At 40.1% G+C, this 121,896-nt stretch overlaps 4 protein-coding genes across 24 annotated transcripts; 1 reads left to right on the forward strand and 3 right to left on the reverse strand.

Annotated features, from left to right (window-relative positions):
• Positions 1-117: 117 nt before the first annotated feature.
• On the reverse strand, positions 118-8,487 carry TCF24 (transcription factor 24). Of its 2 annotated transcripts, none has more exons than XM_048508445.1 (3): positions 8,446-8,487; positions 1,161-1,553; positions 118-598 (listed from the first exon to the last, which is right to left on the reverse strand). In XM_048508445.1, the coding sequence occupies exons 2-3, from the start codon at positions 1,536-1,538 to the stop codon at positions 485-487; spliced, it is 492 nt and encodes a 163-aa protein (XP_048364402.1). In that variant the 5' UTR covers positions 1,539-1,553; positions 8,446-8,487; the 3' UTR covers positions 118-484. The 2 variants fall into 2 exon arrangements, with proteins under 2 accessions (XP_048364402.1, XP_048364401.1); XM_048508444.1 differs by lacking the exon at positions 8,446-8,487 and adding an exon at positions 7,374-7,396.
• A 7,373-nt stretch (positions 8,488-15,860) lies between these two features.
• On the reverse strand, positions 15,861-35,356 carry PPP1R42 (protein phosphatase 1 regulatory subunit 42). Of its 4 annotated transcripts, XM_048507265.1 has the most exons (10): positions 35,279-35,302; positions 33,483-33,516; positions 32,069-32,256; positions 31,054-31,220; positions 29,721-29,859; positions 27,242-27,358; positions 21,162-21,279; positions 20,261-20,392; positions 18,291-18,450; positions 15,861-16,102 (listed from the first exon to the last, which is right to left on the reverse strand). In XM_048507265.1, the coding sequence occupies exons 3-10, from the start codon at positions 32,195-32,197 to the stop codon at positions 16,036-16,038; spliced, it is 1,029 nt and encodes a 342-aa protein (XP_048363222.1). In that variant the 5' UTR covers positions 32,198-32,256; positions 33,483-33,516; positions 35,279-35,302; the 3' UTR covers positions 15,861-16,035. The 4 variants fall into 4 exon arrangements, with proteins under 4 accessions (XP_048363222.1, XP_048363221.1, XP_048363224.1 ...); XM_048507264.1 differs by lacking the exon at positions 33,483-33,516 and having other exon boundaries at positions 35,279-35,356; XM_048507267.1 differs by lacking the exons at positions 33,483-33,516; positions 35,279-35,302 and having other exon boundaries at positions 29,796-29,859; positions 32,069-32,588.
• Positions 35,357-49,268: 13,912 nt separating this feature from the next.
• On the reverse strand, positions 49,269-61,315 carry COPS5 (COP9 signalosome subunit 5). Its single transcript, XM_048508254.1, has 8 exons — positions 61,056-61,315; positions 60,003-60,237; positions 58,424-58,552; positions 56,526-56,591; positions 54,908-54,993; positions 53,345-53,456; positions 52,735-52,883; positions 49,269-49,647 (listed from the first exon to the last, which is right to left on the reverse strand). Exons 1-8 carry the CDS (start codon positions 61,205-61,207, stop codon positions 49,563-49,565), a joined length of 1,014 nt encoding a protein of 337 aa, XP_048364211.1. The 5' UTR covers positions 61,208-61,315; the 3' UTR covers positions 49,269-49,562.
• A 136-nt stretch (positions 61,316-61,451) lies between these two features.
• On the forward strand, positions 61,452-121,576 carry CSPP1 (centrosome and spindle pole associated protein 1). 17 transcript variants are annotated; one of them, XM_048507473.1, is made up of 33 exons: positions 63,712-63,730; positions 65,455-65,548; positions 66,575-66,685; positions 69,384-69,480; positions 76,879-76,976; positions 78,005-78,028; positions 79,256-79,336; positions 80,889-80,990; positions 81,974-82,380; positions 84,671-84,747; positions 86,303-86,396; positions 87,353-87,410; positions 91,540-91,554; positions 92,354-92,544; positions 94,008-94,132; positions 94,702-94,786; positions 95,047-95,167; positions 98,352-98,499; positions 99,770-99,922; positions 102,429-102,541; positions 103,156-103,305; positions 104,739-104,888; positions 106,788-106,886; positions 107,160-107,226; positions 107,361-107,484; positions 109,347-109,486; positions 110,547-110,681; positions 112,020-112,072; positions 113,712-113,775; positions 115,039-115,145; positions 115,889-115,927; positions 118,442-118,592; positions 120,711-121,576. In XM_048507473.1, exons 2-33 carry the CDS (start codon positions 65,531-65,533, stop codon positions 120,932-120,934), a joined length of 3,621 nt encoding a protein of 1,206 aa, XP_048363430.1. In that variant the 5' UTR covers positions 63,712-63,730; positions 65,455-65,530; the 3' UTR covers positions 120,935-121,576. The 17 variants fall into 17 exon arrangements, with proteins under 17 accessions (XP_048363434.1, XP_048363425.1, XP_048363426.1 ...); XM_048507477.1 differs by lacking the exons at positions 63,712-63,730; positions 65,455-65,548 and adding an exon at positions 61,452-61,469; XM_048507468.1 differs by lacking the exon at positions 65,455-65,548 and having other exon boundaries at positions 63,436-63,730; positions 109,350-109,486.
• Positions 121,577-121,896: the final 320 nt, after the last annotated feature.

Genomic DNA, 121,896 nt, shown 5'->3' on the forward strand with positions numbered 1-121,896 from the left:
CATGGCCAATTGGCCATGCTGGTAGGGACTGATGGCAGTTGTAGTCCATGAACATCTGGAGAGCCACAGGTTGCAGACCCCTGATTTAAATGATTGTAGAATATCCATTTTGTTGATTTTTAACTGTTCCAGTTCACATGTTATATTCAATGACTTCCTTCACAAACATAATTGAAGTCTTTGCACAAACAGCATAACATGACCCAGAGAGCCAATATTTTAAAGATTAGAATTACATCTAGCCATTTCACTAATTGTGGAAATTGTCCAATTGCTTGCATGATATGCTGTTCACACAAGGAGACTACCTGTGTTCATAAAGAAAGTACATATGTGAATCGTCCTTACATTTCAATATTACACCTAGTTCTGATGTTGTCAGTCTTATCTATCTTTGAAAAAATATTGCAGTTGGAGGGAAGATGCACTTTATTTTAAATATACCTGGCATAATAAATACAACAATATTAATAAAAACTGGATGTTATATTTGTGAATTCGCTGAAGTCTCTCCTTGGTTTGCATTATCTATTTGCATGGGGTGATTCAAAAACTGTCCTGTGGCTCCAATGTATAACCTTGATCGCATTGGCCATTTCTGTAAGAAAATATAAGCAAGGAAGGACAATAGGTTAGTATTGTTTAGGCATCAAGATTTAAAATGAATTAAAATAATTCAGAGGTCACACACACAAAATGTTGTAGGTATCTACTGTTTCCAGAAACAGAAATTTATCATTACCAGGGCTAGATAGTGAGTAAGAGGGAGTCAGTTTTAACATTTTTCACTGTTGTCTCATTTTTTTTAAAGTCCTATTGATAACTTCTATCATTTACAATATGTAAATTATAACTATTGTTATGATTTACAAGCTCCAGTTCAACGGATCTCCGGAAAAAAGCTTGCAATTGGTTAAAAGAATAACCAGTCAAAAGTGGGGGGGAAAGAAACTGATAAGATCAAAATATTTTAAACAAGGTATAATCACCGCAGAATTATTTATGCCTAATAAAGGTTTACTGTACTGTACTGTATGATCACCCCAAAATTGCTGATCTACACAAAGAGTATCACTGAAGCTAGAATGTTTAGAGAACAGTAAATTAAGAAAATTATGACTCATAAGAGCTACCACCTTGCTTCTTTCTCCATGGCTTACCTTAACTGGATGCAGGTAACCATCTCCTCTCAGCGTGCCGAGGCTCTCTCCAGGCAGCTCTTCCTCATCTTGCAGGCTGCGGGTGAGGTGAGCGATGTAGGTGGTGGCCAGGAGCAGCACATCCAGTTTTGAGAGCTTGGTGTCAGGCGGCACGGAGGGCAGGGTTCGCTGCAGCTCCAGGAAGGCATGGCGGAGGGTCTGCACTCGGCTGCGTTCTCGGGCTGCATTGGCAGCTGCGGGTCTCCCTAGAATCACCCCTGTCCTCTGTGCAGTCAAAGATGAGGAACAGGAATTTGTGCCTGACACTGAGGGTGGCAGGGAGTCTGAGCTGGGCATGGGAAGCTCCTTGCTGTTCTCTGATACATTTCTATAGTCCATGAGTGGGAGCTGAACCTGCAGACAACAAGGAGACCTACAGTGCTTATCTCTGAGGATTTGCATTTAGGATCACAGTCAGGTTTTTTGGAGAGGGGTATTATTGATGTAATTGTGATGTGATTCTACTGCATTTCTGCATCACTTTTCAGCATAATTTTTTTTACTATGATTAATTTTTAACTATTATTTCTTTTTATTATTTCATTAAGTAGAGAAAAATGGATAAATTATTAGAACCGGCATATAATATATTCTGCCAGTCTTCCATTTATTTTGCATAGCTGGGCACTTAAGGAGGGGTCTTCCAGATTTAAATTAACAATTTATTTAAACTATGTAACACAAAGAGAAAGTGCACTCCAGTTTAGAAACATTTGTAGTAGCCAGAACTGCGATCTTGGCACATTGCTAAAACATCTGGTGGAAGCCGCAACTGCCTCAGCCATATATCTGGTGGAACAGCTCTGTCTTGAAGGTCCTGCGGAACTGCATCAAGTCACTGGGCAGAGTGTTCCACCAGGCTGGGGTCAGGGCCAAAAATGCCCTGACCCTGGTCAAGGTCAGACAGATATCTTTTGGGCTAGGCATCACCAACAGATTGTTATTAGGTGAATGCAGCGCCTTTCAAAGAATGGTCCCACAAATACAATTGGCACAGACCATTTAAGGCTTTAAAGGTGAGCGCTAGAGCCTTGAACCTGATTTGATACTCCACTAGGAGCCAATGTAGCTGGTGGAGAACATGTTGTATGGACATCCACCACGGAGTCCCAGTAAGACCCATGCTGCTACATTCTGCATCAGCTAGAGTTTCCGGAGCTGAGGTAACTGCTGGATGGGTCATTGTGGCTAGGTTGGTCTGGAATAGATAAGGTGCCAACTGTCTCCCCTGGTAGAGGTGGTAAAAAGCCAGCCAGGCAATGTGTGTGACCTGAGCCTCCATAGATAGGGAGATATCTAGGATCCCACCAAGACACCTAACAGTCAGCATTGAGGTTAACTGCATGCCTTCAAGAGTCAGAAATTGGTAACTCCTATCCACACACACCCATCCGAGCCACAGGACCTCTGCCTGAGATGGATTTTAATATGAAAATCTCCCTGAAACCAACAGACTTACTTTCCAGTAAATATATTAAGAATTAGGGTACTAGAACAGCAATATCTGCTAGACTAGAATATCAATTTTTCCCTGTTTACCAACAGAAGCTGACCAATACAAAAATATGTCAAATGAAAGTTATTGTCCAATTTTTCTGGCATTATTTTAATCAAAAGATGGATTTTCCCCCTAAAGAATTCCTGTACATGCATTTGTACCGTGATTCTGCATTCCTGGGTGAAAATCTTTTCATCCCATCTTCTTTAAAAGTATGCAGAATCTTCTTTAAAGTATGGAGAATCTGATTCTGTCAAGTAGTTTATTTGACAGTTTATTTTGCAATTCATAAATCAAATGCTCCTGTGGAAATAAAATTGTAAACAATTTGTATTACAACAGATATAAAATTATAAACAAATATCCTCTTTTTTGATGTAAGCATTAATGTGGCTTTTTGCAAAAAAATCTACTAGCAGAGTAAATGAAAGGAATAAATTAGATCAAGAAAGATTCAGATTTGAATAGCTCATATAAATAGGACCTCAGAATTCTGCTTTAATTCTACATGACTGAGACCACCATGTTAGGAACTATTGCTTATGATAAAATAAAATAAGCATATCTTTTTATTAGTTAGAAAGCACTGACTTAGTTTGAGCAGCAGCTATGGAAAAAATGAATGAATGATAAGCGTTTGAATAGGAGATTGTAGTTGAAAATTCCTAAGATTGCTATTCAACATCATTAAAATCAAAGGTTTAGGAAGTCTGGATTAGATCTGCAGTCAACCTGAAAACAGGCTAATTATGAATTGCTATAAATGATTAAAAATTAGAAAAGATGAAAACCTGTTTTTGAAAAACTGAAGAGACTTTTAACATGCTTGTGTAAATGTAGAAAGTACATTTATATATTTATACTAGCGGGCCCAGCCACGCGTTGCTGTGGCAATTGTCCTTCTCATCACAGTCCGCAACCCACACAGATGTCCATGCAGGTCCAATGATCCCCAGCATAGCCTTTTGGGGTGATCAAATGGAATCCCTCTTTCCCTTTTCAATGCACATCATTATATGGTGCTGTCTTGTTTTTTTAGTATAAGGTAACCCTTCCCATTCCACAACGGAACTGTCCAGAGTGTGAATCCCGCTGTCCATGAGGCTGGTTGACACGCACAGTCCTGGCTTGGGTAAGGCAGAACTGGGGCAAGCAGGCTATCCCAGTCAGGCAGCAGAGGCAGGGGTGGTGAGGCGCTCAGATCGGGAAAAGGCCAGCTCCCTGGGCTTGTAAAGGGCCATGTGCAAAAGAAGCCCGCTGAGCAGGTAGGGTTGAGGTTCGCCTCCAACCGCGTGGATTTTCTTAGAAGAAAAGGCAAACTCCAACTCGCTTTTTTAGTAAAAAAGAGAGCTGTGGCTGAATATGGGTGAGGAAGTGGGCAAGTGGGGCGGTGGTTGCCGGATGTGAGAGGAGGGCAGAGTGACGTGTGTGAGAGAGGGGTTTGTGAGCTGGATGTGTGTGTTGTGTGGTAGCAGTGGGTGAGGCACAGAGAGTGCAGGTTACCACCTGCGTGTGAGGGGGGGGGGAACTCCCACTCTGACGATCTCCTTTACACAGCAAAGTGTGTATGTGTTTCACTTCCACTCGTATTACCTAACAGTATTACCTATTTACTGTTTCCACTGCTCATCTCTGCCCATCTGCACGAACATTCTAAGCCCTTAGGCCACAGACAGGCTGCACGAACATTCTAAGGGTGACAGTTAAACAGAGGCAGCTTCATGGTCTGGTGCGCCAGGAAAAAGATGTTTTACCTGGCTCAGGTATGGACTTTTGGAAGTTTGAAGGTACGAGTACCTGCCAGCAACAGGGAGGGATGTCCTGTGAAAATTTGGGGGCAATCCGTCCAGCAGCTTCTGAGGGAGACCATCAGGGACAAACACACTGTTAGATTTTTATATATATAGATTTTAGACTGTAATGGATTTGTGTTTGTGAGTGAATCTCATTACAAATTGGTTAAAATCAAAGAAGGTATCTTGGAAACACTCCAATGTACCCAGTGGGACCTTTTAAAACCTTTTGCTTTGAACAGCAGCTTGCTCTGCGGAATAGGAGTCATTCCACGGCTATTCAAAATTAGCGGTGTGCTTCTCTGCGATTAGACAGACAAGCAGAAGTAGAACATCTATATGCATGCCTATGGATATATTTTGGCCAAGATTAAACTAAACCTATAAACATAGTTAAACTTCGAACATGTGAATAAGTTTTTCTAAATTTCATGTCCTATCGTACCTATAGATTTATATTGCACCAGGTGCTGCACCAAAGGTCTCTGGACCATCAGGGCAGCTTTTTTAAATGATACCATGCCTTGACCTTTACAGACCAATCTTATCAGATCTCTTCCGCTAAGCAAGGTCAGCCCTGGTTAGTACCTGGATGGGTAGACCACTAAAGAAGTCCAGGGTTGGCATGCAGAGGCAGGCAATGGCAAACCATCTCTGAATTGCTCTTGCCTTGAAAACCCTGAGGAACTGCCATAAACCAAATGTAACTTGACAGCAATCCAAGTGTGCTTACTTAGAAGTAAATTTCACCAATTTATTCGGGCTTACATCTAAGTAAGTGTGCTTAAAATCAAAAGCCATCAGTGTTTGCCATACACTTCAGTTTCTTGAGACTTTTATGACTGAACTTTTTTGCTTGATTTCACCCACTGTATATAATTAAGCTACCATGTTCAGTACTTTATATATAATAAATAGAAAAATAAAAATGTTTGGTTACCCATCTTGTTGACAGATGCTATGGAACCAGTTTGTAAAAGAAAAGAAAACTTAAATTTGCCTTCCCTCTTCCCCTTCTTTGGATCTTGTTGTCTGTGGATGTAATATGTGAGTGAGTGAGTGAGTGAAATATATATTCCTCAAGGTTTTCTTCAGGGGAAACCAAAAGATGGGTACTGAGGGACATATATAACTACATTCACCTCAGACTTTTGCAACAATAAAGTCTGAGCAGAGATGAATTTAGCCCTGTTCTCTAGGGCTTCCCCCAATTTCGAGTACCCTTCTATGCTGCATACAAATAAGTGAAGACTTCCTTCACTCACGTGTGTGGAAGATGGGAAAATTGGCTACAGCCAACCTGACAGAGAAAAAGTCAAGGGTGGAACAGGGAGGGGAGTATTCCCTTCCCTAAGATTTTCCAGACTAGCCTGAGAATTCGTAGAGTTTAGTTGTCTCAAGCAGCTTCCTGTATGGTCTTCTGAGTTGTAAAGGTCCCAGTTAAACTATATTAAAATTATAATATAAGGTGACTATGTTTTTATAGCTTGATGAATAGGTCTAATTGTTGTACCATTTTAAAATACATTTTTATTTAATACCATTTTGTTTATTTAATAAAATTTTTACTTTTTAAAAATATGTATCTTGAATTTGCAGCAGCTTATATTTAAAGCAACCTATGAAACTGCTGATGTATATTTTGGTGAGTGGCCAAAATATCGGTTGTGGCTGATTTTTTAAATATTAAAATATAGATGTTTCTGCCCACATTTTGAACACACCAGTGAATGCTGTCAATCACATTTCACTGGCTCATAAGCAATCACTACTCTAGTTATATGTTTTTTGAAATTAATAGAATTCATCTGAGATAGTTGACATTCCTGTGTGAATGGTAACTTTTCCCAAACCTCAGTAATTCGCTCTAGCATATACATATTGACCACAAACCAAGGAAGGTATACATAACTGAGCATACATTTTGCTGTTGCAGTTGTGCTTAAAGGATGGAAAGAGAAGCCAATTCTGGAAAAAGGCATAGAAACTCCTACTACTCATACATGGAGAAATCATTAGACAAAACCTGTGGTGGGATATTTAATGTGCTGTATGTCACCCATAGTTTATAAACCTTAATGAGTTTAATTATTTTCTGAATGCATTAGCATCAATGACATTTAACACTATTACTTTCTGAATTATTTTCTGAATGCATTAGCATTAGCATTGAACAATATTAATCATTCCACACAGCATATTTATAACGAGTTGGAATCATTATAAATGAATTCGCTTTCCATTTATAAAAAGGGAAAACAAGTTCATTTATGACAATTGTTACTTGTTATAAATATACTGTGTGGAATGAGCCTTACTAATAGTTACAGTTCAACTTATCTGAATGTTCATTTTTTTCCCTTTCAGTTTTTGCCCTTCTACTTAAATCTGTTTTGCTTCAATTTGCTGAACAGCTTAATTTAAGTAATAGCTCAGGTAAGGTTACTTACATTCACTGGGCTCTCGAAGGATTTGTACATTTTGTGTTGTAATTAATTATTTTATGTTCCATCCTCAGATGACTATACAATTAGCAGAACTATTTATGAGCAATCAACAAAACAAACGGTAAATAGCTGTGGGTATTTTATTCCTTTACTGGCAAGAGGAATTTTATATTTGAAGGATTTTAAATGTTAGAGAGTCAAAAACGTTGCAGAATATAGATGATGGATCTTTTACCATTAAATCCACTACTGCAGTATAGTAGTTGGGCTTTTAGGATCTCTTTTGCACCACAAATAATACCGGTCAGCCAAGAGAAAGAAACAGAAACTTAATTGAGTTTAACACCACAAATATTCCATCATGTAACTATTTATCTAAACTTCATTTCCTTGGAGAAGAAATTGGACATTTGCAAATAAATGAATGAAAGCACACCTGGATCCCAAATATGCTTATGATTATTCGGAAATCCCAGGGATCTGCAATAGCCAAGAAAGAACTGAATGCAAGATTGCAATTCTAACGTTTTTATTTTAAAAAAAAACCTCTTGAAGGATAGCAGAGCCTTCAGGCACCATCAAGACGAACTGGCTGAGTTTTGCTAAAGCTTTCACGGGCTAGACGAAGTCTGTTTTTGTTGCAATAGAATAACGGGGCTTCTCAGCTGGAGTGCACCCTGAAAGATCCTAGTAAAATAAGACTACCAAGGATTGAGTAACAGCAGATGTTCACTTAAAGGAGCATTTCTACACAATGTGTCTAAAGGGCGGCACTTTCCCCTTCTTTACTGGGCAGCAACAGGTGCTTTCCAGGGTCGCACCTTCTCACTCTCCTTGAGCCGCAGTCTGTAGGGACCTGATTCGAAGGACACCTGTGCACGTTTCCCACTGGGGAGCCGGCCCAGCAAAAGCCCCCCCCCCCTTTCTCCTTGCTCTTGGAAAGTCGGCAATGATCCGCCACCCCCCACGCTACTCAGGAAATGAGGAATGGAGAAAAAGCCCCTGTCTCCCTTCCTCCCTTTCTCTCTCTCGTTGATTTCTCATGCTAAAAACAGGAAACCTCGGAGAGAGCGGAGAGGATCTCTGTGCCAAAATCTCCCAGATTTATATTTCCCCCTTACTCCAAGGGAGGAAAGCTCCCGCTCTAACCCCAACCACTAAGCGCAGATTGGACAGCGATGCAAGGTCAGGGTGTCCCAAGTGGCTCGCTCTTCCTTCCACCGCACCCTGAGCAGCAGGACCGGGGAACTTCGGGAGAGGTCCCGCGTGACTTCTCAGCCCGCTTCCCTTTCTGCTCTCGCTGACCCGTTTCTTCGGGCTACGCGGGGCGATCTGCAAACCCGACCGGCGTTTTTAAGTTCTTGGGCGAGAACCGAGTTCTTGTGCGGGCTGCACACATATCTGTCCTACAACCAGGGTGCCCAAGTCCCCGACCATCTCTCTCAGCAAAGCGACTGGCCGCTGGTGAAGGACAGAAACTTGCAGAAGGAAAAAAAAACTTACTTTACCTCTTCTGGGTGTCTTGGCCGGCAGGGAGGTCGACAGCGGCGCAACCCTGGTCTCAGCTTGGGGTGGCGGTAGAGCCTGTCTCTTTTATGGGACCGACTAGGAGGACAGCCCCCAGCTCCTTCTGCGACCCCTCTCCTGCTGCCCCTCCTCTTCTCCCCGGGTCCTCCCTGGCCAGCTCAAATTCTTTCTCCTGCGGGACGTCAAACGTCAGTTTCCCCTGTCCGTCTCGTTTTCTTTTGCTCTTGCAGCCAGGGCTTGAGTTGAAGCTCAACACATTGCCAGGATCTCTCCCCGGAAGCTATCTGCATGACTTTATTCCTGGAACCTGTGAGGCGGCCCAAAGAAGGATCTGGAGCATATACAGAGGGCATTTCCTTCTAAATCAACTGAAGTAACCATCAAGAACAGACACATGGCTTCCAGTCCGTCAGTCTCTTATTGTGGAAATTCAGGGCCCCCTAAACAAGCAGAGGGCCTGTTATATGAGCCAGAAGAGAAGCTAAGTCCCCTCCAAAGATTTATCTCTTTCCTCAGCTGTGTGTTTCTGATTTCTCATAAAAGGGGAAGGGTTAAGTGTTACAGGAACTAGCAGTCCTGTTAGTGAAATTGCCTCCTCTGTTTTACAGGATTCCTGACACTTTTCACAGTCCACCCCCTTAACTAATATGTTAACTGCCAGTAGCAATTCCACAGCCTTGCTGCTTTGTTATCACACCAGCCAGGAGGAGGCAGGAAGACTGTAAACCCTGAAACAAACCCCATCTGGCATCTTTGCTGGTGCTCCAGTGGCATGGCTCTGGGAAGCATGGAGGTGGAGGGTTTTTGCATGACTTCCGAAAACTCTCAAGTGCTTTAGGGAAGGAGCTTTACCAAAAAGCATATAGTATGGGGTTTGATTTACACTTACACTCCATATCCTATTGATAATATGTGTAGCAGTATTAACTGCCTCACGTAATTGGAGTCATTGTTTGAATGAATGTTTGGTTTCTATGGGATTCCAAAGGAGTGTAGCAGATGCATGTGTATACACAAAAGGGTCTAAGGATGATCAAATCATGCTGTTAGTTTATGTTGATGACCCATGTGTCTCTGCTAAAACTGAGAAGCAGATAAAGGCTTTTTATCATGCTTTAAGCAAGCATTTTAAAGTCAAAGACCTTGGTTTTCTCAAATCCTACCTTGGTATTGAAATTGCTAATAACCCTTCAGGTGGCTTAGTGCTACTACAGTCAAAGAAGATTAGTGAGTTAGTTGAAACCTGTGACCTAACTGATGCCAAAATAACCAATAGCTCTCCTGTATGGCAGTTGACTATCCACAAGACTCCATGTGAGACAAATGTTTGATGATCCAGGGCTGTACAGATCAGTACTTGGGAGTCTGCTTTTCTTAAGTAACTGGACAAATCCTGATATAGCCTTACGCCCAGTCACGCTCTCTAAGCAGAAAGGTGTCAAAACCATCTCTGCGTGATTGGTGCAGGCTGTCAAACGATGGTTGTAAGGTAACACTCTAAAAGGGATCGTGCAACAAAAGGTTTGTTACTTTGTCCAGATACAAGAGCAATGAGTTGACTGCAATAACTGATAAGTCTCCTTCCGCCATAGAGGAAACCAATGGGCAATCCAGTTCAGGTATTGTGATTAAGTATGCCAACACTGTAGTTCATTGGGTTTCTCGTAAGCAAAAGACAATCTCATTGTCAACGTCTGAGGCAGAATTCTGTGCTCTCTCTGAGACATGTACAGAGCTATTGTGGACTGAACAATTGCTGAAGGATCTAGGTGAACAATGCCAAAAACCAGTAAAAATACTGGAAGATTCACAAACATGTATACACCTGGCCACTATGGAGAATCTCAAGGCCAGAACCAAATATATTGCGGTTAAGTACCAGAATGTTAGACACTTGGTTCGTAAAGGTGATATAGTGCTTGCATATGTTGAGTCAGAAAACAACTGTGCTGACATTTTAACAAAAGCAGGCACTCTGCAAAAATATCAAAAGATGTTACCAGAGCTTGGCATTGTAAGTGTAACTACATAACCTTATTGTTATGTTGTACTGTCATGTAAATATGTACTTATGTTCTTATTGTACTTGTTGAACTATCATGTAAATATGTGATGTAGTCTGCACTCAAGATGAGAAGGGGTGTTACAGTATCCAAAATACCTGTCACATCTTGAGAGCGGACAAGTAGATCAAACTGATCTAATCTGACAGCTGCTCCTCCCAGCACCTTGTCAGAACCAGCTGAAACCAGTCAGCTGTTCTTTGTTATGATTGGTTACTTTGTATATAAAAGCAGTGCTTGCTTACCAGCACTAGCTCTTAGGGTTTACCTGTTGCTGCAGGGCATGCTGCCCGTTTGCTGTTGGAGTTCCTGTATGCACTGTAAATATCTGCACTGGTGATAAAGTCTTTCCTCACAGTTAAACTTCTGTGTGCAGTGGTAATTGCTTTCAGCTGTGCTCAGCCAGTGCTTAGCCGCACCTTGCTGGCCTCTGTAGCAGGCTTTCTCTTGCGTAAATTCAACTCTGTGACACAACTTGCCTTCAACATGCCACAAAGATCCTTGTGCTGTTGTGGCAGTTACTGCTAAAAACATTTTTTTTAATCTGCACAGCCAATCAGATTTGCAATGACCAATCAGAAGCAAAAGCCCCATTTGGCCCTGCACACTTTCTAAAAACACTTGGCAGGTGCCAGGAAAGGTTTGAGCAGGTATCACATTGGCAACCCCTGCTGTAGGGTGTTATAATTTGTCTTCAAAAAGCTTGCTTATCAAGGCATGTGGGGAGACAATATTTGAGGCAGAACAGAGGCAAACAATTCAAGAAGGGCTTGGGATCAGTGGGAATAACAAATGGCCAACCACAGATGTAGTTGTGGAACTTACACTAGTCACAATGGTGTCTGTACTGATTTGGGGGTGGTTCTGTTCTCTTGGAATCATTGATCTTGGGTACAATGCAATGGAGACCTCACAGAGATCTCAACTGGAGGGCAGCCTCTGTTCCATATAGGAAAGCATCCCACGTAAGCATTAGAAGCTTTTATTCACCAAAATAGAACAGGTGCTTCATGGCACCAAAACCTTTAGCATATTTTTATTTATTTATTTATTGGATTTGTATCCTGCCCTATCCCTGCAGGTCTCAGGGTGGGTCACAATATAAAATCAGTCACACAATCACTAAAATCATCACCATAAAAACAAATCCAATATTAAACAATAAAACAGTACAAATAAAAACATTAAAACAACATTCAGTGTAAATGGTCAATGGATGTCAAAAGACCGATGGCAAGGCTAAGAGATAGCATTGGGCTGGCTACTATTTGGCCTGCTTTTACAGAACATTATGCAAAAATTCTTCTTCTGTAGTCTTACAATGGAATGTATGCTACCAAAACAAGAGTCCAAGGAAAGTTTGTTGTTCCGACTTGGTCCTAACCTTCAGTAGTATGGCCAACACCCATCCTCTGTACAGCTCATACCTACCCGGCTGTTTCTCATGTATGGAAGCCAATGTTGAGGGAGAGATTATTATTAAACTCACGTACAGATTTACCCATGTTGTGGAATGTTGGCTGCCTGGGAGACACCTGGAGTCATGGATATTTGAGTGTTCTGCTCACCCATCTCTTCCCTTGAAGTACTGGGTGGGAGGAATGGTGTAATAATGTAGGAGTAACATTTTGATGCATATCTCCTTTGGTTACTTGTGTAATTTACAAAAGAGTGGTGTTCATGATCTTCTTGGTTCATTTGTGGAATCCTGTGAGACAAGGTACATTTAAGGCTTCTGAGAAGGCAGCAACAGATACCTTCAACTGAGGGACCCATATGGTTGTCTAAAGACCATTGCATTAGTCTGTTGCAAAATGTTAGAGAAGGAAAATAGAAATAGTCTCATGATAACTGAAGTGCTAAATGTGAATAAAAAATACCATCAATGCATTTGTTAGGAGACAAACAACTAAACTGTGATATACCTCTGAAGATGCCAGTCACAGATGCAGGCAAAACATTAGGAACAAGATCTACCAGACCACGGCCACACAGCTCGGAAAACCCACAACAACCAACTAAACAACTGTTGCCTGAGCACTGGTTTCCCACCAAATCTCCGGTATGACTTGGTGAGAATTAAGCTGTTTTTACTAACTGATATCAATAGGTGTAGTCAGCATGTATCTCTCTCTCGTTGACAGCAGTTTCTTATTTGGAAACAAGCTTAGTTGATTTCAAATAAAAATTTCCATTACATTTCGGCAGAATTGACTGTGCACTATTTTCTGCACTAAATTAGTTGGGCTTTCGAGATAACGTTAATTCTTTTGCCCTCAACTTCCATTTGATTTCTAGCTCTGTGATTATGTTTGTTTGATGAGAACTCCGTATTTGTTTCAAAATAAAACTCAGTGCTGGCACTGATCCACACTTTGCAACCTGGGGACCACAATATGGGAAAGGACGCTCTCAACAGACCATTAGCTGGCACCAGATCTTATTCTCCACAAGGAAATAGTTGCAAGCTCTGTGAATTAATCATCTTTCCATTAAAAGCCTGGAAGGCATTTGCACAATTGAAAGCAATGCCTATATTCTCTAGATACAAATGCTGAAATTGTTCTTTATGAAAATTGTTTGGGTTAGGATAAAGTAACCGTTTTGCTGGAGGGGAGTAATTTAAATGTTAGGCTCGGAGGTTAAACAATCTTTTCATAAGTTTTTTTCCCTTTTCCCCTCCATTATTGTTTCTTTTTAGAATCTGCTGGTATTGACCTTTGCTTTGCCAAAGAGTAGAAAGCCACAGTTCTTATTTTTCACTAACTTTTCCATACTTCGTATAGTTAATAAATAATAATATTTCATGTCCAGGTTAAAAGGCTCACAGTCCTACTAATCATATTAAGTAAGATCATAAAGCCTCTGAACAAATTAGTCCTTTTGTAGTTAACTATAATTCTAATGCATATATACATTCTAATATACATGCATAACTACTTTTGATTTTTGCAGAGACCTGATAATGTATTTCAATTTAACTATTCCAGTGAAACAGAGAAGACTGACCATAACATAGTTATGGTTTAACTGTGAGCAGCAATGGGGTAACTTGCACCTTCCCACACATTTCTCAACATCATTCTTTATTAGGTTATCACCACACCCTGTATTGAATATTTCCAATTTGTACAAATGTTTGATTTTCCTAAAAAATTTATTTGTCTCAGAATCTGGCAACTAGGATTTTCCACCAAACTTTATATAGGAAAGGGGCTGAATACAAATCTGGAAGAACATTTAGGAGTTTCTCACAAATTGTGGTACATCCCCATTAAGGGGATAGGTTCCCCCAAATGTCAATACCACGAAATATTAGGATTATAGTGTATGTGCTGTCATCACAGCTGATTTACGACAACCCCTTAGGGTTTTCAAGGCAAGATATGATCAGAGGTAGTTTGCCATTGTGGGCTTCTTTGTGGGCTGAGTTCTGAGAGAACTGTGAATGGTCCAGGGCCATGCAGCAGGCTTCATGGGGTTGAGTGGGAAATCGAACCTGGTTCTCCAGATTAGAGACTGCCACTTTTAACCACTCTCATTAGGGTTATAAACTCCATTTTTTGATAAAGAAACACCCCCCATAAACACAGAATTAATTTAGGCTTTTGTGTTGAGAACAGCAGACTCCCATCCTCACCAAGTTGTATGAGAAATCATTATCACAACCATGGGACATTTAAGAACAATTTGTGATAGAGTAAGTGGATCTACTGTTCAAAGTAAAAATTAAGTCCCATTTTAAACAAATGTTTGGATTAAAACATCCCAATTTTAAAAAAATTCTAAGATGGAAAACAGATTGCAAATATATTTAATTTATAAATGTGTTGCTTCTAGAATATCTAAATACATAGACCTGCACACAACCATTTAAGTGTGGGAGCCGTAAGAATGGATGGTTAGTAATTACAGTTCTGTAACATTAATGAGAAGAGACATTCAAAATAAATAGGCAGGGTGTAGAATTATCCCAACCAAACACTGGGAATGAAATTTTGATTGTGTGATAACACAGACACAATAAATCAAATCTTTGACCCAGCAAGCCAGAAAAATAAAGTCTGAATTATTTGTTGTCCCTTATTTTGCCAAGAAAATTAAAAACTGAAACTTCAAGTGTAATTTAGGAAGTGGGGTCTGGGGAAAAGGTGATTTAAAGGACAAAAAGCAAGGTGCAGGATATTGAAGACACAGCCTTCAGGTACTGCATAGGTGCAGTATCTAAAGACATTTACATTTCAGTTTCTTACAGTTTTCTTCTGCAGCTGTCCTACTGATTTTTATGGGATTTCTCCAGACTAAACATGTTAAGGCTACAGTTATAATTTCTTTAGGATGCACAATATTTTCTTTGGGGATTTGGCTCTTATGCAGTTATGATCGCATTTGTGCTGAAGTACATGAACTTAAGCCAACTTGGCACACCCTTTAAACACATTTATTTGGCATTAAGTCTCCATGAAATCAATGAGACTATCTTCCAAACAACTGAATTGAGGATACGAGGTAAAACAATTTCAGTTCCAAGTACTATATATTTATTGAAGGCTAAACTAGATGTTATGAGGAGATGAGTGCCTGTTGAAATGCAGCCAGTGGCCAGAACGAACATGCTAGTGCTTACCCTTTTCTCTGTGGGCCATTTTTATAATTGAACTTACCTCCCAGCTGGCTTCCTACATGTGGAAGAAAAGGTTTCTTACACTGTTTTCCTCTGGAGCTGTCAGACAGAAAAGAAGGTGGGAAGGAGACAATACTGATGGGGAAGTTGTCTGCAAGGAAAAGGTTTAAGAATCCCCTCTCTCACTTTGACCGAACATGCATCACATCAGGTGTATTTCAGTAAATGTAGGGAAAATATTTATCTACAGCCAGCATCTCAATTTGGTTTCGTCTTGAGTAGCAAATTAGACTAGATAGCATTTTGGGACCCGGAGCCGTGATGACAGTGATCATCTTTAAAAAACGAAGCAAATCAAATTAAATCCAAAATTATGAGTACAGAATATTGAGAAAATGAAGATTTAAGAGGCATAACTAGTGGAAGAGCACATATGTTGTTTCTCACTTGAGCTTTAGCATCACTGGAATAGATATGTTGCTGTCTCAGTTCCAGAACCCTATTGTTCATGGACAATTTACTTGGATATAGTTGTACTGACTTGGATGAATCTACAAACTGAAAGGACTGACAACAGTGCAATTTTTAGCTTTTGTATTATCATGTGGGAATATTACCAGTTACTTTGGTAAGACAGGGAATGTATTCAGCGTTACATAAAGAACTCTGCACATCTAATTTTAAACCTTTTTATTTAAGAAGTTGATGCACTATACAAAAAATAAAATCTTAACGTTTGTATTGTGAAAATTGTTTGAAATTGCATTTCATATTCCCTGAGTTAAAACATGAACCTTTCCCAACTGAATTCAGTTTTTTTCTACTGTGTAGCTTTCTTGGATGATCCAATAAGATGTCCTTCCAGTGTCTGTTTACCAAGGCATTTAGCTAAGAAGATGAGGTTCATGCAATTCTTTACGTGACTTCTGAGGACTGTTCAAGGCTAAATGGCTGTGAACAAAATATTATAAAACACTGTTATAAAAATAATGATAATTTTGGATAACATGACAATATTGGCATCATTTGCCTTTTGGGTTATGTTTCTGATACATTCTAGATTCAGATATCTAAATAGAGCAAACCATGAGTGGGGGGGCAGTTTTGTGGCTGCTGGGAATGGTACTACACTGCCTCCAAAGAGGTTTTGGGCAGTGCAGCAAGCAAAGAAAACAAGAGAAATCCTCAGACACCTGCCAAAATCCCATGCAGCCAAATGCGATATGATGAACTTTTTCATTTCATCAGTTGTTCTTGAGTTGAAAGCAGAGGCGTAGCAAAAGAAAACTGCACCCGGGGCAATGGCATTCAATTTTGCGGGGAGCCCCCATGGGCACCATCCCCTCCCCCCCTTGCAGACCCAACTTGGATGAGCCAAGTCAGCGCGGGGAGGTGCAAAATCGCCCCCACATCGCATACCCCTCCTCCCCCGCACAGAAGCGGCTCGAACGAGCCAAGTCAGCGGGGGGGAGAAGGGGTGTGGGGGGCAATTTTGCACCCCCCACAGGCGCCATCTCCCCCTCCCCTGCGCGGGGGAGGCATGGGGGCACAAAATCGCCCCCCACAGAGCACACCCCTGGCACATGTTCAGCCACTGCAGAGCTTTATGGAACTTTGCCACCAATGCAAATGCCCCCCCTGTGTATTTGCCCCTTGCACCACCAGCATATGCGATATTCATATTAGTGAAGCCTTGACTCCAGTTTCACTCCCACACTCAGAATTGCACAGTAAGACAAAACTGAATCACATTCTGTAGGTCTTGTGCTTTACCTCAAGGATATTTCATGAGCAGAGGGATTTCTGTCTGAAGAGTCTGACTTTCTCACTACCCCCCTCACACTACAACCCCGTCTGCGGGTCCCAGGAGCAGCATTTGAGGGCATTTTGGACTATAGCAAGAAGAGGGGGAAAAGTCATACTCTATATGTGGAAATTTTTTAGCTCACAGAAATACCCTTTATATTAAAAATCAGTAAACTGTTGCACAGAGCTCTGACTTGGACGATGATCCAAATATTATAAAGGACCATATTGGTAGCATCAACCATGTTGGAGATCTGGGCAAGTTTATATTGATTTTTTAAAATGTGTAGCCTGCATTCCAGTCCCTGTATTTTCTAAAAAAAAAACCCCTATCTGTGTACACCATATAACAAATGTAATTATTTTGTTACAAAATTTTCTTTTGACTCAATCTTCGAGGCTTCCTGTAATTTTCTGGTTGAGTTTTCTCTTTTCCCTTTTTTGTTATCTGACAAATAGTGTCCATCCTGGCACTAGGATATAGCCTAATGATCAGAGGTGGGATCCAGCAGGTTCTCACAGGTTCCCGAGAGTAGGTTACTAATTATTTGGGTGTGCCGAGAGGGGGTTACTAATTGGTGATTTTGCCATGTGATTTTTGCCTTAGTTACGCCCCTCCTCCGCTCCTCAGCAGTAGCGCACAGAACTTGAAGCAGTCTAGCAGGAGGTGCACCGGCGTGCATGGCAGCCTGCGCGCATTCGTTTCCCGCCCAAGGACTGGCGCAGCGGCTGCGTCCTTGCCACACCCCGCTCAGGAATGCCCCACCCCCGGAATGCCTGGCCACGCCCCTGCCGTGTCCCGCCCAGCCCCATTGGCGCTACGCCACTGTTTGAATCCCACCACCATGGGAACATGTTACTAAAATTTTTGGATCCCACCACTGCTAATGATGCTAAAGATGGTCATGCCTTTCCTAGCAGCACAATCTCTTTTGAAAAGCAGCATTGGAGGCTTCAGTTGGGAGTAGGGGAGACAGACTGTTCTTGCTATTTTTCTACACAAAACCACTCCCCACCTATTGCTTTACCATCCATAGGAGAAAAAACACAAGGTCCATGTCCTTCCTTCTCCCCCCATTAGGGAAACTAATTTTGAATGGACAGCCAGTGAGGAAAGGGTTGTATGCTGAAAATTAGACGAAACATGTTTTTAATGCACCTTTTATTTTTAATATTAATTTAGATGTGGACACTATTGATTCGAAAAGGATTTCATTTTTATAAATTATGCAAGTCCAGCTTATTAAAATACAAACCTACACTGGTTGTTTAAAATATATCAGAGTGTACAGCTAGAAGTTCAACTCCAAAGATTAATGGACAGGGAACATACCTGACTTTTTTAGTTACTTTATTTTCTTCATGGGCTGCTGACTGGGACTCTCTACTGTGAGGAGATCTATGAGCCTCCGACAAAATAGCAAAATTTGGTTTTTCTTTGGCCAATGGGAAGTAATAAATAGGGAAATGGGGATGATCTGTGTCATTATTGTCTGCAGGGTACAAAGATACAAAAGCATTTATTATTCAGAAATATCTCTTGATGTAACCGAAACCATTAAGATGGTTACATCTGTAAACCAAATAAAAACAAAGTTGAAACATGACAACAAAACAATAGATTAGAACGTGTATATGAAAGCAATATTATAAACCGCTATAAACATTACAGATATGAACGTTTTGTGTCAATATCCCTGAGGCTATTATTTAAGCAAACTCTACAGTAAAATGGGAAGAAACAGAATTTTATGGAGAAAGGTTTTTTTTAACCAATACTGTTTTTCTTATAGAAACTCCAGAAATTGATGTGAATAAGTAAATCATTAAAAACTTTTAAAAACTGCTCACACAATAGCTTAATTTGTCATTGAATTTTTTACCTGCAACTGGTGTTTTTTGGGGGGTCATTATCCACATAGCTACACTTGCTGCAACTTGAGCCTGTGCAAAGTATTTATTTACTTTATCTATGTCACTTATATCCAGCCTTAGTGAGAACACACATGTACATGACACTGTTTCCCTCTTCTCCATTTTATCCTCATAATGTCCCTGGGAGGTGGGTTGGGCTGGAAGTGTGTAACAAGTTTAAGGTCACCTAGCAAGCTTTCTTGACAAAGTGGGGATTTGAACTTGGGTCTTCTAGACTCTAGTTTGGCACTCTAATCAGTGCACCACACTGGCTCTTGATCGGAACTTTCTAAAGTTAAGGTTAAGAATTATTTTTGGACCTGAAACCACCCATCCTGAAGAGAGACAACAGCAACATGCCTCAAGACGGCAGTGCCACATTTTCCCACTCAATTGTTTTCAAAACTGACACAGCAAAAGGAAACAGAAGCTTGGCAGGCTGTGTGACTGCTGAGGTGAAAACCAAGAATACCAGTTACAGGTAAGCAACCTGTTCTTAGTTGTGGTCTCTCTGTATCATGGATAAAGAAAAATAGCATGCCCCCATATCCAATTGAGAAATTCCCATGTAGTTCCTCACAATCCACTCATTTGAGGTTTATTTCATGCACTGATATGGAGTTCCTGGCTGGCAAGGAAGTGAAGAATAGTTTGAAGATTTCACAAGAGGGAGCCAATTGTCTGAGTAAGGGTGGATTCTGATTCTATATGTTGTTGAGATGCCACCACCACGACCATGATCTTTGTAAAAGGGGAATCAGCTAAATTTGCTGCCCCCTCTTAAGGGCACTTGCATTTTCTTAACTGCATGGCTGGATCCAGGCCACAGTTAATCCAAAGTCAAGTAAAAATGGGAAAAAACATAGAAAACAATCTGAACAAAATGTGGATCAAAAGTTCTGAAGAAGTTCATTCATAATGTTGCTGCTATTGCAGTCAGAGCAGAACATAGCTCAACCATCTGAAGCATGCTTGTAACTGCCTGTCCTCAAAATGAATGGGGTCAGTATCATAAATAATTCCTAGTGATATTCTGTGCAGGCTTGAGTTCCTATGCGTGTGATGTACAGAGACCATAAAGAAGAATACTGTGGGTATGCAACAGTGCTATACAGGATTGTATAAACATTTAAAATACAAAATAAGTTTATTCTAAATCCTAATTGTAAAATTGTTTTGAAGGTTTGCTAGGTGAAGTTCTGTTCTTCCCAGTATAGAACTGTCTGCAATAGAAATAATTCTATTTTACACAAAACAATAAAAATTATATTTTTGACAATAATCTTCAAACTGCTATAATCTGGTCAGTTATCTACTGACTGTTTCTCCCCTCCATACTTGCTCATCTCTTAAGACTGACTATTAAATGGTCAAGAGAATATTATTTACCCAAATGTGTATGTGGTACATGCTCACTGGTTGTGCTTTCTGCTCTGTTCTTCTTTCTGGCATCTCTGGAGGCTTTCCAATTCATTAGGAATTGTCTTTCCATTTCCTTTATTTCTTTGCCATCAAGGGATTCTGAAGGGAATTTGTTTTTGTAACATAATAAATCAACAAAATATTAGCTTACTTTGGTCTATCCAGTTCTTTCCTAGGTGACATTTTGGTAGAAATTATTTGAGCCCTTTGGGGATGATGATGATGATGATAATAATAATAATAATAATAATAATAATAATAATAATAATAATAATAATAATAATAATAATAATAATAATAATAATAATAATAATAATAATAATAATAATAATAATAATAATAATAATAATAATAATATTCTTAGGAATTCTCCATGGGGAAACTTTTGCTTCAGTAAATAAACTGGGTTTTTTTTCATCATCAGTGTTGCTACTGCTGAGACCTCGGCTACATCTTAGATTCCCTCCCCATGCTTATTTTAAATTACTGTTGTATGGGAGGAAGGGGGGGGGGGGGAAAGGGAAACTTTAACTCTTTCTATCCCTGCTACTTTCTTGCTGGAAAAAAAATATCCCAAGTGGCTTTTACTTCTGCACAAGTATTTGGACTTTTTCTCTCGCTGAAAAATTACAATGAAAAAGCTAAATCCAACAGCACATTATTATTGCTGTGCACTCAACATAATTACACCACTGGAAAAAACTTACAGATATGATATGTGCCAAGAACACCCCCAGGGCTCAAAAATCCAGCAAACACTTTCCAAAACAGCTACCAGATTTTAGTCTGTTGATCCAGTTTCGTAACAATTTGATACCAGTACATTAGCCAAAATGAAATTGTTCTGAAGGTACTACTGTTATTTTACCAAGACTTTTCGACTGTAGTATCAGCCTGTCCCGGTATTTTGGTTTGTGGCAAACAGGATTCCCATTCAACTCTATTTTGCATAGCTGGGTCCACACGCTTAGAACAAACTCCATGTCCTGCAAATAGCAGAGAAAACAATACCACAACTGATTTAGCATGATAATATAACTTAGCTTATTCATAATTCTAGTTTTTCATTTTAGTCTACCTTCCAAATAATTATTTATTAACACAAGTAAGATGTGCCTTGAAAACCCTATGGGGTTACCATCAGTTAGCTGTGACTTGACAGCACTTTCCAGTGCATAATAAGTGGTAATTTTCCTCTGCATTTGTGAGTCATATTTTATATCTATATTTATAAATCTAGGGGAGGAGAGGATTGTTGATTTTCATGAACTTTTCTGTATGCAAGTATGAACTGCTTTTTTAGTTGTTCAAGGGCAAAGCGACCTAGATCAAACCTATTATTTTAAATAACTATAATATATATGTGTGCATGTATGTATGTGTGCATACACACACAAGGTAATATGAAGTTTGTTTGACAGGCATAGGCCTTCTTGTAGATATGCACTGTCCAAACATTTTTCCTGTGCCATTCTACATTCTATTGACAGACACTAGCTTTCAAATGGCTACTTTTATGCTTTTAGCTTTTAAAATTAGGAAGAAGTTTATATCTTCTGCTTAATAAGGATTTTTATCTAAACTGTAGTTTTAAATTCTAGCTATGTTGTATACTGGGCATATTTTAAATAGTGGTTGACACACACACACACACACACACACACACACACACACACACACACACACACACACACACACACACACACACACACACAAAAATTGTTATTGGTGAAAGTATTAACATACCCATTGGTTGGAGCCTACAAAATGAAAGCAGAAGGTGCTTGCAGTGATGAATCTTTCCTTGCCACTTCCTTCCCACAGAATCTGCTTTAAACTTCCCAAGATGGGATAGGGGACCCTTGAGAGGGGACCCTTCAGGGATAGGGGACCCTTGAGGGGGGAAAAATACCATGCCAATGAGACTTCCCTGAGGAGGGGAAATCAGGCAAAACTGTTCATTATTCTTGAAGTGACATAAAGTTTCCTCCACCATGCTTCTTTAGCCAGCAGAAGGAAGGAGATAGTGGTGATCTCACTGGGGCATATTAAAAAGAGTGATAGAAAATTACTATTGAATTTGGGAATTCCCCCTCTCCTTGCTGCAGCTGCCTACCTGTCACAGAATTTTGTCCATGAGGCACCATGAACAGCTTTGATTTTTGGGGTCCTCGAGGGCTAATGGATGAAGGTAAAGGCAGGGAAAGATTTACATCTGCTCTTGGTAGTTTGTTAGAACATACTCAATATCTTTGGTCTCCCCACAGTAACACAATAAAATGTATCTGGAACAGAAACTGACTGTGATACTGAATGTCCTGTTTCTCTCTGATAAAATTAAAAATTTAAAAACCCACAGGGTTACTTCACAGGGAAAGGAGTGGAATGTTTTCAGCCGGCTGCTCCCACACAGAATACTGGGCCACTCCCCACTTACCTCGTCTGAGTGCAACCCCGCAGCGACCCCTCGTAGAAAAGCCTCCGTGGCTTTTGACCACGGAGACATTTGTTCCCCACTCATTTTCCATTCAGGAAATAGCGTGGGGTTCCACATCAAGAGTCAAAAAGGCAATTGAGCGTTCTGATTGGCTGGCACGTGTGTGCGTCATTTACACATGGGAGTTGCAGCCAGCCGAAGGCGGGGCTCCATTTTGATTGGCTGACCCGAAAAGTTGGTTTGGATAAGCTGAACGTATTGTTTTGAGACGTCTGCACATGCTGACGTCACTACATGCTAACGTCACTACCCGTTGCAAATTGCTTTGGCAGAAAAACGAAAGTAAAAATCGGTTTCGGTTTACACCGCCGACAACCCTGTGCTCAGCGGCACTTTGCTAAGCTGCAAAACCGTGGAGCTTGAGCAAAAAAGAGCAATGTTGGCACGTCTTGTTGTGCACACGTCTCAATTTCCGAGCACTTTCTGACGGGGACAACTCTCTCCTAAACAAAAAATGGCGGGTTCCTGTTTCCTGATTGGCTGGAAGCTGCTGCCAGAAGCGAATCAGCCCATGGCGCTGCTGAAACAGCCAGAGGGTCCCCCCCCCCCCGTGGCACCCGTGGGGATTTTGAAAATGTTGCTCTTTGCAGAGGACCTAATTTGCCGCGCGACAAGGAGGTGGGAGAGCGGCAAATTAAGGGCAGCTGCGCAGTGGGCGCTGGTGACGTGGGGAACGTCCATCCTCCTCGTGTCTTTTAAAGAGGTGACCCCGCGGCTTATGGTGAGTGGGGAGTGGCCCACTGAGTGGTGAAATTGTAGCCTTTTGAAAGGCCTTTGCATAAGCAGCCTGATGAAGGGAACTGTGGGTGCAGCATCCATCGGTAGCACAGTTCCCCATTAAGCTTGAAATGCATGCATGGAAGCTAGGTTACATGTGTGTAATGTTGTAAGGTAGATCAGGGTGTTTGGATTTAATCCTGATTACTTTACATCAGGGGTCCCCAAACTACGGCCCGGGGGCCAAATGTGGCCCCCTGAAGGCATTTATCCGGCCCGCCAGGCATGGCGGCGATGGCTCCATTCATGTGCAGTGGGGGCTCGAGGGAGAGGAGGAACCGGCCCCAACGGCTGTTGATTGCAATTACATGATGGCACCCCCAAATCTCCATGAATTTTCAGACCCAGAGTTGGAAACCTTACACGTGGCAACTTCCCTTGCTCCGCCAAATTCTCCCTCTTGGCGCCACTACTCCATGTGTTTGCTCTCTCAGGCTTTCTGTTCCGCCTTTCACTCCCAGCTTGGCATCTGTAGCCAGGCTGGGTGAATCAGCTTTCAGCTGGCTGCTAGGGAGGAAGAACCCAGGAAGATACCTAATCCTGGGTTAGATGGAATGCTTCATTGGGAAAGTTCTGCTTTTTTTTTTTACAGGGGAAGGTATTCGACAGCCTCCCCAACAATATTTGGAGCCCACCCTGTACTTGACATACTTTGGTCACTGTTCTAAAAATAGACCATGACAGAAAGGCTGAAAGGTGAAATCAAACATTTTACAATCATTTGTGCATAGGAATTTGTTCATAGGTTTTTTTTAGTCCGGCCCTCCAACAGTCTGAGGGACAGTGAACTGGCCCCCTGTTTAAAAAGTTTGGGGACCCCTGCTTTACATTGTTGTGTCTTCAGTTATTCAGAAAAGGTGATCTAAATAACCCGCCACTGTTTTGTACTTCAGAAAGATGAAATGTGCAGTGTTAACCATAAATGCTTGGATCCCACATAAAATGTTCACAGATGAAAAGATTCCCCCCCCCCCACTGATTCCCCCCTCTGCACCAGATCCTTGATTTCCCCCAAACTATTCACAGGGGTCCTCTATTCTTCAGCAGCTGTATTCTAGGGGGCATTTTGGCTAAGTAAGAGGGAGGAGGCAGAATAGTTGTGCTTTGTACAAAATTTAGGCAAGATCCAAACGATGGTTTCTAGAAAAGTGTAAAAATAGTCAAAAAGAACTTGGGCAGCAGTGCAGAGGAGATAAAAAGTTTTCTCACTGGGAAGTCTTATAAAAAGAGATTTTATAGATTATATATATTTATAGATTTTGCTTCTGCAGCATTAACCAAAAGAGAAATTTGACTTTTTATGTGTAAGAATTTGCTTCGCAGATATAATTCCCAATATTATTTTCCATGAGATCAACTTATGTACTTTTGCCTAGGCTTCAAGATTTCCATATCACAATTTTGTCTCCTTACTATGTTGTCCTTATTTGCATAATCTGGTATTTTAATTCCAATACTGAGAAAAGCTCAAGCACGTGTAATTGTACATGCTTTGCCTGCTCTCCCTTCGTCAAAACTCTGATTGTAAGTTCCTTAGCTCCACATACACTGATGAAAAATAATAATCATAGTAATAATAAACATTGACCCCCCCCCCCCCCCCGAAAAAACAGAATGCACCTCAAACTTTACTTCAACTAAAGCAGCACTGGAAAACAACCAATATTAAATGTCTCTACAAAAAGGTACCAATTATACAGCTAAACTTTGATAAATGTACCCGGAGCATTTTGCAGATTTTTGTTGACTGCTATTCAGATGATAAATGATCCAGAACATGCTCACGCCAGTGTATGTTTATCTAAGAATGTACTAATCCCATGCTGAAATATGATTACCCTTTGGATACGCTCTAGCTGTTCATTGCCTTCCTGTCTCTAATAAAGTGTTTCACTTTCCAGCCTTTCAATAAGCTGTATGAAAGGACTAGACACTTTTTGGGGCAGTCTTTGTTTGATAAATGATCATGTCATACTATCACTTAGAGGTCGGCTAGAAAATACTAAAAAGCAAATTCTATTCTAGGCACACTGTGTCTATGGGTTTGTGAGTGAAAGCCTCAAATGACATCCGTTGTGCTGGACATAGCCTTCTTCCCAATTAATGATGGCCATTTAAGAACCTGTGTTTGACCAATGTGCTTCAATTTTTATCGGCTGTGTCTAGCTCAAGTGCCCTAACTACATCTGCAGACAGCAATTTGTCATCATTCTGACATTCTGCCATTATCTATTTCAGAAAATCTATATTTCCCCCTCTTGTTCTTGACTGAATTGTGAAGTAAAGGAATTCATCTTTCTGATGTCTTGTTGTCATAATCAATAACGGCCAAAGGTTGAATAAATTAAAGATTTACAACCATCTCCTCATAACACTGAACCATTAAAAATAAACAAGTCTTGTGCTGCAATATATACATTAGAGTGGCAGCTTTACAGCCTACACTTAAAGGCATAATCAAGAGCTTTGCACATACTGGGGCTTTATTATTTCACCCGTTCATGGGCATTATGTTCATTGGGTGAACATAATGTTTCCCCATAGAAGTAAATGAGACACTTTGGAATATCACATCCCACAGGAGGCTCTCTGAATCTAAAAAGAACATTAGGCCAAACAACTAGCAGATTTCAGGTTCAACAAACCCCCAGTCTAGTTGGACATCTGCAACATATTGTAAATCTCAAATTGAAAGAGTTTTTTTTTTAATTCTGGCAATGGCTTGCACACAATTATGAACAGAGTGAGATGGTCTAAGACATCTTTGGTAACTTCCCCTTCCCACTGCAGCACTTTGAGCCCCCTCCCCCAAAGTTGCTCCCCAGTGTTGAAATACCCTAGGAAGAAGAAAAGTTTGGATTTATATCCCGCTTTCCCTCCTGTAGGAGACTCAGAGGGGCTTACAATCTCCTTTCCCTTCCCCCCTCACAACAAACAGCCTGTGAGTTGGGCGGGGCTGAGAGAGCTCTGATGAACTGTGATCAGCCCAAGGTCACCCAGCTGGCATGCGTTGGAGTGCACAAGCTAATCTGGTTCACCAGATAAGCCTCAACAGTTCAAGGGGAAGAGCAGGGAATCAAACCTGGTTCTCCAGATTAGAGTGCAACTGCTCTTAACCACTACACCACGCTGGCTCTGTGCATGGGATAACTGTGTAGGGAGCTGCAGTAGAAAGGGGAAATCCATGGAAATAATCCTCCCATTCCTACATTAGGAACTCCACAAACAGAGTAAAAGTTCATGTGTGATTTCTGTTGATCCTTCCCATTGCAGCTTCCCCCATCCTGCCCTGAAAAAAAATGTTAAATTCTGTTCTCCAGGATCTCCTGACTTTACATATTTTTTTTCCTGCTTGGTGGCTTGCATTCCATAAAAGAGCAACACTGGAACATCCTAGGATCGTAGGCATTTTCTCTCCCACAACAACCTTTAACAAGCACAGAAATTTATTTCTGTGCACAGATTGCTTTAGACAAAATATAAAAACTAAAATGTAAAATTATTTTCTGTGTGCTTGTTTCTGTATTATCTTTAAAACCTTACAAAACTGTAACAATTTGGATTACCACAAGGTGAAAAGGGGAAGAAAACATTTGACATTAAAACATCTTTACCGTATCAATTAGCTCATTTTCTTTTACACTAATAATCAGTCCCCATTTCCTTTCTGTTACCTTCACACTGTGAAGTTGGTTGTCCACAGCTATGAGATGGGAGATGTTTTTCAAAACAGCCAATTCTCTGAGTTCATCAATATTATTATTGCTGATATTCAAAACTGATAAAGACTTCTGAAAAGAAACAAACAACATATTTTTTTAAAACGGCTTTCTGACAAAGTTTAGACAACTCAGATTTGTCAGCTCATTTTGAAGGACTTTGAAATAGACAATTAACTTATAAAACTGCCTCATAATAGATAAAATATTTTATTGTATTAGCTCATAAGCCATAACAAATAATACAATTCCAGTACAGTAAACAGTGTATGTATGTATATATAATACACACACACGTAATGTAGAATTTCCAAAGACACTCTATAACATTTTAACATTTAATGTCATTTTAAAAATCAACCAATAACATACTGCAAATTTAACAAAAAAAATTGTTTCAACTAATTACAAATTACAGGCAAAATATTTAATGAATTAAGTACCCAAAGATCAAGAACAAATTCATATTCAGGCAAAAAAATCAATTATAAAAAATACATAAATACTACAGAAAAAAAAACAAATATATAAATTGCCAGTTAAAAACTAGATACACAAATGGGGCCCTTAATAGTCTACATTACAACCATATCTTCACACACATATCACACTAGAAAAAAAATCAATTTTCAACCCTGACCAATGCACTTCAGTCAAATGGCCTTCCTCAGGGGCCATGTTGTGGCCAAAAACTAAACAAATCCCAGACATTAAATATTACTTTTTAAGATCTTTATGACTGTAGTGAAATGTATCTGAAAAATAAAAAGCACAGCACAGAATATTCATTGAGTGACTGGAGGTAGGCTAGGTATACATGCAAGAAAATATTTCAAACAGCATATTCATTTAAAAATTGTCCAGTTACACAGACGGCCTTTCCCCACTTACCTTAAGCCCCGCGCTAGTTGAGGAGAGTAGCGTGGGGTCCCCCGGCACTCCACATGACAGGGGCGGCGACAGCGCAGCCACCCCGACGCTGCTGCTGTCGCGCCCCCTCAGTGCCCGGCATCCCTGGTGCTCTTGCAAAGGGCGCCTTTTGATGACCCCGCACAGAGCGCGGGATTGTGAGGACGCCTGGGCACGCGCCTGGGATGCCGCGTGCTGAGAGCAGCACGCGGCATAGGGGGGATCAGGGTGAGTGGGAAAACGCCCAAAGATACTGCCTGGAATGCTGAAAAGTTACTAATAAGGGCTATTCATCACTTCACTCTGTGACATTCCGTGGTTGGTTCAGCATCCTGCAGAGGCCATTTTGTGGCTGCTGCACTGACCAACCTGTATCAGAATTCCAAAGATGCCCACAGACTCAAAAGGTTTTGGGACCTCAGCTTTACAATGTCTGCCCTTGCCTGGTCATCTAAAGAAAATGATAAGCAACCACTTATAAGCTTGCTCTTGTTCATTAGTATTTTTTCTAATATCGTTGGGGGAGTGGGGGGAGACCACAGAAAAACTGGTAAATATGTAATCAGAAGAGAGAAAAGGAGAAGCATGTGATAGTAGAAATGTGATGAAGGCAATTTTGGACAGACTTCACTGAAGCTCTGGGACATAAAGGGGGGGGGGTTTGTGGCTCTATGACTCGGCATCTACTTGGCATACAGTTAGTCCTCAGTTCAATTGTTGGCATCTCCACTGGGTAATGTAAAATACCTCTATCTAAGACTCTGGAGAGCCATTACCAATCCAGGTAGACAGTACATACTAACCTTAACCTTAATGAGCCAATGGTCTGATTCAGTATAAAGCAGCTTCATGTGACTTTCATTTAAGTATAGATTGTTTAAAATTATGTATTTCTTTTCAAAGGGCATTTAAGGTACCTCACAATGAATCAAAACAAAAATCGTAAAAAATCTACTTGCTCAAATCAGTGCAACCTAGAAAAAAACATTTAGCAAGCTATATATTTCTTTCTACAGCATCTATTTCTTCTGAATACACTAAGTAGAACTGGGCTTTGATTCCAAATTAAGCATACTTACTTAGAAGTATAACCTACTGAGATTAATGCAATTTATTTTGTAGCAAGCACACTATTATCACATTTGTCAACTTTATCATCACTATTATGACAGAAATATGAAGAACACTTTATGGGGAATAAGCCTCATTACTGATAAAATGGGATGTGTAAGTTGAAGGAGACTTGCTTGCTCACTATATTACCTGGTGGGAAATAAGTGCAAAATAAAGTCACCAGAAGTTACTGCAAAACAAACTGAACGTTTTCCAGAAAATTATGATCAGTCACTCCACATTAAAAATGTTTTTAATGTTGGGGAAGAAATATCAGCCCCGGATAGTCTTAAGTCCTGAGGGAGTACAGCTCTGACAAATGGAAATAGAGAACCTGAACAATAACTCCCACTGCAATTTTTTAAACAATCAACGTCCATCACCAAATGTCATCTAAATTCTATGTTCTTACTGCTAGTGAATGAAGACTTCTTGGGTCAAACAAGAGCTTTTCTCCTAGGGGAAGCTGCTGGCTTTCAACATGTACCTCTCTCAGTTCTTCTAAATTTTCTAAGCCTTCCACTACAGTGATGTAATTTCCACCCAGATACCTTAAAAGAACAGAAAAGTGATGTCATTTTTATGATTTGTTAAAAAATGAAGACACACATTTCTGAAAGTACAAAAGCTTGTTTTATGATCTTATGGAATAATATAAAATAACTAACTAAATGATCACCCCAGCATACAGTGGAACCAACTTCTACTGAAGCTAACTGAGCTTATACTATGAAGGGCCAGTCTGTGTGTGATGATGGGGATCAGGACATTACATATATAATTTAGCTGCATACATGCACACACACACACAGCCAGACAAGAGGGCCTTGTTGTAGAAGGCTGAATTTTTCCTTTTGTGCTGTTCTGTCCCCATGAGAAAATCCCCACACAAACCCATGCTGCTTTTAACGCTAGTAGAGAACTGTCCTGTGCCTGTCTTTTTACAGGTAACAGTTAACGTCTCACTTCCTCACACTACACCTGCCATCTATGTCTGGATCCTCTGCAGACAGCTTTTTGACGCTAAATAGCACATCACAGGAATCGACTGTGTGTAGAATTGAGCAAATGCATAGAATTGAGAAAGGGAGTCAAACTGAGCATTTTTTGAGGGACATCATAGACTGGATAGTGTAGATAATTAACCTACCGGTATGCATAACACCTAATACTAAAATGGGGAGAAAAATACTCATTCCAAATACTATTAGCTGCCAAATTGGGACACAGTGTAGCTAGCATTAAGTAGACTCACTGATGTCAATGGAAAAGAATCAAACACATATCTAACTGGTCAACTGGCCTATCCAAATTAATAGGACTTACATGTGCTAAACTTTAACATACTTTCTCCCTTGGATTTACAGAATGCAGGGGCATACCGCCCAGGGGACATATGGGGTCAAACGTCCCTGGGCTGCGGCCCTTTAGTCATGTGGAGGGCAGAAAATCGCCCCCAAACCCCTCCTCCTTCCACCCGGGTCCATACACTGACCTGAATACCTGGTGCAAAAAAAGGTGTTTGGTTGTGGTGGGGGAGGGCGGCTGCCCATACTGGGGGGTGGGGACGGGCAGAAAACTCAGATTTTGCACCGGGCTACATTTGCCCTAGATACACCTCTGACAGAATGTGAAAACAAAACTACTGTAGAACTAGTGCAAAATACTCAGCACAATTAATTTATTATTGTATTTCTTAGGTCAATGTCAAGATAAAACAGAAAAATAATGATTTTTTCACTTACAATTTTTCAAGTTTTATTAATGATGTTAGATTTTCAATTCGTGTAATGCAATTGTTTTGCAGGTACAGGTGTCTTAGGTTTGTAGCAAAGTCCAAGTTATGGATCTGCCTTATTTGGTTATCATATAAATAAAGAACATTAAGGTTTTTACACAAAGATAGGTCATCCTATGAGAAAGAAGAAAAGTGTTACTCTATAAAGTTCACTTTTGAGTATCTGCTTTTGCATTCTAATTTTTCAGCTGGTGGGGTTTTTTTCCACTGTTGCATGGGCTATTATACTTACACAAACAAGTTATCCTAAACCTAACTACTTGCAGCTTGTCATACTTGGCAAACATATTCAAACAGAGTCCAGCGCAGGAATATTATCTTGATTTATTGTGGCTGGGATCCAAAGAAACATGCAACTAGTTCTACATGCCCAAGGGGTCTTCTGAGTTTGTATTCCTCGAGTAGCAGCCACCATGTCAAGCAGCAAACTCTTTGAAACTGAGAAAACTTTCTCAAAACCTTTGGACTATAGCATGGTGGTCTGCTGTTCAGAGAAAATCAGTAAAAAAATCTCTTAGGCATACTGTTATTTTTCAGATCACAGTTATATTAGAATTGCAGATTATCCCAAATTTTAGAGTAGTAACCAAGTGCACAAAAATATTTGCAAATTTTGAGAGCATTTTTTTAAAAAAATCTCTTCATTACTATTATACACAAATATATTGAAAACCATGTATTTTTTTCCAAAATTATGACATCATTGAAAACAACTTATTCCAATCTAACTCAAAGCAAATTCTTTGAAAATAAGACATACATTTATTGACCTAACTGCCTGATATCTCAAGGAAAAGTGCTCAATAAACTATTATCAAGCTAATCATTGTAATGGTGTGAAATATATCACAGTTTCCATACTTCTTTTGCTAATAATTAACATAGAAATAATATTAAGCACTGGTTAAATGATGAATTAAATATACAGAAGCTGTCATTACAATTAACAAGAGTATTCTTACAATGACATCTATATTTTTATTAGATAGTTTGAGATGAGTTATTTTCCTTAGGTGCTGGGCCAAGGAGTCATCTCTGCGATTCTTTTGACTGAAGCTTTTAGCAATGAGATCCAATGTTAAGCGAACCATTGCTTTGCAATAAGTCCAGTTTTCAACTGAGTTTGATACCAAGTAACCTTGTCACACAGCTGAAAATTAAAAAAAGGAAGTATTACTATCACATACTATCCCCGCAACATTCCAGTTCCTACAAAATATTCCAACTGGAATAAGACTTCTCTCATAGATACGCTAACCATTTTCCTAATTAATTAAAATAGAGGGGACAATGCAAATAGTTCTGCTTATACATTATCACACAAATAACATAAAACTTACAAGTTTTACCTGGAGATATGACTGCCACCCATGTAAAAAAAACTTAACAGATCACATATTTTAAAGAGTAAATCAGCATACCTATTAATATTAATAAAACTGACAGTACTTAAGGAAAAGATATTACCCTACAGATGCCTACACTCTGTAACACCCCCCCCCCATTTAACAAGAAATGTTTCATTGTTTGTAGGATTCCTGACGTTTTTATACTGTACATTTAAAAAAAACACTATGCTTATATATGGGGCCTTAGTTTCTCTCTCTAACAGCCCAATCTAGATTGAAGGGCTGTGGGAGCAACTTGGGTCAGTCAAATTGCATGTCCCCACGCACTGGTGTAAGTGGCACCTACACTGGAAGGAAGGGCAAACAGGGCAGTGGGCAGCCCGATATGGAAGAGCCTTCCACCCCCAGAACTGCATCATCTTAAGGCTGGGGGAGGGCTAGAGATGTTCCCGGGGATGGAGCCGACCGTAGTTGGCTGGGGGAGGGCTAGAGATGTTCCCGGGGATGGAGCCGACCGTAGTTGGCTTCCACTAGGTTTTTGGTTTGGGAACACCCTCAGTTTAGTCCTCTGATTTATGCTACAAAAACACGCATACAGCAGGGTGGCAGCAAAGTTTTTCTTCTAGCTGTTTGCTGCACTGGCCAGAGATCCTTTGGGGGCGGTGTGGTGCAACCTCCCCTGTGCTGTCCCCAGCTGCCATGGAACTCACTTCTCATCTGGACTGGGCTGCCCATTCCTGATTGACTGCGAGCAATCCTAAGTAGTTCTACTCAAGTCTTTCAATGGGACATTCCCCTAAATGCAAAATTTTGCAGGAAAATAAATCCCATAAATCCCGGGAAATAAATCCCATTCAGTGGGACTTACTTTTTGGCTAAATATAGTTGGAACAGAACTGTCAATGACACATCAGTGACAATGCTGCAAAACTTCTGTTAACATGTTACTATGATCACACATAACAGACCATTTGTCAAAAAAGAGCCAACACATGTTCACTTTACAAATGACACCAGGGACCAGTACCTTGATCAATGTGGGGTTTCAGTTGTGCGTTCAGCTGTATGAACATTGAATGTAACATGAGAATTACACAAAAATCATGTATAAAGAAAAATCAAGTTTGCAGTGTACATTAATTATACATGCATCCAAGTGGAACTTGTCAACATGGCTTCTGTTACAAAAAAATTGCAATACTTCGACTTAAAAATAAAAAACACAAATCCTAATTGTATACATAGATTTGAACTGCTTTGTGGTTGAACCAACAGACTTTTATGATAGTCCCAATAGCAATCGATTACCTTGTATATGTGAATATGTATTAAACAGCTTTCTATATGCATTGCTTAAATTATCAACATGGATTAAAAAACAAACAAGTTTGTTTGCAATGGACATGCATTATCTTTCTCTTCACCATCTTCCACCACAAGCATGCCTAAAAAGCGACCTGATGTTAACCTTGGAACGTCCACATTGTCAATATTCTTACATATGGAGAGAATCTACAGAACTGATCTAGGTAACTCATTTATGCATTAGATTATCTGATAAATGCACATTTAAAAAACTGAAACATCACTTAAATATACCTTTTTGAAACTTGCCATAAAATCAAAGAATCTTTTAGACCCAGAAATGTCTTTGAGATTTTGGAAAGAATTCTAGGGCATTTTCAGGAAATTACTCCTGAAGAACAGTAAAAACCTGCTCCCCACCCTCACTGTAGTACTTTATTGACTCTAGGCCAGAGACAAATGCTATTCTTGCATTCTTGTTCATCACTTTTAAAAATACAGTAGAAAAATATCCATTCTGAGGGCGCAGAGGAGACATAAACACAATAGAGTCTCATGAAGTTGCAGAGTATAGCTGGTGAAATGGGTGGGTGGTATTCACTACTTTTTAGGAAAGGCCTGGATACGTACTTTTGAAAACAGTGTTTAAAAGTTTTACAGAAAGCAAGAAAGAGAGTTGTCATTGGCATCATTCACACACTATTCACCAAAAGACCTTGACATTTATACCACATTCCAGATAACATTGTAAATAGCAACGGTCTTGGTACTAGATAGGGAAGAAGAACCAGATTTTCCCAAATGCAAAAGATCAGGATCTAAACGTTAGGAAAATGCAAGAAAATATGAACCCATTTGCCTTGAGAAACGACTTTGAGTCCTCCACAGCAACAGATAACTATTCATTTTATTATGCAAGCAAAAGGTTTCATATATGGCCTGTGTCAGGACTACACAAAACTTGAGGGTCCAAAGTTAGAAGATACCGCCGCCCCCCCCCCCCCCCCCCCTTCGGCAACCACACACTCTAGCAGTCCTCTCCCCAAGCATTTCCCTTTCAGCCAGGGGGTCATTTCAGATTTTGGACTCTGGGCTGGAAGAAAAGTACCAGGAGAAAGGGACTGCAACTATCCAGGCCAACAGTTTCTACAGGAGAGAACCCGCACATGTGCGTACGCGGTACGGTGGGAGACTTTCACTGTGGAGATTCCAGAGTAAAATGAAATTATAGTCCTGGTCGTTTGACGGTCGAATGAAGTTTTACAGGCTTCGCAGGTCTAGGAACACTCCTCTCTCCCGCCCTCCCCAATAACGGCACCACTCGAAAACTACTGTTATCCCTCCTCAGAGGAGACCTCGCATTTGCTCCCGGGGAGGCCTGAGCCGCCACGCCTCCAGAAAAGAAAACCATCTGACGCACCTAGGTCTCGAGGGCCGGTTGCTAAGGAGACGGCCGGGCCGCAAACCCCAGGATTCATCCCGGCCTCCCCTCCCTCCCTCCTCCCTCCCTCCTCGCACCGTGTTAGTCTGTCCTCCTTCCTTGTTCCTCTGCCCCTTTGGGGACTGAGTGGTCGCTCGGCGTGCGAAGACAACGGCACAAAACAGGCTCCTCCAGAGGCAGCCGAAGGGTTGCTATGGGGATGGAAGGTTGTCAGACTGATCCTCCAATCAAGTGCTCCCGTGTACGCTGTGCGATGGGGAGGCCTCCGTGGATCACACCTGTGTCCCACGCGCAATTCCTCAGGATGGGGCGCAAGAACTTGTTTCGGATGGCCCCTTCCACGCATGTAGAATAATGCACTTTCAATCCACTGTAAAACTGGATTTTACTGTGCGGAATAGCAAAACCCACTTTCAAATAATTGTGAAAGTGGATTGAATGTGCATTATGCTGCGTGTGAGGAAGGGGCCTGAGCCCAGAACATGCAAACAACTCTTGCAACATCTGCATGTTACATTTTTAGTTATTTTATGCTGCTAGGGCGTTTTTTTTAGTGGTTTTCAGATTTGGTTTGAGCTTCGTTTTATTTATGTATGATCTTACTGGTTATAATTTGGCAGGCTCAGCAGTGCAAGACTATGCAAACCTTATTGGTCTCCCCAAGATAGTCTCTGCTGGCCCAGTGAAGGATCACATGTTCCATGTAAAGCACTTTCCCAGGTATGTACATTGGAAGCAGGAGGGCTGTCCTTAGCAGACCAGGTGTTTGGGAGCAGCAGCAGCAGCAGCAGAAGGCCATTGCTTTCACATCCTGCACGTGAGCTCCCAAAGGCACCTGGTGGGCCACTGCGAGTAGCAGAGTGCTGGACTAGATAGACTGTGGTCTGATCCAGCAGGCTAGTTCTTACGTTCTTATGTCCTGCTGCTGAGCATCTTGGGGTAGTCTATGCTAGATACCTGGGTACTAGTGCAATCCAGATTAAGAGCTGGGTTTGTGCTTAACCCTTCCATTGAAATCCTAGGGCCTTAAAGGGTTTCACTGTAGCTGGGGAGAAGAGGAGCAGAGTGAGCATTTTGCAAAAAACCTCCCCCCACCCCAAATCGCTTCTGAACCTGCTGGGTCCAGTGACGTAGGTATAGATTTTTAGGGGGGGTTGGGGGTGAAGCCACGCCCCCACCCACCTCTGGGGCATGGCCACACCTCCCCAAGCCACGCCCCTGGCCTCAGTGCTTATAAAAGCAGCTCTCCGAGGCCAGATATGGTAGACTCCTCTGCCTTGCCTGCCCCGCCCCGCCCCTCCCCGCCCCACCCCCCACCGGCTGGGCTCCCAGCTGGTAGCTGGTAGTTCCTTCTCCCTCCCCTCCAGGCAAAGGGGTAGCTAGGGAAAATGGAGCCCGGTGCAAAACCTGAGGTTTGCCCCCCCCCCCCCCATGGACGGCTGCTGTGATGCTGAAATCCACCCCCAAACAGCATCACTTTCAGTGGTAATTAGGGAGCCCAGATCCTCCTTTTAAATCCATCTTAAAGGGAGAATCTGGGGTTCCCAGTTAAAACAACATTGAAAGGGTGCTGTTTTGGGGTGGATTATCCCCCACACTGAAACAGCATCACTTTCAATGTTTAATCTGGGGACCTCAGATTCTCCCTTTAAATCTATGCCAAAGACGTTGGATTCAAAAGGAGAATCTGGGGAAATTTGGGGGTGCTTGCTGTCAGGGGTGCAATTCTTAAGCTAGCAGCACCAATTTTTCAGGGTATCTTTAGGAGACTCTCCTGATGATACCACCTAGGTTTGGTGAAGTTTGGTTCAGGGGGTCCAAAGTTATGGACATTCAAAGGTGAAGCCCCCATCTTCTATGATCTCCTATTGGAAACAATGGGGGATGGGGCACCCCTTTTGGGAGTCCGTAACTTTGGACCCACTGAGCCAATCTTCACCAAACCTGGGTGGTGTCAGCAGGAGACTATCCTGATGATACCACCTAGGTTTAATGAACTTTGGTTCAGGGGGTCCAAAGATATGGACCCTCAAAAGGGTAGCCCCATCTACTATTAGCTCCCATTGGAAACAATGGGGGATGCGGGCACCCCCTTTGGTGGTCCATAACTTCGGACCCCCAGAACCAAACTTCACCAAACTTGGCTGGTATCATCAGGACTGTCACCTGGTAGATCAGATTCAGCAGGGATCCTTTTAAGCATTTTTGTTTTGATTGTAGGCTTGCCATTTGCCTGCTGTGGGTCGTAAAACTTCAATATCCAGCTCCTGTTGTACACTGGTACTCCAGGAGCTGGTGAGAGAGGGAAAAAAATCATTGTTGCTTCTGGGAAAGACCTAGAAGTGTCACCACACCTCCCTAGGAATAGCCCCAAACTTTATTGTTAAACCATAGAGATTCCTGTTATTTCTAGAGAGCACAATGTCATTTCTGGGCTTCCCCAGGAAGTAACACTACCCATTACCAAACAGCATACCCCCATGTCCATGCTCCCCTGAAATTCTGCTGCTTGATTAAACAAGGTTTAATGGGGGAGTAGGGAAGGAAATTGGGTCCATTTCCACTGTTGGTTTTAATATGGTTTGGACTGGAGTAACTCTGCATAGGATTACACTGGATTGTATGCCACTGATGGGACACTTACAGTCATAGTTAATGTGCTGGCTGGAAGAAAATTGCACTTTCACAGTTCCACAACATTGCAGTTTGAGGGCTAGGAAAACATAATACGTTAAGGAAATATTTCTGAATTCCCTGCAACAAATTAATAACAGTACCAAGTGAAACCATGAGATATTTGCCAGCTAACACCTGATGCAGTGGCAATGATAGGAGCACTTCACTATTAGAAGCCTATACTAATATTCGTATTCACAATGGACACAGTCCAGAAAGCAGTTATGTGTGAGTTGCAGTGCAATCCAGAGCAGAGTTACACCTTACACTTCTAAATCCCTGGAAGTTAATGGATTTAGAAGACCATAACTTTGTATAGGATTGCTCTGTAAATCTCACTGAAGATAATGGGACTTAAATATGTTTAAATGTGTGCTAGATTGTGCAACTATATGAAAATATGTAATGATGATGTCAGTAGAACTTTTTATTTGAGCAACATTGTGCACAATTCCAGCTTAAAAGCATCCTCTCCTTAACATTTAGGTATGGGGTCTATAAAACTTTTCAGTCATCCAAGTTGGAATTTCCTTTGTCAACCTATCAAATGACAGAAAATACCACAAGATGACCTTATTCTTGTATTTCAGTTTGCAGTCCAAAGTCACTATGCCCTAAAGGTTCCTGTTCTGGGAAGTGTACCTTTTTTAAAAAAGGTTTTATATTATTAAAACTTGGACTTCGCTTGTCCCCAGACTGTGGGCCTTCACGTGGCTGTAGGTCTTGCAGGTGTTGAAAGCTGATTCTGTTACTAATTTGGTTAAAAAGAAATTATGAAAAGTCTCAAAGAAAATATTTGTTCAAATGATTTGAAATTAGATTCTTGTCTAGTGGCATAGAACATTAGACAATTGTCTGTGTACTTTCAGTGTAGCAGAAATTTGGCAGACTACAAGAAAACTTCGTATTTAAAAAAAAAATTTGGAAACTGTATTAAGTACGATCAAGGACTATACAGATCGTACTGTTTGTGGATCACAGCCCAGATGGAAATGTACCAGATGCCGTTCATAATGCTGCTCTTAGATCCAAAAAGGTGCATTTTGGAAATACAAATGCTATTTCAGTGCTTCTGTTAAGGACAGAGAAATGAAACGAAAGACTGGGGGGTAGACCAGACGTACCTCGGTCTCTTCTGCAGCATTACATCACAGCTCTTATTGCCTGTTCTCACTTTATTTAAGAGAAAAATGGAAGGAGGCACACATCAAAAGAGATGGTTTCCAGTCCTCGTTAAGTCCTTACAGTCTACGCTTACGAATTTGCATGACATTCGCCTGCGCCCGTGATAATTTGTAATTGACACGGTAATTTTTCAAGATGGTTTTACACTAAGAACATTTTAAATTTTAAAATATGAATTTAAAATACTTCTTGTTGGTACTGTTGAAGTGGTATACAGCAAAACATGTTCCTTTTGCAACAAGCAGTGAAAGTGCTTCTTTTTAAAATCCACACACAAATACATCAAATAAATGAATGTTGCTTTCAACAACTGGGGAAAATGCAGATGGTTGCAATTACAAAAGATTGCATGCAGGCACATAGATTAATTTCCTTTTTTATAGTAATGCAGTTACTGTTATTTATAAGCCCTAAGGTAACTGGGTCTAAAATAAACATAGAAATTTACACAGGAAATGATAGATGAATTACATAGGAGCTGAATGCACATTTCAGTAAAAATCAAACGTTCCTAAAACAAAATATATATATATATATATATATATATATATATATATATATATAACCTCTCCATTCTGCATTCACACATTATTTGTCATGGTTGTTATCCCTGATAATTTTTGTTCATGTGAAATTGTTAGCATGGGTCAGTTTAATGAATTGCTCTGCTTGTGCCCACGAAATAATATTTGCTACTGGTGATGTTGACAGGCAACTTGCTTACTTCCTAGCAAGAGGGAGTTTTGGATCAGAATGCTGTAACCATAATCTTAGTGGTCCATGCCAAAGAAAATGAACTCTGCACATGCTTAAAAGTTCAATCTTGGCAGTGAAAACTCTTCCAGGTCTTGACCCTGGTGGGCCATAGTTTAAATTAAGCCCTGATAAATTTCATGCGAACCACACTACTTCTAGTTCTAGCTCTTGTAATACTGAAATGTGAAAAAGAGGGGAAAGATCTTCAGCCTCCTTCATATGATATTATTTCTATTGAACTACAGTGGAAATTTTTGCTATGTTTATTTTAGAAGTGTTATTGAAACTTGTAATTATTTGATTCAGAAATAGTAAATTATTTGGTTCAATATTCGCAAGCCAGCTTCCCTGTAGAAATGTGCAGAAATTCTTGAGTATATAAAAATTTTACTGACCTGTGCAAACAGACTGCACAAGTAGACTTTTGTTTGGTGGTGTATCTTCTGTCTTGGTAAATTCTTCCAACTGTTCCTTGTAGACTTTTCTATGGTCCTCTCTTTTGCTTGAGAGTGTGGTTATTTTGACAGATGGGAAAAGTAGCTGTCTATCATGGATGTTGAAAACATCCGTTTCCAGAGAACCACACCCAGCTCTAATATGATAATTGAAGTGATAATTTGTAGAAGACAATTCCCGGCCATCGATATCTCATAAAGAAAGCTTCTAACTAGCAGTCTTATTCTTGGATGAACTGAATTCACCATCACTAGTTCTTAGGATCAGAACACGAAAACTTTTATTAAGACATTCCGTCAGATCTACACAGGAACCTTCTAAGGTCCAAAACCCAAACTAGACAAGAAGCTATATCCTAACTACTCCATTCACTGAAAGGTAGCACATTTGATCTGGACAAGGTATGTCTTGCAAGTATCTTGTATTGATAGAACATTTTGCTCTAAACTGAGCTGAACTCAGATCTAAAATACTATCCAATCTTTATGGTAATAATTTTCTTGTGATGCCTCTATTCATATTTATTTATTTACTATATGTATAGCCCACCTTTCATACTGAGACTCAAGGGAGACTACACAGTGTAATGTGCACTCAATATGTATTGCAATCATTATGATGAGACATCTATAATAAACAATGTAATAGGACTGAAATTATAGGCGTCTGGAATAAAGCTTTGGGCACAATATGTTAAACAATGCAGAAAATGGTAGAAAACAATGCAGCGATAGCAGGATAATAATTACAACAAACAAATAATATATCCTAGATGCAATGGTACAGTTTAGGCATCCTCAAATGTAGTGCCTCAGGGCACCATTTCACCTGCCAAGAACTTTCTGGTGCCCACAACTATTTTTAGAAAGTGGGTGGGGCCCGGTGAGATCCTTGCCTAGTAGGGCTTCTAATTAACAATTTAAGATCAGATTGGCTGTAAAGACAAAAATAATATTTCAGCAACAGTTGCCACTACAGTGTTGACTTTGTACTCTCCAACTTTTTTCCAGTGTATTTTTTAAATTTGCCCCACTTATTCCTTGTACTGGGGCTTCTCAGGTAGCCATTTTGTAGTTGCACCCATCACCCTGTGTCACAATTTAAAATGTGCCGGCAGCTGGGAAAGGTTGCAGACCCCTAGGCTATGTTGCTAATTTTATCTGCTATAAAATACAAAATGATTAAAATTCAGGTCCTATCTCCTCTGTGATCCTGACCATTGGCTGTGTTTTGATCTCACTGAAATTTTGCACAAATTTAGGTTTATTGAATAAAATTTAGGTTTATTGAATAAAAAGAAAACATGGAGTGTATAATTCTGAAAGGCACATGTGTACAGATGTGCAAAGATTATTTCAAATCAGTGGCAGATTAATATGACAGTAAATGTGGCAAGAATGTTGCTATGTATGGTATTCTCAACAATTTTTCTTTACCTTGTTTTTCTTATAAAGAAGTATATAAAGTATGTAGACTTAAGTACACAGCAACTAGGGCCATCTAACTGTATTCTGCTATTTCGTATTTTCATCAGCATGTTTCTATGTGAGAAGTTCTTGTTTTGTTAGCAAATTTGCACTTGTGTTTATTTTTTCTGAAGACTGGTATAAATACAAAGATCCCTTCACATAGTACATCTTTATGTTAGGCCGTTTCTGCACAGCCAATGACAGCGTTGTGCCGTCGGTGTTATTTGCAACGCTGCAGCAAGAGAGCGTTCACATGGGCGGGCACTCCGTAGACAGACAGCACATCGGCTAAACCCCAGCGCTTCACATGGCTGCATTTTGCAAATGGCGTTCTTTTTCCCCCAGGGTAGACGGCATTTGGCGCCAGGATTGGCCAGTGTGGACCGCTATTGTGGGGGGTGGGCTCTGCAGCACCATTCCTGGCGGGCACATCATACAATGCTGACTGTGGAGCTCCGTTGTTGAAAATACATGCTCGGTGAGCGATTTTTGAATAAACCGTTGTGGGCTTGCTGGAGCGTTGCCACATTGCTGCAGCATTGTTTCTGCAGCAATGGCCGTGCAAACTCCCTGCCTACAATGCTGTTTTTACCATCCTTTTACCGGCTTTTTTGGCTCCTGTTAGGATCTCAGCATTGTTTTGAAGTGCTTTCTGTAGATTCTTCCTCATTATGAAATACAGATTTATTTCTTCTTCATAATGTAATGGCAGTTCCTGAGTGACCTAACAGTGTTAAGAACATAAGGACAAGCCAGCTGGATCAGACCGGAGTCCATCTAGTCCAGCTCTGTGCTACTCGCAGTGGCCCACCAGATTCCAGCCAATCCTTTTGCAGGAATGGAGATGAAGTGGAATGGGATGCCTGATGTGTGTCTCCAGCTCTGTGTACTATAGTGTTTTTTTTGTACTGTCAAGTCACAGCTGACTTATGGCAACCCTGTAGGGTTTTCAAGGCAAGAGATGTTGCAAGGTGGTTTGCCATTGTCTGCCTTCACAACTCGCCCCTGGTATTCCTTGGAGGTTTTCCATCCAAATACTTTCCTCTGTCAAGGCAGAGAGAGTGTATGACTGGCCCAAAGTCACCTAGCAAGTTTCCATGGCAGAGTGGAGATTCAAACCTGGGTTTACCAGAATGTAGTCTGACACTTTAACTGCTACAGCACCCTGACTCTGTATACCTGGAGTTTTGCTAAAAAAATGAATTAATTTTAGTAATAAAGTTGAATACTACAGCAATTCATTTGTCTCCACAAGGAACTGGGACCAAAACTGGACCTTCTTCTCCTTCTTCATGAATTTGACACTCTGAAAAATAGAACTGTGGTTAATCAAAACGTGCCCTGAAGAAATTTTTCCCGTTTTGTCAGGTCATCACGAAGTTCAGTATAATACTGCTTAACTCCAAGATAAATATGAGCAGTACTTAACTTACAAGAGGCTCCCCCTGGAAGTTGTCCCCTATGTCTTAAAGGCAGAAAAAAGTTCTGCACACAATCCATTAATCACTGATACTATCAAATATTGTTTTGCCATTTTTCTTCTAAGCACTTATCCTTAAAACAGTTATTTATTAAGCTAATTCAGAAACATTAACATGTATATTACACAGTGATGTTTTAATAGATTGAAACACAAATCATTGCAACTTCCATAGCTACAGCAAAATACACGCACAAAAAGAACTGAACAAGCATAAATTTTATTGGCTCTGATCCAGAGGGCCATGGGCAGCAGGAAATTTTCATACATACCGCTCTTTGATTCTTCTTCAATAATACATACATCTGTAATATAGCATGCTGATTTTACAACACAATGTTAATGTTTAAGACATGTACCGGTATATTAGCTGGGGAAAATAAACGTTTAAAAACACATTTTATTAATGTATAGAGCATTTTTATATGCAAAGTGTTTTAGAAAGCAAACCTATGGTGGTCTATTTATAATCCTACTCAGGTTTATTCAGTGGGATTTAATCCCAGGAAGGCGTTATCAGGATAGCACTATTACAATCGTATATCTTGTGTACTTTCCTGATAAATTCAAGCAGTCAGTGCAAAGGAAAATATCTCACCAAACCACCTTGTTACATAGAAAACAGTTTAATTTACTGCATTCTAGAAGTTGAAAATACCTTGCAATCTTGTACAAAAGTAAGTTTTTGGCACTTTTTAAAAACAGGGCATCTCTATATTTCTTTGAGGCTTTTGTCTCCTTTTTGATTATACTTCTTTTCAAGAAAAACATCAAGGATGCCAGTGAAACATGAATGACAGATTTCATCAAAGACCAGCTAGATCAGTTTCTCAGGCTGTCAGATCCATAGTTTCTTCATTATAAAGTGCTTTAAAATGTTAATTCTTGCAAATTTATATTTACTGTAGCAAGCTCCCAAAAGGATTGACTGTAGCTTGGTGGGAGACATCCTGAGAACCTGAGGAACATTGCCTTGCGTTCCATGATACAGGAAAGGTAAGATAGAAAAATATACAATAAATGAAATAAATTACATTCAGTAGAGTAGTCCAAATTCAAGCAATTTCTTCTGAGCATGTTCTGACAGCAAACTTCCCAGTATGACTGAAAACAGGCCTGGAAAAGATAGCCCGTACTATAATTTTCAACCTGATGCTTCCCAAAATATTTGTGCCAGCACTCCAAAGAATGTCTCATTTGCACAGACTGCCTGAAATATACTGGTACCTTCCCATGAATACCCATATCTACATGGGTATTGTAAAAGAATATCTCAGCAGCATCATAAGACTGCATGTCTGTATTAGATAGATTACTATGACAGATAAGAAAAGGCAGGGTTTGATATCCTTGTTCTAAAGGACCCCTGATTCTCTTCTATGAAACAGTTACCTGGCAACAAAGAAAAAATTCCCCCTGGGAATCCATCATGCAAAGTAAATGCATAGGTATACAAACCAGAACAGATGACAGAAATTATTATCTTTATGCCACTTTACTAAATAATGAATTTATATACCCATGGAAAATAATCAATATTAGATGAATAGTTAAAAAGTACTTATGTGTAATTTTTTTTTATTTATTAGATTTGGGAACTGCCCATCCCCAAAGGGCTCTGGCCGGTGTTCAACAAAACACAAAATACAATGATATATAATAAATTTAAAATACATAACTCAACTCTATAAAAACATAGCAGCATTCCATATTCAGTACAAAATGGTGGCACCCGATCCTAAGGCCGGGAGGGGACAGGCAGAAGTTTTAACCTGCTCTGCTTCAACCAACCAGCGACCGCCTCCAAACAATGCTGTAGAGCCGCAGGGGCCGAGGTCGCCTCCATCATCAGAAAGAGCTGGGTGTCATCAGCATATTGATGGCAGACCAGCCCAAAACTCCGCACCAACTGAGCGAGGGGTCACATGTAGAGCGGGGATAATTACACGAAACAAGCCTAGGTCTTGAACATTTTGAGGGAATCTACAAACATACATATGCCAATATTTAAAATTAGTATGAAATATGAGAATTAACAACTGTGCAGTAGTAGTACTGTTTTATGTAACTAGTTAACATTGCTCTTGCTCGCAAAAGTTGCCCTTGCAGTATAACTAACTTTTAAAAAATCCAGAAATACAGAAGAATGCTGAAAGGTAAACAGAGTGTTTTCACTATAGTTTATACAACGAATTCAGACACAGTGCAGACATCAGCAGCGTAAATGAATTCCTGTGCACACACAGTAACTATGTCTGCATCTTATCATTCACACAGCAGTTTCCTGAAACCCTTTACCTCTTGCAGTGTACCACATTCAAACAGCAAAACCTGCTGACCAAGAATAAGTCTGTGTTCCACGGTCTTCTGACATGCTTATTTAGAAAAGTTTTCACAGTACTCTTCTGTATTACTGCATTGTACAGTTTGGGTTGTTCAGTTTTTTAAACACCTAGCTAGACATTGTGTTGATTTATAAAAGCAGTCTCCAAACTGGAATATTTCCTACCTCCATCTATCTTAAGAGAGAGTTTAAATATGTGAAAATGCTCTGTAAAACTAGTGGGTAAAAAATCTGTTTCCTCTTTCTACAAGACACCAGTCCCATCACAATGCATCATACATTGTTGCAGCTTTAGTTGATCAGTCAACTGAAATCAACCTGTAAATAATTTTAAAAGCAACACCAGACAGTTAACTAGTCTCAAAGGATGGAGTTGTGCTGCAGGAAAAGGGAACTTTGTCAAGAAACATTCTGGGTTGTTCACCCTCCTTTGTGTCTTGTGAAAGACTTTTTAATGTAGATACTATGAATATGTCACTCATTATCCATGACTGTGTTATAAGCAGCTTCTTGGGTATTTAGAGTCACAGTTAAAGGGCACTGGCTGAGAAAAGTATCATGGCTCAACCTATCCCAGAAATGGAGATGCCACAAATATTTGCAATTTTCTGTTCCTGGTGTGAAGACCACATTTTTACTTGTGTAGATAAGGATTCTTTAGAAATAGCACACTTGGGATTGTTATGAAACACCACTATACCTGGATAGAAATGTACAAACAGACTAGAGGTCATTGTATGCTAGCATGTTTCACATGGTAGCCAGCCAGCTGCCTTGGAGGGGCAACAGTCAGGCTATAGACTTTTCCCTGATGTTGCCTATTAGCACTGGTATTGTTCCCTTTACTTACCACACAGCCAGTGGTCATGGATGAACTTGTCCTCCATGAGTCCATCAAATCCACTTTTAAAGCCATCTTTTACATTGTCCAATTTAATTACTGCCAGAGGAAATAACTTATTTTGTCCAATAGAATCTATTACCAATCAAATTCATTGGGTTCCTTTGAGATATGGCAGAAGAAAAAAATATTCTGTTCACACTGGAGAGCCATTGTGGTGTAGTGGTTAAGAGCACCGGACTCTAATCTGGAGAACCAGGTTTGATTTCCCACTCCTCCACAAGCAGTGGACTCTTACTTGATGAACTGGATTTGTTTCCCTGCTCTTACTCATGAAGCTAGCTGGGTGACCTTGGGCTAGTCACAGTTCTCTCAGAACTCTCTCAGTCCCATCTACTTCACAAGGTGTCTGTTGTGGGGAGGGGAAGGGAAGGTGATTTTAAGCCGCTTTGAAAATGCTTTCAAGAGAGAAAGATGGGCATTAATCCAAACTCTTCTTCTACTTCTGGACCCCCTTACATTATCATCAATGTTCAACATTACCCTATCTGAGGATATTTAAACCTGAAAACCAGGGCCATGGCAACTGAAAACAGATTTTCCTCCAAACTTGGGCACCTCCCCAATCCGGTTTCCATAAAAATATGAAAACTTTTTAATAGCTAGGGGGGTTGAAATCTCCCAAAAGACAATCCACCAACACTCTTCCATTAGTCTGTGGCACTACAGGTGGGTGAGAGAAGAAAGTGAGCAACCCCCCCCCCCCAATGTTCCCTGCACAGCAGCAGGGAGGAGTCTGCCATCTGCAGTGCCCCTGAGGTGGGTAGGGAAGGTGGAGTTGTACCTTGACTCTGCTGTGCCTCTACTAAGGCGGATTCTGCCCCGGGAACAGCGGGGCGCCAGTGTACATGACATTGGTGCCGGCCCGGGGCCGTTCGCATGCTAATGTGCTGGTGGCCCCAGTTCTGCATTGAGGCATGCCGTTTTTGTTTTGTAACGTACTCCTCCTCCCTGCATAGCTCCGTCAGGACAAGGGGACATGCCCCCGTGACCCTGGCATCGGCCTGGGGGTCTGGGGACAGGGGGCGTGTCCCCTCGTCCCAATAGAGCTATGCAGGGAGGAGGAGGTAAGTTTTTTTTAAGCTGCGCGCTGGAAAATGGAGCTTTACGTCCAGTGCTGTTCACTTGGCACCAGGTGGACGCTGCTGCTTTTCAAAATACTCGCTCATTGAGTGAGTCAACAAAACACTGTTTTGGGGGGAAAAGAGTGGTGCTGTCTCGATTTGGAGGCGGCAGCCGTGGGAAGTTCCCCCTTCAAACTGTGTTTTTACCGGGCCGACACCAGTAATTTGGCCCCTGGGCCTAAGTTGGTAAAGTTGTAGGCAAGCAGGGGAGGAAGAGGAGTTGCAGATTGCCCCCCACTGCCAGGTGGAGGAGTTGTGGCTTGCTCCCCCAGGGAGGAGAAGAGTGAGGGGTGCAGAAGAAGTCACTGCAGCTGCCCCCGTCATTATGAGATGATCAAACAAATGGCAACAGCAGTATGCCTCTGTAACTAAGACACCTACCATGAATTTCCCACAGGTCCATACTTGTAATTTTATAAACCTCTATCATATCCCGCCTTACTTGTCTTGTTTATAAATGGAAAAGTCTCAGACTCTGCAGTCTTCCTTCACAGGAAAGGAGCTCAAACTCTTGGTTGCCCTCCTCTATACTGTTTCCAGTTCTACAATATAATTTTAGAGATACAGCACTTAGACCTGTTTCAGAGGGTAGCTATGTTGGCCCAAAATAGAACATCTAAGTATCTGACACAGGGAGCTTTAATTCTCACTAAGCTTACACCTTTAAAATCTTCTTGCTTTCTAAGGGCTGCTGGACTCCAGTCTAGCAGCACCTAGATATGTACACAGTATACTAAATAGGACTGTGCCACAGATGTATATATACAAGGACATTACAACAATGACCATTTTATTTTCAAATCATTTCCTAGTAATCCCCAGCCTGGAATTTGTTTCCACTGCAGCTGCACACCAAGTTAACATTTTCATTGAGCTATGCACTACATTCCCATGATCTCTTTCACTTTCTGCCAGCTCAAGCCTCATGAGCATTGAATATTAACTGTGGTCAGGCTTTGACAGTGCATAACTGCTGCATCCAGTAAAGTGAACTCTCCTTACAAGGAATAGAGGAGAATAATGTAAGTTGCTTTGGGTCCCCATTGGGAGAAAAAAGCAAGGTACAAACGAAGTAAGTAAAATAAATACTCGTGCCACTATAAATGTGTTCAGTTATTAGATGCCATATGCGTTCCATTCCGTTTCCTGAATATCCATGCTATCCAGTCTTACCGATGACAACCCAGCATCTGGATCATCTGGGTTGGACCTCTGGGAAATAAGGCTTGTAGACCTGGGGTGCTAAAGGACAGTATGTAAAAGAATCAACTGTTTAGGGACATGTTGTGTAGTAATTTTTTGCGTGAGGACAATGAGTTGGTATTTTGTTAATAAGTAAGAGTATTGGGGAAGAATAGGTTGCAGAGTTGTTTGATGGAGAGGAATAGAATAAAGTGGATTTCATCTTGTATTAGGGAAGTATGTTCTTCAGTCGCTTGAGGAAGAGATCCCTTTCCTAATTACTTTTTTTTAAAGTCATGGCATGATAGAGAAAAAACAGATTATGGATGGAAGAGAGATTATGAAGTATTTTCCATACTAACTAAATCGGCCAATAGGCCTCATTCTAAAACGATTTACGGTTTCTGGCTTGAGAACCGACTAAGAAAAAGGGGAGGAAGAATGATGAAATTCAGAGATAAATTTAGGCAAAGTAAAATTAAAAAAGCATCTGGTCATGTTTAAGATGTCTTTATTGCAGATTGACAAAGAGATAAATTCTAAAGCTTCATCATTCGGTGAGTCACATTTACTGTTCTCTTGAAGCAACAACCAAAACTATGGTAAAGAACAGTTACAATAAATTGCAGAATACTGTTCTTGAAACTGGGCAAGGATGCGGTAGAGATGATTTAAAGTACTACAAATTAACTGAAGATTTCCATTCTGCCTTCAGTTCCAAACAGAACAGAGTCCAAGTAGGTATGTTTTCCTCTACCTTAAAGATGCATATCAGTCGGTGATGTTCTTCACGCAATGTTAATTTGATTAAAAAGTTTATCCTTAATAACCTGAGACATCAATCCATGTATCGCTTCTATGGTGGTCTTGCAGCTGAGGAAAAAAGAAAAGCATAAATAACTGATGGCTAAATGCAGTTCTGTCACTGCACTGCACGTTATTCAACTGCCTTAGAAGCACACGGTGCCCATAACCCCATGAATTTTCCATCTGTCCATCTGTGAAGAGGCAAGGAAAATAATTTAGTCAGTCAACTGTCAGGGAGTTATTTCCTTTGTAAATCCAAGAACTCTTCGGATTCAAGTGTCCAGTTTTAGACAATATGCATTTGACAGTGCCAGCATTATTATAGCTCTTTCTCACTGAAACTGACCATATTGCATGATACTTCAATGCTACAGTTCAGAATAGCTAGAATCATCCTTGCAATAAACTACAATCCCATTCCATTTATAAAGGGACCCTCTTGAAGTATACCATCCTGCTAAAGTTCTGATCTCTTCATAAAAATGACCTCAGAACATTACTGTTTTGCATATTCTGGTGAGTGATAGAAGTATGGGAGCATTTATGACCACAGGCAAGTGTGAAGTGAGTGCTTAATTTTAGTTTTGGTTCAACAATACTAATTATTTGGATCCACTGAAGTCCATCTTTGACTATGGTCCTAAAATTGACAGTACAAACCTAAACAGAGTTACCCTCCTAAATCCATGTGGGCTTAGAAAGGTGAAAATGTACTGCTAGTTACTTTTACCAGGAGTTAAACAAAGGCAGTGAAAACTGGTTATTCCTCTGGAACTTGCTGGCTGCAGCTTTTGATAATATGAACCATCAGTTCTTCTGGACTGTTTAATAACTGGCTGTATACTCCTACTCCTATGGTTACTTGAAGATATGGTTGGAGAATTTTTACAGTGTCTCTTCGAGCTTGTGCTACTGAGTGCTTTGGTGCTCTGCTTTCCCCTTTGCCATTTAACTCTCCCACAAAACAACTGGGAGAACTTTTCTAGAGGTTTAGAGAGAAATTCCATCAGTATACTGAAGACAATTATTTTACCTTTTCATCAACTCCAGAGATAGCAGAGAGCACTTTAACTAGTTCTGTTGAGTCAGTAATGAGTAGATGAGGACCAGCATTCAATTTTTTAAAATGTATTTAGAAAATCTGTATGCTGCTTCCACAGCTCTGCTCAAGAAGGCTCACAATAATAAAACAAAATGAACAGTAAAAATCAATATAAAGAAACCGTAACAGTAAAAAAACATAAAACAACCAAGCCATAAACAAGAAAAAACATCACTAAAAGCAAGCCAAGGTAGAAAATAAAATTACCTTGACTAGAATCACACTACAAACCAGCTAAAAAGTTGGCTCCCCTCAGTTAAAGCCTGAATGAAGAAAAGTGTTTTGGCCTGGCCCCTGAAAATAAAGTAGGCACCAAGAGGGGTGGGTGGGGAAGGATCCTGTTTCTGGTTGACATCCACTCTATCTCTGAATGCAGAAGCACAAGGAACAGAGCTTAACTGAAGGATATCAACTGGGCAGTTATTATTATTTATTTGATTTATTATACCGCCCACCCCCAGAGAGCTCTGGGCAGTGTTCAAGAACAAAACAATTAAAATCATAGTTAACATTAAAAAACGATAGCAAGATAAAATACAAACAACAAACCAGCAAAGCAAAAACCTAACATTGGATGGCAACCCAGAAAATCTCAAACTCACTGGAAGGGGGCCAGGCACAGTAAATAGTGGCCATTAAGATGGTATATTCATGTGGGGGGGAATAGCAGGGGAGGAAACGTGGCCACCCCCCCCCCAAAACCTGGTGGAACAACTCTGTTTCGCAGGCTAGAGGGAGGGAGCTGGAGTTATATAGCAGCTAGGCTGTTGGTAGGGATCCACCACATTTCCAGCATGATTAAAAATTTGTACTGATTCCCACTTTGTTCCTGGATGCTGATTTTAATCCTATAAATCTCAACATGGACTTTAATTGTGTGCTCCTATATGACCCTATCCTGAATATGGATGTTTTCCTGGACTTGAATGCCATTACTATTTTCCCCCCTCCTTTTTTGAGTTTTGAAATTTTGCCTTGATTGTGTACTTTATTTTATACTTTTAAAGTACAGTTTTTAGTGCAAGTCTGTTGTTTTTTCCGATATACCATCAAAAACCAAAGGAAGGCATCTTACATTCGCCTACAAGTCATACTTTTGTTTGGTTAAAAAAATCTGGGTGTATAAAAATTTTTTTAGGGGAATCACCTTAAGTTCAGGGTCACCTTCCTTTTGAGTAAATATAGTAAAGTAATCTGCATAGGAAATGGTGAGTGGGAAAGGAGGAGGTTTCAAAGGCTTTAAAAAAACATTTATACTTTTAAGCCCAGAGAAGGGGCCCACTCTGAGATCTCTGCATGAAGGGCATTTAAAATTGCAACAAACAAGACAAGCTGATGCAACAATCTGCACTAAAAATCCTCTTGGAAATACCGCTACAATCAATTGCTGGAAACAATTCCTACCACCTATATAAAACAATTATCACAGTTTGTGATAATCGTAACTCATGATTCATAAAAGCCAAGATTCAGACTAGTGGGGACGGTGTTCTGAATGTGTACAGGTAGTGGCCTTTCAGTTCTTTTATTCCAGCTACAATCTCATGTGCTTCCACATAAAAACTGAAGAGATCCACCAGAGCAGCAGTGCATGAAGTCCAAGGGATGGCTACTGGAATGGAAAAATCAGCTCTGACCTGGTGCACATAGGAAGTTCTTGGGTCTCTTTAGATCCTGGTCACTGTGTTAGTCTGTATTAATATTTAGCTATCTTATATCATAACAGTGATCTGGAAAGATTGTGAAAATGTGAGGTAATATTACACAGGAGTTCTGAAAGCAAAAAAAAAAACGACTGTGGTAACTCACACAAGTAGAAATTGAGATTTGGGAAGAAACCACAAGACTCAAATCCAAGGGCTATATATTTAGTCATTAAGTAATTTTTTTCGGTAATCACAGTGCCAATAAAACAGTTACTTTTATCTTCCTATTCAAAGATGGTAGCCTTACCAGTTCTAAGACATTTGTTACAAACATCTGTACTGCAAAACTTACTCTGACAAAATTCTTTTTTCTTCCAACAAACACTAGAACAGAGTTAATCTTACCTGTCTCTTGTTGCTTTAGCTAGTTTGTCCTCTGACTTTCTGTCATGAGACTCTAAACCCAACATGAAGCTTCCTCGGCCTAGCTGTGCTTCTGACTGCTCTAGTTTTTCAGATAGATCAAAAACTTGCCCGGTGGTGTAGTCAGCATTCTGCATTTGGAAGATATTTAACATTGTATATATTACTTGCCATTATTTGGAACAATATATGCTGAGCAGTAACCCAATGAAAATATCTTTACAAAATGATAGGCTGTGATTTGTTCCTGAACCCAACTACTGTTTACTACAGGAAATGGAAACTTGATTCTAAGGATAGCGAGACCTCTTAACAACTATGTGAACCACATAAATGTTAAAAGCCACACTTGACAGAGCTAAGATCTTTTAAGGGAAACGTATCAAGCAGGTAACTAATCACCAACACTGGGAGACAACAGGATTGTCTTGCTACATGAATACTGTACATTTTTTTTTAATGACAGCCCAGACCTTTTTATACTTTGCTCCCTGATTGTACCAAGCTTCCTCACTTAACCTTTGATCTTCCTGCCTATACAAAAGTTGTGCATTAGTTTTGGGTCAACCTCCAAATTCACAAAGATACTCACAGTGAGCAAACTGGATGAACTAAGAGTGTTCACCCAATATTTGTTCCACAGAAGCTCCAGCAACTTCCGATCCAAAGAGGATTTAAAATAGGAGACTTCTAAAGCATAATACCTGTTTCATAACAGAATACATAAAATACCTTGTCAAAGTTAGTCACTTAAATGAAGATGCTACATTTCAAAAAACCTCCTATGAAGACTCAAGGCACCAGCATGACCAAAAAAAAAAAAGCAATACTACCATTTTGTTTAAGTAAATGACCTAAGGAATAGTCAACTGTGGTACTGTTCAGAGCAGTGGTTCTCAATCTGTGGGTCGCGACCCCTTTGGGGGTCAAACGACCCTTTCACAGGGGTCGCCTAAGACTCTCTGCATCGGTGTTCTCCATCTGTAAAATGGATAAATGTTAGGGTTGGGGGTCACCACAACATGAGGAACTGTATTAAAGGGTCACTGCACTAGGAAGGTTGAGAACCACTGGTTTAGAGGGCCATTTCATGCCAATTAATGTAAGTTAGGATTGCTCGGTGTGTGTGGTTTTTGTTGTTGTTGTTGCAGAGTATCCTGTTTGTCATTTGCCATCTTTTAGATCAGATGTCCTTAACCTTTTTGAGCCTGCAGGGACCTTTGAATTCTGATGAAGTGTGGTGGACATGGGCACAAAATGGCTGCCACAGGAGGTGGAGTCAGTCACAAATTGGTTGTTACAGCATACCTTCGGCCACATAGTGAAGAACCTTGTGATACAGAGGCAGTTGCTGCCACAGGAACAATTTAAAAAACCTACACAGGTAGTCAATTCTCCAATGGCCAATCAAATGCTTTGCTGAGGAAAAACCCCTCCAGGCCTTATCCACTTTCTAGAAACATTTGGTGGGCACCAGAAAATATTTCGGTGGATGACACAGTATTGGGGATTCCTGTTTTAGATGCTACTAGGACAGTTGTATTAGGTTAAATCAAATATATATTAACATTTAGATAGGTATTAAATTTCCCTGGAAAAGGACTCATCCTTTTTTTTAAAGTTTCTTTTCTGATGATTCATTAATCAGGTCTTCAAAGCAACTCATATCATATGAAGAAATAAATACAATAAAATGATTGACTCCTGTTTTACCAAACAGAGACAGTATCTGGGAGAAGGAATAATACGATTTTAGGGATACAAAAAGTTCATGCAGAGCAAAGACAAACAAAAGAGCCAGGCCAAAGGGTGTGGGGGTGAGAGAAAGAATGGGATAAAAAGAAAATTGATAACATTGCTCTTTTTGCATCAAGTTTATAAAAGTGGTCACAGTCAGATTCATTAAGTGCTCTTCAATAGTCTCATACCCCAAAGAAAATATTGCTATTGATTTATTATGGAAAGTGACACTGAAATATCATTATAACCTTTCCAGGGGACCACAGAGTAGGGCATATTAAAAAGCCCTTCTCAAAATAAAACCCAAACACACAAAATCAAATGTTAGCCTTAGATAATTTCAAGACCTTTTTCCCCCTCCCTTTTCTGAAGTGGAGATCATTCTGAAATCTCTGAATCACAAAAATGTCCTTACTGTTTACAGTGTACTCCAAAGTCTTCTATTTTATTAAGTGGGATAGTTTGATATTCAGAAGGGCCCTCATCAGGAGGCTTGTAGCCCTGAATAATAGAGAAAGAAATATGAAACTTGAGTTAAATGACACATGATTCATAATTTCTAAAGTTGTGCACCAATGTTTCAATTGTCTAATCTGAACCATTTTTTTCTGCACCAATATTTTATATGTCTAGTCTGAACAAAAACAATTTCAGGCAGAAGTTTAGAAATGTATGGAAAAACTAGTTGTATTGTTTAGGTTCAGAAATTAATGACTGATATCTATGTTTGCACTTGTTTGACGAAAGTACATACTATTTTCTTGTTGGAAAGCACAGCCATAAACTGACTTCCTTCAGTACAAGAACTGTTTCACATGATGTGTCTGTTTTCAAACTCTTCAGTACAAGTAATATTAAGACACAGTCTGGAATCCAGAGAACTACAAGCAGAACTCTCCTTGCAGATTCGATCTATACCATCTCCAGTTCTTGGGGTAATTTCCTATACACCCCCACACAAAAAAACATCTGTTCCAGTAGGGCCAAGGACTGTTGGGAACAGTAGTGAATGGGATGATGCAATGGAAAGAAAGCATTTGTAGAAACTCCCCCACCCCCTTTCTTGGGAGACAAATGCCTTCTGCTTATGGAAGGGTGAGGGAGGGTTGGCTGCAACATATAGATAAGGGTGGCAGGTTGATAGAAACATACCTCTCTTCTCAGTTAAGCATCTTAACCCTTCCCATGTGCTGATTTAGAAAGATTTTAGAAATGCACACAAATATTCTTGAGCTTGATTCCCATTTTGCTGGCAAAACTTAATAACTTCTAAGGGCCGCAATTCTAGATTTTCTTTTGCTGTGATTTTACAACATCTCAACATTTGTTTTCTGCTATTTCTCCTCTAGGAAAGGTTGTGATCAACATAATATAACTGGGAAACCCCATGAAGGAATTATGACTTAAATTTTTAACCTTTGAAACTCTGTGTCTGAATAGAAGGGTAAATGACAAACAATTATGAAAGAATTTTAAAAGACCCAGTTTTTATAGTTAATAGCAAAGTTAACAACCAGTGCAAGATGAAAGAACACAAGTCAGTGTGCATGATCACAAGATAAAAAGGCAAAACTGCAGGATCAAGAAAGAGAAATTGAGCACTACACATGTTAAGAGATGGAGTCAGAAAGGATGGACGGGCATGAATCTCTTACAAATCAGCAATAAGTTAGGGAGTTCTAAGCTTGCCAACTGAGTTCAACCAGCTGCTGCAAATATGCCTGCCCCTGCAAAGGGGAGGGGGGCAACACAAGACCATATAATAGAGAAAAAAATATTCCCTGACTGTCCCTGGCCCTATTCCCGGGGTGGGGTGGGGGGATTGACCTGCACAGGTGCCAGATTCAAATTACATGTATGATATCATCAAATCATTAGTGCCATCCTAAGCAGAGTTCTATCACACTCATTCCACAAACTGCTACTGTAGTAAATAAGTCTTTCAGATGGGGTATATCACTGTGCCACTAGAAGTGTTGTGAATGGAATAATGTGATGATATCTTTATAATATTGATACTATAAACCCGTTACCTTAGGATATGTCCTAAAAGCTCCCAGATTTACTTTTCCTGCAGATATTGTCCTTGTTGGATCAATCTGTAAAAATGAATTTGACAGTTACTGTACACAAGAAACTTGCCATGCAAAGTCGCTGTGCACAAGAAACAATGCCATTTTCAGAATTCTAGATTTATTTTTAAGCCATGAAGTCACTTCCCTATCACATCATTTTCTTCTGTGGACTGATGCCCCAAACACTGCAGCATAACAAGCAATTCATGTATCAAGTAAAACATCTGATACTGGCAATCTTAAGTAGAAATGTTACAAAACAGCTAAGAGGAGAAATAGCCTCCACAGCGCAGTCTTAAGCAGAGTCACACTTTCTATGCCCACTGACTTCAGAGGACTTAGAAGGGGGCAACTTTGCTTAAGACTGCATTGGTGGAGTATCAAATTCATGGAGCGCTAGAAGGAACATTTATGACACTGTTCAACCCAACACTGTATCGACTTATCATATAATAGAAATGTGAAACCTGGAAATATTTTCTAATATTTTTCTTTGGATGTTATCTTTCTGAATAAATTATTTACTCATAGAATCATTCTGAAAGAAGATTTTCTCATGAAGGTGATCTCAATAGTAGTATCACATGGACATGTGAATTACTGGGTGAATAAATTTTGCCTCTAGGCTGTAACCTAAAATCCAATTGCGTGAGCTTCAAATATAATTACAAACAGAATAATTAAAATATTTCATGATACTAAATATTCACTGTTTTCTATACGCTATACAATAAATTAAAAACATTATTTTCCCTAAGTCGAAGTTAGGAAAGTTTGACTTGATACAGATTTTACATCAGCATGAACAAATAGCATTGAGTACTTCTCTGCACTTATACAATTATTTCAGTTTCTCCCAATTTCAGGAACAGAATATAACATGCTGGTTTCTCCCAGGGGGAATCAATTGCATGAAGCATGTACAAATGTCTCAGAAACGTTCTTGGCTTTGCCTTCTACACCGAAAACAGTCATACTCTCTATGGTAGACAAAGGCAACCTTGAAAGGGCAATGCAAGCAGCACAGCAAATGCAGACATGTGGGTGCAAAATTTTCTGGTACTTGCCCCCTGAAAAATTATCACTTCTAAAGGTACGTTGTTTCCTAAAATATGAGGCAGATTGGGGAGTTTCAAAGGTATAAATTAACATTTTTCAGAAACTGTCTTTAGGAATGGTGTGAGAAAGTACTGGTAAATGGTGTGAGGAAATAAAGGAGAAAGAAAAATAGAGTAACACTAAGCAACCTGCCAGCAAATCAAAAAATGAAAAGATATGCTAGGTGACAGCTTTATTATTGTACATACAGCACAATCCAGATTGGGGGGGAGGGGCACTCCACAGCGGCCAGAAACGGTGCAGCAAAGGGCCTCCAAAGAAGCTTTGGGCAGCATAGCAAGCAGAGGGGCAAAATCCCCTGATGCCACCTGAATTCTCCATAGGAAATAATTACTTACACCACGTGTTATCATGACATAGGTCATTGATCTGCTCTGAAGGTGTTCAAGGGCCACAAGGCCTGTGGAAGCTAAGGTCAGCTCCAACCCTGGGAATGCCCCTAACCTATGCCCAACCATGCTATTGTCCACCTTTAGGCTGGTGCAGCTCTGTGGGCAACAAGTTCTTCCAGATTGAGTGCTGTGGAGCTCCAAGCTGCTTGCTTGTGTGTTATTAAGAGAAATTATATCTATCAACTAGAAATATCATTACTCTGTACAAACAGTGCCTTTTAGCACTCATCTACAAAAGCCACAATGAGGAAAAAAGCATCCAATATGTACACATCAATACAAGGCCAGATATTATAAAAGTTGATATTTTGTTAGTGCAATTGCTTCTTCCAATACTATACTTACAACTACAGCCACAAACGGTTCTTGAAATTGCTGATTAAGCATCTGTGTACTGACATCAATGCCTGAAAGCCAACACCCATAGCCAGGGTGACTATGGTACCAGCCAATTGCATTTTCTAAACGGCCAACCTAAACAAAGTTGGGAAGAGAAAGCTCATGGTTAAAATAATTTAATCAATGCTATCACTGCCCCCTTTTGGACACTCTGCAAACTGCAGACACTATTTCAAAATAAAAATCATGAAAGACAAATTCTGCTAGATCAGATAAAAGGTCCCCATAACAGAGACAATCAGCCAGGTGCTTTTGGAAACCCACCAGAAGAGAAAGAAGGCTGATAACACTGGCTCTGTCCTGTTTTCAAATGCAGAAATTATGCTGCAAGTGTTCACCATTACTGTTTTCTAGACTCTTGATAGTTATTCACACACATGAGAATAACAGTCTGCCTTGATTTACAATGATAAAGGCAGGTTATAAATAAAGGAAGCATATAAATAACAATGCACTTAAAATGGAAAAAACACAGCAGTAGGAATAGTACATGTAAAGAGACAGCAAAAGCACTTACAACAGACATTAAAGGTCTTGCATGAAAACCAAAGCACTTCTGCAAAATTCACTTTGATTCCAACTGAGCTTGATGGTATAATGGGACCAAGAATAGGTTCCATGGCTGTTGAGTCACTGAGCCCCAGCACCATCCAGAGTGTCCTCCACAGGGTCTGAGGAGCCTTTCCTCCAGCCTCAGACATGGCACCTGGGCACAGCTGCACTTCAGTGGCCCTTTTCCAAGGCTAAAAGGTGCTCAATCGGGCCATAGCTCCATAGCATCATCCTCCTTGGCCATCCAGGCCCTCACACTTTTCATTTCCTCCCCCCAATCTGAGCTCCACCCCTGGCCCTTCCCCCTGGCTCTTCCAATAGAGCCATGGTGGCGAACCTTTGGCACTCCAGATGTTATGGACTACAATTCCCATCAGCCCCTTCCAGCATGGCCAATTGGCCATGCTGGAAGGGGCTGATGGGAATTGTAGTCCATAACATCTGGAGTGCCAAAGGTTCGCCACCACTGCAATAGAGCCTTCAAGGGCTATCATGCAGTCCAATTGCTCCTGCCCTTCCTTTCTGACCAGACTAGCACTGCCTCTTCTCTGTTACTGCCCCAGAAGGCAGAGACCTCAGTCAGGCTTGTGGGCTTGACCAAGGTCTCTTGCTGAGGACCTGGGTTTCTGGTGTGTCATTGGGCCATGCCTGGGCGCAATTTGGCCCATCTTCCAGGCCTCTTCTGCTGCTGTGCGACCCTTGGAACCCGGGCACCCACTGGCCCAGGGCAGGGCTTCTCCCTGCAAGCTGCTTCATGCTGCTGAGACTGTTTGCTGTCATCCTGCGCACCCCTGGGGACTTGGTAGGTCATTCCCTGCTATTTCTCTGCATCTGAGCAGGAAGTCCAGGGGTGGGGTCCCCAAACACAGGCAACCTGCATAGTTCACAAGTTGTCATTGATTCACAGTGTAATTTCAAGTAGCCATAATCACTATTCAACCACTAAACAAGAATCCGGTTTTCTCTTTTTTACCTGCTTTGCATTCTCTATATATGCAGCCATATATTCATAGGCAGCAGCCTGAGCATTCACTCGCGTTTCAGTGCCTTCCACAGGTAAAGCGAAGCTGTCCATGATTATCATAGTTTCACCATCCACTTTCCCAAGCATTAGGCCCATCACTTCCAAATTACCTCCTGACCTAGCATGCATAACCATCTTCAGAAGGGCCAGGGCAGAGATTTTGCAGTACTTGAAATAGTGGTGGCTGTAATTAAAAGATCATAAATATTAGTATTTTTGCTTCTAGCTTTATGGTAGGTAAACGAAATCAGGGAAATGCAAAGCACCATTATGATCTGTGTGCCTTCCAGAATAAAATAGCGTGTCTTCAGCCTGATCTTCAAGAGAACAAAATCACTCATTTAACCGTTGGCCTGAATGGTACAGAGGAAATGGATACAGGAAACCCATGGTCAAAATGCTGTTCCCTTGCACCTTACTTCCCTGGCCCCTTAACAATGAAATTATTGATTTCAGATATGTGAAGAAGAACACAAGATGCAGCAAGGCTTACAAAAGTATAGAAAATAACTGAAAAGGCATTTATAGTGTGAACTATTTCTTTCAACATAATCTTTGTAACAAGGGGCAACAAGACTTTTTACTGGCTGTCAGCATGTGTTCTTTTGAGACAGACACATCTCACTTACAAACATGCCACTTTCCTTATCAGTGACCAAAGTAAAGAGCTCATAGTTGATACATGATGACATGAGAGCCTGGGTTCAGCCTTCACTTCTATTTTTTTCTGCGTTCATCTTTATTCCCGCTCCCTTTCTTTGACATTCAAACAATTGCTAAGCTCGTTACTTCTTCCTCTGTAGAATCCTTCTCTTTGAAACTACTGCTAAGACCCCAGTCCAAATTGTGTAAATGACAGAACTACTGATCCCCTGACACTGTTTCAACCGACCTGTTCAAAGCTCCAGAGGGGAATAGGTTTTTCCTATTCCCGGTTCCAAGTATATCTGGGGGCTCAGGAAACCCAGCGCAGGCGAGCCTCCCTTCCCTCCACATACTCACTCTTTCGTCCAGGGTTTGGCCGCCAAGATCTCCTGCTGCTGCTTGCGATCGTATTTGTAGATCTCATCAATGCTCTGCACCTCCTGCATGTTGTTGGCCAGCTCCCATGTCTTCTGAGCCATCCCGCTCCCAGAAGGGCCGGCAGCCGCCATCTCATCGGCTTCTCAGCCTGAGCCAAGGAAGGCTCCGCTCGCCCACGAAAAGCGCCGCGGTCTGAGCTTCCCGGCCTAGACAACAGCGCGGAACCAAAGACGCCGGAAGTCGCGTGGGGGACAGGAGTTGAGTGCACGAATGGTTCCGCCCGCTCAGTGACGCCTTCCGTTAATCCCACCCCCTCCCCGAATGGAAAGTGAAGGGACGATCGACCCAAAGGGCTGCTTCTGCCACAGGAAAAAAATTCCGTCTGAACTTCCGGTAAAAAGCGAAACTCGCCATTGGAGAGCAGCATCGCTGGAGGTCTTTGCATCTCTCTGCTTTGGAGCGGGAGCTTGTTCAGTTGTAAACCGCAGGTGTTCGTATGTTTTCTGCTGGTGTGCAATTCTGGGTTTTCTCTCTCTTTTTAACAGACGAATAAGTTTGTAAAACTTATGCATTTGACGAAGTGAATTGTAGTTGGTGCAAGAGTTAAGATTTGTCAGGCTTTAACGTGCCACGAGATTCCAACATGGATGCTTCTCTGGGCTTTATCTCTACATTCCCAACCTTCTTCAAAATCCCCTATGTACAAGATTATCCATTTAGGCTTCATTAGGAGTCTGCTTTGAAAGTCTCTCTTGCGTGGAGTTTCAGTGATTGAGCAGTTGTGGGAAAGAGGTTTTGCATGTGTGTAAAAAAAACACCCAAAAAAGGTCTGAGTTGTATTGCAGTTTAAGAGTAACAGGTTTGTAGACTGCAGCCTACTTCAACTAAATATATGCTACATGCATCTTTAAAGTGCCACCAGGTTCCTGGTTTACAGTGCAATTCTAAGAACATTTTCCTGGTAGTAAGTACTATTGAATAGATTTGAATAGAATTCTAGACCAGATTAGGACGGCACTATCATTTTGCTCTTTTAGGGGAACCCATGTGGAACAGTGGGCGTCCAAGTGAATGCTAAGTGAATAAACCTGGTATTCTCTAAAATGCCATAAGGCCATTTAGTGTTTTCTGCAGCTGACAAGGCTACTCCTTTGTAATTCAAATAAACACAGGTCTTGTGGCTCCCTAATGACTAACAACATTTTATTCTAGTATAAATAGACATGGAATAATATGTGTGGAGTCTGTGTCCTAAATTTTGTTGGTCTTCAATGTGCTACAGGACTTTACTTTACCTTTTATCACAGTAGGCCAACCCTGCTACTTCTCTGGAATTATTCCCCTGGAAATTTTACAATGGAAGACAATTTTTGAACTTCCTTTTCATTACATACCACATTTTCCAGGGCTGAGCCCTGTTCTTTGAAAAGCCTGAACAGATGATCCTCATTTAGAGGGGATTTCTCATATTTAACATAACAGCACCATAATGCATTTATCCATAAAGTATTTGTGTTAAATGCCACCGGGTTGCTTTTGACTTATGGTGATCCTATGAATTAATGACCTCCAAAATATCTTGTCATTAATAACTTTGCAAAGGGAGGGCTGTAGCTATTTTTATTGAGCTGATCCATCTCTTGTTGGGCCTTTCTCTTTTCCTGCCGCCTCCCACATTTCCAGGACTCTTTGTCTTCTCCCAATGAGGCCAAAGTATGACAGCCTCTGTTTAGTCATTGAAGCTTAGCTTATAAGGGATCACAGAGCATGTTAACCCTGGTGGCTTACTTGACACTGGAGAATACAACTGAGTGTTTCACCACTCAATTATTTTATTATTTTATTTCAGTAAGCCTTTATTGGCCTAATAATAACAGAAAAAGGAAAAAATATGAATATAACAATAGATGTAATCATAACAGTATAAAATGCATAAAATAATACATAGAATATATTTTAAAAAATACTAATGACTCTGTATTAGTTGCAAAAGAAAATCTGCAACCATTACACAGAAAGAGGGGTCTGGGTTATCTAACAAATTGTCTAAATAATCGCAATTAGATCTCACACACATTGGTGGCGCTTCACAATATAGTCATGTGAATTCGCATAGCATACTATGACGAGTTGCAATCGGTACAAATGAATTCGTTATCCATTTATAAAAACGGGAAACGAGTTCAGTTATAACGATTGCAACTCATCAAAAATAGGGTGTGCGGGAACGCCGCTGGACTTGCAAAAACGTTCCTCTTCCCTTCCAAAACGCCCATCTTCGCGCCCAGCGGCAGAGGGAGGCGTTGCATGTGCCGCCTCTCCGTTACCGTTAAATTGGCTCCTCCTCGAGGCGCTGGAGGGGCTTTAGTCAGCGGCTGAGAGAACGGCGGGAGTTGTTGCTTGACAACCCGCCGGCTGCTTGGGCCTGTAGGCAGAGCCGTGGTAGGTTTGCTAGTGTAGGGATAGCAGCCGTCCCAGAAAGCCCCCACCTCGCCCCCGCCCCTAGCGGTGGACGGCAGCGCCTCGTCCCCAGCCCCACCGGTTGCCTTTCTGGAGTGGGCTGGAAAATGCGCGCTTGTGCATAAGGATAAAGCCGATCTGTTTTCAAAGGAATGGGCTCGCATCGCGAGGAGTTGCTGCCCCCCTGGGCCACGGTAAGATGCCAACTCGAGACCCCGCGCCGCGCGGGAGACTTGATGGGCAGGCCGGTCTTCGTGGAGAGGCTGCGGGGGGAGGAGGGAGTTGTTGGTTGCGGGGGGAACGACTCTGCGCTCATGGAGGTTTCCTGGGCACAAGACCAAGTTGTTTTGCGCACAGGCGGTTTCGAGGTCCCAGTTTTTGTTGTAACTCGGTTGCCTAACAACGCCGTGTCGCTTCTTGAAGAGTCCAGCGCCTTGACAAGCCGCTGTTGTTGTTGTTTTTCTTGTGGATTTCCCACAACGAACGGCCGTAACTTAGCTTTGTTTACTCGGAAGTAAGTCCCCCTATCTTCGCAGCGCCAAGTGTGCGTGGGCTCGACTCCCAGACCTCTATGCTCCACCTCCCCCCGCACGCCAAATGTTATGTATTTTGTAACTGCCTCTATTGGTGTCTGGATTTGGAAGAGGGTTCTGTTTCTATATCTAATTCTAGTCTTGTGCCTAATAAAGATCGTTGATTGATTGATCTAATTCTAGTGTGGCTGGATAAAATTTTAACAAAATCAAATATTTGTAAACAAAGTAGGTAAAAGAAACAAATGTTAAAGTTCCATGGCCACAAATGGAAATATCTGATCTGTTAATGATTTTTAATCGTTTACATGAAACTAGTCTAGCTATGAAAACTTGTCAACTACTTAGTAGTGTATTTATTTATTTATCATCATCATCATTATTACCATTTTAACAATATCAATGTTTTCAGTTTCTTGCAAAATTATGGAGTAATTTGTATAATGGTGACACTCTGAAGGTACTGAAATTAACAAGTAAATAACACAACTGAAGCAAGTTTAGTTCATTTCTTATTTTGGCTTTTCTGAGTGTTCTGTTCAGTCCAATATAGAGCAGACATTTATTTCTATTATTTGCTTGCTAGGGAATCTTATGTTTGCATTTTCCTCACTTCTGCAAAGTGGAGTTTGTGGATAGGTGGTCTTGAAGGCTTTTTGACTCATGGAATTGCAAAATGCTATTGCCAAACTTCTTGGGCCTGGTGACATCTGTGGGCCTATTTCAAATTACATATGTGGCAGGAAATATGCATTTTTGATTTGACATTTTACATGAGCCTGGAAATAAGTGCTGTCGCTGTTGGGTATATCAGAATAGCATTGTCATCGTTGGATGTCACACAGTTTTGGTTACTGAATATTTGCTAAAGTGATAAATGAGTAAGCTAGGCCTTTCCTTCCTGTAGGAGCTCTTGGATCCAACTATATACATTTTTTAAAGAATATTTCTGGTATCATTGACCTTGATAGTTGCTCTTACTGTCGAAGAACAAGCTTATGCCCTTGCATGTTTTCTCATTCTGTCATTAAGTCTGATTTGTAGGATTTGTAGTCACAGACGAAGTAACAGGCAGAGGTGAAGCAAGGGGAAACTTTGCCCAGGGCATGCCTGCGCCCTGCCACGCCTCCTGCAGCCTGGCCACGCCTCCACTGCGACTCCGCCCAAGGCGTCTAGCCCCGCCATGCCCCATTGGTGCTATGCCTCTGATAACAGGAACAATTATGTTTTGGTTACTGTTCAAAACAATGAATCTGAACAGTTTTTGGTTCTTTTAAAACCTTGACAAATAGGAATATGTTAGTATAGCTTGCTCTTACTGGGACAAAAAAGAAACGTAGCCAAAGTACCTTCTTTTAGCTAATGTTTAAATATTTTTGCTATAGGTATAACATCACCATTTCATTTTGCTCTTCATTGGAAATGTTGGCCTTTTAAGTTTTTTTGCTGGACTACCGGAAGATGCAAACATCAGCAAAGGTAGCTGCTGGAGTATAGTGGGGAGCCCGATTTTTGTGTGTGGGGGGGAAGTGTAATACGGAAGCAGTGCAGGCTCCCGCTGATATGTTTGCCCACCTTGCCAGTGAGAAGGGCAAATAGGGTGGTGGGGGGAACTGTGAAGCTGTGTGGTACCTGAACTTGAAGAGATTGCCTGCCCCAGAGCTGGGCTGGCATAACTTCAGGCAGACTAGGGGTGTTCCCAGGGTTGGAGTTTCCACCTGGTGCACGACTCGGACTTTTCCCCAATGGAGGCTACTCAGGTGGCCAGAGATTCTCAAAGTTTTGCCTTCCCATGTTGCGTGGAAGCCATCTAGAGATGGTGTGGCAATGCAGCAGCGGTGCTGTTCCTGGTCGCCATGGCCTCTGGATTGGGCTGTAACTCTGGAAAATGTACAGTTCAATCCCAATGAGAGTTACTCCAGTCTAAACCCATTGATTTCATTGGACTTAGATTGGAATAACTCTACATAGAATTGCACTGTTAATGATCTTGCTTATATATGTCTGTGTAGCACTACATATTGTCTGTGGAGTTGATTCTCCATGTATCATTCTTTGTAACATGAAGAGCCCAAGCTATAGGGTGATCCACATGCAAGTACCTGTAGGCACCTTTGCTTGATTGTGCAAGGGCTGTTCAAGAGCATTATCTCTTTTCATTTGGAAGGTGTCATCCAGTCATAATTGGGTTTGCTGTGTGCATGGGTTAGCTGATTTATCTATTTATTTGCATTGAGGTGCCCACATTTATTCCAATGACATAAAAACTGCCATCTTTTGAGGTGGAGCAACCTGTAACACTGCATTGTGATGGGATAAATACCTAGTTTACATGTTGCTTCTGTAAGTTTGACAGTGCTAAATGGATTCTTCTGATTTTTTTCCTGTAGACAGTAGATTCATGTTTAACACTTCATAGTGAATGGTTCTTAATAGCATAGGAGAAGGGTTATATCTTCAGTTCTGTTGAATTGGGAACTATTATGTAATCTTTATCATTCACAGAATTTAAAAAAGATGACTGACAACCTAGACCAATTCATTGAAGATCAAAAGGCGAAACTGGCACAAGACAAAGCAAAACTTGAAAATGACCCTCCTTACATGGAAATGCGAGTAAGATTTTGATGTCTCTGGAAAAACTGCAGCAAAAAGAATATTACTAGCATGATTCCCTTTAAAACTTGTTCAGAATCATACCTTTGAAGATCTTATTCCATATATCTGTTCCTCATCCTAACGACAATAACAGGCAAACTGTGATTTACAGTTGCGTCTTCTGTCCCATTGTCACCAAGTTTCATTGGTTCATTCCCACCCCCCTTGTGCAATGTCTGGAGGTGAAGTAGTGGCTGTGAGTATGGTTGATTGTACTAGGCAGCTAAGGTAAGCATAGTTATCAAAAACCATGGTTTGCAACCCCCCCCCTTACCATGTTTTTTAATTCTTGCTTGACATCTGATTTCAAGCTGCAATTAACAAACCATCACACTAAGCCATAGCACTGCTCCCTTAACCATGCTTTGATGTGAGTCATTTTGGCAGAAAGGTGCATGATGCCACTATTGCAGTACAACAAACAAGCAGGTGTAGATGACCATAGAATCAAACACAGGGATGAAACCCAAATCACTACATCCCGACTACAAGATAAGTAACTGCAAATGCAGAACGCGTGCAAATTTTAATGAACAGTGTAGCTTACACCCCATCATAAAGTAACAAAAATGCAACATGACAATGCCAATATTGATCTTAATAAGGCTGGTCTATGATACAAGTGCATTTTCAAAGTCCCCAATAAAGGTAGCTATCCTATAGGATAGCTCTATCCTATAGGAAAGTTTTATAGTTCTGAAATCTTCTATCGAGGTATCCCCCAAAATTGGGTACATCCCATGTATCAATTCTGCTCTATGCAGATGATGCTGTCCTTTTCTCTCAATTCAGAGTTGGCCTCAGACGTTTAATGAAGCGCTGTGTGGATTACTGTGAATCCAACAGACTGACAATTATGAAAAAACCAAGGTATTGGTCTTCTCTAGACACTTTAAGAAGCTCACATGGGCAATGAACAGGTTAAGCGCTATAAGTACCTTGGCCTTTCATTGTCCTATAACCTTTCATGGGCAACCCATAGGAAGGCCGCTCTCCTAGATACATCTAACAGTATGTCAGCATTACTACTTTTCTTTTACAGCTGTGGCCATTCCTTTATCACTCCTGCCCTCAACTTTTTCAATGCCAAAGTCGCCTCGAGATTGCTTTACGGAGTCCCAATTTGGATTCAAGCTATTAACCACTCCTTGAATTCCCTTCAATCCAATTTTTTTTCATAAGATCACTGGACTCCCAAATTGCGTGACCTATGCAGCCCTTTGTCTGGAGTTAGGTCAAAACTCCTTGGAATCAGCTGCTTGGCTGAGGGTTTTTAGATTCTGACTGCGAATTCATTTTCTCTCGGACTGTAATTCCCTGGTCCACCGTCTGCTCTCTGACATCCATTCCAACCCCTGGTTTTCCATAATCGAAGAAAAAATGGCTTCTATTGGACTGTCAGTGGATTCACTTTGCCCTTTGTCCTACTCAGAAGCTTATAGAAAATTAAAAGGTCAACTATTGGATAGAGAGTTCTCTACCCTAATCACCGCAGCCAAGAAAACGTGCTCCCCTCTGTATTTTTCTCTCCCATTTGAACAGGGCCACTTGGCACACTACCTGTATTGCTTAATAAACCCTGCTCAAAGGAGAGCCATAATACTCGCCAGGTTTAATGTTATGCCTTCTGCCTTGTTACATGGCAGATTTAACAAGCAAGAAAAGGCTAATAGATTGTGCCCGTGTAATGATGGCTCAGTTGAATCTCTGGCCCACCAATTACTACACTGTTTCAGATTCAAGGAAATCAGATCCAAGTATGTGAATCTTACTCCTTTACATTTACCCGACCTCCCCAATTTATTTAGATTACACTATTTGCTGTACAATCCTGATCCTTCTCTCTGTATGATAGTGGCAGACTTTCTTCTGGAAATGACTAAATGCCAGTAGATTTCCTTCCACTTAACATTTATTTCCTGTACTGTATATGTTTTTAATCAGTTTTTTACTATTGTGGTACTGTTGTCTATGCCAATAAAGGCTTGCTGTTGCTATCAAGGTATGAGTCTTGCCGGGTAGGTTCCCTGGTGTTCTCATGTTTTGTGGGAATACTCCCACTTCTTCAGCAACATAGTATTATCCTTGACTATGAGGGATCATTATCTCAGATAAATGGCATTTCGTGGGATTTTAGGATGTGTTCCTTTTTACTGTTGGGCTGAAGGTGCTCAGTCCAATGCTATGATTGCTGTAAGGCCTTGATATTGCACTTCAGAAAGCTCTAGGATTTTTCTGAGATTCCATTACCAATAAAATATTCAATTTTAGGTTTTCAGTTAATAGAAGGATAATGTGAAGTATTAAATTATCAATTTTTTGTTGATAAAACAGTAAAATAAAACTTAGGTTTGATAACAAAGTAATAATAGTGTATATTCCTCCAAATTTTCTTTGTTCCCCACTCAAAGGTTTCCGTGTCTTCAAAATCATGGAAATTTTATATCTCTAAATGTGGCTGCTAAAGGTTGTCCAGGTTGTGATTGCCGTCATGTGATCATGACATTTTCATATACCTCCAAGCCACATAGTTCGTATCATATATACGAAAGCCCTGTTTTTAGTCAAGGATGCTTATAAAAACTCTCAGAAACTGGAGCATGCTAGCTTGCTGATGATTAACAATGCTTCCACATTTTGCCTTTCTCATTTTCAGAGCAGAAGTGCAGAAAAGCTTACAGAAACCAACAGAATGTTAATATCCATGGCTAAAGAAAACATTCCACCAAACAATCAAGAGACTGATGTACTCGGTACTGTCTTTTTAAAAAATTACTTAAGCTTTTTAATTGTCTTTAAATATATTGACAATAAATACAGTAAAGATTTTTCTTTATTTACTATATTTATCCTATGCAGACTCATGAGCATTTACCCTATGATCATTGTTTCTCCTTTAAAAATAAGAGGAAGAGAAAAGTGTACGTGGGTTCTGTACTCGGTACTTCTGTCCAGCAACTGTGGTGGATTTTGGTGCATGTGATGGAATCTAAAGTACGAGAAGCTCCATGGTTGTATTTTAAATCTCTTTCAGTGTCTTGGGCAATATGGCCCTGCTGCTGGGCCACAAAAGAGGACTGCAAGTGCCTGTAACTGCTGTCCCACTGAGAAGTCATGATTCAGTTTCTTATCTGCTCTGATTGCCTTTCCTGTGACAACCTACAGTAGTGAGGGTTTTGTACATTCTCAGGAAATGCAAAGCGTGACTCTAACCTTAATGTTCAGTGCTATGGTGGTAATATATGGAAGACACATTCTGTTTCATATTTGTATGGAGCTTCAAAATTTGCTGTTCTTTAAAATATAAAATGCACTTTTCACTTGCATTTTACACACACATACCATTACTCTATTTCTAGGTGTTTCTAACTCCTGAGTTTATCCTAAAATTTCCATCCACCTCCTACAGAGAATTCTTGCATCATTAGTTGCTGCTTAGCAACATTTTAATTTATTTCTGAGTAAAGTTGCTTCTCTGTTGATTACAGTAGATTTATTCTTATGTATTCTGTCCTGATGCTATTTTTATGGCTTCCATCTGTGATCAAGGTTCTTTTCAGTCCAAGAATGACATGTGAGCTTGTTGGTGGAAAGTTTACCAAAACTTGCGCTATACTAACCACAAGCGAATATTGCAGACTATAACTTTACATAAGGAAATGTTCTTAAAATTTGGCTTCATTCTTAGGCTGATTCCGCATGGGCCAAAAACAGCACTGTGAAAACGGTGTGAAAATGGTGTAAAAGGGTTTAAAACTGTGGCTGATTCCGCATGGGCTAAAAACAGCGGTGTGAAAACAGTATAAACCCTTTTACACCATTTTAAACCCTTTTACACCATTTTCACACCATTTTCACACTGCTGTTTTTGGCCCATGCGGAATCAGCCTGTGTTAGATCTTTGGAGAGAGTATCAGGAAGAAAACTAAGAGCAGTATTACTTCTTCTTTAAAGCAATGGTAATTTCAAATACAGAATTATCAGCCTGCTAGTTTGGAATCAAAATGTTTCTTGCTGCAAGTCATAGACAAAAGAAGTTCTACTTTAATGGATTGATGCTCCTTAGCTTGATGGTCTTTAGCTTGACAACTATTGCTCATCAAATGGGAGACAAACAGGGCAGAGTTAACTTAAACAGAGTTATACCCTTTAACTCTTAGCATGGACTTCTAAACTCCTTTATTTTGGCTTAATTATGAAGTTAATTACAGTTCAATTGTGGGAGGAGCAGAAACTGCTGTGGAAGCAGCGTCACCCTGGCGCTTGTGTAAACGTTGAGGAACTGTACAGCAGTGTGACTCTTGAGCGTCAACTCAGCCACAGTGGAGTGTCACTTTCTGCAGCCTTTTTGGAGGCAGTGCGACAGCGCCATCTCCAGGCACACTGCAACTACCCCTCCCCCGTGGGGTATGTGAAATGTGAACACTTAGAACTCACATTTCACTTCTGGCGTGGACTAGTTGTGCGTTCTCTGTTTCTGTTGCCATCTGCAGAAATGAACACAACATTGCTGGCCAAACACAACACAGACCAGAAAGCACTTTGGAAGTTAGAAGTTCTATCTAAATGATAGTAGTAGTATTATGTTGTTCAGCTGCATGAGTCCAGAATTGTCTCCACATGTAATTACTAAAAATATCTCCTGGAATATTTATTAAAAATGTAATGTAACACTCATTAGGATTACAGTGTAGGGCTCTATTCAGATGTCATAACCCAACTCTAGTTTATTGTCTAGCTTCATCTTCCCTTCTTTCTCCCCCATGTGCAACACCAAGGCTGAAGATTGGTTTAGGAGAACCAGTTCTTTAGTTTAATATAGCTTCTCTTATGATAAATGTGATTTTAAGTATTTGGGGAGAAAATTGTGTCAGGAAGCCAACTCATTTTTGTTGGGTTGTCAGTGGGCAAACGTCATGTTCCATTCAATATTTATTGCTGTTTTGGATGTCTAGGATTTTGTGTAGAATACTGAGCTCCTTAACATTTTTCTTCATGTTGTTTTCCCTGTCAAAATTGCCCCTTTTCTGAAGTTATACTATCCTCCTTACAGGGAAAAATAAAAAGTATTTTCTTCACACAGGGAGGAAAGTAGCTGGGGCAGGGCAGAATTTTGAATAGGAAAATAGCTCAGGTGGAAGGAGTTATACAGGCACAGATACTAACATAATGTGTCTTGTTTTTTTGTCTGCTTTTCATTTTTTGATGATGGATTAAAGTTATACCCAGCTATGTGCCTTGCACAAGGAGTTCATAGTGTTGTAGACAGGTTCAAGAGGCTCCAATGGTTAAACTTACTGCCTGATAAGTGCAGAAATGCCCAATAATAATTGGCTATTTTATTAAGAACATAGCATTTCTCTTGCTATTCACTGGCTATGAAAAGATGAACATTTAAAAGATAACATTAAATCAAATAAATCCTCAGATTAATGTAATCTCTTCTCCTCTCCCCTTTTTGATAAAAGAATAAGATACTTTATATATTTCCCTGTAAAAGATGCTTGTGTTGAAAATGAATAGCCCATGTTCTTGTGATGCACCTTTGATGAAACGATTCAGATTTAGTTATGTACTGGTGTCAGTGCTCTGACAGTAGGTAAAATGACATCACTAGAAATGACCTAAAATAACAATTGAGGGTTGCTTACCCTCAGAGGCCACTGAGAAAACTTCTTGACAACACCAGAAAAGTATGTGTTCTGTGTTTGATGTTTGATTCATAAGTTCTGTTATATTTTAGAACGTAACAGTTGTTTTGCTGGTTAAGGCCAGAGTCCTTCTACTCCAGTATATCTGGCGGTGGTCAGTTGAATACCTCAGAAAAGCTTGCAAGCAAGTTGTGAAGCTGATGTCTATCCCTTATTGTAGTTCCTAGCATTATTATCTAACTATTGTCTCGAACACCAAATGGAGGTCTTTTGTTGTAGTAGTCAGATAGTGAGCTGCTTTTCAGTCCACTGGAGTGGCTGGCTACCTTTGTAATATGTCACAGATGAATGACTTTGTGCTTTAGATGTACTGTTTATAATGGCACGTTGAAATGTGCATTTTGAGGGGCAGATGAAATGAGTTGTTGCCTCAAAAGGAGGAGCTGTTCTCTGAATGGCATAATTGCGATAGAATAGATCTACTCATGAATCTATATTAGATGTCAAATGCTGTTGTTTATGTCTTCATTAGTAATTTAGTAAAGATCTGAACTTGTTCTGAAGGAGCCCATGAATTTATTTATTTGAAATTACTTTTGCAATTTAGCTTACAAATCGGACATTCAGTATCATTTTCTTTAGTTACTTGGAATGTTCACCATTAAGGTGTTAACTTTATTGGACAAACTCAGTTTTATGTCTGCATATACTGGTTCAATAAACCACCTCCTGTTTCATTTTCTACCCTTTGTCTCTAGAGACAGCATCTCAGTAACTTTCTATACCATATAAATATAGATTATCTATACCATATAAATATGATTTCACTTTGGTGAGGGGGGGGAGATTGTTCAAACTTGTACAGACAAAACATAGGCATATGTGCACAATCCAATGAGTAGATCTTACTTCCAGTTTAGTGTGCATAGATTATAGACCTAGCCATTCATTTCATGCTTGTTTTGATTAACTTTTCTCTTTTTTTGTATATGAGTTTATGCCTTGGCCATAACTGTTTTTCTACATGCTTGGCACTTTTTTTTAAAGAGAAGTAGCTGGAGTAAGGTTCAGTTCTGCATGTTTTTCTGTTTTGATATCACCCCACTTGCCAAATGAAATGTAAAAGGTGGTACCTGGATTTTGTAGTCTGTCTTTCTAATTGTCAATCATTGTAATTGCTTAGGTTCAAAGAAACTGAATTGCTTGATACTGAATTTATCCTTGTTGCTAAGTAGCAAAAATACATGTCAGTTACGTTTTGTCTATATACTGTGTTTCTCCGAAAATAAGACAGTGTCTTATATTAATTTTTGCTCCCAAAGATGCGCTATGTCTTATTTTCAGGGGATGTCTTATTTTTCCACTCTACAGCTGCATGCTCTGGTGTTCTGTTCGACGGGCATGCTTCCAAACAAAAACTTTGCTACATCTTACTTTCAGGGGATGCCTTATATTTAGCACTTCAGCAAAATCTCTACTACGTCTTATTCTCAGGGGATGTCTTATTTTTGGAAAAACAGGGTACAACTGATGGCTGCTGATATAGAAAAATGAAAGACAGCTGTTGTGCTTAATGCTGACTAAGAGATGGTTCAGGCATACATGTACAAGTTCTTACTTTATTACTTTATTGCTCAAAATGTAATGACTTCTGCTGAATGTGAGATCTGGTTCCACAAACGCTCTAGTAGTAGTAATATGAATCAGTGGAGCTTTTGAATGTGCCATTTGGTTTCTGGCTCATTGATTTGCGAAATTGTTTTTGTAGTCTTAAAGCGATGGAAAACTATATGTTTAACAGTTCCCAGAGCAGCTTGCATTTTGAAGATACAAGGTATATAGCTAACCTGTAAGATTTTCATTGCACACATTTTATCACTCAAACTATTCTGATGTGTTTTGGGGGTTCTCTCAGGTTAATCTTTACTGTGTAGTAGACCCATGTATGTACGTGCCAAATGATGATTGGCTTCTGCTTAACAGTAATATTGAAGTGCATGCAAGAATTCAAATTCCATTGCCTTTCTACTGGCTGCAAAATCTTTAGATGTTCCTTTAAGGGACACTCCAGTTAAGTTTTTTAGCTTAGGAAAGATTTACTGTCTTCCCTTCTCTTTCTTGTGTTGCTTACAACTATGTTGGATACTGAAAAAGGATGAGGGAGGAGGACAGTTCTTACTGGTTATTTAGAATATATGAATCAAAATCTTTTTCATATATTAGAATTCATAAAGATGGAAATCTGTTGATGGTCCCTGGCCCTTAAGACATCAGGTTGGCCTCAACCAGAACCAGGGCTTTTTTTGCCCTGGCTCCAAGCTGGTGGAACTCTTTGTCTGCTGACATCAGGGTCCAGCAAGATTTTACTTAATTCTGCCTGGCTGTAAAACGGGCTTTTGGTTGAGGATATCCATCGTTGTGTGTCATCTTGGCGTTGTGTATCATCATCCCGACCACTTACTACCAACCAAAATTGGACCACTGCGAGTGCCTTTTGTTATGTAGTCAAACTGTGTGCCTCCACTCTTCCTGCTTATATCTTACTCTCCCCGCTCTGAATTGATATGATGTTTATTGCCATCAGGGAAGTAATTTAGATCTTAATATTTTAATTTTTAATAGTTTTATATGGCCAATATTTTAATTATATTTTATATTTATGAAGGGTTTTTATTATTTGTAAATCGTCCCAAGCCTGGCCATGGCCGGGGATGGGTGGGATATAAATTGAAATAAATAAATACGGAGGCCAGAAGGGAAGAGCACCATTATAAATGCATTCTATAGTTTAAACCCATGAGTAATGTATTTCCCTGTGAGCCTTGAATCAAAGTGATATATGGTTCTATGATAAATTTATGTGTGCCTTATTTACCTTAATGGATCAGTCTAAAATAGAATTAGTTTGATGGTTCAATGCTCTGAACTCTCTATAAGTAAAGCGTTCAGCTCCTCTGGAAGTAATTAAGAGTATATGAAAATCAAATTTGTTCTTGTGAATAAGATTATCCATTCACACAGATGTTCATCATCCTCTTCAACAGCAACAAATATTTATTACGGTCAGGAGACCAGAATATGTCAATTCCATTGAATAGAGTTCAAACTAAAAATGTTGCATTATAAATGTTGTATTAAAATACATATCAAATGTCAAATAAAAGGTCAGAACTGTACCTTAACTATAAACATAGTGTATAGTTCTCAATTTATCTATGGTTCTCATTAGTCCTCCTCCTTGTTTATGAGAGCATTCCATTTCTTACAGCCAAACAGAATTTTGCTACAAAATATATCGTATCCTTTTTATCTTCAAACAAATATTCCATCAGACCTATCTCAGCATTTTCAAGTTCTTAAATCGAGATAACAGAGAGACAGTAATGTGGATTCTGTCATCAGTGTAAAATTTGCAGATTAAAGCGCAGAGATTAACCACCACACCGATACCTGATTCAATTGTTTGAGTTGTCTATGGGCAACGATGTAGTTCCATCGGTCAGTGATGAAATCTTCTGTAAAGGACAGCAGAAAGGAGAACATCAAAACAAGCTCTGGAAAAAGTCCATCTGTATTTAATATGTGTAATGGTCAAATAAATAATGAGCAGCTGAAATTCCTGTCCATGATTTTACAGCACTATATGCCTTTGGCAAAAGAGCACATTCATTTTGGATTTCAATGTCAAATAGATATTGATGGACTAGGAGTTATGTTTTTTCAAGTCCATTTCCAACAGTTGTTCTGGAACTAGGACCTGCCCATAGGATTTAGGTGGATTCTCAACCAGTAGTAGACCGAAATCAACCAGATTTAATCTCCGCCTTACACAAACTGGCCTCTTGCCTTAGCATCACATTGGCTGTGTATTTGGGCGCATTGAATAGTTCTCTGAGAAAACTCAATTGGACCACTTCCAATCCAGGGTCCCATAGGTGTGTTGGGCAGTTCTTTAACAGAAAATAGCTTTAATGCTGCAGGAACTAGGCCTGCACCTTTAATTCTGAAGAACTTGAGAATTCTTTGGCTTTTCTTCATGCACCATTCATTGTAGCTTGAATATGCTGAATATTTACCATTAGATTGAAGTGGTACTCCCAAATATTTAATACTTTTGACTTGTTAAATATTATTCCCATTGATATTCCAATTAATTTTTATATTTGCTATTAAAGTGTATTATTTTTGTTTTTGAATAGTTGATAGCAGTTCTACTTGACATTGTTTACTCAATAGTTCCAGGGATCACCTGAGACCTGCTCTAGTCTGTGATAAAAGAACTGTATCATCTGCATACATGAGGACTGGCACTTTTTTCCCTTGGACAGTTTTGGGGCATGGACATTAATATTTTGTAAACTCTTTATAAGAGAATTTACATAGATACCAAATAAAAAGGGGGCCTTTTGGCTAAGATCACACGTAGTGTAAAGATGTTAATTAATATTGTGTTTGTGTATAATATAGTCTCCAACATGACAGCCAAATTACATTTTACAGAATATGGCCTAAGCTTGCCTCTGGGGGAAGAATATGAGCGTAAAAAACACAAGCTGAAGGAGGAGCTTCGACAAGACTACAGACGTTACCTTTCTCAGGTAAAAGAAATCCCGATTAGAAGCTTTGTTTCTGATTGAATTTTTGATGCCTACAAAGTACAAGTACATTCAGACTCTTCTGTTTCATCAAATGTTTCCTCAGCGATTCTTCCTTCCTGTTTCATGTTTTAATTATCATGTTTATGTATGTGTCTTTTATTGTATTGCATATGTATTTTAATTTGGTTTTAATTGTTTTTTTAATTAAAACCAAAGTTAAAATACACATACAGAAGTATAAAAACAACAATTAAAACTTAAGGCAGGAATGAGGATCACTGGGAGAACGCCAAACCAAACAAAAAAGTGGTAACAGAAAAGGGTGAACAGGACTCCCCCCATGGAGAGAACTCCAGAGTTGTGGTGCCACGACTGAGAGTTTCCTCTCCCAGGTTGTCATCCACCTAATGTCACCTGAAGCAGGGCCTCGGGAGATGACCTCATTGGTTGGGTAGGTTTGTAGGAGGTTCGATAGTCCTTCAGGTATGTTGGTTCTAAGCCCTGTAGGGCCAAATGTCAACAGCACTTTGAATTGTGCCTGGGAACAGATTGGGAGACTGTGTAGATGGCCCAAAAGTGCAGTGATACAGTTCCTATGAACCATGCTAATCAATACCCTGACTGTGCCATACTGTGCCAATTAAGTTTCCAAACACTTTTCAAGGGCAGCCCCATATAGAGTGCATTACAATAATCTAATTAAGACATAACCTGGGCATGCACCACAACATCCAGATCTTTTCCACCCAGGAAAGGGTGCCACTGGCTATCCAGTGAAGGCTATCCAAAGGAATTCTTGGCTACAGCAGCCACCTGCTTATCTAGCAGTAGCCCGGGATTCCCAGGCTATGGACATGTTCTTTCAAGGGGAGTTTAACATCATCAAGATTGGGTGGTACCTTAAACCCCAGATCACACCTTTTGCTCACTGTAGCACTTCTGTCTTGTAGGGTTTAAATTTCAGTTTCTGAATAAACATGTAATTTCATGGAAATATTCTTCTGAACAGTCTGTTTTCCTAATTTTAGGATATTTCACAGGCAAAAAAGAAGGTAGGGTTCTTGCATCATGATATTCTTCAAATTAACATAATATTTTGCTTGGTTCCAAATAAATTTGCCAATGAAAAGATTTGAAAATCAACATTTTCCATACCTGGGTGTGCTGTAGCTCTCTGGGAACTTGCTTGTCACAAGATAATGGGTGTTAATCATTTTTCATTGTGTTCTCTTATTGCATTGGTTGTCTTTCATTTGATTTTGCTGCTGAAAATATAGGTTCTTCTGTATTAGTTTTCATAGGATCGTTTGCTGCAGAGATTGCAAATACTGATCTTATTTTACTGGTGTGCCATCAGTATGAGTTGACGTTTGTGTGTGTTAAAGTGCCCTCAAGTTACAGTTGACTTGGATAGCTCAATTGGTTCATTGAGGGTGCTTCTGTATCAGTTACTACCCTGCTCTTCTCTGAGGACCTCAGGGTTGTATTCAGATATCTTTTCCTTCATTTTATTTCTTTACATGGTCATCCAATGAGCTCCATTGCAGAGGGCAGATTAAAACATAGATTTCCTAAGTCCTAGTCTGATATGCCAGCCCTTATACCGTACTATAATTGTCTTTAAGTTTTCTCAGTGGCCGTCTAATTTCAAACAATGATAATCAATGTTAGCAGGTTTCATATAGTAAACGTTTGAAGAAAATTCTTAATAATATATGGTGGACTTTTTTGCTGATTGAAAATTGCTTGCTTCTTGGTAGAGCAAGATGAGTCCTTTAAGTATGTGGTACCTATTCCTCCGGCAGTCTGTCTTTTTTTATTTGCTTTTTAAAGGTTATCTCTTTTGTGCTGTTTATATTCATAAAACTGACTTAAAATGGCTGCATTCACACAACCCTTCTGTTGTAGGAGTTGCACTGTTATTATTCTGGTAAGCGTTAAATGTGTGATGAAGAGGATGCTTGCTTGCCTCAATGTTATGTAGAAATTATAGAACAGTATTCCATTACTTACGTTTTCTCAGTTCTATAACAGTGTGCTGACTTACAGGTGATGCTTCAGATGACTTATTGATCTGTGCTTCAGCAAAGACACTGTTGTTTCCATGAGCATTATAAGCCAAAGTCTCCTGTTACATAAGGACTGCGTAAATCCAATCTGTGATAAAACTGATTTAAAAAGTGATACCAATAATTCATACAGAGTTTTCTTGAAAAACATGGCTAAATCCAGTAGCATTCCTAGTTCAGGACATGAGTTATTGATTTTCTTCTGCACAGAAAAAGTATCTTACATCTGGTGAAGTTGACCCATATACTCAGGGATTGTCTCTTCCTATTGGTGACAGGTTGTCTGCTAAGGTAGGTTCACTGAATTACTGTCAATATTGCAGGTATTTGCAATTCCATCCATAGAACTACTGTGAAAATTAAAACTTCAGCATGAGATAGTGTACCATGCCATTTCTAAAAACATTTAATTAGATGCCAGTGTACAAAATATTTCCCATGGCAGCTCAATCCATAGTCCTGGGCAGCTGGGGACAGCACTGCTGTGATGCCACCCCACTGCCTCCAGATGGTGCAAGGAGGATGATCCTCCCCAAAACTCCACCACCAGAAATCCCTCTATGGGGTGGTAACCAACTAACCTCAGCTTCACCTGTGGGAACACCTCTACAAGCCCCCACTTTGCTGACAGGGCTGGCGCTGGCACGGGAGTGCTGACAGCACAATGTCCAGGTGTCCCAGGAGGCTGTGGCAAGTGCCCTGGGGAGGGCAAGTCCACCAGCATAGGCTTGCCCCACCTCCAGGAGTCACTTTGGTACCCTCCTCTGGATTGGGCTATTAGTTATTCCCTGGATGCGAAGGTGATTTAGATAATTGCAGTAATCTCCTCACCTCCCATATCACCTTTCTGTCTTTTAAGGCTCTGGTCATTGTGGAACTATATAAAATAGTGTACTATGAGGTCTCTGTCCAGGATTGAATGTTGTTTTTAGGTCTCCAAGAGGTATGTGTGTGTGTAAAGTGCCAGAAATGTGCAATCGACTTATGGCAACACAGTAGGGGGCTTTATATAACAGATGAGGGGAGGGGAGGAGCGAATGGACAGTTTACTCTGAATAATATTTATACTAGTTTAACTTTCTGATGCAAGATCTTCTTATCTGATCTGCTGCCTCATACTTCTTGCTGTCTTTAGTATTTGTACGGTTAGAGAACTGGTGTGACATTTCCAGTCTATCACACCGATGAACAGTGTGAGGAACTGAGAGAACACGATGCCTCTTCTAAAGCAAGACAGTGAACTAGATGCTTCATTTTTTTCAATCTGCATCAAGCACATTTCTCTAATTAAGAGGAGGAGGAAACAGGGTATCCTGTGGTAGAAACGTCTGCACTGGGTACCACTAAGTATGCTTCATCACAATCTGGAATCATGTCTCTTATCGGCCATTTCTGTGTTGTGCAGATTTATAGCCTTATAGTTTCCTTAGTATTTTTCTGTAGTAGGAATAGCTACTAGTCAGGGTGACTAAAGGAAACCCTCACATTTAGAGACAGTAAACTCAGAATACCAAAGCAATGAGGCAACACGAGGAAGGCCTCGGCCTGTGGACCCTGTTGGTAGCCCTCCAGAGTAACTGGTTGACCACTGTGTGACACAGGATGCTGGCTGTTATGTTCTTATACCTAAATTTACCATTTTTAGAGAATATGCCATACACTTGTGAAAACCCAAAGGTCTTTTAAAATTTTGTTTGCAAGCCAGCATTGCATTTATATTATCATTGGTACACTGTGCATCCCTAGCTTTTCAGGTACTCTATAAAAATATTATTTGCTTACCTTTATCCAATCTGGTGTTGCATGATAGACTAACAGTGTTTATTTGCAACGTCTGTTCTAGGACAGGTTAAGACTTGAAAGAAATAAGGAATACAATCAGTATCTCAGGGAACAGGAAGAATGGAATGAAAAGTTAAGAAGAGTGGGGAAGAAGTACACAGACGTAAGAACAGACTTTATTTAACTATTTTAGAAAGCAGGAGGGTATTAATGATTAAGCTAACTAAATTAGTATCTAGTTATATATGCTAGTATACAGAGAAGGTAATCTTCAGCTTGCTGTTTACATGTTACAGTTCATTATTTAGATTGTATATTCAAAGTTATTCGATGTGTAGCAAAGATTCACAATGAGTTGATCCAAACTTTTGTGAGCAGTTCTTGGAAGCAGGTCTTTGTCTTTTTCCAGCAACTCGCTTGTGTCCTTTGTAAAACTACTGCCAACAGGATTTTTGGGGCAGGAGGAGCCCTCCGAAATAGCATGCCATGCAGTAAGAACAAAGAAATTGAATGAAATGGCCTAAACACAGTTGCATAGACAGAGCTTGCTCAAAGTTCAGTCTTTACTCACAGAGGGACGGGATGCCGTCTAATTATTCTTTGCTTGCTGCAATCTGCTCTCAAATGTTCCATGTCCTGTTGTTCTGGAGGGTACCCAAACCTTAGCAAAGTTGTACAGGAGGAGGGGGAGAAGTGACTTAGGAAAAGGGAAGGCAGGAAGTACCAATCTCATTTCATGGGAGCTTGGATACAACTTTTGAAGGATTTAAGAGTTTGAAGAAGTATAAGGTGTCTATTTTCCTCAACAAGGAAGACTGGTAAAGGGTTTTTCTGTTTTCCCTTCTTGTCAGCTGCCAAACTGTTCTTATTCTGGCTACCTAAGAAAGGTGGGTTCTTCCCATCATGGCCATCCCTCTCCCTTTTTTTCATTGCAATCCTGTGTATGTCGCTCATACCTGTTCTGCTATTCCAGATATTACCCAGTTCAACACTGCTACTTGATGAAATCCAGAAATATACAGCGGTGTTTAAATCTCTCATTATAAACATCTACTATTTTGCATTGATGGTGAAAAAGAATAGTAAGTGAAAGAACCAAGATAAAATATTGTTATACTGAAGTTTTAAAAATATTTGTTTCAACAGTGTCAGACTGAACCTCACAAAAAGGGCATTGCTTTTTCAAGAAGCCAACCAGAATTACATACGCAAATATTGTCTCCAAGAAGAGATGAAGATACCTTCAGGAAGGATGCTTGTACTTCTACAGAGGCCTGTGACAGATTGTCAAATAGACAGTCATTAGACGAACATCACAAACCAGATAATGAATGTGATCGTGGGGACAGCATATTGCGCAAAAAAACTGATGAAGAACCAAATATTTCCAATAGAAAGCACCAAAGGGTGGACAGTAAACCTGGTATTTCTGTTAGAGGGTATCAGAAGTTTGATGGGGACCATGATTCTGAAGTAGATGAGGAAATGGATCCTAGGTTTCGATATGAAAGCGACTATGACAGAAAACCATTGCGGGTCTTCCATGCTCAAAGGTAACTTTAACTGACTGGTAAGGATGCTTTCCTAACTATCGTCTGTCCTAACTATCATGTTTGGGATGGTCTAGGGCCTGTGAATGTTCCACTGTGAAGAATATTGAGTGGGTTACAAATTACAAAAGGGTACCGTTTATTTTTTTAAATATCTTTTTTTTACTGAATTACATGTAATTTTCTGTCTTAAATAGGGGCTTTGAAACTTTAACTTACCACTTCAGGATGGCTGGAACTGTTTCTGCACAGAATCTGTGCTTTCCCTTGGCTTCCTTACAGCGGTACTATTTTTAGGAGCATCCATACCGCCTTTATTCATCCTGCTACTTTGATTCTGTTCACTTAGTTACAATATTTGCCATACCTGCTGTGTACAATCTTTTTGGAAAGGTTAAAGTCCAGGCACCTTTGGACACCATATGGATGAGACAGTGTGTATTTTTTGTGGGTCCAGCCCATAGACGTGCTATGTTTTTCTGCATGGAAGAAATCCAGCAGCAACAGCTTGAACAAGGATTCCCCAATGTGTGTTCATGGGCACACATAGTGTGTTCATGGGCACACTATGGAGCCCGCTGATATCCTTTTTGGATGTTATGGACATCTTTCTGCCAAGTGTTTTGAGAAAGTAGGTGGGGAGAGGTGTCTTTTTTGCCTAGCAAGGTTTTTGATTGACTGTGCAGATTTATGGCTTCTGATTGGCTATGCAGATTTTTTAAAATGTTAGTTTGGTGGTAGTTACCATCATAGCAGAAGGATCTTCAGTGTATGAGGAAAGTCTCACAATACTAGAACCAGGGGGCATTCATTGAAAATGCTGGGGGGAAGAATTAGGACTAATAAAAGGAAACACTTCTTCACACAACGTGTGATTGGTGTTTGGAATATGCTGCCACAGGAGGTGGTTATGGCCACTAACCTGGATAGCTTTAAAAAGGGCTTGGACAGATTTATGGAGGAGAAGTCGATTTATGGCTACCAATCTTGGTCCTCCTTGATCTCAGATTGCAAATGCCTTAGCAGACCAGGTGCTCAGGAGCAGCAGCAGCAGAAGGCCATTGCTTTCACATCCTGCATGTGAGCTCCCAAAGGCACCTGGTGGGCCACTACAAGTAGCAGAGAGCTGGACTAGATGGACTCTGGTCTGATCCAGCAGGCTAGTTCTTATGTTCTTAAAGTCAGCTATGGTAGCCATTTTGTGACTGGCTTCACCTCCCACAACAGCCATTTTGTGGCTGCACCTAGGAAAATGTATCAGAATTCCAAAAATGCCCACAGACTAGAAAAAGTTGGGGACTTCTGGCTTGAGCCTCAGGTAGCCATGATGACTTATTTGACACCTTCCAGACAAATATATTTCTGTTCATTGTGAATTTTAAACAAGGGCTGGAGGTGTCCAGAACATTGTGTAGCCTAAACTTACTTTGTTGCTTTAATAACATAAAGTATATCTTATATAACAGCATTAGAGATGTGGAAGCATGAAAAAAACTAAGATATTTTTCCCCTCCATGTTTTTATAAGAATTCCTCTTCCCCAGTTTTCCAGTGGGGAAAGAAAGACATTTTGGGAAACACTGAGGAAAACCACTTCTATGAAATATATTCTTTTTTGGAATAAATTATGCCTTATTATACATTATTTTGGAATATATTATACATTATTATGTAGAGCAGGAAAATTCCAGTGGTCAGCAATCTACAGAATCATGCTGTAGGAAGGGAGCATACAGGTCATCTAGTCCAACACCCTGCTCAATGCAGGATCAGCCTAGGTCATCCCAGACATACATTGCTAAATAATGACCATTTCTGTGTACTATAGATGTACACAACATTTTCATCATTGTATTTATCACTTTTAAGCTGGGTTTGATCCTTGTGAACTGTGTGTCTGGGCTCAACTGTGCGCCTGGGCCCAACCTGGTTGTCAGAACTACACAGAGTTTTGCCAGGGGGAAGCTCCTGGGGGACAGGAGGAGGAAAAGATGAAGGATGGGGCTGTTGGGAAGGTCAGAAGGAAGCAGAAAAGGGGGGGGGGGCTGTTAGGAACGTCCAGAAAAGGGAAGAAGAGAAGAAATGAGATGCCTCTGAAGTTCTTATAGGTCTGTTGCTTGTTTAATATATTCGTTAAAACTAAAGCTGGGATTCTTGAAGCAACTTTTTACCAGGGGAGGAAATTGCCTAACACTGTCATGAAGTTTCTTGAAAACTTCCTTTCAGGAAGTAGTCATAAAACAATTTGAATGAGTTTTGTTTTCATTATTTCACTGCTCATTTCATTCAAATAGAAATCAAGCCAGTTCTGCTAATGAGAGGGCACAGCCTACTAGTCGGGAGGTTCCATTTGCAACAGGCCTGATCATCGGTGTGTATGAAATCTACCTCTGACAAATTATGTTCTGATATTTATAAAATGTAATGCATTTTATGTGCCCTTGTATATAATTGACAAAGAGTGTAAAAAGCCATTGTTTCCGCTTGTTTCTGCACCCCTGTCAACACAGTGAAATTTGATTCACCTTTATATAATGTTTGAAATGGCTGAATTAGCAAAGCTGTAGAGTATTCGTCTGGCCGTTCTGTAGTGGTGCTGTCCATTAAATTACAGTGCTGATTCTATTATGCGGAAGTTGCTTTCCTCTGACAACTGTCCAGCAGCAGATATGACCCTGTAATTAATGTGAAGAAAGTGTTGGGTTGTAAAATTAGTATGTAAAGTACACATCCTAAGTTACCTTGTATTATGTCAGACCATTAGTTTATTATGGGCAGGGTTGTCTGCTCAGACTGGCAGAAGTTCTCAGGGTCTTAGGTAAAGATCTTTCACAATGTATATTGTTTAATGGGTATTATTGATTTCAGTGGGACTTCTACATACACATGATAGGGATTCCACCCAGATTGCCTTAAAAGAATGAGTGCCATTCCTTGGTTTAATTAGTTTCTTTCAGGACTTTGTGTACTGGGAAGCTGGTAATGGCATGTATCAGTGTACTCCTCCTAATACGTGTGTTTGCATTGCTTTCTGAACAAGGGCACAAAATGTATGTTGTATGCAGATACAGCTTCTGTATGCTTATTCAGACAACATGGCAACTGCATAGTGTGAGAAGCTTGTTCACTACATATAAACATAGTTGAATATGTTATTATCAGTTTGGGAAAAGAGAGGGAAATAATACATTCACCCAGCATTATCTTGAAAGTAGTAATGTTCCTTGGCATGGAGGATGTCCTGTGGTGTGCAAATGTAGTGGGTAAAGAAGAAGAGTTTAGATTTATACCCCACTTTTCTCAACTGTAAGGAGTCTTAAAGCGGCTTACAAACTCCTTTCTTCGTCTCCCCCCAACAGATACCTTCTGAGGTAAGTGGGTCTTAGAGAGTTCTGAGAGTGACTAGCCCAAGATCACACTGCAGGCTTCATGTAGAGGAGTGAGGAATCAAAGCCAGTTCTCCAGGTTAAAGTCCACATGCTTTTAACCTCTGCACTGCAGTGAGAGTACTGTGCAGTTGTTCCTCCCACATTGCGACTTTACATATCGAGGTTTTGACTGAGCATGGGTGGAAGGTCAGCGCCCAATACAACCCAGGAGCTATGCTTACCTTGAGACCTGGGGCTGGGGAGAGGCTGAGGGGGTGGCAGGGCTGCTAGTAGGAGCTGATGGAGGCAGACATGACATAGAGCAGCAGCCTTAAAGGGCCAGAGCCTGGGGGTGGGGCTTGGACTGGAAGTGTGGGAAAGGATTTGGGAAGACAAAAACAATTTTATGTGGTTTTCCAAATTGTGGGGGGTGCCACACCCCTAACCCCCATGATGCGGGAGGGATGACTATACTGTGTTTTAATAACATGTTTGGCTGAAATTAATTGTGAGATGACAGAAGAGAAAGTTGCAATGTTGAGTATCCCCTTTCTTCAGGAGGTCAAGACAGAGAACATCTTCAGAGAAGAAAAGAACAGTATAGACAAGAACTCATGGAACAAATGGCTGCACAACAGAGAAATAAGCAACGGTAACAGAAAAGTGTTGAATAATAGTTTGAGTTGATGAATGACTAGTAATGCAATCTTTGGAGAAAGGGGAAGCATGCAATCATGGATTACATTCACATTAAAAAATTCTTCCATAAATGGAGTTGAATCCACAAACTGTTCACTTGTGAATAGTTTCTTGCCACTGTAGTAATCACTGTGTGAGCAGTGTAGCATGATTCTTGGGCTGATATCCTATGGCTAATTCTGCTAATACAAACCTCAGTATACACCCTGAGTACAGGCCCCCTTGTGTAATGGACGCCTCCTTCTAGATACTGGAATCTAGAAACTTAATTTCCACTTGTGTCTCTTAAGAATTCTGTTAGCTTTGCATGGGGAAGAAGAGAAAGAGTCCCCAAAGCAGTTGCCTAATCTCCTAAGTATGGTTAGGAGATTGATAATATTACATCTACAGAAGGCTAAATGTTGTACAAATAAATTCCTATTCAGTTCTTTAAAAACTGTTGTTTTAGTGACATTAGGAATATGTTCTTACGTGTAAGAATAGTGAAGTGATTTTAGTTGCTGTTTTGTGAAATAGTTGTGAATAGATGTGATAATAGTGGATAGTGTAATGGACATGGGTTCAAATCACTACTCTGCAGGGCCATTAAGTAGCTCTGGATAAGTCTCCATCACTTAGGCCCCTTCCGCACATGCAGAATAAAGCACTTTCCATCCACTTTCAATGCACTTTGCAGCTGGGTTTTACTGTGCAGAATAGCAAAATCCACTTGCAAACAGTTGTGAAAGTGGATTGAAAGTGCATTATTCTGCATGCGCGGAAGAGGCCTTAGATGAACCTACTCTGAGAATAAAAGAGAATTTCCTGTGTGTAACCCTGAGGTCAATAAAAAAGGGGTGAATATAAATGCAGATATTCATATAATTTTATATAATATAATTTTAATGTGTGGATGTGTTTTTTTAATAGTGAAAAGCAGCTTCAGCTCCCAGTAGCTGCAACTGGTGCTCTAGACCCTGAGAAGAAGGTGAGAGACTTGTCATGTTCTTGGCTCTGAACAGCTGATGTAAAATAACTTAAAATCACAATTAATTAGGAGTAATTAGTACAGCTTTGTGGCACCTTCTGCTGTTAGGCTCTCATTGTCAGCACTTGCTGCTCATTCCTCTTCTCTGATCACATTTTTGGTCATTACGTGTTATGGACAGTAAGGTGGTACTTTGCTGTTGGGCTGTCCAAATTGTGCTTTGCTGGAAATGGAGATGAGGCACAAGGTAGGAATGGGTTTCTGAAGTTCAGCCGTAAGCAAACTTGAAGGTAAAAGCAGTCTTTTTAGCAATTTATTGACTGGTTTCATTTATATAGTAGTGTTTTCAGAACAGTGAGGGCAGTATTTTAGTATCCTTGCCTTTGAAACTCATGTGTTTCTGGGGTTTCCAACCCTAGGTTAGAAATTTTGAGGATTTTTGGGGGTGGAGCTTATGGAAGGTGGGGAACTCAGCAGGGATTTGATTCTGTGGAGTTCACCTTCCAACACAGCCATTTTCTCGAGGGGGACTGATCTTTGTAGTCTGGAGATCAGTGGTAGTTCTCCTGGACCCCCATGGAGGTTGGCAACCTAATGACTGTCTGTGGTCTTTGATCAAATAAGTTTTGGTAAAGCTGTAGCTCCCATAATTCATCCATAGATAGAACTATCAGTCAGTGAGAAGTTGCTCCTTTTGCTCTGCAAAGGTAAAGCTACTCCCCTGTGCAAGCACGAGGTCATTGCAGTCACATCATGACATTTGCTTGGCAGGCCATTGTCACATCATGTCTTGTCACATCATGACTTTTACTAGGCCGGGTATTTTTACAGGGTGGTTTGCCATGCCTTCCCCACTTGCCAAGACTTTATCCCTAGCAAGCTGGGTACTCATTTTACTTATCTCAGAAGGATTGAAAGCTGAGTCAACCTTGTGCTGGCTACCTGAAACTGACTTCCATTGAGATCGAACTCTGGTTGTGACCAGAGCTTTGGCTGCAGTACCACAGCTTACCACTCGGTGCCATGGGGCTTCGGTTTGCTCTATACTAGCAACTGGCAACTGTATTTATGTAGAGCCTTGGAAAGCTGCTTAGTATATAGACAAGCTGGCACACAACAATTTGTTATGTTGGCCTGAACATTGCTATGCACATGTTTTCAAATAAACAAAATTGTCTTTGCTAAAGAATTCAGCTCCCAGCTTTAGTCTGGAGTACCCGTAGGGCCCAGGCAGGAGAGGGGAGGAAACAGGAGGACTCTGGGCAGTTGTGCCCTGGATTGACTCTTGTTCATGTGATTTTCACACTGTTTTCCATAGTTCTACCCCTTTTGTTGGGGGGTGGGGTGGTTCTGGAGAACTTGAATGTTGGTGGCCTCAATTTGCTATGCACTGGATGGGCAAACTGGGCAATGGGAGCCTCAGTCAGCTGTTGGGCTGTCAGCGGGATCTTTTGTCCCCAGCCTATGCTTTGCCAAACTCTGAGGAACTTGTAGTCAATAAAGTTGTGGTTTGATTTTTCCCATCTGTGTTATCCTTCTTTCTCTCTCCTTCTGGCTGGTCTCAGTTTGGCTTCAAGTAGTAATCACAGTGTAAAGTTGTCTCACAGAGAAATACCAATTGTAATGAATTTTCTGCACTATATTAAACATTTATCAAAAATGAATGTGATCACTAGTGTTTTGTAAGCCTCTCCCCCAATTTCTTTTCATTATGATCTTTTAATGATTAACTTAGGCTGAATAATATGTTCCCAAATTGCTTGGAGCTGCTGAAATTTATCAGTTTGGCTTAAAATTCTCTTGTTTCTATAATATTGCTGTTGCCCAGCAATCAGTTGCTGGGAAACTTCTGTTTTTATGACCCACAAGCATGATCATCATATGCTGGTTTCTTGGAGAAAGTGATACGGTAGTGTCATGGGCATTTATTGGATGCTGTCAATATTAAGTGCATCACTAATCCTGCCTCTGACCGCCTTTTCTTCTACTTCACAGTGGCTGTGTGCTTGTTGTCACCATCACTGGAACAGTAATTTTCTGCTTAAAAAAAACTTGCCTCATCAAAGCTAGCTGCAGATATGTTAGGACAGTGGATATTGGATCATGTGTTTAGTGTTAGAAAACACCTACAGGAAGGACAGGATATATTTCTGGGGCAAAGATGAGCTTCTGGAAAGACTCTGTATTGTCCTCCTGCTTCTTGGGGTGAGCAAGAGAAGCCCAGCTATCCTAGCACATGAAGATAAATGGTTGTTCTGCGTATTTTCTCATGATGGGACACTGAATGGACTACTCACAATAGACACCAGTCAAAATAAGTTATGAAAAGGGCTAATGTAAATAGATACATTTAAAAGCTTGGTAAGTGAAGGCATTTGGGTTAGGCTTAAGCATGAACACTAAATTAGTTGACTAATGTCTATTTCTGAAATTTGTAGTAGCTTAAATGAAATATTTCTTTAGTTTTTCATCTGGTGCAATAATATAGTCCTGATTTAAGCTGTGGAACAATGATCATTGAGTGATAATTAAAGCATTTAAATGTGCCATTGGTTAAGATGCTGAAAGTTAATGCAACTTAGAATATAGTGGTCATGAACACCTGGGTTTAAGTGTGTTGCAGAATCCTGGTTGCTGTGTGGTAAAAAGGATTCCTCCATGGGTCTGATCCCTGGTTTGTACCTCACTGCACTAGACATCATGGTGTGTGGCTTTCGTTTCCTGCAGAGGCGTAGGGAGGGGAAATGGCGCCTGGGGCAACACCTGCCCAAGAGTGTGCCCCAGCCTCGCCCCCACACACCCTGCTTACCTCAGCTAGCCCGGAAGCCATCATTGTCACCGTCGTCGTCTGGTCCAGCAGCAGGAAGAGCAGCACCGCCCGCCTCTTGGCCTCCACCGGCGGGGCCTAGCAGCAGGAGGCAGTTACCGCGGTGATGGCTGTGGCACCTCAGGAGCGGTGAGGCCTTGTAGTGGTGGGTCAGGCACAACAGGAATGCAACAGAGGTTGGCCAGCAGATCTGTGCTTGAGGTTGGAAGGCAGCGCGCTGGACCTCCGACTGTCTCCATCATGGACAGCCCAGAGGAGTCTGACTCCTGTCACCTGGCTCAGCTCCCTCTACCGCCTCCGCGCCCTTGCCCCATGAGCTTGTGGAAGCGGGCAAGCAGTTGCCCGGGGGGCTCAGCTGGGCAGCAGGAGTCGGTCTCCTCCGGGATGTCCATGAGGGAGACGTGGGAGACAGGCGGAGGCCCAGTGCGCTGCCTTCCCTCCTCATGCATGGGTCCGCCCGCCAGCCTCCGCCATGCTTCTCCTGCGCCTGGCCTACCTTGCGCCCCCTCACATGCCACCCCTCAGGGAAGAAGGCAGGGAGGGAGAGACTGCCACCGGGCCTCGATTTTTGGCCCACTGTGGCCATGTGACATGTCCCCATGGGCCCTACGCCTCTGATTTCCTGCCTATTGCTTGTGATCTTCACCTTAATACTAGTGAGGTTATAAATCTGGCTCTTCCTTCTTCGTTCTTGTAACTAAGATTTCCTGTCAAATGCTATCAGCTCAGTGAGCCCCATACTGCTACTGGGGACCTATAGGTTGCCCCCCAGACTGGAAAGATTGAGGACCACTGGAATGTCATAGGTGGAATTGTATCTCAGTTAAACAAATCAGGCTTTGCATACAGGAGGTCCAGTTTTGATAAAGAATATTGTATAGTTTTAAAATATCCCAGCAGAGATTTAAAAGTGTTTGTGGGCATGCACTGCACATGGACTGTTCTTCTCACCAACCTGCTTTTAGAGATTATGTCACCTCTTCCCTTCCCTCCTAGGTTCTGAGTTGTTCTTTTAATTCCCTGTAGTTCAAAACAGTTTGAAATGCTCTCACCCTTAATGGTTTGTGCAACCAATTGCTAAAGAGGAAAAAAATGCTGGGCTCAGGAATTCTTTAGGGTTCCAGTTGAAACTTGTTACAAAGCATTACCATTAGTCAGAGCTCAATATTTTCAGTACAGCTGTGGTAAATCTTAAAGACCCTACTAGAAATTAAGTATGATGCACACATGCACCGTTTTTTACCTGAATTATTCAGTTCTGTAGCTGTAAATACTAACTTTATTATATATACTGTCTTGCAGCTAAGTGAAGAAAAGGTAAAAATTTTAACATTGCCATTTTTGTCAACAATTGTTCCAAGTTGGTAGCCAGTCAGGCATGTAGGGTTCCAGAGCTATCAGCATTTTCTGGTAAATAGCACAGTAACTATTGTGATAAAAGAAATTCAAAAGGAAACCAATCTTTGCAATCATCTGAGATTTTTGCATTGTGTCGATGTTCATTATGCGTTTTTAAAACACAGTAACTATTTAGGAGCACTGCAGCTGCAAGGGAATCTGTTCAGAATGTGGTGGAATAGTTTGGAACCTGCATGCTTTTTGGACCAAGTTGCATGGCATCTCCTCCTTTCCTTCTGTAGCCTCTAAAACCTGTCAATAAACATTTTTAATTAGTGGATTCATAGTGCATATTTGGTATGCTTTTAAACTGAAAAGCAAAAATGCTTAACCAAAAAAAATTATAATTTTTCTGAGACGTATATTGGGTTTTCCCCTCTTAATTGCTAATGTTTTAGAAATGTTTATTGGGTATTGGATTCAACTTTCTAGAATTTTGCTCTTCCTTAGAAAACCCTTTCGAAAATTAACAGATGTGCTAATGATAGCTTTAACTCTCTCTCTCTCTATTACTAGCAAATTTGTCTAAGTGCATGGCAGTTATTTAATAGAAAATTATTGATGGCACTAGATTCAATGTGTTTTTATAGTACCATGAAAGTTGATGCCACTGTGTGAAATCACTGTTCTGTCTTTCAGTGGCGATCCATGCAACTGCAACTGTTTGAGTACCACAGCAACATCCTAAATAATAAATAAACCCATTTTTTCTCTATAGCCTGATAGACTAAGAGAGATGGGATTTGCACCACAAATTTCTGAGGAGAGGTCACCACCAGAAAGACCCAGAGCAGCCTTTCAAACCCCTACACCTGGACCTGTCTCCATATCTGCCCCTCCTGCTTTACCAGTAAATGAAGATTTTCACAGAGGATTATCCAGTGCTCTCGGAGAAATGCTGGCTCCCCGGTAACCTCCTGATAGTAATCTGTATGCCGTGGGTTGGGAGCTTAGCTAGGGATACAAGATCTTAGTTTTCCTTTATAGCACAATGTCCATGAAATCAAACCACCCTGGATATTTTTGTTTCTCTTGCTCACTGCACAATTAGCTGATGGATTTTATTGTGCTGTAGTTTATAGAACCCTAAATAATTTTGAAGCCCAAGATAATATTTTAGTGTTCTAGATAGGAATATTATTTTATTTATTTATTTGAAATATTTGTTTCCTGCCTTTCCAGCCTTTAAGGTGACATACAGTTTAAAAAGACACAAAACACTACATATACATGTAAATATGTAAGAAGGAAGTTCAATAAGGGAATTCTCAGTGAAACAAAGAAGTCTTTACACGCTGGAAAACAGGAAGAGGGGAACAGACTAATCTCCATGGGAAGGGAATTCCAGAATTTTGGTGCCATGACCAAGATGGCTCTTTTTCAGGTTGCCACCCATTTTGCCTTGTGTGGTGGGACACCTATGGCAAGGCCCTCAAAGATGACAGCAATGGGATTAGGAGGTCCTTAAGCTATGCTGGTCTTAAAATGTATGGAGCTTTAAGGGTCAATATCACCACCATGAATTGTGCCCAGATTCAAACTGGAATCCAGTATAGAAGGAACAAAACTTAAGTGATATAATCCATACGACTCACTCTGCCCATCATTCTTGCCATATTATTCTGTTCCAATAATACTGCTGAAAAACTTTTATCCATGACAACACCTATTCTTCTCCCTGTCCCATCTAACAAACTCTAAACCCTAGGTATGACAATAGAACCAGCAACAAATAGTGACAACATACCAAACTAATCAAACAACCCTCTACAAGACAAAACATTGCTAAACAACTAGCTCTATACAAAAACAGTCTCCTTTCATACCTCCATACTAAACCCCATCTAAAACTGCAAAAGGCAAGGTTGTAAAAATTGTTCAGTTTGTTATGCCCTATTTCCTGTAGCATTCAGTTTTGTAGTAGATTGACATGGCAGAAAAATGTAGCCAGTCTGCTACAATAGCATAGCAGCTAAATACGGCAGTCTGTTCTTTGTAACGATCACTTTCCATACAACAGATATGTCATCTAGGTAAAATATATTTAAATTCTCTGTAGTAGCCAACAAATAGCTCTGCATTTATTGTGTTATGAAATGATTTTCTGGAAAGGCCTAAGTGGTTTTGCTACAAAGATTTCTTGAAGCTTTTGACCAGAAGTCAGTATGCTTTGCCTTCTGATACATCTGTGTCTTTCTGAAGCAGTTCTTTGCCAGACATTAAAGGGAAATAATATAATTACATCAGGTCTTCCAGAAGAGAAACATTACCTGTGAAATAGTAGCATTGTTATATGGAAACGATACCCAGTTTTGTCTGTGTCAACTACCCAGCGAGTCCTTCTTTTAAAGCCTTGTCCTCTTTTTGTTTAGAATTGCACCTCTGCCACCGCCACCGCCACCGCCACCAACGCTGACAGCTAATTATAGAACACCATATGATGATGCATACTATTTTTATGGTGCCAGGAATCCTTTGGATCCCAGTCTTGCATACTGTAAGCTTGTTGATCGATGTAAATGTTTTACCACATAGAAGAAATAATAATAAACTTGTACCCAAATAATCCATTCCCCCGCTTTTTTAATAGGAAAAACAGAGATTTAAACACCATATTTTAGAACCATATTTTCTCTGAGTTCTGAAGCGGCTTTTAGGAATTATTTTTTCCTAACTTTGTATTAGCAAACTGTTTCTTCTTAAATAAATGTAGTTTGGAGAAATGAGCGTTTAAAGTGGAAACGCATGAGTGCGTGTGATTTTCTGTTCATGTTGACATTTTGATATGAAGCGGCATGTAAATGAGTAAAAATTAAATAAACCTGTGACTGATATGCTAACTTCATTTTTGGTGTTAACTTCTAAATACTTAGGGTTTTTTTTCTTTTTTAGAAAGAGAAGTCACATATAAAATCCTCAGGTTATGGAAGAAACCCCCAATCATTTTATTTTTTATATTAATTAATGCTTGATACACATACCTTTGATGTTAAGATTGCTTGCTGCCTGTAATACATTCCCCCATAAATAATGAATTTAAAATTAATGTATCTTGTATTGTTTTAGATGGCATGGGTATGATGGGGATCCAGCCTTCATCTGCACCTGCACCTGTTGTTGATGCTAGTCAAAAGCCTTTTGCTGGGTCTGTGTAAGTATTGCTAAGATTAGTTTGATGTTGTTGAGTTTTTCTCTTGAGGACTTGGAAAACTTTTTGTTGTTGCTATTGGATCTGTTTTTCAAATAGGATAGAAAAAAAAGTTAGGTTTCTGAAGATGATTTAAAATAAAGTTTTAGTTTTGAAATTGCCAGGCATAGGAATAAACTATTTGTTAAATACATCTTACAAAGAAGTTCAGTTTTGCATTGTATGATGTTGTTTTAATTTTTTTTAAACAAATACGAATACAGAAGTAGAAGTGGACCAAAACTCACAAATGAAAAACAAACAGGACTGGGGATATTTCCAGAAGAAAAACCAAAAACCTCAAGAGAAGCTACTTTAGCTTATCAACAAGAATTGCAGAAGCAGGTATAATGGATTGTGTAATTTTTAGAAATGGCTTTTATAATTTAACTGAAATTACTGTTTTTCTTTAGTGATGTTATCAGGAAAGAAAGAACTTGGATCTGATTTTTCTCTTTACATTTTCAAATCATTAATTAAGGTTCATGGCCCACTTGTCTTTCTAGTTGGGCGCCTGTTTTAAACAACTTTTGTTTTATAAATCGGGTTGTTTAATTTATAGCTTTTATCGTTGCAAACTGCTGCTTAGGTTTTAATGGTTTTAGTGTTTTATGCTGTTGATTTGCTGTTCGATTGAACAGCCATATTGTGAGCCGCCTTGAGCCCCTCGGGGATAAGGCGGCCTATAAGTCTGTCTAAATAAACAAACAAACAAACAAACAAATAAATAAACAAATAAACAAATAAATAAATAAATAGAAATAAAAGCATGCATTGTATTGTCAAAGTCTTTTACGGCTGGAATCACTAGGGTGTTGTGTGGTTTCCAGGCTGTAAGGCTGTATTCTAGTAGAATTTTCCCATGATGTTTTGCCTGCAACTGTGGCTGTGGCTGGCATCTTGAGATGCTAGCATTGTCCACCCATTCTCAGTTGGCTAAAACTGGGTTTTATAATATCCAATATTAATTTAACTTATATGTTTAACCTGTGCAGAGGCATCTCTAGGCAAACTGGAGCCTGGGGACAAAACCTGAGTTCGGTGTGCAAGCCCCCACCCGTTATGGGTGGCCACCCTCCCCCACCACGACCAAACAATGATTTTTTGCACCAGTTCACAAAACACCTCCCACCCTCAGCAAAACATACATGGCTCTCCCCCTACCAACTCTCTTTCCTAATTTTGTCCTCACACCAATCCGATGAGGTAGATTGTTAGCCTGAGAAACAGCTCCAAGACAATTCAAGTGGGTATTAAGCATGTAAATCTCTCACAAATCACCCCCAGCAAAACATTTACCAAACAAATGTCAGCATCATCTCTCACAAACTACCTCCAGTGGAATCCACCCCTAAGCAGCATCACTTTCAATGATGTTTAAACCAGGGAGCCCAGATTCTTCTTTTATATCCACCTTAAAGGGAGAATCTGGGGTACCCAGTTGAAACAACATTGAAAGTGATGATGTTTTGGGGTGGATTATCCCCCACCCTGAAAACAGCACCACTTTCAATGTTTAAACTGGGGACTTCAGATTCTTATTTTAAATCCATACCGGATTTAAAAGGAAAATCTGGGGAAATTTGGAGGGTACCTGCGGTCAGGGGTGCAATTCTTAAGCTATTAGCACCAAATTTTCCAGGGTATCTTTAGGAGACTCTCCTGATGATACCACACATGTTTGGTGAAGTTTGGTTCAGGGGGTCCAAAGTTATGGACCCTCAAAGGTCTAGCCCCCATCTCCTATTAGCTCCCATTGGAAACAATGGGGAGGGGGCACCCCCTTTGGGAGCCCATAACTTTGGACCCCCTGAATCAAATCTCACCAAGCCTGAGTGGTATTATCAGGAGAGTCTCCTGAAAAATCACTGAAAGTTTGGTGCGGCTAGCCTAAAAACTGCGCCCCCTGCAGGCCAAAAACTATTTTAAAAACACACAAACCTGAATGTTTTGCACCCCCCCCCACATGACCAAATGGGGGCGCTCGGGGACATTTGACTCCCCATGTCCCCATGGCAGATACACCCCTGAACCTGTTATCTTGAATTCCTGTCTGTAAAAAAGGGCCATGTCATATCCATCCTTCTGTGTCCAAGCAGTGTATTTTTAGTAGGGCTGCATCTAGGTTAGTGTATGTTATGGCTTATCATATGGGTTGTTCTTTAATTAACAATATTGATTGTGTTTACTGGAGTGGGGGCACGAGGAGGCTAGAGTCCTTGGTGTCACTTCCGGAAGGGGGCATTGTTGTGCTCTGGCCCCATTTGGGACCAAAGTGAGTTAAACGCTAGCTACTTCAAGACTGTGTGGAGCTGTGTGGAACTCCACGTGGAGTTTGAGTGCGGGGCTAGGTGCCCTGCCTTGATCTTCACATGGAGTTTGAAGTGGCTGTTTGCCATTGACCTCAGTTGCAGTTTAAAGCTGGCCCCAAGCCTTCCTGAGGCCAGCAGCAAACTGAGCACACAGCCAGTGCTCTTCTATTTTTATTCTGTTGGTTCCACCCTCGAGCTCCAACTCTGGTCAGGTGGAGCTTGGGCGGAGGGTGGAGCCAACAATATAAATGTAGAGGAGGACCTGCAGTGTGCTCAGTCTGAGCCTGGCCTCAGTCAGACTTGGATCTACCTCTAAGCTGCAGGCTTCACACCCGACCTCCATGTGGCAATCCCAGCTGGAGATTGGGGGTGGGGCCAGCTGGTTAGTGTCTCATCTGACCTCCTTTTCAAAATGACGCAGGGCGAGCCTGGCTGGTTCCGCTCCCAATCTCCAGATGGAGCTTAAGGGCAGAATGAGCCCTGTTTGCAGCACGCCGCTGCACTTCCCAACAGGGCACCGCTGTTGGGGGGCATGGTGCCCAGTTTTAACAAGCTATATCCCTATTTGCCTTGTTACTTTGCAGCTGTCCCCCCACAAATGTTTAAAAGATTTATACAGTTCTTTTATCAACTCTTCACCACCCCCACCCCCACAATATCAGCCTCTTCTGATGAGCAGATATTTTGGATCATGTGTTAGCAATGTAAATTTAGTTCTCTGTTTTCTCTGTATTAAATTATTCTTTTAAAATACATAACAATTTTGAGTTGCTTATTTTGACTGAGCATTAAACTTTGTTGTGATGTTTAGATATTTGCTGTATGTTTTTTTTCTGCGTGTCAGTGAAACAGTTGGGATCTTCTGATACTTACTTCTACTTTAACACTGCCACTGAGGATTTTTTGAACTTGATCACATACTAGTTAATTACTTAGCCGATAGTTTAAAAATGTCTCTACTTATTTAACAATATGTAGTATATTGAGTCCCTGTTTCATGCAAAACCAAATGTCTGTGATAGGAATTTTTAATATTTTTAAGAATCTGGATTATAATAAGCAGGTGTGTTTGTAGACATTATTGGAAAAATTGTTGTATTAAACTGGTGGTATATTCCTATTACATGAAGGAGTGATGCATCGGTATTTGAGCTCAGTATTAGTTTAAAATGTATTTTTATTCATAAGAGGTGCAACTGAATAGTTCTCCTTTACAGATAAAGGAAAGAGAAGAACGTCGCAGGAAAGAGAAGGAGGAAAAGGAACAGTATGAAGCCAAATTAGAAGCGGAAATGAGAAATTATAATCCATGGGGGAAAGAAGGTGGTGGTGCTCCTCTCAGAGACAAAAAAGGAAACCTCATAAGTATGTTTGAAAGTCAGGGGAACTTGGCTGTTGTGGGTTTTCCAGACTCTGTTACCAGGCTCTGGTAGTTTTTGCTCCTAATGTTTTGTTGCCCGCATGTATAACTGGCATCCTCAGGGAAATGTCACAGTGCGTGGCACAGTGTAGGACTGCTTTTTTATATCTTTAATCTATGGAGTTGCTTATGTTTAGAATTAGTTTACATAAGAAAACAAAATGGATGTGAAAGAGTGACTTGAAGGCATAGAAGAAATTTGTTCTTGTTATTTAGGCTGATACCTCCTTGGGCACTAGTATAAGAATACCATGTCTCTGACTTTTCTTTTTAAGATTCCTCTGACAAAGTGCAGCAAGAGGATGGATATAAAAGCATGGCATGGGAAGATGTAAATTGAGGAAGAATGATGCTAAGGGTGGGTTGTGGGAGGGACGTGATGTATGTTCTCAGCAGTATAGTATCTTGAAGTAGCTCTTGTTATAATTTGAATGATATGTTGGAGGTTCATTTTAAAAATACAAGATATCTAAAGAAAATATCCAAAATTACTGTTTTCAAGTCATGTAAATGCAGTTGGTAGAGCTACATGGGTAGAATTTAAATTTCATCAAAACAGCCTTTTCCATCAAAGAATCAAGCTGCTATTAAGTTTAAAAAGCACTTTGCCTCTCTTGCAGCAATAAAGGAGAAATCCAAGAAACCACTAGCTCTAATAATAGTACTTCCCTCCTCACACATGTAACTTGTTTGTGTCATAGTGCTGTTTTCATGAAATGAAGATATTAACTGGGGAGGTTGCATATAATATTTTAAAAAATAAATAAACTGAGAATAAAATTAAAACGTAAAGCTATTCTACATCTGGAGAAAACCATGTAGCACTGATAACTGGACATGCAGAAGTCTGGCTGATAAACGTTCTGTGCATGTAGTACTGAATCTTCAGAAGTCCTGACATGCACAGAAATCATAACTGATCTGTTTAATGTTTTCATAACTGAGAAATCATAACTGATCTGTTTAATGTTTTCATAACTGAGAAATCATAACTGATCTGTTTAATGTTTTCATAACTGAGAAATCATAACTGATCTGTTTAACGTAAGTGGGCTTTTACTCTATGAAGCTCACTTAATTCTGCTTGGTTTGTGGCCTTTCTGCACTTTTCTGAATGTACATGTGCAGAAACATTTCTTATCTTGAAACTGACCTAAAATGCCTCTTGTCCAAATAAAATAATGTAAGTGGCTATTCCCCCCACCTTTCCTTCAGCTGACTTGAACGTGATGCACAAGCAAAATGAAGATGCGTATCATAACCCAGAGGCACGAGTATATGAAGATAAAAGGGCCGTAGTATCTGTTGATCTAAGTTTGGCCTCCCCAAGACTTGAGAATACAGATGAATCTACAAATAAAATAGCAGGTTTAAAATAATACTGTATTTTCATTTTAAGTGTGTGTTGTGCTGCTGCTCACATTTATTGAATGTTATTTCTGTGCAGTAATTTTCACTAAAGATTGTCCTCATAAATTTGTCGGTAATGCCGGAAGCTAAAATATAACTGTTTTTGGATCCTTTATAGCTGCTTGTTCTCCACTGAAAAATTGTCCGTTCTTGGGCATGTTTGTACAGTGTCTCTTCCATCAAAAGGAGAGAACAGAAACCTATCCCATGAATTAGATCTACTGGATCATGTCTAAAGCATTCTGTTGATTTCAATCTGGAGCTGTGTATACTCTCTAGGCACAGATTCTGCCAGGGAAAAGATGCCTGTCATGGCAAAGTGCCAATCAGTCTTTTAAAACTTATTACATTCATGCTTTCACTTTTATTAAATGAACTGAAAAAGTGGATCTTTATTATTTTATTTATTCCATTTATACCCCACCTTTTTCGTGGGAAAGTTGAGATTCAAATCTGGGTTTCTCAGATACCGCTATCCCACACTGGCTGTCATTGTGAGTTCAAATAGTATGATTTGGAAATTGGGTGTTAAGAAGTTGATAATTTTTTGGCTCCATCCATCCACCCACCCATCTATCCATGCTTGATTGCAACTCATACAATATTCCTTGTAGGCCAGTGATGGCGAACCTTTTCGAGACCGAGTGCCCAAATTGCAACCCAAAACCCACTTATTTATCGCAAAGTCCCAACATGGCAATTTAACCTGAATACTGAGGTTTTAGTTTAGAAAAAACGGTTGGCTCTGAGGCACACGTTACTCAGGAGTAAGCTTGGTGAAGCAACTGCAACGCTTCAAATGGGTGAATCACGATCCTAGGAGGGTTTACTCAGAAGCAAGCCCCATTGCCAGCAACCGAGCTTACTCCCAGGTAAAGGATCATGCCCAGGCCAGCCTAGATGTGTGTGTGTGTGTGGGGGGGTGATTTTCCACCCCCCTCCCACATGATGAACTCTGTGCACGAGTGCCCACAGAGAGGGCTCTGAGTGCCACCTCTGGCACCCGTGCTATAGGTTCACCACCACTGTTGTAGGCATAGTCCAGATAACTAGTGCAAAACTGTGGTTGCTGTGTTTATATTAACTAATCAGCTATGGCAAAAACTGTTTCCAGTATTTTTCAAGCACAGTATAATAAATTGGAGTTAATGAACACAGACTTGAAAAGGCATATAAGGTGCTAAAATGCATTTTTGGAATTTTAATAAACTACCATATTTTCCAGCCAATCATTATCGTTCTTTAATGTATAAACAAATATCAGTCATTAAGAGCTTTCATGGCCTGAAAATTAGTCACTTGGAAATGCAAGACAAAGACTTACTTCTATGTTTTGTTAGCAGCTTCAGTTTTGTTGTGAAGTTACATTCTTAATGTTTATTTTTAAAGTAATTATTATTATTATTTTTAAAGTAACAATAATAAAGTACAAATAATCCGGAAATTAGACAAAGAAATCAGTCACTGAAAATATCCTTATAGATTTTTGCCTTATGCATTTTTTCATCATAATAATATTTTCAACAGTAATTTGAAGTTTTAACAGCAGGTTATTGTTTACAAATGATGAACACATAATGAAAGCTCATAATGCACTGGGCATGCACTAGTTCAGTGCATTGCAGGTATAGCATAGGTGACCAGAGTTCCTATATGACTAACAAAGTACCCTATGCCTAATGAATGAATGAATGAATGAATGAATGAATGAATGAATGAATGAATGAATGAATGATAAAGTTCCATGTTCCCTGCCTGTGCAGGTATTCAGACAGTGTGTTTGAAGGAACGGGAAATTTTCATTGCATTTCACCTATTTTTATCCTGGTCTGTCCTCTTATTTGGTGCAAGTTACTTATGCTGTGAGGGGAGAGATGTGCACTGACGCGCTGTATCCCCTAGTGGCCTGTTGCTCCACGTGTATATGCCTTTGTGCACATGTAACAGTGAGATACCAAAAAAAGGGCTCTTTAGAGCCTATGGGAATTCTCTAGGTACAGGTGCTGAGCCCTGTGGCACAGAGTGGTAAGCTGCAGTACTGCAGTCAAAGCTTTGCCCACAACCTAAGTTTGTTCTTCCAAGGTCAGTAAAAAAAAGTACCCAGCTTACTGGGAGTAAAGTGTAGATGACTGGGGAAGACAATGGCAAACCACCTCATAAACATGGTCTGCCTAGTAAACGTCGTGATTGACGTCAGCTCATGAGTCAGTAACGATCCGGTGCTTGCATAGGGGTACTTTTACCTCTTTCAGCTTATTGTGAACTGGATCACACCCCAGTAGCAGTTGGTGAAGAATGTTGGCTGATGCTTTACGTGGTTCTTTACTTCACACCAAATAAAGACTGTGTGGTTTCAATAAGATGACCAGTTATTTGATGCAAGGTACCAAAAGTCTATTGAAAGGCTTTTGTGCAAGCACAGACTTACCTATGCTTGATTCCTTCGTGTGTGTGTCTCAACTAGGCTGTAATTATACACAAACGTCTCCCTACGCTCGTGGTAATGTTTTTGGAGAGCAACCAACACCGGAGCAGCTTAGGCGGCAAGAGTCATACAAGAACTTCCTTCGTTTCCAGGCAAGTGTATATTTCTGTGTAAACAAGCAAAATACTTTTGCGATATAGTCTTTAAGGTTTTTGCCTAACGATGGGGCTCATGACATCTATTTTGGCAGAAATACACAATTTTTACCAACATTTAGCCTTTTTTAATTGGATGGTGTATCCTTACTTTTTGGGGCATGAAGTGTGTTATTCTTATGGTAGCAATAGCCCGTGAGTTACAGAGCAAAACTTCATTTTTTGTGCAATTCAAATGTACTTAGTTTTCTGAATCACATCTACTTAGAGTGCAGTTACAAAAACAAGGAAGCCAGGCCTTCATTTGGAGAGCAGAATCTGTTTTCAAAAGGCAAATTCAGGTAAGCTGTTTACATATAACCAAAATAAGTTGCTGAGAGGTTTTTGAACTACTGAGTTGGATCTGTTGCAGGAAAGAGTTCAGTGTACCCCATGCCTTATTTTTAGGATGGTCTTCTATTTGTCCATTTGTTCTCAGCATGCTGTTATTAACAAAGAATGGGTTCTTCCTTGCTAATTTTGTTTACGAGAGATGATTAACTGCTTGATCCGACGATCAGAGGAGAATGGCTATTATTCTGCAAACAAATAATATTTTTCCCACTTTCTAGATTGAGGAAAAAAGAAAGAGAGAAGAGGCAGAGCGTGAAAGACGAAGGCTTGAAGAAGAAAGGGAAGAAAAGATACTTGCTGAACAAAGGGCTAGAATACAAAGAGAATATGAAGAGGAACAAGAGAAGAAGAGACGGAGAGAGGAGGAGGTATGTTTTGCTAGGGCTTTGGAAGTTGCCTAATTAAAGAGAGTTCCCACTAAATAAAAATGATTTATCTCTGTGCAAAGTACTGCCTCTGATACAGGTTAAAAACTGAATCTCAGCATATGAGGAAATGAGAAGCTGAGTAGCCCCTCTGGTGCTGCAACACCCTCAAGTGTTCCACTCCCCTGGGAGAGGCCATCGCAACGTGGATAGAACAATCTTGAAGGAAGAGTTTCCATCATTCCCTTTTGCCCTCTTTTTGCCTTTCCTTCTTGCTGGCATCTTTAGCTTTCAAAGACTATCCAGCTACCCTATCCTCCTTGGGTATCTGAGCTCCTTTTTAAGACTTCTATCTTGCAATGATGTAGGTCCAGAGGCCACCTTAGACTCATTGCAGCATCTTCAGCTGGGAAACTTTCCAAGGGCAATGAGACTCAGCTGGCCCCTTTCCCCTCCCCTCACCAGCTGGATGGGAGCAGCCTCTTGGGGATGAAGGCAGGGGTAGGCGCCTCTGGCTACAAGTCCACACACCTTTGAGTAGTCTCTTGTATGGAATGGATCTTTATTGCCCCACCACCCAGGGCAAGATGTAGCCCAGCCCTTTTAAATTAAATCCGGAGAGCAGAGATGGAAATCTCTGAAATGAAATGATTCAGAACATCTTTTGTAAATCACATTGTTCCATATACACATTGTTTTTTAGTTAAAAATTGTATCAGTGCTGTGTTGGTGCAGCTGTTGTGCTACTGCTTGCACAAGTGGAACAGTACTAAGTATGTTCTTCTTTTTGCTCATATATTATTGTATCTGACCCACTGCCTAACTGGTAACTTCACTGGATTGCATTTTTTTTTAATTGAACACTCTGACTTGACCTTAATCCCACAAAGTTTATAGTCTAATCCCAGGCATATTAACTTGGAAATAAATCATGTTGAATTCTGTATGGCATATTTCTGAGGATATAGTCTTGGTCCCCAGGTTCCTTTCCTCTGGGGTGCTGTTGTGTGCACATGGAGTCCTTTCTCCATGTATGGGTTTTTCCAGTGACTGCAGTATTAGGGAAATCTTTGGCGATACACACCCCTCCTGCAGGGACTCAACGGCTCCTGCATAAGAATTAATGTTATTTAGTCATTTACTTCATTTATGCCCTGCCTTTATGCTCAGCGGGGGGGGGGGGGGGGGGGCTCAAAATGGATTACATTGTTCCCTCCTTCATTGTATCCCCACGATGACTGTGTGAGGTATGTGAAGCTCAGTGTGTACAATTGGCTTCCATGACAGAGTGAGATTTGAACCTGGGTCTTCCAAATCCTAGTCGGATGCTAACCAATCTGCAACACTGGTTGTCAGCGATGGTGTCGGTAGGAGAACTGAATTAAGTTTGAAGTTCACCCAACACGCTTCCTTTTGTGTTTGTATCTCATCTCTAGCAACGATTAAAAAATGAAGAACTATGCCGATTAGCTGAAGAAAGAAAAAAGGAGGCTGAAAAAAAGAAGCAAGAAGAAGAAGAGAGACTAGACAAACAACTTAAGCAGTTTGGCGAAAGAGAAAAACATATAAGGATGGAAGGAGAAAAGGTAGTGTGTTATTTTAAAAACCTGTTGCTTCAACTCCATTCTTGCTCAGTTTGATCTGAGGGACAGAGTGTCATGTTCATCTGCAGCCTCCCCAATTTCCCGGGGCCACTTCCAATTTGGTGTCTGAGACATGTATCAGTGGAGTCTGTCTTTGTAGGCAACACTCAGCCTTCATTAACAGACCATGATTCTTATGTTTGATGCAGGCAGCAGTGAAATGTTTTCATCTTCTTTTAGTCTGACTTCAGTTACAGCTGTAAATACAATTCTTATGCAGTGGAAAGGTTTATTGGCAATCTAAAGTAGAAACGTCATGATCAATTAGGCTGCTATAGTGACATACCCACTGGAAAAACCCACTATCAGAAATGGACAATAAATGGCTGGCAGAAGAGAAAGCATGCAGACTAATCCTGTGTGGAGGTTCTGTAATCACTTCAGTTTTTTTTTTCCATTTATACCCCGCCCTACACCGAAGTCCCAGGACGGCTTACATAATGGCGTTAAAAGCCCCGTTAAAACATAAAACATTAAAGATCTTTGTTTTCTGAATGATAATGGGAACAAAACAGAGTATAATTTCCATCTGGAAGCAATCTTGGAATTAAAAACCAATCGAACTAATGTTAAGCTATTCCAAAATGCAGAACGCTTTGGATTTATACCCTGCTTTTCTCTCCTGTAAGAAGTCTCAAAGCATAATGAAGTGTAATGAAGCATATTACCTTTAGAATTAATCTCACACACTTCGACATTGAAGAAAGTGTCTTTGAATCATGCATTTTTCCAGTGCCACTTGTATGATTTGCTGAAACTGTGAGGAGTGGGGGGAGGGGCAGGAGCCTCAACAGACGCAGCTTTCCAGAGAGTTCTATAGTCCATCCGACCAAGGCATTCAAAGCACCAATCTGGTGAGACAGGTTTGTCTCTATAAATGACAGTAAAGGAAATATAAATTTCTTCTACTAGCTACTCTTATCTTACTTGATTCAAGGCCAATAAGATCATTATCTCCCTTAATTTAAGCAGTCTGAGTAATGACCTTTTTATCTAGTGAGTCACATGGTAAACTCACAGTCAACTCTGCTGCCTTGCTGAAATTCACCTTTTCAGAAGAAAGTATAGGAACAGTATTAAAAAGAGCTCTATAGGAATACATGTATTTTAGTTATTTGTGGGAGTTCCTGTCCTCTCTGCAAACCTAATGATAACATATTAGACAGAATATTAGATCACATATTAGACAGACTTATGTAAATTGTACATTGAAACATTGGATGTACAGATAATGCAGTTGTAGTCCATTCCTGAAGTCTACCATACATAATTTCATAGCAGTATGTGGATTCTAGGAGGGGGTAGTGTTTGCTGCTATAATTTCACTCCCCACTGTTTTTATGTTCATATTGAATATCTGCACAATCCTAAAGGCTTGTGGGATATTTCTTTGCTTAAGAAAATTATGAACAAAAAGTTGGTTAAGCTAATTCATTATTGTTTAATTTAGAATACATTCATTAGCATTGAAACATAATGTAGATGTGACTTTTATGTGTACAAGCCCTTCCTACAACCAATCACACACTTCTCTCCTACTTTTCCATACTACTATCACCTTTCATATACTGTACTAATCTCATTCACATATCATTCATCAGTCTCATTCATGTATCATCCATCAGTAATCAAACACTTTCATAGTATTGCCTGTTCCTGTCTGTTAAACTTCTTCGCACCAATAGTGCATCGCAAAGTCCTTAAAAGGTTAGGCTGGCTTTGATTTGGGAATGGATCAAGAAACATACCTATTCCGGGTGCAGCTTTTTTTGGTTTTTTTTTTAATAAGGATTTGATTTATTATGCAAAAATAATTTGTGTGTGTGTGTTTCTTCTTTTCAGAGTTTGGACAGACAGTTTTCTCCTCTCATTCCAAATAAGGGTTTGGTAAAAGAAGAAAAGGCATTTTTGGTGGAGAGCCGTATGTCTTACTATACACAGGTATTTCTTTTGTTATTCAGATATAATCAGCATGTAGATTCTAGCATTTGCTTTTTTTCATAGAATACAAAAAGTAGTATAGATCTAAAAATATCAGCATATGCATTAGCACCTGAATTCTCAATTATATTCTAATAATATCATTGACCTCTGTTTAACCATGTTCTTTAATTATTGTTCATATCCTTATTGTGAAGCTTCACATCTGTTCCAGGCTGCTAAGTCCCCTTGATTTTTTTTTTCAATTTACCTTTTAAAAATAATGTTTACTAGGATGATCCACAGTCCAGAGTTCCATCACCTCCAGTACCAGCTAGAAGAAACCAGTTACGTGCCTATGGTAAGAATGTGCCATGCTTTAACATTGACCTTTTGGGTGGTGTTCTTGGCTGACCCTTCCCTGAGAGTTCTCAAAGGAATGCACGTACTGGTCTGTCTCATTCTGTTTCCATTTTCCTTTATACCATGCTGAAGAAGAAAAGAAGAATGTAATAAATGAGCTGTCAGAGATGAGGAAACAGCTGCGCAGCGAAGAGCGGAGACTGCAGGAGCAGTTGTTAAAAGTACACGGGGATGATGATGACCTGCCAGTGAAAGGGTGAGGATGTTATTGTTTGTGTAGTAAGGCTGTTGTGTTGCAATGAATTAGCAGAGTAAATAAAGGGCAGAGATGCTAGTGACTTGTTTTGTAGAATGTTACTAGATAACCAATTAATTTACACTAAATATAGGCAGAGGTGGGATCCAGCAGGTTCTCACCAGTTCCCGAGAGTGGGTTACTAATTATTTGTGTGTGCCGAGAGGGGGTTACTAATTGTGTCCGCTTTTCCGTTAGAAATTCCATTAGGTCCAAAAATCATAAAGTCCTGTTGTTTCCTATGTGGCTTGTTAGTGAAGGTAGAAAACGGGATAATTCTCCCTGTTGGGCTGTTTTAAAAACATGTTTTAGAAATATGGTAAAGTTCCTTGTTTAAGGAAAGTATCCTTCTGATTTCTAGAAACAAAATTAAGTATTTGAAAGTATTAAGTATTTGATAGGCAGTCAATTAGAAGAGAAGTAGTTGTTTCTGTTGGCAGTAGACGATAGGACTTGCTATAATGAGTTTAAATTATGGACAGAAAGATACCAGCTGAAAATTAGGAACTTTTTTTTTACAGTAAGAGTTTTTTACCGTAACAGAGAAATTATTAATGCCCCGCCCCCGGAATGCCCAGCCACGCCCCTGGAATGTCCTCCCAGCCCCATTGGCGCTACGCCACTGTTTGAATCCCACCACCATGGGAACCTGTTACTAAAATTTTTGGATCCCACCACTGAATATAGGAACAGCAAACACAGTCTGGGTGTCTCTGCAGTCTATCTGTGTCTGCATGTCTGCCTCTCCTCTTTTTCTGGAAGAGGAACGATCTCTCCAGAAGCTCATGTGATTGTAGGCATGTGACTTCAGCAGCTGACTGTTGCTTGACTGAATGAAGCAGGCATTTGTAAAATCCTAACAAAGGCCTTTGTTGAAATGTGGAACCTCGGTTTTCTTTGTCGTTGGTTTCGGTTTTAGACAATTCTGCGAAAATTTTGACTCAGTTTTTGTCAATTGCTTTGGTTTTCGTTGGTTCTCGTCAGCACGCACCTGCTAATTTTGCAATGAAGACCAGCGACCCATGCATCTCCATTGCTTGCCAGTGGTTTCCTTGGTTTTTGTCAGTTTCGGGTTTTGCCAAGGTTTCCTGGACGGATGACCAATGAAAACCGAGGTTCCACGGTATTTTCTCTGGGAAATGTGGAGTTCAAAAGGACTTTAGTTGAAATTAAAGTTCCACAAAATGAAATAGTAATTGAAGGTGAAATGTGGTGTGATAAAGAGATTTTGCTGTTCCACTGTGTTGTTTTAAGCTTATAGAACATCTGTAAGTCATGCCTTGCCATTTTGGTGCCCTCATCTCTCATAGCTGTTGTAACTCAAGGAAGGAAGAAAGATAACAGTGCAACATCTACTCTAATGCACTTAATGAGAGTGAGGGGAAAGTGTCGTCTTAAACTGCTTTTCCTTTTGCAAGATTTAGGATTGAGTGGATGTTAAAAGGCCATGGATTTGTTTCACCAGCTTTGAGCTGAGGTGCAAGACGCTGACACTGACTAAGACAAATTATTGTGCAATCTTTATGTATGGGCTTCCAAACCCTCACTGAAATGGTTGATGTTTTGGTCTGCAAAATGTTTACATGTTGGCCAATGAAAATGAAATCAGCTTGTTATGATGTGCTTTATAAATGCAATGAATTATTGTAATGATTTTTTCCTTCAAAGGTATTAGCAGCTTATTGCTGTATGCCCATGCCAGTTGTTTTAGCTAACAAAATGTGGCTTTATGGAATGAAAATCTGTGTGTATCTCTTATCAAAGTAGTACTGCCTAATATTTATCCTAGTTTATTACTTTTGCATGGTTTTTGTTATTTTTAGCAGGAGGAAACACAGTATGGATATATTTGAGATGGCCAGACTTCGTATGCAAGCTCCAGTCAGGCGACCTTCATCAAAGGATGTTATTGATCCTATCAATCTTCAAAACATTCGTGACTTTAATGAACTTAAATATAAAGGTTAGTTGTCTGTCTAACAAAGGGATATAAAATGACACCCCAGTCATTTCCTCAGTTGCAAGGAAAATAATTTTACCAAATTAAGATTTTAACACTTTTTTGTCAGTTTATATGTTATCACCTGTAGAGTGGTGTAATCCTGTGTGGTAGTACCAAAAACTGAGTCCCGGTACATTCCAAGGTGCCTTTTTTAAATTAACTTTGACATGTGTATCAATATGAGCTCACATTAAACTTTTTTTTCATCCAGCATGATTTGTCATGTTTTGATGAAACCCTGATTTTGCAGACTTTTTACAACATGCTGTATCTCAATTTAGAGTTCCCAGAGCACTTTTGAAAACAAGGATTATTTCAGCATGTTTTATCTTTCCAAAAGTCAAAGCAAATAGATGTTTGCCCGTGAAATGGTCCTATTTATCTTGACCATTGTGTCCTCAAACTGAGATATTAATTTTTCTAATTCATCTCTATTCTTCCGTTCTCCCCAATGGAAACCTGAAGCCATCATTCTCCTCCATTTTGTCCTTTGAACTTGGCGTGGTAGGTTAGACTGAAGGTGTGTGACCAGCTGAAGGTCACCCAGTGAATTTCCATGATGCAAGTGGGGATTTGAACCTGGGCCTTCCAGTTACTAGTCCAGTGGTGGCAAACCTATGGCACTCCAGATGTTCATGGACTACAATTCCCATCAGCCCATTGGCCATGCTGGCAGGGACTGATGGGAATTGTAGTCAATGAACATCTGGAGTGCCATAGGTTCGCCACCACTGGACTAATCCGACGCTCCCAACCACTGCACCATACTGGCTCTGTCTTCTAGAGCTGTGCTGAAATGAAAATTAATGCAGATTTTGACCACCAGTATTTATTTCACTTATTTATAGTCTCTGTATTTTGCTTGTGGCCTAAAGAAGCATTCTAAGTGGCTCACAAGGAAAATATCTAAAATATTTCAATACAACCAGAATCTAATTGCATAAAATTCTACATATTTTGTATCGTTTTAGTGAAAGGAAATGTTGTGGGTATTTTAAACCTCTTATGTTTTACATATTAGATTCGGAATCCCGAGTAGAAACGAGATATATGTACCCCGATCCACCTACTAATGATAATGCTCTGGATATTCAGCAGCAGGCGTTGCTACGAGAACAGCAAAAGAAACTTAAAAAAATGAGGAAAAATGCAGAAGGTAAGGATCCCAGTGTCACTGTACATACCAATTTATTTTTTTATTTTTTTTAATCATACCACCCTTCCCTTTTCATCCTCAGGGCGGTTTCCAGCATTTATAAAACATCATAATAAATACAGCATCAGTAAATTAAAATCTTAAGGTTAAAATTTAACTTAAAATTTTCAAAATCCAACTCCTCTAAAGCTAGATTTACCTTTTTCCTTCTGATGGAACTGAGGCAGTTTTCATTGTAAACCAGTTCATGTAAAAAGTGGTAGGGATTTCTTTTTTGCATTTGAAAAGTGCAATATTATTGACTGAGGTGATAAATATACTTGGTTTCTTTTCTGTCTGGAAGTGAAGCTCACTGAATGGATTGGAATAAAATTCTTTGTAGAGATACTAAGGATTTTCTCTCACATTCTAACAGAAACACATTAAAACTTTCAGGTGAAAATCTAATCCCCCCCCCCTTTCCCCAAAAAGTTGTTGGAGAAAGAAAGATTTGAGGTGTATAAGTTTTTGAGAGTCAAAGTTCTAATAAAGGGAAGATCTTGGAGGTGCTAATGGACTCCAATCTAAGCTATTCTTCTGTTATACTAATTGTTGCAAGCAGATTAGAAGAATTTATTTTGCATTTCACTTCAGTTTGGACTACAACAAATTGCTTGTGTCATTAGTGTCCTGCTCAAGAAATTGTTTTTAACAGGTTTTTTTTTTATTTGGGAGGCAGTTTAACCCCCAATTTATTTTTTCCTGCAGACCTAGAGTGTCCCCCATTTTACATAAACATCCATTTGGGGTAAGTGTGGCAGTGATCTGTGGATTTAGTCTCCACGGCAAACTTAGGAATTAGATATTTACATAGGGAGGAAAGTCCTAGGGATCGCACAAGATCTTGAATGAGTGGAGCAGCACTAAGTCCACTTATGTTTCTGTTTGAGGATTGCTGGATACAGGCCATTGTGTGTGGTATTTGATTTCTAGATCTGAAGAAATTGCCTCTGGGTTATGAATGCTTATGCCATAATACATTTGTTTTTAATGTGCCTCTGCTGCATTATGTTTAGTGTTCAGAAGAAAAATATTCTGCCGTATTTCCCTCTCCTCATCAACAATTTTTATGTTCATGGATGTAACTGTCAGTCAAGTAGCTATTGCTGTTGTGTTCTTCAGTGCATTTCTTTGATGGAGAGGGTGGTGTATAAATGAAATAACATACAAAATAATATGGATAAGAGGGATTACAGCTTCTAAATCAAACTGTATTATGCTATTCTACAGTCATTGTTCTTAAAAATTTTCTGTTCTCTCCCTCCCCCTGCCCCCGGATGTCCTTTTTTTATAATATAGTCCTAGATTTTGATGATCCTGTGCCTGGCTGTAAATTGAGAGATAGAGGAATGGTAAGGAAAAATGATTTACTGGGTGCATGTGTGTGCATGTGATAATTGTCAAGGGTTGTAAATCAGCAGGGTCTACAGCGGAGTAGAGCAGTCAGTGGTCAGGAATGCAGCAGCTTCACTTCCAAGAAGGGCTTTATTCCACTTGTACAAATCTGACAAAGCGCTTCACAGTAACAGGGTCCATAAGCACATTTTACAACTAACACCTTGTCTCTCTCTATACATAAATACAACCAATAGCTATGCAGCCTCTTATCAGTACTTCCTTGCAACTCATGGGAATGAGTCATACCCTGTCCATTGCAAGAGGTTGCATCATCTCCCTGCCTACTGTCAGATAGATTTTGCTGATCAGGTTTGACAGATCCTGACACCTACTTCTGATTTTAGAGCAGAAGTCCTTTATAAAGACCCTGATGATTGTGGCTGCCTTTTTTATGATGGCTGCTCCCAGTGAAACTTTCTTCCCTTTTTCTTTGATGATCATTTGTTTAGTTATGTCAAGGGTTTCCATATTGCAGTTACAATATGGTTTGATTCTGAATAATTGTTCTGTGGTTGTGCCTTGAATGTTGACCTTTTTAATGTGGTGTTAGCCATAGTGAAAGCCCCTTTTCTGCTGCTGTCAGCAATCCTTCCAAGTTACCTTAAATGTGCAGTTGCTCATAGGCATACAGTCTGAATGAACCTATGATTTATGGCCTTGGTAGATGAGCCACTGGTGTGCTAGCTGGAAACACGTGGGTTATCCTTTTCCATAAGAACACTGAAACAAGATGGCACAAATAAATGATTTCCTTACAGTCAGCATCATATTTAAGCTGGAGCTTGTCTCATTACTGATTGGATGTCAAAATAATTATGGTGTTCCCAGAAGACAGAGTAAACTGAAATACGGTTTATTTATAATCCAAGAAATTCAATTTACTCTTTTTAAAAGGTCTTAGACATCAGGTGCTTGAACATCACTTTTTCAAAACAGGTGACTATTTACTCCAAAGTGACCCACAGTAACAGAGCTGAATCTTAGATCAGCATGGTTGAAGATGGGACATAATTTGATCCAAAAAAAGGAGGTGAAATATATTTTAAAGTACTCGGGACTCACATTTCAGCAAAGAGGTAGCTGTCCCACACCTAAGCGGCAGTTTGCAGATTGTAGGCTGGTGGCTCCTGAAACAGTTTCTGATGGTGGAAGGAGAATATGCAATGATAGGCAGGATGTAGCAAAAAGAGTACGTATACCTGCAGAATGTAAGCTGTATTTAATAGTCCTTAAGTCTAAAATAAGGTGGAGGGCATTAATGGAAAAATAGAATTTTTATTATGCATAAATATGTGTATTTGGGAAATGTCTGGTTATAAAAGTCCAGCTTACTAAACTATTACTCATACCGCTAAATGTAGTTCTTCAGACTAATATCCTACATTTTGAATGGTTTTAGCATTTATATTACACTATTCTCGTATCAGTCCCATCAGAAAAGCTAGTAAACTGGAGAGTTTTGTTCAGTAAGGAATAGTTTAGTATTTGTTCAGTAAGGAATGGCAGTCAGTTAAATGAACAGGAGCTTTTAAATGTACGAGTCTCCCTTTTGCTGAGACACTTATGCATGTAAAATTTTGCTTTCTTTGGTAGATCAGAGATGACTCCAATGAATTTTTGAAGAACTCACTGTTAGAATCTGAGAGCGCTTTTATTGGTGAGTTTATATTATATATGTGTGTTTGAGTGGTACTGTTAATCACAGTTTTTTTTCTAGAAGCTTGATCTTCCTGGGTTTTTTTAGTAGTTTATCATAGCTATTTAATATTCTTGGAGTTTTGGCACGTTATTGACCAGTTGACTAGAATTCAAAAATTATGTACCGAAAGGATGCACTGTATCTGAAATCTTAGTTCAGAAATAATAAATGGTATAGTAAAGTAGAAAGAGGGGTAGGGAAAGGAGAGTTTATAATACTACTGAGTGCCTAAAAGAACACACTAAATCATAGAAAGTGAACTAGAATAACTAAAGAAAGTGAAAAGTATATTTAGTATTATTTCCCTTCCCCCATATTTTTGACTTATTGACAATCTCTGTACCATGTCTTTTCATAGAATAAAATAATTATTTGAGATGAAAAGGTAATTGATGTTTTTGCAGGTTTAGGTCTGATGGACTCTGTGTCATAGAAATATTCAATCTTGAGACTTATGTAATACCCTACTCAAAGGAGAGCCATAATGCTCGCCAGGTTTAATGTTATGCCTTCTGCCTTGTTACATGGCAGATTTAATAAGCAAGAAAAGGCTAAAAGATTGTGCCCATGTAACGATGGCTCAGTTGAATCTCTGGCCCACCAATTACTACACTGTCTCAGATTCAAGGAAATCAGATCCAAGTATGTGAATCTTACTCCTTTACATTTACCCGATCTCCCCGATTTAATTAGATTACACTACTTGTTGGACAATCCTGATCCTTCTCTCTGTAAGATAGTGGCAGACTTTCTCCTGGGAATTACTAAACGCCAGTAGATTTCCTTCGACCTAACATTTATTTCCTGTATTGTATATGCTTTTTAATCCATTTTTTATTATTGTTGTACTGTTGTCTATGCCAATAAAGGCTTGCTAAGACCTGCTAAGACTTATGTAATGAGACCCTTCAAATTTTTGTGCATCCTGATAATGTCTTGTATTGACTGGTGTGCTTGAGTTTATAGAGAGCCAAGGGGGCAGCAGCCTGGAAAGGTTTGGGAACCACTGGTCTAGTCCAACATTCTGTTGCCTGTAATGGTTGGCCACTTGCTTCTGGGAAATTACAAGCAAAATCATGAGTGCACCTGCAGAGATACATGTAACGCTGCATGTTTGGGTTAGAAGAGTAGATACCTCTTGGTATGTGATGTCTTGAGGATCTTTTAAAGAGCTTTTAAAAATGCAAGTATGTGCTAAGTTCTGGAATCTTCTTTTTTTAGCTACTGATGGTGATGCTTTTCCTACTTTAGATGTTCCTCACTTTTCTGTGACCTTCACTCCCCCCCCACCTTTGTCTGCAAGGGAAAGGAGGCGAGAGAAGAAAAAGGTAATAGACATGTCATGGTTCTCCAGCAGGTCACAGCAAGTCCTACATAAATCCTATTGACACCTGTGGAGTTTTAGTTAATGGCAGTGGACATGTCACTGTTTTTTGGCAGGACGTAACTAACTTTAGTTGGATTAGGGCAGCATGCCTTTAAAATTTCAGTTTTGTCAATGGCTGATAAATGTGCTGGATTATCTGTGAATTCTCAGTGTTGAGAGATCTTCAGTTCTGAACAAGTCAGTGCGCTGCAGCAAAGGGACAACCACATTGAATCAGAATATAATGTCTTTATCCAGCCCTATTTCTGAATTTAAATAATGGACGGATGAGGATGCTTGTATGTTAGGCCCCTTCCGCACACGCAAAATAATGCATTTTCAAACCACTTTCACAACTGTTTGTAAGTGGATTTTGCTATTCCGCACACCTTCAAAGAGCACTGAAAGCAGTTTGAAAGTGCATTATTCTGCATGTGCGGAATGAGCCTTAGTTAATAGTTTAATACGGCCAAAGGCCAGTTAAAAAAAGGGGGGGGGGTGGAGGGCGGGCAACACATATCCATAACAGCAGATTACAACAATTATTAAACAACTAACTAGTGGAATAAATATTTGACTTTCAGCTCGTTCCCTGGCTAAGTAGGGCCTTGCATTTTTTATAAAGTAGTGCACAAAACTTTGCTACCTGCTGAGAGATGGTTACATCCTTGTCTTCTAACAACATTTTCCTAATCTCTTGATCAGGATCCTTTGCAATTATCAAGCCGTGCTGAACAAGTAGAGGTAAAATGAAGAGCTCTCTTTCTGCCATGCAGTGCAGCAAAATATGTGTCATAGAATCTACATCCCCATAATTACCAACACATTTCCTCAAATGCCATGGGGTTTTCATAAATCTGCCCATAAGCATGGATGACAGAAATGCATCAAACTGTGCTCTAGAAAAGGCCCATTGGTATTTAGCTATGGTAATGTGTTGATTGTAAGGAGCCATTACCATACCAATCCAAGATTTCAGTGATCTATACAGAGCAGGAAATGAGGCATTATCATTTTGGGAATCAATGTCATCCAGTCGTTGATAGACCATCTTAATTTGTTGAGGGCAAGTCCCATTCAAGCACCAACATGGGGTCTAGCCCAATCTGTTTAAACTTCAGAATAATCTTCTCCGACCATGTTGGATATGGTGATGTTGACAAAAACGATGATAATAGACCCTGGGGGTATAGATGGACTTTGATCCAGTATTTAATAGCTCTTTTCCAGAATATAGTTTCCACTTTAGCTATTCCTGCCTCATGTCTCAGTACAATGTTGGGTGTACATTTTGGGGTGTTAAATGGAGATCTAAGGAATGTCGTTATGACTTTTTCCAGAGGCGTAGTTAGATATATTACTTAATTGAGCTCTGTATGTTAATTGTGAAATAGATTTTGCTGTGAACAATTTAACAGCATCTGGAATATATCCTTCCCCCTGGGTGCGATAGAATCTCAATATTGCTGGGGTGTTCTTTTGAGTGGATTGGATAAGGGATTGGATATGAGCTGTGGGTTTGCCGTTGTACTGGAAGATTACCCCCAAGTATCTGAAGCATTTCACCTGATCAATTGGGTGCCCTTCAGTTGTCCATCTTTCCTTCTTGAACCTGGCATTAAAAGACGATATTAAAAGACGATATTGCTGCCCTTTCACTAATTAAAGTAAATGCAATAACCCAAAATGTGCTGAGGAATACCTAATAATGAATTATTCTAAAACCAAAATAGTACATATTTTGGTTTTAGAATAATTCATTATTAGGTATTCCTCAGCACTTTTTTGGGTTATTGCATTTAGGGCTCTCTTGATCCCTACTTTAATTAGTGAAAGGGCAGCAATATCATCTTCATACATAAAAATGTGTAATTTTTCCCCCTGAGAAAGTGTAGGAGCATGGACATCCTTGTCCTTCAGGTCCATTATGAAGGAGTTAACATAAAAGTTGATTAGATGTGGTGCTAGAAGACATCCTTGCCTTACCCCCTTCTGTACTGGTATAGATGGTGTTAGATGTCCCTCTAGTGTCACCCTTACTTGCAAAGAGGTGTTCTCATTCAGTTGGATTACTATGTGCAATAAACATTTGTCAGTATTAGTATTTGCTATTTTGGCCCACAGGCGGTAATGTTTGTATGTAAATTCTACTGACAAAATAATGCTGCTAGCCTTTCACTACCTTTTAAAGGTGGGATACACAAATAAATGGAATGCCTAAATAAATATTGAGCAGCTTAATACCACAGAAGTTTTGTAGAGCAGCATAGGAGTAGGTAACAGGTACATGTGACAAATATGTGAACATAATGGAAACATAAAACACATTAAAGCCCAACCAGAGCATAAAAAGTAAAACATTGAACAGCTCAGAATGAGTTCTAAACAGTTTTCAGGCTAAAATCAAGTTATAAACATGTTACTAAAAGATCTCTTTAAATAAAAGCCTGGGTGAAGAGAAATGTTTTGGCCTGGCATCTGAGAGAGAATAATGTAAATGCTGTAGAAGCCTCTTTCTGCAGGTGAGGTGCCACCACTGAAAAAAGCCTTTTATGCTCACCTTGCCTTTTGAAGTTGGGAGCATAGAAAGAAGGATTTCTGATGAATATCTTAGCTGGCATCTTAGGGAGAATGTGGTAATCCTTCAGGTATTCTAGTCTCAAGTCCTTTAGGGCCTTAAAAGTAAGAACCAGCGCTTTGAATTGTGCCCAGAAACAAATGGGCAGCTAGGGCAGCTCTTTCAACACAAGAGTGAAGTGATAACTGCATCCTGCCCTTGACTGTAGCTTGGCTGTCAGATTTCAAGACAGTGGGGGTTTCCAGACCATTTTCAGAGGCAGCACCATGTAAAGCCCATTATAGTAATCTAACCAGGATGTATTCAGTGCCTGTATCACAATGGTCAGATCATGCTTTTTGAGTAATGGCCATAGGTGGGCCTATCATCTGAAGCTGATAAAAAGCACTGTATGCAACAGAGGAGACTTTGTCCTCCAACTGTAGGTCAGGATTCAGCAGAACATCCCAAGCTAAAAATCTGTTCGTTCAGCGGGAGTGCAGCTCTCTCCAGAACAGGCCAGCTCCTCCAGTTCTCCAGCAGTTTTGTCTTTGAGCATCACCAATTCAGTCTAGTCTGGACTGAACTTCACAATCTTTTCGTTGAAGGATTCATGTTTGTTTTGTTTGGGTGAAGATGCCTACAGATAATACAGGCAACCTTTTAATGAACATATTTCTTGTGTTTCCTTAAATTGGCAGGACGATGTGCCTCTTAGGCTGACTCCACCACTCCACCCTGACAACATCTCTCTGCACTCAGGCTCTAGTCTCAATATAGATCAGCTGAAAGCCAGAAATGAAGAGCGCTTGCAAAGACTGTGTGAACTACAGAAGAAAGCTATTCACATAGGTATGGTCCCTTCCTTTCACTATTTAAACAACAAAGCCCAAACATTCAACACACATTCCAGGCATCTGAAATTCAAAATAGGGTGGAAGAATCTAGACCATAATTCTAAAATAAGATAGGAAGCCTAGGTGGCGCCACTGATGGTTAGAAGGGCCTGAAGATACATAGTTGGCACTTGGTGGCCAGCAAAAAAGAATGTTGTGCTGCCTTTTTGTAACTGGTAGTTTTGTAACTGGTCGTCCTGGTGATCTGGCACTATTGACAATGTGACGCAGTCTGACCTCAGTCTTGAGGCCATATTTTAGCCTTGGTATTGTCATAATGATGAGAGGCCATGGGAGCTCAGATAGGGAGATGTGAAAAGTAGAAAAAACTGTGAAAAGCCTCTTCCCTGTTGTCTAGATTTCCAGCTATGACTAGACATTGCCCTTTCCATATTAAAGTTTATCCATCAGTACTGGAAAGACATTTCGAAGGATCATCTTCCAACCTGTGTTCCCTGCCCTCCGCTTTTGATGCCCCACCTTTAGATGGCTGTGAGGCACTGTGGATGAACAAAAGTATGCTCTCACCTCAGTGAGAAATGACTTCTGCCCTTTTCTCTTTGCTTCCTGCTTCACTGCTGATGTCTGCTCTATTTAGGGGTCTGCAGACCCAGCAGCGTCACTCACTTCTTACTGTGGCATGCTACAGGTTCGTTACTCTAGGATTGAACTAGGAATAATTGTTGTTTTTAAGATTCTTGCTAGTATCATTACCATATTACATAGAAGCTAACAAAAACGTTTCAAAGTTTTTCCCACATCGTATATTCTTTCTTGATAGGTTAGCATTTTGTGTCGCCAAAATTTGGACTCATTTGTGACATTTTCTTTGTAGCAAGGAAATAATGGTCAGGGTGAGTAACTGCCAGATTTGGTCTCTTATGTTTTTAGATAGATATTTGGAGATGCTTTTTGGAGACCTGTACCCCCAGTACAGTGGATGCAGTACATTCAGAAATATGTTTTTTGTTCACAATTGACTTTTACTAGAAGTACACACAAACTTTTTTGTGTTTGAGGGGCAAAGGTAGCATACAGGCCAAGGGAGGCCTGTATGCTCTGAGTTTTACCTGTGATCTGGGCAAGGTCCTTACAGTCTTCTATGATTTGCTGGACTGGAGTATAGAGAGATTGAAATTAATCTTTGCTTCCTGAATCTGTTCATACCCACCATGGCTATGAAATGTTTGACTTTGCATAAAGTTAACTCTGTAACCACTTCAGCAGGCACAAATGTGTATAAATGGATTTCCTCATGAGCAGAGGCTGCTGTGTCAAGAAACACATTGCATGTACATTATAGGCCTACTATGTTTGTGTCAGGCAAGGACCCTGTATTTGTACCTGTGAATTTGATGTGATTGTCCAAATGTAGCCTTATGACTACAAATCTTCAATTTATGCACAAGTCCTGGAAAAAGGGCAAATTTCCACTAAAAACAATTATTCTTCAATAACACTTTGAAACTGGACTGTGTTTCAAAATTAACAAAACACAATTAGAAAAAGAAGTTATAATTACTTGTCTACAGTCAAAATGTTCGTTTGATTAATTTTAATATTTTAAAACTGTTTCTTTTGAAATGCAGACAGTAAGCGTCGTAGCTTCATAAAGTCAGTTTCAGTTTAGTTGGAATGATAGGTTTTGGGTAAACAGAAGCAGAACTGCTACCATCTGTGAAAATCAATATAGCTGAAGAATAAATGATTTTCTGGGAGGCAGTTGGGAAATAATTATTTGTTATAATGGATACCAAAATAGTTAATAGTTATGTATATTCCTTGGATTTAGGAGTCCAAAATATTACGAAATAGTAACAAAAGGACACATTAATGGTGTTAGCCAACTTTGCTATTAGAATGTAATGTTGCCTGGTAACATATTCATGCTCTACCTCTTTGGATATTTAAATCTGGTGGTTGGTGCTGTGAATGGGCAAGACAGAGAACCCATGCCTGCAGAAAAATCTTGTAAAGTCTGATAAACTTTTTTTTAATAACATGTTGCAGTAATAATGCTGTCCCTGTGCTAGTAATGTGTCTCTGGTATTAAGCTTGGTTTGTCTTTTTCAAGGTGAAGATGTTTCTCTGGGAAATGCCGATGACATCCTGAAGCAGTTGCCATCCAACGATGGTAGAAGACCTAACTCAGTTGACACTGTAGCAACTGAGCCGTGGCTGAGACCTGGGACATCAGAAACCCTTAAAAGATTTATGGCTGGACAGTCAGATCAGGCTAAGCTTTCTTCTGAGAACAACCCCTTCAGTTGGCAAGGTCTGTCAACAGCACATGGCTGAATAAATGTGCAATGACACCAGTTGTGCCTTTCAAAAGAACTCTTCTCCACTACTGCACTTTTTTCGTTTTTTAATGTAATGCTGTGTGTTGGATCTGTTCTATCAGAGTACTTTACTTTGGCACAGAGCCTTTGTTAGTAGAATGGATCCAAGGGATTCAGCTCCATCTACAGAAACTGAGATGTAATGAAACTTATCAAAAGGCCAGCAAGGTGGTAAGTTCTAACAATTGCTGCAATCCTGTGTTCTGGTAAACTGATTTAGTTTTGGAAATGAAGCCTCCTGTACTAGATCAGCTTGAAAACTTCAGGTTAAAATAAGGCACAGAGAAATCTCCTGGTTGGACAGCACAAAGGCAAGGTTTTCAGGTTGCCCTTTTGTTTGAAAAAAATACCTCATGACAAGTCCTAGAACAAGATTGTGAATCATAGTGCTGTTGTAACCTTAATGGCCTATGGAGAGTAAAACCTTTCACATTGCTGTTATTTATTTCAAAACCTAACCAATCATCTTGCTAATTACTCTATCCTTTTTATTGTGGGTCTGAGTGTGTTAATACAAACCTCGTATTAGTAGTATTGAATGTATAACTTATGCTCATGATTTTAAGATTAAAAAATAAAATCTATTTTATTACCCAAAGTTTGTGAAGCTGTTTATAACTTACAAAAATATGTACGCGCATGAAATGTTGAATTCCAAACTCTGTGTGAGATAAGTGTCAGTTTGCTGCAATATATTTTTAAAGACCACGCTGCCAGGCAAAGATTCAGATGTTAAGTGATGAGCCACAATTATGCCAACTTCCAAGTTGTGTATGTGTATAAAAAAGCTCCTGCCCTCCCTTTCTTGATAATGCTACATGCCACAGTTTTAGACTTCAAATCATTCTTATCTGTTCATGGTTCCAATCTGCAGTTTTAAGTATCCCTTTTGATATTTAGATATATTGATGATGATTC

This window comes from Sphaerodactylus townsendi, linkage group LG09, assembly GCF_021028975.2.
Source record: "Sphaerodactylus townsendi isolate TG3544 linkage group LG09, MPM_Stown_v2.3, whole genome shotgun sequence".
Classification (NCBI taxonomy): Eukaryota; Metazoa; Chordata; class Lepidosauria; order Squamata; family Sphaerodactylidae; genus Sphaerodactylus; species Sphaerodactylus townsendi.

Bases quoted from the DNA above. Each gene is read 5' to 3' on its own strand.
- TCF24 (XM_048508445.1), bottom strand. From the start codon at position 1,538: ATGGACTATAGAAATGTATCAGAGAACAGCAAGGAGCTTCCCATGCCC. The intron at 599-1,160 runs GTAAGCCATGGA...ATTTTCTTACAG, and splicing joins GTTACCTGCATCCAGTTAAG to AAATGGCCAATGCGATCAAG.
- PPP1R42 (XM_048507264.1), bottom strand. From the start codon at position 32,197: ATGGTTCGCTTAACATTGGATCTCATTGCTAAAAGCTTCAGTCAAAAG. The intron at 31,221-32,068 runs GTAAGAATACTC...TCTTTCTCATAG, and splicing joins ATAAAAATATAGATGTCATT to GATGACCTATCTTTGTGTAA. The intron at 21,280-27,241 runs GTAACAGAAAGG...TGCTATTTGCAG, and splicing joins ACCAACTTCACAGTGTGAAG to GACATGGAGTTTGTTCTAAG.
- COPS5 (XM_048508254.1), bottom strand. From the start codon at position 61,207: ATGGCGGCTGCCGGCCCTTCTGGGAGCGGGATGGCTCAGAAGACATGG. The intron at 58,553-60,002 runs GTAAAAAAGAGA...AACTTTGTTTAG, and splicing joins ATATAGAGAATGCAAAGCAG to GTTGGCCGTTTAGAAAATGC. The intron at 54,994-56,525 runs GTAACGGGTTTA...TCTATTATTCAG, and splicing joins CTTTTAGGACATATCCTAAG to GGCTACAAGCCTCCTGATGA.
- CSPP1 (XM_048507467.1), top strand. From the start codon at position 63,689: ATGGGCTCGCATCGCGAGGAGTTGCTGCCCCCCTGGGCCACG. The intron at 78,029-79,255 runs GTAGGGTTCTTG...TCTTCTGCACAG, and splicing joins TTTCACAGGCAAAAAAGAAG to AAAAAGTATCTTACATCTGG. The intron at 84,748-86,302 runs GTGTGTATGAAA...CCCTTTCTTCAG, and splicing joins TGCAACAGGCCTGATCATCG to GAGGTCAAGACAGAGAACAT.